We start from the raw sequence: 144,179 nt of genomic DNA, 5'->3' as shown, positions 1-144,179 counted from the left end.
TAATATTAGGACAGCATATTACACTAATATTATATATATATATATTCATCATGTATGGAACACTTAGGAGTTTAAAAGTACTTGAGATATTACAAATTATTAAGAACATTAACTATAGTAATTTATCAGCTTCCCCGTCGTCGGATCTTTTTCGGCGACGCTTGTACGGACATCACCATAAAATTCGCCCTTAGGATTTATGACTTCATCGAGCAGGAATCCGCATATAGCTTCTTGAATTGCCCTAATCCGAGCCATTTCAATGAGTTCTTCTTTCATCCGCCAACGCTGTCACATTTTTCGAAAAAAACATGAGAATAAAAGATAATGAATTAAAATGATGAGCAGATGTGATTGTGCTCACGTACATTGAATGCCTCCACTGTCATTTGCCCTTTTTCACTTGCAAAAGTGTTGATCCACTCGCATACGTAGTATCCACATAAGTTATTTCCTTGTCCCTGTCTCCAACACTATGGACAAATGTGGGTTAAGATATAGAATTTTTCTGATGTTTATTGCGAATGATATTAGTAGCGAGAGTATATTCATACCGGAAAATCAGTCACCCAACAAAGAGGCTCGATTTCACCTATGGGCAAGCCTATGTGTTTGCGGAGGTAGCGACGCCATGCAGTATTTACCACCTCGATGAGATCTTGGTACTTTGATTTATCTTGCCTTAACGAGTCGTACACCAAGACCTTGTGCTCGTCAATCCGAATACAAAGCAATATCCAATGAAAGCTGTGCATATACATACGCATAACCAATTAATGTTGATTAAAATAGTTATTAAATAGTATTATTAATACGAAGGGATTGAAAAAAAGAGGCTAACAAAGAACGACTCACTGATGGTTGTATGGCAAGAGAATGAAGGGACACATGCTATTCTTACGCAACCCCCTGTATATAATATTGACTATTTCTTCAGGGTTTTGCTCTACCGTTTTCTCGTGTATAATATCGGGGTCGAAGAACCCGACGTTATGGAAGTTCTTTTTTCGGCAAATTTGAATTTTTGACCTACGGGACACAAGAAAAACGGGAATCAGTCAACACACAAGGCTAAAAATAATGAAACGAGAGACAATACTCACATGCACCATACACTCACGAGGGACTTGTCAAGGGCATCTTGATGGTATAAATCGTAAAGTGCTTCAAACTCGATATATACTTCACCTGCCCCCCCCGCCAGAAATGCTCATCTTTAATCCGGGCTGGGAACATCTCTAATTCATTAGCTTTAGATTGCACGGCATACCATTTGTGTAACTCGGCCATTCTCGTTGGTAGGAATGGTAGCAACTCTGGCCATATCAAAGGTTCACCAAGTACAAACTTTTTCCTGCCGCGGGCATTCTGTAGGGCCTCCCCAAGCAATTGAGCCCTTGTTAGGTCAGTTTGCAATATCATCCCAGCCATGGTCATCGGATCTCTTGATTCATCAGGACATTCTTCACGCGGCACTATCAACGGAGGGATCGATTGTTTGGACTGCTCTCCGAGCTGGGGAACGGTCTTTGCATTGATCCGTCGATTCTTGGGGTTGTTGTAGCACTTTCTGATCTGCCGATCATAATCCGACTCCCTTTCTTTCTCTTTGGTGGGATCTTTAATGAAGTGTTTAATGAAGTGTGCCTTCGCAACCGGATCTATTTCTGGCTTCTTGTTCGCAGCCTCCCTCAGTAGCTTGCGCTTCAGCAAGAAGGTTTCAAACGATTCTTCTGCCTCTTTCTCTTATGGAGCCTTCGCTTTCTTCTTTCTTTGCTGCTTATGAGATGGCTGGACCGAAGGTACCGTGTATGCCTTCTGTCGCTGACTCTGATTCTGTTGTGCGGCTGGTGATGATGCCGAAATTGGCTCGCTTTGTGCGGCTGGTGATGGCGGATCCATGCTGGGGTCCCGTGCAGGCGGTGGAGAAGGTGGGCCAACACTAGGATTCCTGTCATCAGCTGGCGTTGGTGATCTTTGCCTTGAGCACCGAGCGGAATCTGTGGCTGCTTGCACCAATCTTATGTCGCGCTTTGGCCACGCAATCCATGTGTGTACGGCATGTTGTAGTTCTGTTTCTTCAGGACCTATAGGGATCGGGAGGTCCAAGTCTTCCCAGCGTTCTTCAGTAATTCGGTCAACAAAGACTCTGGCGAATCCTTCAGGAATTGGCTGGCAATGTATTGTCCTGCCTTCTTCTTAGACTTCCGCATAACCCTCAGCACAAACTTTGAGCTTTTTCCCATAAAGAACCAGAAGCTCACACTGGGTCCCAACGGCAATGTCGTCAATGGGGTCCCTCGTCCTGTCGGCACCCAAAGCAGGGTGCTCTGTGGAAGCAACACTGCTACGATGCTGAGAAGGGGTGCTGAACTCCACATTGGCAGCTGGTTGGTCCGAGCGTTGCCCAACTGCTGCCTCAAGTGACATTATCTGGTTTTCTAGGCTACAGATCTTCTCTGCCACTACTGCCTTGCTTCTGCATCGGCTTCGGTAGGTTTCGAGATCTCCGGAAAAGCCATATTTTCACGGAACTACGCCCATGCCTCGGGTCCGTCCAGTGTGTTCCGCATTCCCAAGAGCGTAAGTCAGCTCGTCATTCTCTCTGTTGGGCTGGAAGGTTCCTTCTTCCGTACACCTCATTGCCTCGTCAAGTCTTTGGGCAGCCTCTCTTAGTACGTCGCTAGTCACAAACATTCCAGTGTCGGGGTCCAGTGTGCCTCCATGAGCATAGAAGTAATACCTTGCTCGTTTGGGCCAACTCAAGGTCTGCGGTACGATTCCTTTTGCAATTAAATTATTTTCCATCTTTTCCCATTTCGGAACAGCAACCTTATAACCTCCAGGCCCAAGTCTATGGAAGTTTGTCTTTTTGCTAGCATTCATTTTGCCTTGAATCGAGGCTGCCATGCTGTCAGCACTGTGCTTGTAATTCACGAATTCATTCCACCACTCTCGTTGCTTCTTCCAGACTTTATCAAAATCTGGTGTGAGGCCCTTGTTGACAAAGTTTGCCACCAATTTTTTCTTGAACGAGCCGAACTGAATTGCCATCTTCTTAAATACCCATCCCTTTACTTTGTCAGCTTTGCCCGGGGGAAAGTTGAAGTGCAACAACACCTCTTTCCATAACAAATCTTTCTCTGAATCTGGCACGATATCTTCAGGTCGATCAGAGACTTTATTTCTCTTCCAAAGCTTGTACTTTATGGGGACGTTCTCCCTAACAAGATATCCCAATTGATTTACAAAGGTCGTCTTAATTTGACCAGGGGCTAGTGGCTCGCCGGTTGCTTCGTTGATCTCCGTGATGGTCGTACATCCTACCATCTTCCTCTTGGAGCCACGTTTCCGTTTAGGCTTCGTCGATCCTGATGCCTGAAAGAATCGCAAATTTTTAAGCGGGTTGCTAGCGACTAGTGGACGTCGCGGCAGGTATTGACAAAACGTTTATCCTGATGCCTGGAAGAATCACTAAATTTCATACCTCGGCTTCCTCGACATTTTCTTCTTCTTCCCCACTAATATCTTGCTCCTGGTCGCCATGATAATGCAAGTTTAAAAATTGGCTGCCATCGTTCTCATCCTCATGAAACTCTGGAGCTATTTGCCCAGTACTACCACAAATGAGCTCGTGCATTAAATCGTCTTGGTTGTCCGTAGGATCCATTTCCACTACCCGAAACAATAAAAAAAATTAAGTATTTTCTAGTACTAATAAAATGTATGTATTTGCAAGGTTTAAAATGTATGTATTTGCAAGGTTTCAGTCTTAACATTTCGACATCAAGGTGTCATACATTCATTTTTTAATTATGATATGCTATACCTTTGTCCCAAACTATAGCAATTTTTAGATTTGATCAAATTCAAATATATTAATTATAAGTTTAACTGTAACTAGGTTCGTACCGTGCATTGCTACGGGCGATGAAAACAAATTACAGTAATACACAGAGTATAGGGAACACATAATACAATTAGACACAATATCACATAAATGAAAGAATAGCCTCTGTAATCATATTCAAATGAAAAAAGCAAAAAAAGATCAACAGATCTTCCAGCAGCGTGATGCTTGATGATATCAACTGAAACCAACACATTAAACCCCATGTACCCATATTGACATTTGAATTATAGAAATGGTGTTCTAACATGGATTAGCATTGAGCATTACACGTACATCAAGCATTGACCACACACAATATGTCATACAACTCTTAGATCACCAATTACCGAAGAATATAACTCATATACCTCCTCCATCGACCTTCGAGTTTGTTCGACTATTATCAGTATTCCAATTACCGAAGAATATAACTCATCTACTAATGATCAAAGTTGAGAAGATCAAGCAAATGCAGATATAAACCTTCTTCAGCAGATTCTTCGGAGGGCGAGGAGGAGGTCCGGAGGAAGGGGTCGACGGTGGGGGCCGGAGCTTCGGGCGCCGCAGCAATGGCGCGAGGACGCCGAGCAGTGGCGCGAGGACCTCGAGGTGGCAGGGGCAGCCGGGCGGCCGGGCTGCGCGGAACTAGCAGTCACCAGTTAAAGCCACTTGTGACAAAACTGTCAGGCTGGTGCAGGGTTATTAACCTAATGCAATAGTGCTAACTTATTGATTGTGACTATATGCTTCTTTCTGATACGACCTAGTTACACAAGGGTGTCAACAAAGAGGACAGCAAGTTCACCACCACAAGTAACCTGAAATTGTTATAAACACATTGAGATCATTTACCAACAAGTAAAAAATGGAAGGATTTCAAAGTTCTACATGCTGCTGCAGTGCTGCTTCTACCATGGATTGGGTCAAATGCCAATTTAGGTTGCCACAAGTACATAAACAGAAAAAGGTGAAATTAGTCCCATATTTCCAGAGAATCTAAAGCATCTCACTATACTATAGCATGGCTGTCTGCTACGGTTGCTACCATAAAATCTGTTTCCAGTTAAAGCGTGAGATGGAATGCAAATTTGTAAAGTTCATTTTTAAATTACTCCTAAAGGGCAAAAAAAGGAAAATAAACATGAGACATTAGCAGCTTGCTGCAGAGGAAGCAACTGCATGCATAAAATAACCTAGGTTAAGCTGTTTTTCTCCTTTTGGTTTTGCAGCTCCTCGATGGAAAGAAAGTTGAAGAAAAATGTGCAGTTAGGTAATGCCTAGATAAAAATTAGGAAAACTCACATGATGAGATCGAATTAATGAATAATATTGGTAAAAATCGATTTAATTTTGGTTCCTCATTCTATAGTAGTCACATATTTCCTCATCTCCCAAAAGCCGCTAAACCAAATTTCCTACACCCATTTCATTTTGCCTAAGTGTCAAAATTAAGGCGGTTTAACAGTTTTGCATACACAAATGAAGCTCTCTATACAAAGTTTGCATATGTTTCTAAACTGCATTGATAAAAAAGAACACAACTACCAAATTCCATAGAGAGGATGCCATGTATAGAGTTTGTATCTAGCAGCTATAATCATGCAGGATTATCTAAACCCTCCCATATTCATCATATTAGTATAGTGATATGAAAGTGGTTCTATCAAGATTAGAATGCAAGATCTGAAATGAAATTGCACACCCATTTTCATCTCTTTGTTGCACCATTACATATGTATGTGAAAAATGTGCCTTATTGCAATCTATTCAAAGCAGTTAACTATGAGTTCCTGCCGATTTCAAATACATCCTATTTAGCTTCTTAAATGGCAATCTTAAAAATAATGTGTCTGGAAAAATTATATGAACATTAGATGGTTTGACATTGATGTGATGCTCATAATTGAAAAGGAGTTTTGCAAGAGGACTTGCTGCCCCTGTAGAGGACAAGATGCTCACCGCGAATCCGTTTTTGCGATCGGAGGGCGAGGAGGAGGTCCGGAGGGAGGGGTCGACGGTGGGGGCCGGAGCTTCGGGCGCCGCAGCAATGGCGGGAGGACGCCGAGCAGGGGCAGCCGGGCGGCCGGGCTTGCGCGGAACGGGCCGCGCGCGAGGACGACGAGGTGCGCCGCGGCCAGAGCTTCGGGCGGCGGTGGCAATGGCGCGAGGACGCGGAGCAGTGGCGCGAGGACGCGGAGCAGTGGCGCGAGGACCCCGAGGCGGGGGGGCAGCCGGGCGGCCGGGCTGCGCGGAACGGGCCGCGCGCGAGGACGACGAGGTGCGCGGCGGCCGGAGCTTCGGGCGGCAGCAGCAATGGCGCGAGGACGTCGGGGCGGCGGTAAGTTGGGGGCGACGTCGATCTGAATGCCAAGGAGCTAATTTGTTGGGGGGATGGCTAGGTTAGTGCCGGCTGACATTACCAGCCGGCACTAACGCGTCCACGTGACGTCAGATGGACAAGTTAGTGCCGGCTAGTACTACTAGCCGGCACTAACGTGCTAAAGTTAGTGCTGGCTGGTATTACCAGCCGGCACTAACGTGTACCATGCGCGCGGGAATTGGCGCGCGGGAACTGGCCACGCCAATTCCCATTTACACTAAATTTGTAGTATTCTTAAATTAGATCAACATAGGCTTAATAATTAGAATAATATAACAAACATTTATATCTTATTTTTAGCTACACAATAATTATAGTAATTATATGTACACAATAATAATAGTAATTGAAGTAAATTAACGAATATGCAACCATTATCAATTATGTGTAGCGTAAAGGGTTTATATGTGTATATGTTTCTGTTATTGATAATAAATCGAAAACATTTCATTTTGATCCATGCAAAATTCTTCAAAAAACTTTTCAATAGTAGCCTATACAATGATGTAATCAATTCTCATATTACTTGATTATTTGTTTGTAATTTAATGTTTCAATGCTTCTAGTAATACAAAATTAGTGAATGTAAATAATATTTATACCATGCAAAAATATAGTATTGTCTGAAGATGATATTATGTCATAATTGGATAAATAGTATCAAGAATTGAGATAAATACGATGCGGTGCGTTACATTACATCACTGATTGAGAGAATTCAATACATAATTTATATAAAACTACTACTCATTATCATTATCTACTGGAACATTGATAATCTTCCTTTTGACGAAAGTGCCTTGAGCGTGATCACAGCGTAAGTAAGGTGTGTCCTCTTTGGATAAGAGGATGCTAGGGTCAACGTCAACTGAGAATGGAGGAAGGTCATCAATCTGGTCATAATCTTCCGAATTGTCCGAAATATCCTCAACTCCAACAACTTTTCTTTTTTCAGGAAGAACTATGTGCCGTTTCGGCTCATTTCCAGCCTTGTCTGCTTCAGACGTCTTATCTGACTTCTTCTTCGGTTTGCTCGACATGTCGTTCACATAGAACACTTGTGTCACATCCTTGGCTAGAACAAATGGTTCATCCTTATATCCAATCTTTTTAAAGTCAACTATGGTCATCCCATACCGGTCCTTCGTTATGCCTCCTCCAGCCACCCATTCGCAACGAAATAAAGGGACAACTATGGGTCCATATTCAAGTTCCCATATCTCCTCTATGACACCATAGTAGTTGTTCTTTTCTCCATTACTGTTTACTATACACATACGGACACCACTGTTTTGGTTGGTGCTTTTTTTGTCTTGAGCTCTCGTATAAAATGTATACTCATTGATTTCGTACCCTTGGTATTGCTGGACAGTGATTGATGGTCCCCTAGCCAGCCATTGAAGTTCTTGATCAACTGTGTTGTTGCCCAATAATTTTCGTCTAAACCAGCCGTGAAAAGTTTTTATATGTTGGCGTGTAATCCAAGAAAGATTCTTTTGTGGATTTTCAGACTGTATAATATTCATGTGCTCATCAATATATGGAGCCACCTTGGATGAATTCTGAAGAACCATGAAGTTTGCTTGGCTGAATTCACTACAAGGGATGTGCACATTACATTTCTTTCCTAGTGTGCCTTTTCCCTTTAGTCGCCCCTCATGGTGTGACACGGGGAGCCCAATCGGATTGAGATCAGGAAGATAGTCAACGCAAAACTCAATGACCTCCTCGGTTCCATAGCCCTTAGCAATGCATCCTTCTGGGCGAGAACGTTTACGCACGTACTTCTTCAATACTGCCATGAATCTCTCGAAAGGGAACATATTGTGTAGAAAAATAGGACCCAGAATAGTTATTTCTGTCACAATATGAACTAGAAGGTGTGTCATAATATTGAAGAAGGAAGGTGGGAAGACCATCTCAAAGCTGACAAGACATTCGACAATGTCTTTCTGCAGCTTTATTAGATTATTTGGATTAATTGCTTTCTGTAAAATTTCATTCATGAATGCACAAAGCTTTACAACTGCCAATCTCACATTTTCCGGTAGAACACCCCTCAGTATAACCGGAAGTAATTGTGTCATCAGAACGTGGCAGTCATGGGACTTCAAGTTTTGAATTTTCTTCTCTTTCACATTTATTATGCCCTGTATATTTGAGGAGTACCCAGACGGGACCTTGATACTGTTCAAGCAATCGAACATGCTTTCCTTCTCCTCTTTACTCAGATTATAGCTGGCAGGTTTTAAATAGTGGCGTCCTTTGTCTCTCTTCTCGGGTTGCAAGCCTTGTCGCCCGGCTAGCATCCACATGTCGCGCCTTGCTTCCAATGTGTCTTTTGACTTACCATACACTCCCAGAAAGCCTAGTAGGTTGACGCAAAGATTCTTCGACAGATGCATCACATCAATTGCGTTGCGAACCTGTAAGACTTGCCAATAAGGTAGGTTCCACAATATAGATTTCTTCTTCCACATTGGAACATGTCCCTGGTCATCCTTGGTCATCCTTCGGAACAGGTTGGCTACCGGGACCCTTTCCAAATACTACCTTCACATCCTTGATCATCGAGAACACACGCTTTCCATTACGGAACAGAGGCTTACGACGAGTTTCGGGCTCTCCTTTGAAATGCTTCCCTTCGGTTCTTAGGGGGTGATCGGTAGGAAGGAATCGGCGATGGCCCATGTGTACGCACTTCTTACAGTGTTTCAAATAAATGCTATCGGTTTCATCATAACAGTGGGTGCAGGCCATGTATCCCATGTTCGACTGTCCTGAAAGTTTTGCAAGTGCAGGCCAATCATTGATGCATACAAAAAGCAAAGCTCGGAGGTTGAAAGACTCCTGTTTATACTCATCCCACACATGTACACCTTCTTCTTTCCAGAGCAGTAAGAGATCATCCATCAAGGGTTGCAGAAACACATCAATATCGTTGCCAGGTTCTTTTGGCCCTTCTATAAGCACCGGCATCATGATGAACTTACGCTTCAGGCATAACCAAGGAGGAAGGTTGAACATACATAGGGTAACGGGCCATGTACTATGAGCGCTGCCAAACTCACCGTACGGATTCATTCCATCCGCAATTAGAGCAAATCTTATATTCCTTGGCTCATTGTCAAATTGAGGATACTCTCGGTTAAGGTTTCTCCACTGGGACCCATCTGCTGGGTGTCTGATCATGTGATCCTCCTTACGGTCTTCTTTGTGCCACCGTATCAACTTAGCGTTGTCCTTGTTTTTGAAAAAGCGCTTCAGACGTGGTATTATAGGGAAGTACCACACCAACTTTGCGGGAACTCTCTTCTTTACCGGCTCCCCATCAACATCACCAGGATCATCTCGCCTGATCTTATACCGCAATGCGCTACAAACAGGACAAGCTTCCAAGTTCTCGTATTCGCCGCGATACAGGATGCAGTCGTTAAGACATGCGTGAATCTTCTGCACATCCAATCCAAGAGGGCAAACCATCTTTTTAGCTTCGTATGTTGTTGACGGCAGTTCATTACCCTCAGGAAGCATGTTCTTTACAATCTTTAATAGCTCACCAAATCCCTTATCGGTGACACCATTAGTTGCCTTCCATTTCAGCATCTCTAGCGTGGTACCCAACTTCTTCTGCTCCGGTTTGCAATTAGGGAACAACGGCCTTTTGTGATCCTCCAACATCTTCTCAAACTTTAATGCCTTCTTCACAGTGTCACTGTCTTTCCGTGCATCAAGCAACGCCTGACCTAGCTCGTCAGGTGGCTCCTCTTGTTCAACATTTGCTTCACCCTCGTCCATTGGTTCATCTTGAAAGCTACCTGTTTCATGAACCCATGCCCAATCTGGAAGATTGTTATCACCATCGTCATCTTCTTCATTATCTTCCATCATAACTCCAACTTCGCCGTGCTTAGTCCAAAGGCTATAGTTACTCATAAAACCATTCAAGGCCAGGTGATTCCATAGAGTTTCTCTTTTCCGGAATTCCTTTTTATTTTCGCAAACACTGCATGGACAACACATTAAACCCTTTGGCGACCTATTTGCCATTGCTGCCTTGAGAAAAGAATCTAAACCCTGAATCCACACCGAGGTGCTCCGGCTTCCGTGCATCCATTGCCGGTCCATCTGTACAAATTAAAAAAAAATTATGCTCATTATCCCTAAAAACAGGTTACTATGAAGTAATTCAAAAAAAATGTAAATGTGTCATAGGCCACCTATCTAGTAAATTTAAACTAAATAGCAAAATAAATTGGCACAATAACATATACACATGTCACCATGAAATAATTCAAAAAAATCATTCTAAATGTGTGATGTTCAAACTATATAATAATCATTCTCTGAAAAGCAACTAATCAATTCTACCTTGCTCAAATTAATGAACAAATTAATGACTTGTGTTTTTGCGAGTTTGTTGGTGGTTTTTGTTCGTGGTGGCGGTTGTTCCGGGTCGTTTCTGTTATTTTACAACTGCCCTGTTGCTTTCTCGTGACGACTTGCGTTTTTGGATGTCATTTTCGAAACCTCTAAATATGGTTTTGGGAAGGATTTTGATGATTCTTAAAAAATTTATAATACAATCATGTGCCCACTTCACACCCTCCCATTCTTATGTATTAAGTACATAAATCTCCTTGCATTATGACAATAATATCCATATATATCGTTTTGAGAAAGTTTTATTGCAGCCATTTGGATTTATTCAATGTAGTGACATCTAAGGTTATTGTGCAATTTTTCATAATATATGCCATACCATTGCTTTGATTTGAGTTCGAATTGATTGGGACTTGGGAGCAATATCAACCCAATGAGATATGGCATCATTCCTTTTGTTGGATACGAAGAAATACATCTAGTACATGTATATTGAGTGGAAATACACGAAATCTTTATCAACTTGCATTCAATAGTAGACGTACAGTTCGAAAAGTTCTACAGTGAATTGCCTCTGTAGTTTTACTCAAGATTTATTTGCAAAGCTTCGAACTATACATACATCGGGATATTTATAATTTGCAGAAATTTTTCTAGAGATTATTATATGGCTTGTGCATTTATTGTGTGCGGGTTGTCCAATAGATCACGACCCCCTTTTTGTACATCTTGCTATGGTGCATTTGCTTTGTCGGGATTGATTTCAGTTTGTTGGGCTTGTGCATGTAATAACTAGTGGGTGCCCTGATTTGTTTCATATTGTGGCCATGAACCCCACAACACCAAGTCTATTTGTCATGTTTTCATGAATTAAAGGAAAAGGTATTTCTTCATACTTGATATGAGATGGTATACATGGTTTTGTTTCTTTTTCATAACATTAAAAGTCCCTCATTCTTAAAATTCCTAAAATTTTGCACATTAACATATACACATGTCCCCGTGAAATAATTCAAAAAAATTATTCTAAATGTGTGATGGTCAAACTATCTAGAAAACCTTCTCTAAAAAGTAACAAATCGATTCTATTTTGCTCAAATTAATGAACAAATCGGAAAATTATGCTCATTTTTCCTCAACCTTAAAATCACTATTTTCTTTATCTAGAAAGCATGAAACAAAGAATAAACACCGTGAAAGAAGAGTGGAAGAAGCTACTAACCTTTGGTGCACTTGAATGGATGAAATCCTCACAAATTTGGGGAAAAATGGGCAGCACCTCCCCTGTAACACGCCATGAGAGTGAAGGAGGGCTCGGGAAGAAAAAGAGTGGCAAATGAAATGGAGGGAGGGCTGGGATGTGGTGGCCGGTATATACGGGGCAAGTTAGTGCCGGCTGGTGGCTTTAGCCGGCACTAACTGTCTACGTTTAGTGCCGGCTAGAGCTAACAGCCGGCACTAATTTGTAATTGACCAAGTTAGTGCCGGCTAGATATGCCGACCGGCACTAACGTGCGTTTTGACCGTTGTGGCAGCCGTCTGACAGTTGGGGGGATGGCACGTTAATGCCGGCTGGTATTTCTAGCCGGCACTAACGTGCCCGCCTTACACTGTTGAGGCACGTTAGTGCCGGCTCGTTCTTGACCGGCACTAACGTGCTGGTACCGATAGACCGTTTTCTAGTAGTGACATTTGGGCTTGGGCGGGAGGACACCCACGGGTTTGACACTGTCGCAGACCACGGGGCGCGGTTATTTGTTACAAGAGGCGACATAATCTCTCACTGCCACATGAAGATCCATGTACAAACATGCTAAGGGCCACTTTCCAGCTGAACTTCATTTTGCGGTTGTTGACTATTTGCGCGCTCAGCCCAATGTATTTACGATTTACTGCCTTCCTCGCCCAAAGTAACTAGAATGGCAGAGAGAACCCTGCATGCATACAATAAATGATAAAATTGATGACATCACTTCATATGGACACAAATTCAAAACTAAAAAATTTATAAATCTTAAAGCGAGCATCCATATTAAATTATAATTTTATCATCATATTTCTTATGATAAATTTTTTAAAAAAGATCACACTTGACTATGTTTGAATGATATTTAAAAATATTTTTAATATGGAATTATAAATTTTGATGATGTGAACAAATATTCGAATAAGAGGAAAAAATGATTATTTTTACAACCAAAAGATTAAAGATGACAAACAAATCATACGACTCAAAGAACAAAATATTGTATGCCTCGAACATATTGCACAAATTTATATAACAAAGATGTATATGCCTGGAAAAGTTATACAAACTCATAGAATAAAAATATATAGACCTGAAAATAATTTATACAAACTCACAAAACAAAGACTTTTACACTTTGAATAAATCGTACCAACTTAAGCAAGAAAAATAAATTCTATAGATTCACAGAACAAATATATGTACACTTAAAATAAATTATACAAATTTGCGGAACAAATATTTGCACACCTGAAATAATACATTGCCAATATAAATAAATATTATAATACATGAAAAATGAAATGATAACTTTAATTATAGGAAGTAAGGGAAGAATGATAACTAGACAACAAAAAATAATAAGAGGATAGAGGAAGAAAGAATGAAATAAGAAATGAAAAAATAAAAGAAAAAATCATTATATAGGAAATAAGAGGAAAATCAAATGAAATAAAATATTAAAGAAAGAAGATATCAAAAACCACCAAGTGTTCATTAAAAACATAATAGCGAGGACGTCTATTATAGCATTGTGAAGAAGAGGTTAACTACATACATGATGGAAATGCCTAGAGCATATGATTAGAAACGGAAGAAAAGAAAACAATAAAAAATAGAAAAAATAAAATAAAATAATGGAATGGAAGAGAATAAAAAAAAAGGAGGTATGTAGGGACGTACTCTCGTAGGCTGAAAAAAATCACACGGCTGATGCTCCGTATGCATGTATTGTCTAAGAATATGGGGCGTGGCGGTCGCACTTAACAGGACAGCTTGTGAGTCATACCAAGTTGGGCTGATTATGTTCCTGGACCGCTCGCGTATCCTTTAAGTGATAACAGGTAGAGATGTAAAGCGTGCTATGTATATTCTTCCCAAGAGTACATATGTGGTCGAGCTTAGGCACACATGCAAGGGCTCTCATTTACAAAAATATCAAATATAATGTTATTGCCTTAGTCCAATAACTCGGCAACCCTACATCGACAGCTCCCTAACAAACCAATTAGTAGGTATGGCTAGGAACAATTGTTCTTGCGTGCGACTGTGACGGGATGCAACGTAAAATGCTCACCAGCAGCACACCGCTGTTCTGGCGACCTGGTGCCGCTGCCATTATTACTTAGTTAGGGTTCGAGGGTTGTTGAAGTTAGGATCTAGGACCGCCGAGCCTAGAGAAAGGATCATCGGAGGTTGCCGAACCGGCGGTGGCGCTAATCGATACAGTGGCGATGTATGGTAGCGGGGCACCGCCTAACAGGACGGTGGGAGATGGTGGTTGGATAGGGATGGTAGTAGGGGAACTCCGAAGCGGGAAGGTTCAACAATAGCAGTGGATCACGCTGGAGTGTAATGTAGTCGGCGGAAGCGGTGAGTCTTTCCTGTCGGGAAGTCACAGAAAAATAGACAGAAAAAACACACTTCTCTTTAATATTAGGAAATAGATAATGGCAAATTCAAATTATAAAGTTATAGTAGTGGGACTACTGCCAAATATACAATTTGCTAAAAAATTAGCAAGAACTTTATATTCATTTATTCCTCCTCCCGGACAAAGATCGAAAGCCACGGCATCAACCATACTGGAGGTAGGGCTAAACGGACGGAAATAGGTGGAAAAATTCCTTATCCATTTCGGTTGCCGTATTTTTTCACTGGAAACGGGAGCATGATTGCACGAGCTAGTGGCCACTGGGCACGGCTTGGCGGCTGCAGTGCTTCATGACGGTAGCTATAGATAGTTTTAGTTGATCAAGTTCTCGTCATACACTAACATTTAATTCTTGTAGCATCTGATATTAACCAGTAGACTAAGTTTGTATCAAACTCATATAAAAGTCATAATTGCTTTGAGGCTGTTATATATCTAGGGTTTGAGTACTAGGCTGGGCCAAATTTGTTATTAGGCTGAATTTTAGTTACTTCGGGTTGTTCGGTTACCCGAGGTCTGAAACCGAATTGATCGAAGTTATTTCGGTTACTTGAAACTCGGAACCGAACCGGTGACCGAATTTCTCAGTTTCAGTTAATTCGGTTTCAGTTTCGGGTAATTCGGTTTGGTCTTCGGTTATCGGTTAATTATGCCCTGCCTGAATAGCAACTATCTATATTCTTCCATCCATTTTCTGCATGGTGTTGCAGTGTTTTTGCCGATTTCATGGCCGCTCAGCTTGGATCAGCGATCCATATAGGGCTGGATAACGAGCTGGCTCGGCTCGGCTCGGCTCGGCTCGTTAACGAAACGAGGAAAAAACCTAGCTTGGGTCGGCTTGGTCCAGCTCGCGAGCCCGAACATCAATACGACAGCTCCTCTTCCTCCAGCAGATCCTAACGGTGGCTCCCAGCTCTCGGCTCCCGCTCTGGCCGTGCGCCCCTGCCGTTCGGAGGGAAGTGCGAACGGATTGATGCCTGAGGTTGGAGGGGAGCGGGCGCGAGGGATGGAGGGAGCTGCAGAGGGGCCGGCAGGCGGCGGGCGGGATAGATGGAGGGAGCTGTAGAGGGGCCGGCGGGCTGCAGTCGTCGAGCCGGCGACCCTCCCTGGCGTCGGCTTCTCAGGCCAGGAGGCGCGAGTCGAGGAAAGAGGAGGGGCGACGCCGACATCGACGCCCCGGCGTCCCAGACTCCCAGGTGGTCAAGCGACGCGATTCGTGAGAGGGGGAGGGGCGACGCCGACATTCGTCCCCTGCGGCCACGCAGCGCGAGCTAAGGTGGGAGGTGGTAGGGGCGACGTGCTGACGCTGACGCCTGTCCCTGGTGGCCAGACGGCGTGAGCTGAGGGAGGGGCGGCTACGATGATGCCCGTCCCTGCCGCCAGGTCCCTTGCGGCCAGGCGAAGCGAGTCGAGGGAGGGGGAGGGGCAATGTGAATCGGGAGCCCGCGGGAGGGACGGCGTGAATAGGAAGAGGCGATGGCGGGAATGTGAAGCGAATTGAGGGCTCGAAGGGGAACTGCCTAGAGTTTAGCTGCCGGATGGGTGTTGCTATAAAAATCGAACCGTGAATCTTGCGGAGCACGATACACTAAGTTTTGGGAGTTTTGTTTATCTCCAGTGCAGGTCCTGCAAATCGGGTTCAAGATGTGTCAGTCAATTTGACCTACAGTTAATAAGGTAAAAGAAGTTTAATCAGTAAAACAATAAGGAACATATCGTTTGGGATTCGAATAAACCAGGACGTCTGAAGCACAATACCGAATATCGGCTACAAAGCCTATTTCGTGATGAATATGATTAAGGATAAAACCTCATAACTAAACACATACGTTTAATTAAGCTAAACTTATTATCACCATTAGTCAGATCGGACCTAACTGAGGCAACGCTAACAGCAGGGCAACAAGCCAAACATAATCAACCGATGCATCTAATTATTTAGAATTTACACTTATCGTTGAGCTCAGAATCGGCCAAGAAAGCCGATTGATACTACCGAACCACCACCGTCGTACCATCTCTAACCAGTAAACAGATCCAGCCAACAAGACTCTAGACAACCTGAGATAACGAAGATAAGGCAAGCGAATCATCCGATCAGACTACTCGCAGTGAAGAACAAGATCGTAGATAACTAGGTAGTAGAAGTGATGATCAAAGATTAAATCGGCTATAAGATAAATGCATGAAAAGATTAGACAAAGCCGATGACCCGATGAATACCACTTGATAAATTGTGAAATCTATTAATAACCAGTAAAAGATCAAACGTTGCAGCCTTACAATAACTTGATAGAAATTGATAACTTGTAGATTGACTAGACAAAACTTCAACGATGCGCCGATAGCTAAAGCCTAGAAAACCTGATAAACACGACCTTACCAATAAGCCGGAGATCGATTCGATGCAGCCCTACTTGCTGAAGAATTCGCTAAGAAAGTACTCTATTCCTACTCGTAGGATTTTGGCGAAGTGCTGAGAAAAGTTGTATTGATTGATGATTATTCTTTACAAAACCTAAGATCCACTATTTATAGCCTGAGGCTTGACTCCTAACTTATCATGACTTAACAAACTTATGCCGAAAGAAAGCAACTAAATCTACTATATTTTCAAGTTTTTTCTCAAAAGAAATTGGACTCCCAGATCTTCTGATGATGTTATCTTCTAGTTCGATTCGAACTCCTTCTAATTGCTTCCTTGACCGAGTCCACGTCACCTTTGACCGACGTGATGCCCGATAGCTTCGACTATCACAACTTCACCCGGACCTTATCGACTTCTTCCCTTTCCAAACATATCTCTGCAAAATTTTAACGTCATCAATGGGCTGGCCGTTTAATGGGCCCTATGTTTGAACTGGTGGCCTGTTGGTGCGCGCCAGCTTGTTAAGCTGGCGAGCTGCTCGCGAGCCAGCTCGAGCTGGCTCGTCATGCTAATGAGCAAAATATTCTGCTCAGCTTGTTTGTAAATTGCATTGAACCGGACCGGGTCAAGCCGAGTGAGCTAACGAGATACGAGTATTTCATCCGGCCCTAGATCACCTGCTCAATCGCTATTGCCACTGCACATCAATCTTGTGAGAAACATCCTGCTCCCTCCATCCTGGCATCCTGCTACCAGCAAGCACCACCTCCGCCTACCACCACCCGGGCCGGCGCCCCTCCGTCTCCACGTATACCCGCTGCCTCCCTTCCCTTGCACATCGGCAAAGCATCCGGATCGATTTGTTTACCACCCTCATCGGGTGAGAAGGAAGCTGCCCCCATGCACGTTGCTTGACGCGAGCTCGTCAGGATGACAGGGGTGACGACGCCATGAACGACAGAACGGGAGCAAGCGCGACCGGCGCTGGGTCGTGGTCTCTTGCGTGCTCGCGACGGTCGTGGAGGCGGGAGGCGCGGGGCGGTGACGGAGCTGGACTTTGAGGAGCGCCGGGACGAGCGGCGTGCTGGTTCTGCGCGACACCCTGCGCGGTTGGCGCTGGACCTGGACGACCCCCCGGCCTGCCACGGCGGGTGCAGCTGATGGCGTGGCGTGTCGTGCGGCGGCGACGGGCGCGTGGTGGGCGTGGCGCTCGAAGGCGGGGGCAGCTCACGGGAACCAAAGCCTTTATTTAGCAAATTTTAATATCACGTTATTTTACCGATTTACCCTTTATCGAATTAAAATATTTAAACTAAAATAGGTACCGGTCCCACCATATTTGGTACTGGTCCTCTCAGTACCTTATTTCGATCGTCGCTCGATGAACGGTTTCTAATTTTTTCCAACCACCGTAAAATTCCTCAATTGCTTTTAGTGCTCGATTATGTAAATATACATCGCACTGCACGGGCAGACGGCTGCACGCCTGCCCCCGGCGCCGGTCTGTATTTGAGTCAACAACATTCACTCGCACAGCTAGGCCAGCTCTCTGCAGCTGCACCCAGCAAATTAGCAAACGCTAGCAGCCATCACGGCTTGCTTCTTGGGCCTCTTGGGCTGAAGGGGTGTGAAGGCATGAGGGTTTGATTGGATAATTGGGCTTTTTCAGGATCTATGAAAATGGGATGAAAATAGAAAATTTTTGGATAAAAATAGGATTCCACAAATATTTACTGGATATGATCTCATCCCTTTCCGTCCTATTTTCCCGGTTACTCTCATTGGACTTCCTATCCCGTTTCCGTACTTTTCCATCCCGTTTATATGACTCATATAGAAAGATATTTCCAAGAAAATATAGCCTAATTATGTGGATAACCATGCACACAGCAGTATTAGCAGTATTAGGTGGGGACAATTGATTCGTATAGAAAGATATTTCCAAGAAAACAACGTAAAACATTATTGACAAAAAGGAAAGAAGAATTTCAGAGGCAATAAATGAAGGCAAATGCTATTTGGTGAAGAACGTTCCGCACTTTAGCTGAATGGTTAGCTCTCCAATTCAAGATGCCATTTAGGTTTCTGGTAACATAGAAAATGAGCGGATCATGCCACTCATAGTCGCCCTGAAAAGGATAAAATTATGGAAGCATTGTAAGTTCATCTTTGATATATTTTCATCTCACAAATATCGGAATAGTGTATAATCGTTTGACTTAAATTCAGAAAACATTAACTTGGTGAGAACTTCATTAATTATAATAGTTTACCATATTTATTAAATCTTAGCAATATCATCTTCTATTTATTACATATATTTGTATCTATACCTATTTCTAAAGAGCGGAACTAATCCTTCATGTGTTCTACCTTTTAGATCCTGTTTGATGCTCTAGCTAATGGTTAGCTATTAGAGATCCAAATAGATCAGCTAATGGAGTAGCTAATGATTATCTAGCTAATGGAAATAATAGAATCTCATTAGCTTATTGAACCTGGCTAATCCCAGCTAAAACCATCAGTTGACAGTATTATACCCATCCCTTCTGTTTATTTCCACCGTACCGCACCCCCTAACGCCATATCTGCTCGCCCCCTCGTACGCGGTTAAAAAAAAAAGTAATGCAGTTTTGCCGATAGGAAAATGGCGCCAACAACAACAAATGCATCTATAGTCTGACGTGAAAAAATAGAGTAGGCGCCAATCAGAGACCTTCCAATCCTCCGCAAAAAAATGGCGCCAAATTAAATATCAAAAGAAGTCCTAGTGCAGAAAATATAGACATAGTATGGTCTACTGGTATTAGCAATTAGTTGGTGGATCCAAACACATACAGCTAATAACTAATAATCTTTAGCTAGTTAAAATAGAATTATCAATTAGCTAGCTAATTATTAGTTGGAGATGATCCAAAGCCTTTAAGGCCTGTTTGGTAACACGCCTAACCCGCCACCGTCTAAGGTTAGGCAACCGCCACAGGTGCGGCGTGCCTAAGCAGCTATGCTTAGTTATGTGTTTGGTGTACTGCCGCGCCTAAGGTTAGGCATAATGAAGAAAAGTATGGTAAGTGTTTGATGTGCTGCCACGCCTAATGTTAGGCACATGTGGCGTCTGTTTGGTAACACGCCTAACTTATGCATGTGTTTAATGTACAAATATGAGTTTTCTCAAATTCAAAAGTAAACCGAACAAGCATCATACCGAAGTAGATAAATCAAGTTTCAAGGCATAAGCTTAGTCCAAGCTTGCTTATTGGATTCCGCTCATGTCATCAAAAGCTAGCATCGTAAAAATACATCAATCAGCAAGCAAGCAATACTAATTGGCATCAGCTCCATGGTCTGAACGCCAAGACAACGTTCTTGATCCAAGGCAAAGAAAAGATGCAGAGCCAAATAGCTTTAGGACCAAAAAAAGGAGTGCTAAAGCCACCAAATTCTGGATATAGCAGAAATATTACTTGAACATCACAAGATCGATGGTTCATAACAGCTCCATAATACTTGAACATAGCAGCAATAATAGAGTATTAGCAAAATGCTCTATAATCAGCCTAGAAGAAATGCTCTGCAAACAGCCCATATAAGCAGTTATCAATAGTTTTCACCAGCTCCATATAATCACTATAAGAGATTTACAATGGTGCTGATTAACAAAATAGTAGAGCACTAGCAGTTAACAAAAGTTCCTATGGTCAGCCTCCATTCACAACGGTCAGCCTCCATTCACAGCACCCATCTTGAATACTCCGATGAATCTATTACAAGTGTAAAAATAAATCAGCTTAACCAAATGCAAATAATAATTGTAATGACAGCTAGAATACAACATATGTGTAATAACAACACTCAAGATATTGGTTCATTGCACCCATCTATATAGATTATACAAACATTAATAAAATGCACGCAACATATACGACAATTACCAACAAGAAGATAGTTATACCTTCGGAGCAGAGCTTGTACAGACACCTAAAACAAAATGGAAACAAATCATGAGATTCCAGAGCTAATTAATCAATTTTCAGTGACAAACGAACAGAGAGCCAGCAGCCATGGCGTCGGCCTCCTGGGCACCGGCTGCTGGGCTTGGCGTCGGCCACCAGGGAGGCAGCCCCTAGCCATGGTAACGTTCCCCAGGGCGGCGGCTCCTCTAAGCACGGCGTTGCTCTATAGATCTGCGGACAGGACGGCGGCCAGGGAGGTGCTCCGGTCGCTGAACGCGCCGCGCAGGCCGACGCAGCGCCCCTGGTCCCTGACGGCCAGATCTACCGCTCCGACGACTGCTCAAGGACGGGGAGGATGGAGGGGGCGAGTACCTGCGATTTCGGCGGCGGCGGCGATGTCTCGTCTCGGAGGAGCATGGGCGAGCACGGGACAGAGAGGCTGAGGAGTGTGGCGTGCTTAGGCGTGACTCGGGTTGTGGCGTCCAAAACGAACGCCGCAGGTGCGGCGCAATTTTATGTGGCGAGCTGATAGAAAGTTGCCTAACTTCTTGTGGCTGCTTAGCGTTAGGAAATACAGCAAACACTAGCCTAACTCGTTGTGGCACGCCTAAGCTTAGGTGGTGGCGAGTTAGGCAGGTTACCAAACACGCCCTTAGTTTTCATCCGTCAACCGCCGTCCATAAGCCGCGATTGAGGTAAGGTAAATCTTTGACGCAGCGATCAAGCTGTGAACAGCAATACTTCGTCCCTGACACGAACTCTGGTTCGGAAAGCCACAATCTCACATACAAAATCCACACTTGCATCGAGCGCCTCTTCGCAACGCGCGACACGCCTGAGCCCTCGAGACGCCATGGGCCAGCTGGCTCCTTTGCGGCTCGTGCCGTCGAGACTGGCCGCCGCCCGGCTAGGAGGGGGACCCGGATGAGCTAGGGACAAAGGAGAGAGTGCAGTCCCGGAAAACGAGACAAGCCGCTAGCGCAGGAACAAAGGAGAGATGCTCGTATTAATTTGCACGCAGTTCTGATTTTATTTGGAGTGAAATAGTCGACCAAATTCTAATCAAGGTTGAGAATTTATTTGAGCCTTGCAATTTCTTTTATATTTTATAGGCTGCTGAAAAATTTTGTGGATGATCCGTAATAATAACATGCAAATTCATAAAAGCTAAAAGTGGAGCTGCTTGCGACCAAGACAGCCTCATGGCCCTCTCGTAATCTCGCTGGCTGAACCATGCACCTTAATTTACTCGGAATTGGTAATTCGTATTTTAACTTAGTGATTATATATAGAATAAATTGCACCTATCATACAATAACTTGTACGGTTGTATCACTTTGGTACAACAAGTTGCAAAACGTGCAAACATATACATGAACTTGTCAAATATGTGCATGTATGCCACCAAACGTATTTTCCTATGATCACAAGCCATGCATATTCTAGCTAAGGTCTGCAAGAGATGAATGGCTAAAATGCAAATTTGATTTTTTTCTGATTGGTTCATTCTAGGATTGGTAAGAAGAAGATATATGTAATTGAGAGGATTCATTCGATCACTCTTGGGAATGGAGGCATTGACAAAAATTCCATGGCGGCAACTTATCCCATGACAGTGGCGTAAAAGATGTGGATCCTGCTGCAGCAGGAGCAGCAATGTGGAACCCCTATCCTGGTACGTGAACATGACGGAGTGTGCCACTGGATGGTGCCATAGTGATTCTTTGACAACAATAAGCAAAGTGTCCATATGGGTGGTGAATTCATTATTAAATTTGTGCGCATCTTGAATTCCTAATTAATTAAATTTTTGAATGTCCTACTTCTTTTTTCTGCCACTTTTTGCTATATATTACTGTTGAATCAAAATGATATCAACATCTTCGGTGTTCTCATTCCACTTCCAGATTGGACATGGTGACAGGTCCAGAACCCGGGGTCCCAGCGGGACCACTTCCTGCCAGGATTCTAATTGGCCCAAAACAATGCCCGGGATGAACGACCGTCCATGTGACTTCCGCTAGGGTGCCTAGGCTTGTGGTCCCGACCGGCAATCCGGTCGGGAAAGATCGGGGGTCTAGATCTGTCCATAGTCCTGGACTGAGACACCAGCCGCACTTCGCCGTGCATATATCACTATTCCTGGCTGACGGGGTCGGGGACCAAACGGACCTTGCACACTGATGTCCCCGGAAGCCGGTGCTGAGGATAAGGGCGGGCACATCGAAGTCAATTTGCCGTACAGCCCAACCACTCCCTCCAAAGAGGTTACAGTCCCTTCTGTTGCCATAGTAGAGGATACTATTCCACCTACCCATCCTCGTGAAGGGACGGGGCGCAACATCATCAAAACCCAACGGACACATCTCCATTAGAACGGAGTGACAGGATGTAGCACTAGGAATAGAGCGTGCGCCTCCTGACCGACGGAGCATGACACACAGGGACAAGATAAGACGGCCACACCACGATGCAGGATTTGGACGGTGGTCATCGGAAGGTCCCGACTGACAGAGTAGACTGTCCTGACTGACAGAGCTGGCGAACCCGACTGGAGAAGCAAGGAACACTCTCCCTTTCTACCTCACTCTTTCTACATTTGATTCCCCTATAATGGAGACCCCCTTGGACTATAAAAGGGAGGGTTATCCGCCTAGGAAAGGCATCTCGATCATACCACATTATCCACTCGCAAGCTTGTAACTCTCCAAATTCTAAATTCTCACGGGTACCTGGGCTCAAGCAATAAAACCGACTGACCCTTAACTGGACGTAGGTCACGTTTGGCTGAACCAGTATAAATCTTGAATCATGATATGCTAGGACACCTCCAATCACGATGTGCGATACACACTTTAACGAGGTTTAGCTGTCGGCCATTTCCGAAACTTCCGGAACAGACACATGGTATCACCCATTTTTCAATAACCATCACTGGTGCATTGTGATTACATTTATGCCATTCAGACTCGAGTAAACACCAATTCGATCTCTTGTCTGTGCGGAGGATTTTTCTTAGCAATTGGTAATTATTTTTAGTAGATATTGGAGGGTCTATTGCTTCATGCGGCATACCACTATGGTAAAATACGCTCCGTGGTGTACTTATAACCGTATATGCACATATTTAACAAGTTTATAAATCCGTTTGCATGTTTTGCAATTTGTATGGTGGGTGCAATTTACTCTTGTAGATACGGCCTGGGGATGAGGAACCAAGGATCTGCATGCGACCAAAGACACAAGATCAGAGATCACTCTAATACTGAAATTGCTGGATGATTGGATCAACATACCCTTTGATAATCTTTCCTTGTTCTTTGGTTCGTCGTATTCTAAATAACTTATCTAATTACAATGTATTAACCTCTAGTGCATATTTTTTAATCAAACCTCAGACACATGCATGGTCTAATCATGAGGGTAGTATTTTATCTTGTTGCCCCAATACACTAGGTACGGCAAAAAAAAGGCTGGATATCCGCATACTAATCCAGTTGAATTATTTTTAAAATATTAAAAAGAATTACGAAAAGCACTTAATTGTTAGGCCTTCAGCCGTAGCAACGCACGAACATATTTGCTAATACATTTAAAAATCTCTTAAAGTTCTTCAACCTACCACAACATGTATCAACATTAAAAATACTAGAGTATAATGGTATCAGAAGCTTCTGTTTGAACTAATAAGAAGCAATACAAAATATAAAAAGTACGGCCTATTCTTCCGGCCAGGAACAAAGCATAGCTGAGACCCCTAGTACAAGCAACCGTAACCAGACTTGCCCCTTTCTCCCGCCGTTTTCCCTAAAACCTCTGAGAAGCAAAGCATCCTTGCCTCTCCCGCCATATCTGACGTCTCCCTCTTCTCATATTTATCCCAGCACCGTGTCCCCGTCTTCCCCAATCCCATGCAACTAAGCAATCGTTAGCCGTTCAGCGTTCATTAATGGCGTCCTCACCACCCTCCTCTTCGTCTTCCTCCGAAGAAGCCACAACGAGCAGCAACGGCTCGGCATCAGTCCAGTTCTCCAAGTACTCCAGGCGAGCCACCCTCCGCTCCGTCGTGGGCCGCCCCGACGGTGGCCTTGGACTGTCTGGCAAGCGCGCCGTAGTCGGCGGCTGGGTGAAGTCCGCCAACGTCGTCAAGGCGAAGCGCGGTGGCGGCGCCATGTCGCCGCCGAGGATGCCCGCGACGGAGACGACAGGCCTGACGTGCACGGAGGTGCTCATGGCAAGAGTGCCGCTCATCCGCTGCATCGCCAAGCTGATCGCAGGCGCTTCCACCGTCGACAAAGCCTCCTTTTCTGTCTCCTACAAGTTGGGTCCCGTGACCGCGCTTGTGCGCATCAACGACGGGTCATGCGTGCCCGACCTCCAGGTTTCTTGATGGACCCAATCTTTTCTTTATCATTAGTTACACGGAAAACATTGGGTGTGTCCACAGCGGCAGGTTAGTGAACAGCTACAGCAAAGTGTGGGGATTAATGTGATGCTTCTTTTATCCAGATAGTAGTGGATTCTTCTCTGTGCCCTCTTGAACAAGTTACTGCGATTGGAGCTTCTGTATTGGTCGAAGGCAAGATAGAACTTGTGGAAGGAAAAAACCAACAGCGTGTTGTCGAGCTCAGAGTGGACAAAGTGCTGCACATAGGAGCTGTCAATATCGACAAGTATCCTCTGCCAAACGTGGAGTTGTTGCCTCCTGATGAACTTATCAAGGACTACCCGCAGCTCGCACTCGAACAACTGCGGTATGCGGTAGAGTTGTGATTGCTTTAATCTGAGACTAATCTGACATTCAATTCTGTCAATCATCACACTGCTATTTTAAGTGGTTACTATTTCTGAAAACATCGTTTAGTATGTTAGCACCTCCATGTTGTTCATGCAGATGGCTTCAGCTGCTCGTGTACGAAGTGAAATGGTCCATGCTGCGCATACGTTTTTCCAGACCAATGGGTTCTTCCATGTGAACACCCCAATCATAACAACCACTACGGTTGCAGGAGACCGCAGAAAAATGTTCCGTGTAATGCGGCCTACAAGTAAATCGGATAACAGGGCTATCACACCTGAAGTTGTTAGAGCTTCCATCAAGGCGAAGACGAAGCAAATCGAGGCGCTGGAGCGAAGCGAGAGCAACAAGGAAGCGCTGGAAGCTCCTGAACTGGACCTTCAGAGGGCGAGTGAGCTTGCACAGCAATTAGAGCAGCAAGGAAGTGCAGACTTCTCCGATGACTCCTTCCAGCATCCACTCTATCTTTCACCTGATCATACACTTCATCTTGAGACCTATGCTTGCGCGCTAAGCAGCATCTACACATTCAGCCCAGCGTTCCAGGCTGAAAGCTTGGAGCCTAACAAGCACCTGGCCGAGAGATGGACCATCGATGCGGAGCTTGCCTTCGCAGAACTTGAGGTATGGAGCGGGTTTCACATTCAGTCACACCTATATATGTTGTTCACATCTTGAGGCCACCTTTCGTTTCAGGATGCAATATCCTGCGCCGTGGATTACCTGATGTGGCTTCTGTGCACAGTATCTAAGAATTGTTCAGATGAGCTCAAGTTTCTGTCGACAAAGGAAAATAATGGAAAAAATTTCCATATCAATTCTGTAGTGTCCAGCCCCTGGGAAAGGATTACCTACAATGAAGCTGTGAATACCCTTCTTCAGGTATTTCCTGCACTGAAGCTACAACTACATACTACTGTTACAGTCTCATTCTTTACTCAGTCATGTGCTCATGTAAATATGTATGATAAGAGATGTTACTGATTACTTTCAGGTAAAAGATAAATCATTTGAAGCCAAAGTAGAGTTGGGCATGCCACTTTCACTTGAACATATGAGGTATTAGCATGGTTTCTTTTTGTTTAGATTTGCACATTTTTGAAGTTATTGTAGATTTGCTTTTCACGGCAAAAGCATTGGCAGTTATCTAGTTGATGACTATTACAAGAAGCCAGTGATCATATATGAGTATCCCAAGCAACTGAAGCCATTTTATGCACGTCTCATGGAAGATGAGACAAAAGTATCTGCGTTTGACATAGTAGTGCCAAAGGTGAGCAAAACAGTTCTAAGAACAATTGGCAAAAAAAAAAGGACTCTAGGGTTTATCTCTGGCATCCAAGTTTTCCAATCAAGTGATAAGTATTGTTCTGCTATGTTTTCAGGTTGGTATTGTAGCTTGCGGAACTCAAAAGGAGGAGAGGATGGATAAATTAACAGCCAGGTACTATGTCTGAGCAATTGTCCATTGATGACAAATGACTGATTGATAATTAGAGCATGGAAAATAACAAAAATGTTTTTGCACTTAACTAGCAAGCCCAGAACAACAAATAAAGTTTTTTAAAATTATTCAGGCTTTTTTTTCTGGAGTTTCTTAATTAGAGCTATTGTACATGAGCTTCAACGGCAAATAGGACTGTTAATAAGTTAAAAATAAATTATTTCGTATTCTTTGGTTTCTAAGTTTTAGAAAGTTTACTTGAACGTGTTAAATCTATGTTATTTTTAGTCTTTAGTACATTACTAGAGAAAGGGAAAAATACACTACTACAAAAACACTTTAGTCCTAGCTGGGAAGCCATTTTAGTCCTGGTTTTTCCAACCGGGATAACGAATCCAGAACTAAAGGATCTAAGATCAAAAAAAAATAATTAATGAGCACCACACAATACTGCGTGGTCCACGAGATTCAAACTCAAGACCTCTTGCTTTGCGCATAGCTTTCTTACCATCCCACCTACACAACATATGTGATTTTAGATGTGATGCTTTTTCTTTTAAACTAACCTGTTTATGACCTTTTAGTCCCGGTTGATAATCCCAATTGGAACTAAAGGACCCTTTAATCTGGGTTGGGGTTATCAACCAGAACTAAAATGATCTACGTCAATCCCGGTTGGTAATGTCTAGAGGACTTTTAGTCCCCGTTATTAACACCAACTGAGCCTAAAGGGTTACTTATAGTTCTGGTTAGTCTTATGAGGCTATCTCCAACCGTCGTTCTCTATATCCTCCTCTATATCCTTCATTTACAGAATTCTCTACAAGATTCTCTCCTCTATATCTCATTTCTCTCCAACAACGTTCTCTAAATCTCATTCTCTATGCATTAAACCCTATATTAGAAACGTATTTTGTTCCAAATTTTTATACGTACGTATTTATCATACCTCAAATGCTATGGACATATTTTATTTTTATTTAATTCAGTGTTTAAAACGTAAAGAAAAAATAGAGAAGAGGAGAGAGAATCTCTATATATAGAGGAAACCTGTAGCGTTCTCTATTTTAGAGTACCATTTAGAGAATGCTGCTGGAGTAATAGAGAACGGAATCTTCTCTATATATAGGGTACAGAACGCTTTAGAGAACGCCATTGGAGACAGCCTGAACTGGGACAAAAAGAGCTCTAGCGCCCATAAAATTTGGACCTGGACTAATGGAAGCATTAGTCCTGGATCTAAACTCTACCGAGATAATTGAGGGGATGGATGTGAGTTTCTCTAGTAATTGTATTTGTTTAATTCTTATTCATGGCATAAACTAAGATCACTCTACTACACCCATCTGCAGGATTGATGACTTAAGTCTTCCACGTGATCAATTGGAATGGTATTTGGATATCCGCAGGCATGGCACCGTAAAGCACTCAGGATTCAGCATGGACATGGAGCAGCTCATCTTGTTGGTCACTGGCCTCGACAAATAGAGATATCAAACCGTTCCAAAGAACCCAAGGCAAATGCTAAGATGTAAAGCAGTTAGATAGGTGATAGTCTCAGAACGGTGAAATTTGAACCATGATTGAGCTGCTCACTGCGGTAAATGTATGCTATTGTTCTCTTCTTATGGGGTTCCATACTGGAACACTACAAAGTATTTTATGCCCTGATAAAGATGCATGTACATAAATTTTATATTCTAGCTATACAGGCTTCCTTGTGGTACTACTGCTATTGTTACTCTTATGTCTCATCTTTTATGCAATGTTCATTGTGCTATTATCCTCCTCTTGGTGCACCCCCTCCCCCCAGGATCCATTGTGCTTCCTATTCCTCCTGGTGGTTGTAAGCAAATGGTTATTTAAGTGTGTAATGAGGCAGAATTTGCTGAGAAAAAAAATACCTCAAGAACAAACCTTTGGTCAAGTCAATAAGAACAGGGGATTCTTATTTTTTGATGAGTTCAATGGGTGTGGAGGATCCAATTCCTTAACTGTTACTTTGCTGATTACAGCCCGATGATCCAAAGATCACTGAGCAAAGATTCAAACTTGGTCAGAAACACCAGATCTCGGATGGTCCAAAACTAGCCCAAGCATCCGAGCATGCACACTAAAGATGGAGAGAGAGATCTAATTGGAGGAGGCTTTTAGAGCATCCGGCAGCAACTGGAGCATCCATGTAGCCTGAGATTGTCGATCTCTAAGTCTGGAAAAAGATTTTTCTGTTTTCTTTTGCTAACTTTTGGTCTGACTATCCATGCCAGCTCCTATTACAAGCCGGCACGAATAATAACCATTCCTCCTGCCGGCTGAGGAGCTAGCAGCGATACTATCAAGGATGAGAATTAGCATGGATGAGAATTAGGAGCTGCTATCAAGGATGAGAGTTTCTATATATAGTAATGAGCCCAACAAATTTAGTTCATGGTGCCATCTTGTAACCAAAGTGTATGAGGATGTAAATGATTAGATTTATTGCTCACAAGTGCTTACACATTTCCATCCCATACCATGATGCTGAAACATAACCGAGTTGCCAAATGTCATCCGAAGGTGTGACCCTGCCAAAATACCGTAGAATTAGCAATTATATGTGGAATAAGAACACAGTTCAAACACATTATCTTAGATGGTTTCCACATAAAAGAGTGGGGACAATATTTTCCAAATAAAACTTCAGGCTAAAAATAAATTTTATTACTAATATACTATGTGGCCTCAATCTAGTAACTATCTAGTATATAGTGAAAAAAGTGTCTAAAATATCTTTATGTAGGATCTAACTCTTGTGATAGTGGTAGTATGAACATAGTAAAATAATGGTACATAGGATACAGAAACAATCAACTCTAAACTAGTAAATATATGAAAAACTTAATTTGTAGCTGAGAATGTTTTAATTTTAAGTTATATCCAAGAAGGGTAAGAAGGAATAAAATTCTCTTTGTTACTCTCTCTGTTTTTATTTACATGTCGTATTAGGTTTGTTCTAAGTCAAATTTGGTTAATTTTGACCAAGTCTATAGAAAAATATAGCAACAACTATGTCGGTGTTTAACCGGCTGCCCACCGAGGGGTATACCCAAGGTGATAGGTTTTGGGTGAGGGAACGCCGAGATCAGAAACTCGAAGGTACAAGGAACACAAAGTTTAGACAGGTTCGGGCCGCTAGGTGCGTAATACCCTACGTCCTGTAGTGGTTTGTATTGCCTTAGGTGTTGAATGATCTAGAGATCGTGTTTTGAGAGGGGTCCCTGTCCTCCCTTATATATCCAAGAGGCCAGGGTTACAAAGATACTAACCAACACCAGCCAGGGAATCGTACCAGAACATATCTCGAGTAGATTCCCCCTGTACCGGTTAGCTCTATCTCCTACTTAAATGGGATAAATAAGAGATAAGACGGGCTTAATCTCTTAAACCTCTTTAAACTATGTTATGCACCCAGTCCGGTGGCCCTGGGTCTGACAAGCCCCCGAGCTCTTCGTAGCTGAGTACTGCAGGCTTATCGAGTACTTTCGAAGCAATCTTCGACTTCTTTTGAAGCTTCATCTTGACGTCCGTCTTCGAGTACTTGCTTGGCTGCATTGAAGCTATGAGGTGCTCATGCCCCGAATTATATTTTTAATATGGTGTGCGATTTAAAAAATCGCACTCCATATGGAGTAGCCCCCGAGCCTTAGGTTGAATCGGAGAATCAGGCTGAGGGTCCCAGTAGTCTGTAATCCTCCCTATTTTTCAAAGAAATTTGAAAAACAAGTAGTCGATAGCACGTATCCCGCAGCCCCCGAGCCTTGAATCCAAGTCCCACAAAATTGGAGATAAGGATCCGAAAACCGTGGCATGCAGGTTAAAAAATGACAACTTGAGAAATTACCAAAATAATGATACAAATGATGGAAATTAGATCATGAATTCGAAAAACCCCTTTTTTCGGGCTAGTTAGCCCTGAAAAAAATGATTAATCGAATATTTAATCCAAACAGTCCACCAAATGACCTCTCAACTTTGGAATATTCCCAAAAGCGACTCTTGAACTTCGAAACAGTAACTTTTCCTACCCCGCTGGTTATTTAACCCAGCAGCAACAGTGAAGAAAACTGTGCTTCCAATCTGCATTTCGCCAAGAGCTACAAAAATCCCAATCAGAGCCACGCGCCGCCGCCGTCCCCCCCAAAGAAATCCCCCAACCCCGATCTCCCCGCCCCTCTCCCCGCAGCCCCCGAGCATCTCGTGGCAAGCGAATCGGAGATGGCGCCCAAGAAGTCAGAGATCGAAGGGAAAAAGGAGGCACAGCCGTCGACCGGGGAGTGGACATACAATAAGTGTTCCCTCACCAACCTGAATAGGCTAGTTTTCGAGGGGTTGCTGCAAGAGAAGAGTCTGGTCAACTGGCGCTCCTCTTTCCGTGAAGCCTTTCCCATGGAAAATATTGACGAAATCGTCACATTTTACCATTTTGCCGAACGGGGATTGGCCCTCCCCACTTGTTCTTTCTTTGGTGGCCTTCTCTATTATTACGGGCTTGAGCTCCATCACCTCAACCCGAATTCCATCTGCCATATTTCCATTTTTATCCATTTTTGTGAAGCCTTTCTCGGAATCGAACTCCACTGGGATCTTTTCCGCTTCCTCTTTCGCGTCAAACCCCAGCCTACCTCGAAGAAACTTTCTGTTGTAGGAGGCGCCGGCATTCAACTGTGTCAGCAGGCTGGCAAAAGATACCTCTCATACAAATGCCCCTCCAACCTTCCCGGTTGGAAAAACCATTGGTTCTATTCTGAAAATCATGCCCCCCAGCTCCCCAACAAAACAAATAACCCACCTGTAGTGAGGCCGGAGTGGAATCTTGAACTGTCCAGAGGAGACATGGACCAAGTCAAAGAGCTTTTGGACATCATAGAAGCACTCAAGATGACGGGGTGACCGGCGCTTCCGTTATGTTTTCTTTCTTCAAACGCCGGGTCCAACCGATCCTACAGCGCAACCGACTTGGATTCGAGTACACAGGCTCTGAAGATCCATCTCGCATGTGCGCAGAGGTGCTGTCATACGACGTCGCCCTCCTCCGAGTCAGGCGAGTGCTGCTGGACGTGGACGCCGTGCCGTATGTGCCGGAACTGTACACCGCACGGAAACCGCCCAAACCTGTAAGTACTCGACTACTTTTTGTTGAAATCTACCTTTGTTACGCCATCGTTGACAGAAGACCTTCTGCAGGGACACACTGAACTGTACCGCAGCTACCCGCCACGACCCGATATCCCCCGGCCGGACCACCTTCTCCCTAGCGCCGCTGTAGAGGCCAAAAGGGCTTGCATAGCTGCAGCTCAGCGCAGCAGCGGGTCCACAGAGGATGTGAGCCCTCAGGCGGAGGAGGAAGCAGAGGGAGAGGCGCGACGGGATAGCTCCTCCGAGCCAGTCGTGGAGTTGGCCGGCGCTTTGCCACCGGTGCCGCAGGGTTGTCGGGTAGTGCGGAAGCGGAAGGCGCAAGAAATCGAATCTTTCGGGTATTTGTTGTTGCCTTACTATATTGTTATATGTTGATATTGTGTCGTGCTTACAGTGTCCTCCTGTAGTCCTTCTGCCTCCTCCTCGCGGGCCGAGCCTGAAGAAGAGGAAGCAGCTCCATCGGCCGCCGCAGCCGTTACCATCGCCGTGGCGGGGACCGCCATTGGCTGGTGAAACCTCGCCGCCCGCAACTGAAATGCCGCGACAGGCCGTGTAGTTGAAAAGGGCCATCAAGAAGAAGTCTATACTGTAAGTTTGCCTCTGGTTGCACAATAAATTTTCTGATCTTTCGACTTGTGTGTTGTCTGACTTTGACTACATTAGAGCTGCAAGCACCGCAGACCTCCAACTGACGCCGGCCTCGACTACCCCAGCCCCCGGGTCTTCGGCCCAAGGAGGATCTTCAGGTGCGGGGCCAGTCACGGTAGCTCCGGCCCCTGAGTCGTCGGCCCCCGAAAGGTCGGCGCCTGCGGAGCCAGCCCCCGAGGCGGGCGCCACGCTGCCTGACTTGCCGCCCCCCGAGCTCCAACAAGGCAACATCGGAGCTGGTGGCGGGGAACAAGTTGAGGTCCCAGATGCCGCTCCAGCAGATGGCACAGGTAAGCGTCCGACCGCCCACGGCTAACTGCCGAGATCTAGGCACGGTATTCTAAAAAACACGTGCACTTGTAGGTGCTCAGCCTGCACCCCCTGAAGAAGCTGCCGGGACCTCATCGACGCCCGGAGACCAGGACATCATCGACGCCGAACTGGTGGATGACCCGAAGCTGGCAGCCGAGAACATACGGGGCTTCATGAGAGCTTACAAAGAACTGTGTGACTTTACCATGGTGAGTCCCAAATGCTTGTCTGCTTGTATGCGTTGTCGAGTAGTTTTGACTTGACCTCCTCTTTTATGCAGGATGTGATCGCTGACTGTCACACCCGATTTATAAGAACATAAATCGAGCAATCATATATGCGCCAGGATCAAGTCACGCATATATACAACAGAATCATCAAGATATCACAACACGTATCTCGAAATAAAAGCGTATAAATTATAAATGAATATCTTTATTACAATTGAATCAAGAATCAGTTCAAGGAATGCGGAAGCGTAAAATAAATACATGAAGAATAGGGCACCACAGGGACGTCAGCTGGGAGACAACGCCTAGAAATCGTCGAGTCCGCTGATGTAGTCCTCCACGTCGCCTGGTACTGAGCAGCAGTCGAAGACATCCCAGAGAGAACAGAAGAGTAAAGAAGGCAAGTGTGAGTACACAACTTGTACTCAACAAGTATAACACGATTTATGAGGCTCTAAGGTTAGCTGACTCAACTGCATTAGCTTTTAATCTTGGCAAATTTTATTAAAGCTAATTACTACAAGTGGATGAATTACCATAACCCAAGTTACATAATAATTAATCAGGATTAAACATGAGACTACTGAAAGCCAAGCCAAACCACCAAGGTAAACACCTCTAATCAGACGAAGGATCTGGGTCGCTCATGACCGTGAGCACAGCTAGTATACCAGTTTTACACTCTCGAGAGGTTGCACAACTTTACCCACAAGTCGTGAGCTACGCTAGTTGTTCATCACACTTCCTTAGGTGACATGACTAGCAAGCATACTACGAGACCGTTACAAAGGATCACGTTAGTAAGGTTTAACCGCTAAGGTTCCTGGATCAGCGACAATGGGCCCACCTCACGGGGGTACAAGCACACAGCACAGACCAAGCCGGAGGAGCAGGGACCATTGAAGCTTACCACCCCTCTTGCCCCACAGGTAAGTTACTCCCAAACCAAAATGACCTAATTAGTAAGTCAAGACCGTCCCATTCCAGTCTTGTGGTTGCGTGGTTGTCCCAGGTTGTCGCTCTATGAACTGGTCCTTAGGGAGAGTGGCCAACCAAGCACTAAGCACCGTGCTGGCCCCCTAAACCATGTTTCTATAAAAACATATTTTAACGAGACGTGAGCCGCTCAAGCACACCGCACAGAGGGTCACTCTCAGAATCAAGTTGCATATACCATTAATCAATTTTAATTAAGAAGGACCATAATGTGTGAGAGCGCATCACCTAGCACAACTAACCAAAATGCAACCCAAGGTATTTATATAAAGGATAAAAGTGGCTTGGAAATCCTTGTAGGCATACAGTAGTAAAATGCAGTATGAAATTGTATTTAAAAGTGATAGGATATTCATGTTATACTTGCCTTCCTCAAAGTTCTCCTGCTGCTGCTCAAAGGGCTCTGAAGAAGGTGGCTCCTGGTACTCCTCTGGTGGCTCAACGTCTGCTCACGATCGTAACGTCCAAGCAAGGTCCACATAGGCACATACATGCAAACAAGAGCAAAAGATATCATATGTCATGATATCATATGATTTTGCACCTCCCGTATGAGGCACGAATGGGGGGTTCCGTGCAGGGTCGTTGGTGCTATCCAATCGAGAGACGTCTAAAGGTTCTTCGGAAGAAATGTGGAAATAAATGCAAAATTGAGGCTTCCATTGCAGAGGCATACATTCTGGAGGAGGTGTCGAACTTCACAACAACATACTATGGTGACAACCTCCCTAGCGTGCATAATCCACCCCCTCGTTACAATGCTAGCGAAAATGAATCGAACCTCAGCTTTTTCTGAGGGCAACTCAGAAGTGCAAGTGGTTCGACCACCAAGACATTGAGACATTAAGAGTTGTCACACCCGATTTACAAGAATATAAACCGAGCAATCATATATGCGCCAGGATCAAGTCACGCATATATACAACAGAATTATCAAGATATCACAACACATATCACGAAATAAAAGCGTATAAATTGTGAATGAATTCTTTATTACAAGCGAATCAAGAATCGATTCAAGGAGTGCGGAAGCGTAAAGTAAATACATGAAGAACAGGGCGCCATAGTGACGTCGGCTGGGACACAAACGCCTAGAAATCGTCGAGTCCGCTGATGTAGTCCTCCACGTCACCTGGTACTGAGCAGCAATCGAAGATAACCCAAAGAGAACAGAAGAGTAGAGAAGGCAAGTGTGAGTACATAACTTGTACTCAACAAGTATAACACGAATGATGAGGCTCTACGGTTAGCTGACTCAACTGCATTAGCTTTTAATCTTGGCAAATTTTATTAAAGCTATTTTCTACAAGTGGATGAATTACCATAACCCAAGTTACAGAATAATTAATTAAAATTACTCATAAGTCTACTGAAATTCAAGCCAAACCACCAAAGATAAACCCCACTAATCAGACGGAGGATCTGGGCCGCTCATGACCGTGAGCACGGCTAGTATACCAGTTTTACACTCTCGAGAGGTTGCACATCTTTACCCACAAGTCCTGAGCTACGCTAGTTGTTCATCACACTTCCTTGGGTCAGATGACTAGCAAACACACTACGAGACCGTTACAAAGGATCACGTTAGTAAGGTTTAACCGCTAAGGTTTCTGGATCAACAACGATGGGGCCCACCTCACAGGGGTACAAGCACACAGCACAGACCAAGCCGGAGGAGCAGGGACCATTGAAGCTTACCACCCCTCTTGCCCACGCAGATAAGTTATTCCCAAACAAAAATGACCTAATTAGTAAGTCAAGACCGTCCCATTCCAGTCTTGTGGTTGCGCGGTTGTCCTAGGTTGTCGCTCTATGAACCGGTCCTTATGGAGAGTGGCCAACCAAGCACTAAGCACCGTGCTGGCCCCCTAAACCATGTTTCTAACAAAAACATATTTTAAGGAGACGTGAGCCGCTCAAGCACACAGCATAGAGGGCCACTCTCAGAATTAAGTTGCATATAACCATTAATCAAATTAATTAAAAAGGACCGATGTGTGTGAGAGCGCAGCACCTAGCACAACTAACAAACATGCAACCCAAGGCATATATATAAGGGATAAGATGGCTAGAAAATCCTTATAGGCATACAAAATTAAAATGCAGTATGAAATTGTATTTAAAAGTGATAGGATATTCATGTTATACTTGCCTTCCTTAAAGCTCTCCTGCTGCTGCTCAAACTGCTCTGCAGAAAGGGGCTCCTGGTACTCGTCCAAAGGCTCAGCGTCTACTCACGATCGTAACGCCAAAACATCGTCCAGCACATACACATACATGCAAACAAGGACAAAGGATAAGAAACAGTACAACATTATATAAGAACAGCACACAAAACTATGATAGAACTGTTCTACGCGTTACAACGATCGCGTGAGCGTGAAAACCACCTAAAACGGAGCTAAGACGCGAAATCTAGGGCTAAAACAGGGTCCAGGGGCTTTTCTGCGAGAAAAACAGAACTTCCAGGGGTTCTGGGCAAAAACCAGGGACCTAAACATAATTAAAAGCTAGATCTGGGGTCTAACCCACAAAAATACCAGGGATGGATGGCAGGTTCTATTTCTAAAGAATCCTGGGGTCTAACTACTAAAAACGGGACTGATCTGCAAATACTTTTGAATGGCATAGGACTGCGGGTTGATTCCAGGAAAATGCGGGGACTCTTTAGCAAAAAGACAAGGCCAAACCGGTATCTTCTATTCTGGGTCGTTGGATCAAGATCTGGCGGTGCGAATCAACGGGGATGGGGGGTCGGGGGTCCGGCGGCGGCGATTGCTCGCTGGAGAGAACCCCCGTGGCGGCGGCTCGCCGGAGATGGCCGATCTCGGCCATCTGGGCTCCATCTTGTACGAGGTCAGGCCCTGGAGATAGAGCGCGACCCGGCGAACTCATCTAGGGACTTGAGACGGCTACTTAGGGTTTGGTTCGGAGCTCCCCACGGCGGGGGCGGCGCGGGCTCACGGTAGCGAGGGGGACGCGCTCGCGCAGAGGGGGGAGGGGTAAGGAAAAGGGCGCGGCGTGTTCCTTACCTCCCCTGGAAGCTGTGATGGCAGCTAGCGGTCATGGAACGGGGCAATGGGGTTGAACTGCGGTGGCGCAGGGGCTCGGTCAACGGCGGCGTCGCCCTCGGATCGAACGGCAGCACGGCGGCGCAAGGATCGGAAAGGCAGGGGGTGTGGAGACGGCTTAGGGTGGAGTGCGAGGGACGGCTGCGGCTAAGAAAGGGGGTGGGGCAGCCTTGGGGTGCGGGTCAGCCGTGCAACGAAGCTCCCGCTCCTCACGGGGTCGTTGCGGCATCGTCCCAATCTGTGCGTGGGCGCGCTTCTAGAAGATCCTAGGCGCGGACGGGACCAACGTGTAGCTCGGGCTGGATGCGGCGCAAGGGAAGAGGGCCCGGGGTGCGGTGGAGCGGGGCCACGGGCAGAGGCCGAGCGGCCGGGCCGGCGGGGAAGAGAACAGAGGAGGGGCGCGAGGAGGGGGATGGGTCTGACCGGTGGGACCGCCGGGTCAGAGAGAGAGAGAGAGGGAGGAAGCGCTCTCAGGCTGGGAAGCGGGGGAAGTTGGGCCGGGCATGGCCCACGCGGGGAAGGAGGGGGAAGGGAGAGCTGGGCCGGGCGTGGCTGGGCCGCGTGGAGAGGAGAGGGGAGAGGGGAGATGGGCCGCGGGAGAAGAAGGGCCGGCCCAAGAGGAAGAAAGGAGGCAAGCCGGGCTGGGCTGGCTGGGCTCCCTTCCCTCTTTCTTCTTCTTTCCTTTTTCTTTGTATACTCAAACTATTCAAACAAAACTATTTGAATTCAAATAAATTCGAATTCAAACCCTATAAACTCAACACAAGGAAAACAATGCTCCAGCATGAATGCACAAACATGTTGACCTTATAATAAATTTTAATTACTTGTGGAATAAAAATTAATTTAAATGCAAGATAAATCAAGAAAAAATCTTAGAAATTTTATTTAAGCCCAAATAAATTCATTAAAATTTAAGAAATTTACCTTAGGGTGTTACAAACCTACCCCCCTTACAGGAATCTCGTCCCGAGATTCAGATAGGCTGGCTAGCAAAAAGGTCGGGATATGTCTTTCTCAGCTCATCTTCTCGCTCCCGGGTAGCCTCATCCTTTGTGTGATGACTCCACTGAACCCGACACATCTTGATCTTCTTGTTTCTGGTAACTCTCTCAGATGTCTCCAGAATCTTCACCGGATGCTCGATGTAGGTCAGATCCTCCTACACATCCAACCCTTCTACCGGTGCTTGTTCTTTTGGCACCCTCAAGCACTTCTTCAGCTGAGACACGTGGAACACATCATGCACTCCCGAGAGGTTGGGAGGCAACTCCAAACGATATGCCACCTCTCCTTTCCGTTCCAAAACCCTGAACGGACTGATGTATCGAGGGGCTAGCTTCCCTCTCACGTTAAACCTACGGATTCCTCTCATCGGCGAGACCTTCAGGTACACATAATCACCCACTGCAAAGGTCAGATCTCGACGACGAACATCCGCATAGCTCTTCTAACGAGTCTGAGCGACCCTCAGGTTCTCGCGCACCTGCTGTACCAGCTGTTCCGCCTCCTCAACAACATCCGGACCGAATACCTGTTTCTCGCCAATCTGATCCCAATACAACGGAGTCCTGCACTTCCGACCATACAGGGCCTCGAAAGGAGATTTCTTCAGACTGGCCTGATAGCTGTTGTATGAAAACTCTGCATATGGCAGGCATTTATCCCAGCTGGTACCATACTGAATAGCACAGGCTCGAAGCATATCCTCTAACACTTGGTTGGTTCTCTCTGTCTGCCCATCTGTCTGAGGATGATAAGCGGTACTGAAACGCAACTTCGTATCCAACGAATCATGCAACTGCTCCCAGAACCGTGAAGTGAACTGAGATCCTCGGTCAGATATGATCTTCTTTGGAACACCATGCAGACAGACAATCTTGGAGATGTACAACTCTGCGAGTCTAGCACCGGAGTAAGTAGTGTTCACCAGAATGAAGTGGGCAACCTTCGTCAACCGGTCCACTACTACCCATATGGAGTTGTACCCTTTCTGAGTACGGGGCAAGCCAACAATGAAGTCCATAGTGATCTCCTCCCATTTCCACTCTGGAATCTTCAATGGCTGCAATAGGCCTGCTGGCCTCTGATGCTCTGCCTTGACACGCTGACAAGTGTCACAGATAGCCACGTACTCCACAACGGAACGCTTCATTCCATACCACCAGAATCGTTCCTTGAGATCATAATACATCTTCGTGCTGCCCGGATGAATGGAATATGCCGTATCATGAGCCTCACTCAAGATCAGCTTCCTGAGATCCCCTACATCCGGCACACATATCCGACCCTTGTACCACAAGGTACCCTGATCATCCTCTCTGAAATGAGGTGCCTTGCCAATCCTGAGCAATTCACGGATCTCCTGCAGCTTCTTATCTTCTTTCTGATGCTGCCTGATCTCTGCCTCTAGAGTGGGTTCTGCCTCGAATGATGCACTCGAGGTGTGAAGCAAGAAACCCAGACTTAACTGCTCAAACTCCTCGCATAACTCCTGAGGCATCTGAAATGTCACAGCCATGTTAACATAGCTCTTCCTGCTCAGAGCATCTGCTACAACATTGGCCTTGCCCGGATGATAATGAATCTCTAGGTCATAATCCTTGACCAACTCTAGCCATCTTCTCTGCCGCATGTTCAGCTCATTCTGAGTGAAAATGTACTTGAGGCTCTTGTGGTCGGTGTAAATATCACACCTTTGCCCAAACAAGTAATGCCTCCATATCTTCAGAGCATGCACAACTGCGGCTAACTCCAGATCATGAGTGGGATAATTTAGCTCGTGCCGGCGCAACTGCCGCGAGGCATAAGCGATAACTCTGCCGTCCTGCATCAGGACGCAACCAAGACCATCCCTTGAAGCATCACAATACACTGTGAACCTCTTGCTCTGGTCTGGCAGAGTAAGGACTGGCGTCGTAGTCAACCTCTTCTTCAGCTCCTCGAAGGCATTCTGACGCTCATCAGTCCAAGAGAAATCCACACCCTTCTCCAGCAAGGAAGTCAAAGGCTTCGCAATCTTGGAGAAATTCTCAATGAACCTCCGATAATATCCTGCTAAGCCCAGAAAAGAGCGGGACTTCCTTCACTGTATGCGGTACCACCCAGTCAAGTACATCCTTCACCTTTCCAGGGTCCACAGCAATACCTCCCTTGGAGATGACATGACCGAGGAATGGAACCTCGTCAATCCAGAATTCGCACTTGCTGAGCTTGGCATACAGCTTGTGCTCTCTGAGCCTCTGCAACACAAGTCTCAGATGTTCCTCATGCTCTACTTCTGACTTGGAATATATCAGGATATCATCAATGAATATCACCACAAAGGTGTCCAAATAATCCATGAAAACCTTGTTCATCAGATGCATGAAGAAAGCCGGAGCATTGGTCAAGCCAAAGGACATGACCGTATACTCGTATAGCCCATACTTGCAGGTGAATGCCGTCTTCGGAATATCCTCAGGACGAATCTTCAGCTGGTGATAACCCGAACGCAGATCAATCTTCGAGAATACACAAGCACCCTGAAGCTGATCAAAAAGATCCTCGATGCGAGGCAATGGATGCTTGTTCTTGATGGTGACTGCATTCAGATCCTGATAATCGACGCACATTCTCTTCGCTCCATCCTTCTTCTCTACAAGCAATACAGGAAAAGCCCAAGGAGAGAAACTGCAACGGATATAACCCTTGGCTAGCAACTCGTCGACAGTCTTCTTAACTTCCTCATGCTCAACGGGTGCCATACGATAGGGCCGCTTAGCAATCGGAGCTGTGCCAGGCAAGAGATCAATAGAAAACTCAATGTCGCGATCAGGCGGCATACCTGGCAAATCATCCGGAAAGACATTCGGGAATTCAGACACCACGCGAATACCATCCGTGGGTCTAGCTTCCATCTGACAAAGAATTCCGGAAGGCTCCGAAGTACTGACTGTGACCTTCTGTCCATCTGGTGCTGACAAGTGGACAGTCCTCTGAGCACAATCAATCTTGACACCCCATCTAAGAAGGGTCTCCATTCCCAAGATCACATCGATACCCTTGGTGTCTAGCACCATGAGATTAGCACTGAACTCTACCCCCCTTATGACAACACTGACTCTGGGACAGAAGATATGAGACCTCAACTGCCCTCCCGGTGAAGATACCAACATGCCCCTCTTTAATGTGCTAGTATGAATGCCATGATGCTCAACAAAAGACCGAGTAATGAAGGAATGCGTAGCACCCGTATCGAAAAGCATTGTAGCAGGGTGAGTATTGACCATGAACGTACCAATAACCACGTTGGGAGCCTCGGCCGCTGACTCGGCCGTCACGTGGTTCACCCTGCCCTGGGCTGGCGCCTTGGGCTAAGCTGGGCGCCCCTACTGTCCCAACTGCGCCTTCCGAGGACAAACGTTGGCATAGTGTCCCGTCTCGCCATAGTGAAAGCACACCCATGGGAGTGCGGGAGCCTGCTGCCCGGCAAGAGGAGTAGGCACTCCCTGCCGCTGAGCTGGTGGAGCCGGTGGAGCAGAGCGTGCCGGAGGCGCTGGAAGCCTCTGGCCCTGTCCCGCCTGCTGCTGCTGAGGACGGGGCGGGTACTACTGCGGGCGCTGCTGGTACTGCTGGACCTGCCTCAGGTGCTGCTGCTGCTGCGGGTACTGGTACCGAGGCCAGGTGTTGCTGCCAGACGCAGCAGGAGCCATCTTCCTCTTCTTGTCCTCAATCTCCCGGCGCTTGCGCTCGGTGTTAAGGGCAGCGTCAACCAGCTGGTTGAAGTTGTCGAAGCGGTGGTTTATGAGCGCGTACTCCAGGTGGTCATCGAGTCCCTCCCTGAAGCGCTCCTGCTTATCGCCATCATTGGCAACCTCAGCGGGGGCGTAGCGAGCGAGCTGGAGGAAACGGTCACGGTACTCGGTCACCGTCATAGCTCCCTGAAATGATAATCACCGGAAAAGAGGATGGAATTTACTCAACATTTCTTATAACAAGGGTGGGTTTGAGCTCAAAAAGAAATTGCGGAAAGATTTTACTCTAATTTACCTGCTTGAGCGCAAGGAACTCCTTGTGCTTCATCTTCATCACTCCAGCAGGGATGTGGTGGTGCCTGAAACGCTCCCGGAACTGGACCCAAGTGAGGGCGTCGCGGTCCCGAGCTGGGTAGGACTCCCACCAATTGAGAGCTGAGCCTCGCAGCTGCCCTGCTGCGTACAGGACTTGCTCCCTGTCGTCGCACTGAGCAACATCCAACTGGCGCTCCACTGAACGAAGCCAGTCGTCAGCCTGGAGTGGATCAGCCGCATGCGAGAACGTCGGTGGGTGACCCCTCAGAAAGTCCGCGCGCCTGTCGCGGGGCTGCTATGGTGGAGGAGCTGGTGGCTGAGCGTGGATCTGCTGCAGAGTCTGAACAGTGTTGTTCAGAGTGGCCATCATCTGCATCTGGAGCTGGAAGAACTGCTCCGGAGTCAGAGGCGGAGGCATCGGCAGCGGCTGGTCGGTACTCTGGTTGTTCTGCCCCTGCTGGCCAGAACCGGTGCCGGTGCTCCTGGTGTTAACCATCTGTTTGCAGCAGAACGAAATTCATAAGAGATAAATATTGTACAACTTCCAGAAAGAAAACTCTAACAGGATAAAATAGAGAGAAAAGAGTATACGGTTTTACCCCCAACGATCTAACTCAAGTTTGGTTACTTAATTTAGGTTTGTATTAAAGTCGATTTGCATGAGCAAGTTTAACTTCTAAACTATGCAATCAACCAAAAATCCAAATCAAACATTTTGCACAATCACAAACATTCAATATTCAAACGTTAGTCGAGTTTGTCACTCCACTCGACTAAAACAAATAGGCATTCTAGCTTATTTTTGCAAAGGCGTCCTAGACTTATGAGGACAATCAGAAAATTACAGGCCACGTCTACTGAAATTATCCGACTAATTCTCGGAAAATGCAGAGAGGGTTAGCAAAATCGAGGTTTAGAGCTCAAGGAATAGAAACAGAAATGAATGTTTGAGTTTTGCGGAAGCAAGGCAAGCGAAAGGAAATCCGTAAACTCGACCATTTCTATCTAGGCTTCGTCCTACAGTCGACACGGCTCTGATACCAATTCTGGCACACCCGATTTATAATAACATAAATCGAGCAATCATATATGCGTCAGGATCAAGTCACGCATATATACAACAGAATCATCAAGATATCACAACACGTATCTCGAAATAAAAGCGTATAAATTATAAATGAATATCTTTATTACAACTGAATCAAGAATCAGTTCAAGGAATGCAGAAGCGTAAAATAAATACATGAAGAATAGGGCGCCACAGGGACGTCGGCTGGGAGACAACGCCTAGAAATCGTCGAGTCCGCTGATGTAGTCCTCCACGTCGCCTGGTACTGAGCAGCAGTCGAAGACATCCCAGAGAGAACAGAAGAGTAAAGAAGGCAAGTGTGAGTACACAACTTGTACTCAACAAGTATAACACGATTTATGAGGCTCTAAGGTTAGCTGACTCAACTGCATTAGCTTTTAATCTTGGCAAATTTTATTAAAGCTAATTACTACAAGTGGATGAATTACCATAACCCAAGTTACATAATAATTAATCAGGATTAAACATGAGACTACTGAAAGCCAAGCCAAACCACCAAGGTAAACACCTCTAATCAGACGGAGGATCTGGGCCGCTCATGACCGTGAGCACGACTAGTATACCAGTTTTACACTCTCGAGAGGTTGCACAACTTTACCCACAAGTCGTGAGCTACGCTAGTTGTTCATCACACTTCCTTAGGTGAGATGACTAGCAAGCATACTACGAGACCGTTACAAAGGATCATGTTAGTAAGGTGTAACCGCTAAGATTTCTGGATCAGGAACGATGGGGCCCACCTCACGGGGGTACAAGCACACAGCACAGACCAAGCCGGAGGAGCAGGGACCATTGAAGCTTACCACCCCTCTTGCCCACGCAGGTAAGTTACTCCCAAACCAAAATGACCTAATTAGTAAGTCAAGACCGTCCCATTCCAGTCTTGTGGTTGCGCGGTTGTCCTAGGTTGTCGCCCTATGAACCGGTCCTTATGGAGAGTGGCCAACCAAGCATTAAGCACCGTGCTGGCTCCCTAAACCATGTTTCTAACAAAAATATATTTTAAGGAGACGTGAGCCGCTCAAGCACACAGCACAGATGGCCACTCTCAGAATTAAGTTGCATATAACCATTAATCAAATTAATTAAAAAAGACCGAGGTGTGTGAGAGCGCAGCACCTAGCACAACTAACCAAAATGCAACCCAAGGCATATATATAAGGGATAAGGTGGCTAGGAAATTCTTATAGGCATACAGAATTAAAATGCAGTATGAAATTGTATTTAAAAGTGATAGGATATTCATGTTATACTTGCCTTCTTCAAAGCTCTCCTGTTGTTGCTCAAACTGCTCTGCAGAAAGGGGCTCCTGGTACTCGTCCAAAGACTCAGCGTCTACTCACGATCGCAACGCCAAAACATGGTCCAGCACATACACATACATGCAAACAAGGACAAAGGATAAGAAATAGTACAACATTACATAAGAACAGCACACAAAACTATGATAGAACTGTTCTACGCGTTACAACGATCGCGTGAGCATGAAAACCACCTAAAACGGAGCTAAGACGCGAAATCTAGGGCTAAAACAGGGTCCAGGGGCTTTTCTGCGAGAAAAACAGAACTTCCAGGGGTTCTGGGTAAAAACCAGGGACCTAAACATAATTAAAGGCTAGATCTGGGGTCTAACCTGCAAAAATACCGGGGATGGATGGCGGGTTCTATTTCTAAAGAATCCAGGGGTCTAACTACTAAAAACGGGACTGATCTGCAAATACTTTTGAATGGCATAGGACTGCGGGTTGATTCCAGGAAAATCCGGGGACTCTTTAGCAAAAAGACAAGGCCGAACCGGTATCTTCTATTCTGGGTTGTTGGATCAAGATCTGGCGGTGCGAATCAACGGGGATGGGGGGTCGGGGGTCCGGCGGTGGCGATTGCTCGCCGGAGAGCACCCCCGTGGCGGCGGCTCGCCGGAGATGGCCGATCTCGGCCATCTGGGCCCAATCTTGTACGAGGTCAGGCCCTGGAGATAGAGCGTGACCCGGCAAACTCGTCTAGGGACTTGAGACGGCTACTTAGGGTTTGGTTTGGAGCTCCCCACGGCGGGGGCGGCGCGGGCTCACGGTAGCGAGGGGGACGCGCTCGCGCAGAGGGGGGAGGGGTAAGGAAAAGGGCACGGCGTGTTCCTTACCTCCCCTGGAAGCTGTGACGGCAGCTAGCGGTCATGGATCGGGGCGACGGGGTTGAACTGCGGCGGCGCAGGGGCTCGGTCAACGGCGGTGTCGCCCTCGGATCGAACGGCAGCACGGTGGCGCAAGGCTCGGGGAAGGCAGGGGGTGTGGAGACGGCTTAGGGTGGAGTGCGTGGGACGGCTGCGGCTAAGAAAGGGGGTGGGGCAGCCTTGGCGTGCGGGTCAGCCGTGCAATGAAGCTGCCGCTCCTCATGGGTCGTTGCGGCATCGTCCCAATCCGTACGCGGGCGCGCTTCTAGAAGATCCTAGGCGCGGACGGGACCAATGTGTAGCTCGGGCTAGATGCGGCTCAAGGGAAGAGGGCCCGGGGTGCGGCGGAGCGGGGCCACGGGCAGAGGCCGAGCGGCCGGGCCGGCGGGGAAGAGAACAGAGGAGGGGCGCGAGGAGGGGGATGGGTCTGACCGGTGGACCGCCAGGTCAGAGAGAGAGAGAGAGAGGGAGGAAGCGCTCTCGGGCTGGGAAGCAGGGGAAGTTGGGCCGGGCATGGCCCACGCGGGGAAAGGAGGGGGAAAGGGAGAGCTGGGCCGGGCGTGGCTGGGCCGCGTGGAGAGGAGAGGGGAGAGGGGAGATGGGCCGCGGGAGAAGAAGGGCCGGCCCAAGAGGAAGAAAGGAGGCAGGCCGGGCTGGGCTGGCTAGGCTCCCTTCCCTCTTTCTTCTTCTTTCTTTTTTCTTTGTATACTCAAACTATTCAAACAAAACTATTTGAACTCAAATAAATTCGAATTCAAAACCTATAAACTCAACACAAGGAAAACAATGCTCTAGTATGAATGCACAAACATGTTGACCTTATAATAAATTTTAATTACTTGTGGAATAAAAATTAATTTAAATGCAAGATAAATCGAGAAAAAAATCTTAGAAATTTTATTTAAGCCCAAATAAATTCATTAAAATTTAAGAAATTTGCCTTAGGGTGTTACACTGACTCCCGGAGGAAATCAGAAAAACTACGGGGAGTTGTGAGTGACCACAAGGAACTTGCTGCTCTGAAAAGATGCGTTGACGACGAGAAGATGGAGAACTTGCATCTCGAGAAAGTCAACGCTGAGCTCCAGCGACAACTTGAGGAACAGAAGAAGGCGCTCAAGGCGCTCGAGGCGCAAAGGAACGTGCACCAGGAGCAGCTCAAGGATCAAAAGAAAGCGCACCAAGGTAAGCCATTGCTTCCCTCGAGTACTTGCACTGAACGACTCATCCTGGATTCTGAAAAACTTTCCACCACAGAACTTAAGAGAGTCTTAATGAGTAAAGAAGAGCTACTTACTGATGTGAAGAACCTGCTCTATCGCCGTACAGATGACGTTGAGAGGCTGCAGAAGGTGATCGGCGACACTGAACGACAGTTCGTCGATGGCCTTCAGCGAATCAAGACGCTGGGCGAAGGGCTCGAAGACCTCAGGGGGGCCGCCCGGGAGCTGGTGGACATGGTGGATCCACCCGAGGAAGGCGGAGCAAACCCTCGGCCCTTGCTAGAGCAGCTCCGCGAGGCCCCAAAGAGTATTCACATTCCTTTCCGAGGCTCCTGTCACATGCGTCAGCAACGCCCTCGCGATTATGAAGTCCTTCCTGCCAAACACACCGCTGGAGATATTTGCTCAAGGAATGGCGGCGGACTGCACCGAGGATCAGTTTGACAGATACCTCCTAGAAGCCCAACCTGTATCAGAACGTATAGTTCAAAGTGTAATGCAGGATTAGGGTATTGAGAACAAGTATTTACTTCCTTGAATACATGGTTTCTTTTGATGTCTCTACTCGTGTGTGTGTGTGTGCGCCTTGGCTGAATTGGAATCCAGGCTCTTAAGTAGTAGACGCTACCCTGGGTGCGACGACCCGGAAGGTAAGTATGGCTCACAGTACGAACTCATCTAACAGATTAGCCACACCTCGATCGAGCGGGTCTAAACTTGTTAGGAAAGAACGTGAGCATCGTCGCGGAATTGCCGTGCTTAAGGCAGAAAAACGAGACTACCCCGAGTGCAACGACTCTGGATATACTCGAAGTCGCTCCTCATATGAGCGCGCTCCACAAGTTAGGTAGAATCCGGATGAACGGATCGAACTTGTTGGGAGCAAGTGCGGGCATCACCGCGGGTCTGCCGTGCTTTTGGCAGAAACGAAACTACCCTGAGTGCGACCACTCAAGATGTAGTCGAGGTAGCTCTTCATGCGAGCCTTCCCAACATACTGGGTGTAAACCAGTCGAACGGCTCGATTTTGTTGGAGTAAATGCGGTGGCGAGCGACCATCCAAGGTCGCGGCAGAAATCGAGTCGTAGAGAATAAGAGCGGAGCCAAGGCCTCCGTCAAAACATGGAGTCGAGGAGATATAAACGTGCCAGTTGCCTCTATAAAATTCGCGGCAAGAAGTCAATATATATAAGTACTGCTCATGACAGTATCCTCCTTGTGTTCATAAAAGAATTTACAGCCCGAATCTTGTGGCGCGTGGCCTCCAAATTGATTCGAGAAAAAGAGATCGTCTAAGCTCCCGGGGATTCAGCTATCACCGGGTATCTTCTTATGGGTAGAACTTGCGCAGGTTCTGGATGTTCCAAGAGTTCGGAACATCCTGACCCTCGGGACATTGTAGTCGATAGGACCCTGGTCTTGTAACCTGCTTGACAATGAATGGGCCCTCCCACCTTGAGTTGAGCTTGTGTAGGCTGGATTCATCCTGAATGCGACGCAAGACCAGGTCACCAATACTGAATGACCGCTCCTTCACGTTGCGATCATGATATCGCCGGATCCCCTGCAAGTAACGGGCTAACTGAACAAGAGCGGTGCAGTGAGCCTCTTTAACATAATCGAGCTCTAACTACCTCGCCTCGTCTGCCTCACCTTCATCGTACATTTCGACCCTTGGGGATTTCCACATGATATCGGCCGGCAAAATTGCTTTGGATCCGTATACAAGGAAGAAAGGCGTTTGTCCTATGGCTTTGGACGGTTGAGTCCGAAGCCCCCAGACGACATGTGGCAGCTCATGTATCCATTTTCCTCCCTTCTTGCTGGTTTCATCATAGAGTCTCTTCTTGAGGCCGTCGATTATCAAACCGTTCGCCCATTCGACTTGTCCGTTGGCCCTTGGGTGTGCAACAAAGACATATTTAACCTCGATGCATGCATTTTCGCAGAACTCCCAGAACTGGTTGGCTGTGAAATTTGATCCCAAATCCGTGATGATGGTATTGGGGAAACCGAAGCGATCCAAGATATCGAAGATGAAATCGACAACCTGATCTGGTGTAAGCTTTGCTATCGGCTTGTACTCGATCCACTTGGTGAACTTGTCGATAGGCACCAACACATGGGTGAAACCGCCTGGTGCCGTTGTGAAGGGCCCAATCATATCAAGGCTCCAACTAGCAAAGGGCCAGGATGGCGGTATGGTGATGAGGCTGTGGGCTGGAACATGGGTCTGCTTGCCAAAGAATTGACAATTTTGGCACCTGCGCACGAGATCCTCTGCATCAGATACTGCAGTGGGCCACCAAAAACCGGCCCTATATGCCTTTCCCACCAGCGTCCTTGAAGCTACGTGGTTGCCGCAGACACCCTCGTGGATCTCCCGCAGTATGTCGCAGCCGTCTTCCTTTGTGACGCACTTCATGAGAACACCTGACCAAGCGCCGCGCCGATAGAGCTTGCCATCGACTAGGACAAAACCCTTGCTTTTGCGCATGACGCGTGCCGCTTCTGCGCTCCCGGCGCCAACTCCCGCTGGTAGCCTTTGATTTTGGATGAAGTCGATTAAAACCTCTCGCCAGTCCTCCCTTAGCATCATAACCTCTCGATCGGGTTGTTGGGGGCCCGCATCGATGGTTATCTGCGGAGAAGACTTGGTGGATGGCTGCTTGAGATCCTGGACAAAAACTCCTGGTGGGACCTGAGCACGTGTCAACCGTAGTTTGGACAGAGTATCTGCGCCAACGTTGTGCTCCCGTAGCACATGGTGAATCTCGAAGCCGGAAAATTTGCTTTCCAACTTGCGCACTTCCTGGACATAAGCGTCCATCGTCTCCTTGTTGCAGTCCCACTCTTTGTTGACTTGCTGAACGACAAGAAGGGAATCGCCATACACAAGTAGTCACTTGATCCCCAGTGATATCGCCAAACGGAGCCCGTGAAGCAAGGCTTCATACTCGGCTTCATTGTTGGATACCGCCCACAGGATCTGAAGGACATACTTCAATTGCTCGCCCCGTGGAGAAATAAGCAGAACTCTTGCACCGCCGCCATCGAGCTTGAGAGATCCATTAAAGTACATGGTCCCGTGCTCTGGCTTGTCGGCTAGAGTTGGGACTTGATTCTCCCTCCATTCAGTCATGAAATCGACTAGGGCTTGCGACTTGATTGCAGTGCGTGGCTTGAAGTCGATTGACACAGCCCCCAGTTCCACTGCCCACTTAGATATACGCCCCGTGGCATCTTGATTATCAAGAATATCCGCCAACAGGAAATCCGTAACCACAGTGATCTTGTACTCGTCAAAGTAATGGTGTAGCTTTCTTGATGTGATTAAAATTGCATATAAAAGCTTCTGAACAGCTGGATACCGTACCTTGGATTCGGAGAGGACCTCGCTGACGAAATAGACAGGCCTCTGCACACCAAACGCATAGCCTTCCTTGCCCCGCTCGACTACAATAGCACTGCTGACAACATGGGTTGTTGCCGCAATGTAAAGTAGCAGATCCTCCTCCGGCAGTGGTGCTGTAAGGATCGGAGGAGACTGAAGGTGATTTTTCAGATCTTGTAGGGCTTGTTCGGCCTCCTCCATCCATTGGAACTTGTCTTGGCATTTCAGGAGCTTGAAAAAAGGTAGTCCTCTCTCCCCGAGTCGGGAGATGAACCTGTTGAAGGCTGCCATACAACCTGTTAGTTTCTGCACATCCTTGATTGTGACCAGAGTCCCCATATCACTGATGGCCGTGATCTTTACAGGGTTGGCTTCAATGCCCCAGTTGCTGACGATGAACCCGAGCAATTTCCCTGAAGGTACTCCAAAAACGCATTTGGTAGGATTGAGTTTCCACCGAAATCTGCACAGACTGCTAAACGTCTCTTCCAAATCTGCAATCAAGTCGTCGGCATCCCTGGTCTTGATGACCACATCATCCACATAGGCCTCAATGTTCCGGTGCAGCTGATCCGCGAAGCACATCTGGATCGCACGCTGATAGGTTGCTCCTGCATTCTTTAACCCGAAGGACATGGTTTTGTAAGCGTACATCCCGTACGGGGTGATGAATGCAGTCTTGATTTGGTCCTCCTCCTTGAGCGCAATCTGATGATATCCTGAATAACAATCAAGAAAACAAAGAAGGACACAACCAGCCATCGAATTGACAACTTGGTCAATGCGCGGTAGCCCAAAGTGGTCCTTTGGGCAGTGTTTGTTGAGATCAGTGTAGTTGACATACATTCTCCATTCATTGTTCTATTTATTTACAAGAACAGGATTAGCTACCCACTCTGGATGGATTACTTCTTTAATGAATCCAGCCGCGAGAAGTTTAGCTATCTCCCGTTTGATGGCCTCACGCTTATCGTGAGCAAACCTTCGCACGCGCCGTTTTTTAGGCGTAGCCTTTGGGTGTACATTCAAAGCATGCTCGATCAACTCCCTGGGCACCCCTATCATATCCGCTGGTTTCCACACGAATATGTCTCGGTTAGCCCGAAGGAAGCTGACGAGTGTGAGTTCCTATTTGTCACCTAAGCCCGCGCTGATGACAGCGGTCTTAGATGGATCTCCCTCCTGGAGCTGGATCGTCTTGAGGGCCACGTCATCAGTCGACTGGATGCTCGACTTGATGGCCTTCTTGGAGGGAATCTCCAGCCCGGACTAGGAAAGCTGCTGCGCGGCCGCGAGTACTTCTCCCGAAGCATCTGGCACGCGAGTAGTCGAAGCATACTGGATCGCCTCCTGATTGCAGTCGTACGACTTCTTCAAGTCGCCACGGAGAGTGAGTACTCCACTGAGTCCTGGCATCTTGAGAAGCAGATAAACGTAATGCGGCACTGCCATAAACTTGGCGAGTGCCGGACGACCCAGTATTGCATGGTAAGAAGATTCGAAGTTAGCCACTTCGAACTTGATAAACTCAGTGCGGTAGTTCTCCCTCGTGCCGAAGGTGACTGGGAGGATGACCGTACCAAGTGGGTGTGCCGCGTTACCTGGGACGATGCCGTAAAAAAGGAGACTTGCTGGGAACCAGCATATCCATGAAATCCAAACCCATCTTCTTCAAAGTGCTAATGAAGATGAGGTTGAGCCCGCTTCCACCATCGATGAGGACCTTGGTAAGCTTGACCTCCGCCACCACGGGATCAAGGACCAAGAGGAACTTTCCGGGTTCCGAAAAGCTCGTCCATTGGTCATCGCGGGAGAACAAGATGGGGACCTCCGACCAACAGAGCGGTCATGGTACCGCCGGCTTGACAAACATGATCTCCTGGAGGAGCAGCTTCTGGTCCCGCCTGGAGTTAAAATCCTCGTCTCCCCCGAAGATGACATTGACAACCTTCGAAGCGTCCTGGAACTTCGGGTTGCGCCCTTGGTCATCGTGGTCGTCATCCTTGGGTTCTTTGTCCGCAGGTTTCTTGTTCTGCTTACCACCACCGGAGTTGCTGAACGTCCTCCGAAGGTGGTAGCAGTCAGTGGCGGCGTGGTTGGCACCTGGGTGCCATGGGCACTTTTTCTGCAGGAGCTTCTCGAACTCCTCTTGCATTGTCGACTTCTTGCCCCACGAAGGACGATCGATAGCCACGATGATATCATCTGGCTTTCATTTCCGGGGCGGACCCGAAAAGTCCCGCTGGCCTTTGTCGTTGCGGTTGTCGTTTGGGCGTTTCAGATTGCTATCTTGACGCCGCGGGAACCGCTCCCGCATCTTCTCCTCCTGTTCGGACCAATCGTGCATCATATCACGAAGGCCTGCAACGGTCTTTGGCCTGTTTCGCCCAAAATCTCTGTAGATGCCTGGGTCGGTGATGCCGTTGTAGAAGCAGTCGATGATGTCATCCTCCAAAATGTTCGCGATGGTGGCGCGGACATCAAAAAAGCGACGTGTGTAGGACCGCAGGAGCTCGTTACATTCCTGCTTATTCCTGCTTACACTACGCAAGATCGTGATGAGTACCTGCACGAGCGATCGCTCCCTGGAAGTTGTCGATGAAGACCTTCTTGAGGCGCTCCCAGGAGTCGATGGAGTTGCTGTTGAGGCTCTCTAGCCAGGTGAGCGGCGCAGGGTCCAAAGCCATCAGAAAGTAGACAACTTTGGTGATGTTCGAGCCCCCTGCAACCTCAATGGCCGTGGAGTAACAACTCAGGATCAAGCTCGCGATACGTAGATCGCCTACGCTCGTTGGCCCTCCTTCGCCGGATCGCGCGGGCCCTGTTCCTGGCCCTCCGCGCATCACGAGCGGCGTCGTTCTCTTCGCCGGTGTTGGCAGTGGCCCCATCTTCAGAGACCGCTTCGAAGTCGATGATGGGAAAACCACCATCATCCTCGCATTCTTCCGCCATTAGCACCTGGCGGGAGGTGAGCTCGTGAGAGCTTACGTCGACTAGTTCAGTCGACCCCTCCGCCGCGGTAGCCAATGGCCTGCCTTCTTGAAAGGGCAAGGGCTTGAGGTGAGCCACAAGTCGACCCTCTGCCTCGAGTAGATCGGAGAGCGCCATGCCCCTCCAATGCAAAATGCGCCCCTCCGGCATGGAGGTGATCACCAGATCACTGGCACCAAAACAACCCGAAGCCCCCCGACACGCGGTGGCTTCAAGCCTTCCGTCCTGGAGCAGAGAGTTCAGGTCCTTCTCTAGCATGGAGAGGGACCCAGAGACGTTGGCCTCCTGGAGATCAGTGGCCAATTTGCATGATCCGAGTTGGGATCGGTTATGCGGGTCCCTAGATTGGAACGAGTCCAACCTAGGTGAAGTTGCTGCGACGCTGAAAGAAGTCGAGCCTGGAGCAGACTCCATCTCGATCTTTGTTGCAGAAGCACAGGTTGACAAGTTGTCGAGATCGTCGATGAACTTGTCGAGGTCGATGCGGAGATCCGCAGCGGAAGTCTTTGGCTTCATGTCGATGAGGAATCGCCGAAAATCGCTCACACCATCTACGATGCAGACCCACGAGCCAAAAACGAATGTCGTTGTGGCGGAACAAACCTGAATTATACCGGCTCAAGTACGCGAGTCCACTCCCGAGGGCTCCAACGTGCTTCAAACGGTATAATCCCTTGGCCTGTCGGGTAACGTCCCGAAAACCACCGATACACAGGATCAAATAAGGTTACCTCACACGAAGGTGAGTCCAGAGATACAATCACCATCACATTTTACATCATAGAGGATTACATTACAAGAGTTTCCAAAAGAAGTACGAACTTTCAAACTTAGAGAAATTATTACAAACTGTTAAAGTTGTGGTTTTTAGCAGCGGAAAACACACGTGACGATTCACAACACGTCGTCGAGACGGATGTCATGCTAAGCCCGGGCACGACATCACTCGATATCACCAGTGCTGGCCGGGGACGGATCTCATTCCACGGACCAATCTTCTGGAAGAGCACAGGGCCAAGGCAAAGGAAGAGTAGGGTCTTCAAGACTTTACCTGAAAAACATAAAACTAGCAAGACTGAGTATACTAATACTCAGCAAGGCTTACCCGGAATTGGGTATACTTTAGCCCGTAACTAGACTCATGAAGGCATTGTAAAGGTTTTGGGTTTATTTTCAGCTGAAAAGCAACAAAGAGTATAACCTACTTTCAAGTTTTAGCTTTCAGATTCTAGCTTGATTAGCCATTCTAGGTAAGCACCTATACTAAACAAGCCAGGTAGAGCTTATCATCCATCAAGATTATTCCATCAATAATTACACTTTTTACTCGATATGGTAAGAGGGATAAGCAGTCTCATTCATTGTGAGAGGCGGACGATTCCTGAATCGAAATTCAACCTTGCAAGGTAAACCTAACACACACGCTTGGAATACCAACAGGGCGCTCCGAAGCAACCGTTTGCCTTTCATTCCGGGTCGTGGAACAGGCCACCACAAGCGACTTGCAGGACCGTACGCACACCAATTGTGCAGGACATACGTCTGTAGCGCGACTACAAAACCCGTATTCCTGTCCGCCACGCAGAACGTACTCCCACAGGTCGGTGCGTGAGAAAAACCAAATTAATCGAGTGGTGGAAGGTATGTCCACTTGCCGGGCCGATCGGATACTAGGCTTACCGCTTTACCATATTTCACGGTATGTGGCTAGTACTATTCAAACGCTTAGCCACCACTACCACACATATCGACCTTATCAGCTTTTATCAAAATAGATAGGGTAAAACCTCAGGTCATGATACAGCACATGACCCTGTCTGTCATCCTTATAGTGGTTGCAGAAATGTAAACATGCAACTCCTATATCGCGCGAGTGACAGGAAATCACCCGACTTTTACCGGTCCTATTAGCAGAGCGTCTATGCGATAAGGACTCGGGTACATTACATTGGATTCCTAGGATTCATGCATCTAGGGTTTCACTTCAACTCCTAGACTTAATGCAAGATATAATATAGATAGACATAGATTGCAGTGTAAATAAAGTAGTGGGATATGTCCGGGGCTTGCCTTTACTAGTGGGCTGAAGTCAGGGATGTTAGTATTGTTATCTTCCGAACTTTGGTTCGGGGCTTCTGATAAACCCTTGGTGACGTTCACTTGATCTTCAGGAAAGTCCTCCGCAGACTCCTGGGAGATCTTGTAGGTACCGTTGTAGAAGTAGCCGTATCTACATGCAATGCAACATTACATTCAAAGTGTGCACATAGAACTATTTTATTTCACGCTAAAGTTGCAATTCAACACTCATTTAACATACCACTCACATAACAACCAGGGTAGAGCTTTAGGTGGACAACTAATTAGAATCGGCTATTTGTTAAAGATCATGACATAGCCGATTGGAACAACAGGGGTTTAGTCGATAGAATTGGTGAAGAAGGGAGCTCTCTATACAGTTTTAGGAAATCTGCTGATTTCCATTTGGAACAGAAATTGACAGAAACGGTCTCTGTATATGAGTAGAAAGGATTAGCCGATTGATGTGCTTTGGTCGTGCCTAACAGAGGCGTGTCTACTGTGCTATCTTACTGATCTAGGGTGGTGTACTTTGGCCTATGTAGCCGATTGATAGGTGCATCGTGTTCCTAATTGATCGATGAAAGCATCGACTACTTTAACAGAGGGGTGATTCCTAAAGCAGCTGTGTCTTAATTGAGATGTGCTTAAGCGTTATCCTAGGTAACTAGGTGTGGTTGTATCGGTTTGATTACGTCAGCACAACAATTGAGTGACGTACAGCCAATGGGAGTGTGGTTGAGGGTACGTGACCGATAGGTATATAGCCGATCTCTCAGTTGATAAATCGGCTGATAGAAGTGTATGGATGAAGATGGGAAAACTAAGAATAGATCGGCCCTATTTGACCGATAGGGAGAACAACTAGAATCAGCTTAGATTAGCCGATAGCAAGAACCCTAAGATCGTGTGTGCATTTCTGATACATCAACTACGTGCAGCCGATGTAGGACAGAACAGAAGAATTATATCAGCAGTAGCCGATATTAGAAGGGTAACAACCGGATCAACTAACCAGCCTAGGGTAGAAGCATACCAAAAGAAGGGCATCGGCTGACAGTTGTTACACAGAAACATCATAGACTCAAAGAAAACGGATACTAAGCGACGGGGCTGATAGCTGACGCTGAAGCATAGCTGCAGAGAGGTATTGGCTAAGTAGCAGATACACACAGATTAACAAGGATCTTTATACGAAGAGAACCTTAAGGAAACGGCAATCAAGACAAGGACAAAGTCTTGATGGCAGAGATACGAGCACTCGGGTGATAGAATTAACTAACTGTCACACATCTCTATTTAAAACATACATCCTATGATTACTTTTCAGCTATATCACATGCATATAACACAAGGTACAAATAAAGCATTCATTCTCTAACATTTAGCCTAGATCACAAATCAAGATTTTCGATTCAAGAGCACAACATAAAACTTGTAGATTTTGACCTAGGGTTTCGAACAAAGCTGATTTTGTACTTTTATGAACTCCTTACGAAAATCTATAAAATGTAGAAGTTCATTGATTTGAAATAAAGAAAGTTCTGGAAACCATACAGAAAACACCCTAGAACTTTCTAAATCAAAGCATTCAAGTCCCTGGTCGAGGAAAACAGAGAACAGGAAAAATAACGACAAGGTTCCGGCAAAGGGGTCACCGGCATTAGAAAGATTCAGTGAATCAGGGCAAACCTTGGGGTAGCCTTGGTTGTGGAGAAGAACAAGCAGAAACTGAATTCCCATGGTGAATAGGATTGGCGATGAGAAGAGCTCGACGGTGACGAGATTCCGTGGGTGACGAAGAAGTTTGCCGGGAATTGCAATGGGTGAAGGATAGCCGGAGAGGTATTCCTCACGGTGATCCGTGGCGATGATAGTCGACTTTGCCACGGCGATGATGTCCTGGTGAAGGGATCCGAAGAAACTTGATGGGGGTTCAGGAGTCTCTTCGAGGTGTTGTGGTCTCGCTCGATCGATCGGCGAGAGAAAGGTGCTGCTGGATGTCGTAGACTCAAGGAAGAAGCCGATAGGACCGGATTGGTTCGCTATGCCGACTCCTTTGCGAACCTCAGGGTTTTCCTGCTCACGGCTAAGCCTTCTCTGCTCACGCACGTGTGCCACTGAAACACGGCCGGCACACTCGCGTAGCCTCCTGCAGGACCGCTGCGCCTGATAGCATCTCCGGCACACTGTTCCTGTACTGCTCTCACACCACTGGCCCTTAACCTGCTCGCGCGTGGCCTGTTGCCTTGCACGCGCACACGCCTGCGGAATCGAGCCGAGCCGGCTACTGGCAAAACACTTCCGCTCGCCCTAACGAACGCGCCGGTTCGATTCCGCTCGGACCTCCGGGCTCTGCAACTCCGTCGTTCTCTCCAACTGTTGCGACGCCATTAGGGCCGGCCTACCACCGCCGCCGGTCTTGCGCTGCGCGTCGAACCCGCGCCGCGTTACTCCTGTCCTGACCGCCTTGCCGCTGCGCAGCTGCTCCTTCTGATCTCGCCGCGCTGTAACCGTCGCCTTCGCTTCGCCATCTTTCCTTCCGGCTCGCCGCCCTCTGCACGTCGTTGCCCTGCACGCCAGTGCTCTGCATAGCTCCTCCTCCTTCTCCTGTTGCCGGATCCGCGCTTACTCCGATCTTGCCACGTCGCTTCCGCGCACGCCCGAATCGCGTGCTTTCTTGGCCCGCGTCATGTCTTGCTGCGGCCGCCCGCGCCAGACCATCACCAGGTACTCCACGCGTGGGGCCCGCGCCAGACCATCACCAGGTACTCCACGCGTGGGGCCTTGCTGTCCTCGTGCTAGCCCACGCCAAACCGCCGCCAGAGCTCCACCTGCACGTTCAGTCCTGCACGCCGAGCCGCGCCGTGCCCGCACACGCGCTTGCGCGCGTTCTGCTCCAGCGCCTGCGCCAACGTCGCCAGCGCCGCGCTCTGGCCCAGCCTGGATCCCGAGCGCTCGCGCTGTTCCAGTGCCTGCTCGCCGCGTACTGCTCCACCCGTGCGCCCACATCACCAGCCTCCACTCCTGCCCACGCCGCTCCGGCCTTGCGCACGCCGAGCCTGCTCCGCCCCCGAGCCGTAGCCGCCAGAGCCCGCACCCCGCTCTCCCATCGCACCAGCACCGCGCCGCTCCTCCACCCGCGCGCGCGCCTGCTCGTTCGCGCCGCAGCCGCTGCTGCCAGCCGCGCCGCGCGCCTGCGCCCCGCGTGCCGCCGGCCCTGCGCCAGCCGCTCGCGCACGCCGCGCAGCTCCTGGGCCCGCTCGCAGCCGCCCGCCCGCCGCGCGCTAGCGTACGCGAGCCGCAGCCCCGCCAACGCCCGCCTGCAAAGCGCCAGCGCGCCGCCCGCCAGCGTCTGTGCGCGCTCCGCCCGAGCGCCCGCCGTGGAGGAGAGAGAGAGAGAGAGAGATGGGGCCGGGTGGATAAGAATGGAAGCCAGACAAGAGATGCCGCTGGTAGAGGATAAGGAAGCACCAGGAAGAAGAAAAACAGAGGAGAAGGGGGAATGGAATTCCCTAAGGACTCATACGCAATTTTAGAAAACTGTAGGGACCTGTCTGTAAAGTAAAATTTCCCATTGATTTAAAATCCTAATGAAGAAATGCCCAAAACGAAAGTTGGAGAGTTTTTCAAACTCTACAACATTGCTTTAGGGCCCAATTCAAAAACTCAAAACTTATATCTTTACACGTTAAATTTTGAACAAAAGTTGGATTTGAATTACTTTTGTCCTAAAGAGCGTAACTTTATAAAATTCAGGACCTAAATGCAAGCATTTATGACACGTCATGATGACGGGATAGACTCGTCATAATGATTGGATAGACATGTCATAATGACTTGCACCTTTTACACTTTAGCCCTGAGTAACTTTGAGAATTACTTTTGTAAATCAAATACTTGCCTAAAAGGACTTGTACTTTTATAAAATTACATAAATACCCTTATTTTCACCACTTTACCCAAAATTTTTACACACTTCAACACACACATTTCAACTGAAACTTTTGGATAAAATATAATTTTTGCAGGGGATAAAATAAGAGAAAGCATATTTGCAAAACCACCCTTCCCTTATTTTGGAGTTACCTCCTATCAAATTACATTTTGCAAAAACAACCCTAGGTTTTTCTATAATTACAGAAATGCCCTTTTTACTTGCACTTTAAATTTTCAAAAGCTTCACACAAACATTCACAAGCTTTACACTATCAAGCACATACTTCACTCTAACAAATTATGCGCCTAGTTTACAGGTATTCGAACTGTCACAGTCGTGCCCTGAGAGGGAACTGACCTGGAAAATTTGAAAGTCGCCAACGAGCTCGCCGATGGATCTTCGACGCGTCCCCCTATCTGGCGCGCCAGTTGTCGGTGTTTAACCGGCTACCCACCGAGGGGTATACCCAAGGTGGTAGGTTTTGGGTGAGGGAACGCTGAGATCAGGAACTCGAAGGTACAAGGAACACAAAGCTTAGACAGATTCGGGCCGCTAGGTGCGTAATACCCAACGTCCTGTAGTGGTTTGTATTGCCTTAGGTGTTGAATGATCCAGAGATCGTGTTTTGAGAGGGGTCCCTGTCCTCCCTTATATATCCGAGAGGCCAGAGTTACAAAGATACTAACCAACACTAGCCAGGGAATCGTACCAGAACATATCTCGAGTAGATTCCTCCTGTACCGGTTAGCTCTATCTCCTACTTAAACAGGATAAATAAGAGATAAACGAGATAAATAAGAGATAAGAGATGAGACGGGCTTAATCTCTTAAACCTCTTTAAACTACGTTATGCACCCAGTCCCGTGGCCCTGAGTCTGACAAACTATACTACCCAACCTATGCACTATCAATATATATTTCATGGTGGATTAAATGAAATAAATTTGGTATTGTAAATATTATTATTCTTTTCTATAAATTTGATCAAAGTTGGCTAAGTTTGACTTAGGATAAACCTAATACGATATGTAAATAAAAATAGAGTGAGTATTAACAATGATGTAGTGGTCGTAGGGAAAGAAAGTATTGTATGAAGAGGAAGCTTATGGGTTCAAATCCTAAAAACCACACGCACGTAGAGACCTGTGACTAGCTCAAGGGGTGGCCTGAGACTTTTGGTCCATAATCTGATCTTTGGTCTATTTTATCACTCACGGTTAAACTATCTGTGGCAAAATGTGGCCTCATCCCTGATGCAGAATTTATCGCGCCTGCAAAAACATGACAAAAGGAAGTTACAAACTGTGGATGGGTAGTAGTCACTACTATAGAAAATATCTTTAATTTTTTACATTTATCCCGGCTGTTGTTGGGCCCGGGACCAATGATGACATTAGTCCCGGGTCCAACGGGTGGGGCTGGGAGGGACCTTTAGTTCCGATTGGAGGCTCCAACCAGGACTCAAGGTCCATCTTTAGTCCACCAACCGGGACTAAAAGTCCAAAACTTATAGTCCGGGTTGGTAACACCATCCGAGGCTAAAGGGTCACCATTTAGCTATCAACCGATCAACCGGGACTAAAGGGGGTTCTACGTGTTGTTTCAAAAGAAAAGCATCCCAATTAGAGTCATATGTGCTGTGTAGATAGGGTGGCAAGAAAGTTATACGTGAGACAAGAGATCTTGGGTTTGAGTCCTGGGCGCGAAATAAATTTTTTGCCTTACACGGATCTTTAGTCCTGGATTCGTAGTCCCGGTTCCATAACCGGGACTAAAGAGGTTTGGAACCGGAACTAAAGGGGGTTACTGTATTGGGTTACTGTACTAGTGAGTAGCCTATAAACTTGCACCACTTAAGTAAGTAAAATAAATCAACTTTTTCGTCACCACTTTTTTTATATTTTTTGACACCATAATGTTTAGATAGGAATTGTTCAAAACTATGTATTAGAGACTATGTGCCAATATCCTGGTTATTTGATGAGTAAAGGGAAAGTCAGCAATCAAATTATTTTGGTATATCTCAAGGTTAAATTATTCTTTAACTGTATCAATAACTAAATCAACGGATAAATTTCTAAGCCAAGTTGAGTATGTTTGCTAGATATATAGCCTATATATTAATCACAAAATCTTCTGCACGATATGCATGGGATTATTCACATGGTTTTTTAATTGATCATTGAGTGGTGATGAGCATTGTTAGTTTGCTTCTTCGGCATTCACTATATTTCAATACAAATGTATACAAAAAATATATAGAAAAGATTGTATGTTTTTATTTTGAAGAAACATAGTATAGAGGCATATGGTCATACAAAGGCACATGTCACGCGTATAAGCACCTACACGAGGCTTGGCCATGAGATTGATTGTGTCAGTACGAGTGGCACCTCGTTGGATCGCTTACCACTAAAGAAATACATAGGAGCATCTAGAATAATTAAGAAAATCTGTTTGTGGAAGATCACATAAAAGAGATTATTTCTTAAATCTTGTGAAGATTCAATCATAAATGCTTTTGCATACTTAGAGCCTGATTGGTTGGGTTCCAAAATTTACCTTACCAAATCATGAGCAGACTAAAATATGGGCATGCCAAATTTATTTTCCAAAACGTGGGCAAGAATAGCAATTGGTTAGGTGCAACCAAAATTTTCACCATCAATTTGTTTGATGCCAAAATACAAGTACCATAAGAGGGGATTGGCACAAAAAACCTAAATGTGGGCGAGCTAAATGTCGTCGATTTAAGTCATTCCAATTTTTCAAATTCAACCAAACGAATGCTAAAATTTATAGGCTTGCCCATATTTTGGCAGGGCACATTTTGGCACCCAACCAATCAGACCCTAATTACTTACTTCTATAAAAAACAAATAGGTAATCCCATGAGTCATCATTTTTATAAAGCACAATAAATACCGGCTTGGATACCATTTGAGATATTGTATACATTAGAATCCTACTAGGACTCCTATCTTGTAATCCTACTAAGAATCCCGTTCCCTGAGATATATAAAGGAGGGCAGGGATACCTAGATACACAGAGAGAACCAACAGAGAGCAGCCAACAGGCAACTCAACACCCAAGCGCAGGGCGCAATATACAACATCCCAAAATAGGACGTAGGGTATTACGCTACTCTAGCGGCCTGAACTTGTCTAAATTTGTGTATTGTGTCCTTGCGTTCACCTTCAAGTTCCAGATTTGGCGATCCCTCACCAAATATTCACCTACCTTAGGGTATCCCTAGGTAGGCTGATGGTAAAAACACCGACAGCTGGCGCCCACCATGGGGCCGATCGTCGCGATCATTAGGCGAATTTGAAGGACCTCTTCATCAACATCAATCCACTCAAGGTGGCGGATTGCTACTTCAACATATGCATCGGCGGATCAATTCATCGAGTTCGAGATCGGATCCTTCAGCGAACGGCTACATCGACCTCGACTACTTGGCTCGACTTCACCTCGCACTGCAACGTCGATGCACCGTGGCCGCCGACCTCGACGACCCGGTTCAACTTCGGCTTGTGCTGCAATATCCGCGCGCTGCAGCAACGAGTTCGACTACTTCGACTTCGCGAGGAGGCTCGACGGCCCGCCGGCGATCACTTCGACTTCGCGAGGACGATCGGCGGCCCGCCGACGACTACTTCGACTACTCGTCTCGACTAGAAACTAGTCGAGGGTGAGCCTCACGGCAACGACTACATCAACTACTCGTCTCGACTTGAAAACTAGTCGGAATCGACTCCGACTAGTCGAGCTCCTTCAACAAACTGTCACAGCTCCATCAACAAGCTCCACGGCTTCGTCGACATTCGTCCACGAATCAAGCTAAGTGACTTATACCTTTTCCGACTTGTTCTTCACAAGATTAGCTACCTTTTTGGGTACGCCTCTTGACGAGCATGAAACCCGCGGGGGCTACACCATGATTGACTATCTATCTGTGTATGTCTCTCGACGGGCATTGAAACCCTTCAGAGCTACACTTCGCCGACTACTTATCTGTGTACGACTCTCGATGGGCATCGAAACCCTCCAAAGCTACACTTCACCGACTACTTATCCGTGTACGACTCTCGATGGGCATTGAAACCCTTTAGAGCTACACTTCATTGACTACCTTTTGCGCACTGTGCATCCACTCTGTCGCATGATGACTACTTTCAGCTCGTTGTCTCCTCTTAACGGTCGTTAATCTACTCGAGTAGCAAATGCCTTAATCCGTGAAATCTCGAGTCTCCAGTCGTGACCTAAGCGACCCGTCCTGTATGAGCGAAGGCAAGAGACCTAAGCGACTCGTACATGCTATGGGTGAAGGCTAAACTGGGACCGGGTGAACGTAAAGGTGGACTACTCGGGAGATTTAAATAGCCTAAAAAAGAGCTCGACACAGCTATTTTTATACCGAATAAATTTTGGTGTCTTCACATTATTACTGAGTACTACTCGGTATCTTCGCATTATGCTACATAATGTATGCATTGTCTTTTTTCAGATCAAGCTTCGGCAACAACCCTCCAGGTAGCACGGCGTGCCATCACAGTTTCGCTAGTTCCCAGGCTCGGGGGGTGGCGATGCACACTACTCGACATGGCTCCTTCGGCTCTCCTGGCTCATAAGCTCGGGGGCTGGACGCCGCAAAACTACTCGAAGATGACTCATATGAAGACTGAGAGTGCAGAAGAAACTCTAAGTCATCGTGCGGTTAAATAAACCAGCGGGAGGCTCAATTTCACTGTGCAGAAGGCAAAGAGTTTTTCTAGGGATTTTAGAGTAACACCAATGCCATGATTCTTGGATCCTTTTTCTGAACCTAAGGGTTTTGGATTCAAGACTCGGGGGCTGCAGGATACGTGTCATCGACTACTTATTTTTTGAATATATTCGAAGAGTAAGTAAGGAAGATTCAAGACTAATGTAACCCTCAGCCTGATTCTTCGATTCAACCTAAGGCTCAGGGGCTACTCCATATGGAGTGCGATTTTCCATCGCACCCCATACAAAAGAAGACTTCAAGCTATTCGGGGCAGGAGCACCTCATAGCCTCGATGCAACAAAGGAAGTACTCGAAGAAGACCTTCAAGACGGAGTTTCAGAAGAAACTGAAGACTACTTCAGAAGTACTCGAAATGCCTGCAGTACTCGGCTATGAAGAGCTCGGAGGCTTCTCAGGGATAGATCCCCTGGGTACCGCAAGGAAGCTACCCGTGAGGAAAAAGAAGTATGATTCCTACTAGGATTCCATTGTAATCCTATTAGGACTCATATCTTATAATCCTACTAGGACTCCTATCTTGTAATCCTAGTAAGAACCCCGTCCCCTGAGATATATAAAGGAGGGCAGGGGTACCTAGATAGAGAGAGAGAACCAACAGAGAGCAGCCAACAGGCAACTCAACACCCAAGCGCAGGGCGCAATATACAACATCCCAGAACAGGATGTAGAGTATTACGCTACTCTAGGGATCCGAACCTGTCTAAATTTGTGTCTTTTGTCCTTGTGTTCACCTTCAAATTCCAGATCTGGCAATCCCTCACCAAATAATCACCTATCTTAGGGTATCCCTAGGTAGGCCGACGGTAAAAACACCAACGTATTTGCCCCATATATTTTTCATATTTTCTTAGATTTGTTTCATTGTTTTATTTTGTTTAATTTATTTTTCAATGTTCCTCAAAAAACTGTGGGACATTCGTGGAAAATACAGGACTAGTCCCTTAAGAGTTATCATGCAGGATTTAATACATACCAATACCAATTCATTTTACATCTATATAGTTTAAAGATCATATATACCTGTATTGTTTAATGTGTAGGGGATATATGCATACCACCTACATCCACAACCACATGTATCAATTCTTATTATCTACATGTTTGTGCAAACCTAGAACATTAGAAGTTCTCCGATACTGTTTTTGTTTATTCTAATTTTTGCAAAGTGAAATGTTATATTTTTGAAATGTTTGTGCATATATATAACAGAAAGTTGCTATGCAGGTATTCGAATGTGACTACTGCCACCGAGAGTTCCACTCTAGACGCGCCCGTGGTGGCCATCTGAAGGTTCACCGCCCTCGACGTGCCTCTCAGCAGGCAGGGAGTGGCTTTGTGCAGCCACTGAGAGTGCGGCAAGTGTCCACCTCAGCTCCAATTCCACCACCACCACAAAAGCAACCAAATACTAGCCAGGAATTGGCCCTGGTTGTTTCACAGCCACACCCACGCGCACAGCAGGAAATATTGGCACTGCCTGAACCCAACACCAACAATGCATTGGTTACAATCCCTGTGCACCTGGCGCCTCTGTCACCGAGTCTGAAAAATGATCAGGAGCCCACACCAGTTGTTCTCTTCCGCTGCTGCTGTGGCATAACTGAAAAGATCCCACAGACTAAACATGAGCTCATGGAACATGGAACCTACAAAGGAGGCTGCTTTACCCTGTACGTACATGAGCTACTCTCCAGAGTTTTTAAGTGCATATATAAACAATCCTCTTTTTTTCTAGCTTAACAATAAGTTTTATGAATGCAATCATGTCGCAGGGATTATCGCCACCTGCATCGCCCCTCTGAGATTCAGTTTCGTGACTTAGCTCCACCAGCTGAAGCTGCTGCGGAAGAAAATTCTGTGGATGGTGATGTGGATCTCGCCCTAAGCATCTAAGCTCACACATCGATATGGTGATCAATCAGAATTATGCAGATTCTTCCGGACATGTTTGCCATGGTGGTAACAATGCAAGTGATGGTGTGAATCTCACATATGTATGGCCATGAGCATGGAAATGCTGTGTCCACGTGTCCATGTATCTTGTTTGCTTTTCATTAGATGTTTTATGTTTGTGTGGAACCATGGATTGATTTGTAGCAATTTCGTGCTGCCTAATGTGGCTTAGAACCAGACGCTTCAGTTTTGGTTTGTATGAGTCATATATATGCCTATTTCTCAATCTTGTTGTTAGCATCAGTTGTCACCTAATTTTAAAGGCATGTCTCTTTACATAGTGTTTTCTGACTTATTTTAGAATTGCTTACTCCTAGAAATAGTTAGAATGACAAATAAGTTATTTGGTTTCCTGCAGATTAATTTCAAAGTCCTTCTAAATCAAAACTTGCTGGTATTTAATATTATTTTGGCATCAATGCATGGATACCACATGCCACATAAGGATACATCTTTGTAGAGCTGGGCCTTTGCATCCAAAGATGGCTGTAACACTTTTTCCCTACCAGTAATATTTGGTGTATCGAACTAAAATCGTTTAACAAGTATGATTATAGTTTTAGAGTTCCATAGTTCCTTCCAGCATGCCTACCTTACATGCTGATGGTAGGAAACACCTACTCACCTACACGATACAGGTTGGCAGGTTGCAGACATGGTCTTGGGAACATCAGCCACAAGTTAGTTTGCGAGTGACAAAGGTGTGCTCTTCGGTTGGCTAGAGAGTGTGCAACCAGAATGCTGGGACAGGCAAAGAATTGAAAGAACAAATAATGATCGATCGGACAGCATCCTTGTCTATGAGTACTCGAAAATGGAAATGGACATCGACAATATGGTGAAAGTATATGTAAATAAAGTTCTCGGATATGAGAGCATGGAACAATTCAGCATCAAATGAGCATTTGTAGGACATGTGGATGCGATAAAATGCTGCTCTTAGGGCCACTTTGGTGGGGCTCCTAGTGGCTGATTCTTCCTAGAATCTGGAGAAGCTCTACCACATGCCCCATTCTAACAGCTCTCTCCTATGCATATGTTGTCATGAACTGATTGTGCAGCTTCATCATGAGCACTCCGCACATATTTCCAGCTCCTCACAGATGGCATACCTTGTGTTCTCTCCACGCCTGCACATTATTGCGTTCACTTGGACCCATAGCCCCGACCCAATCACCAACATCCAGGTCAGACACAATCTATATTTAAGACCCATTACTCTCTGTAAATTCAATAATAATATAATCTTGTTATTGTATTGAATCATTTCCCTTTTCTGTTTAGTGAAAAATCTTTTACTAAGTGAACCCTCTCGACAATGATAAGACAATGCAACAGCATTTCTGATTCGATTCAAGATCTTGATCCTTGCATTTTTGCTCTTGGTTAATGAGCTAGGAGGTAATAAATATTTTGCATTTACAAAAGCTAATTACCATGACCAATAGATCACTGGGATATTCAGGTATAAGTTATTAGTAGATACTCCCTTCATCCCATAATATAAGGCGCTCACGCAATTTTATATTCAGACTTTGAAATTTTTGGCCAACAGTTAATCTTACAAAATGATTACTTTATCTTATAGCAATAGTATGATTGGATTTTCGTCTAAAAGTACTTTCATATGACAATAGTTTTGTTGCCACAAACTTTATAATATGGGATATATAAAAGCTTTTATAAAATTAACGTGAATAATGAGTATACTAAAACAAAAACGAGGGATTCAACTTCGACGAGGCAATCCTTTATCATCATATTTATTTATCTATAGTATGTGTTGAAGCTCTTTCCATATATGAGGTTGCAAGTAGCTGAAGAAGCTGTTCGAATTAAAGGAGTAAAAGATATGTTAGAAGGCATCCAGCTTGATGCATTTATCCGTTTCTAATAACTCAATTTTGCTGCTAAGTGCTGCAAAATTGAGTTATATGGAGGTAATATATTATTTCCAATTTTGGACTTAGTTGCTGCAAAGTGAGGATGATTGGGAGTTGCTAGTCCAGGCATTTTGTACATGAGGCGGCTGCTTTTATTTATTTGCTTCACATGGATGGCCTTTTAGTTTGTGAATTAGATTTTGAGACGCTTATTCAGTTTCATGAACTTTTCTTTAAAAGTGTATAGTGGTGGGCTACTACATGTAACAAGGATGGACTAGTATTCCTTCTCTTTTGGAAAGGTTGAAGCCGGAATATATTCTTCCATTATCTCAACAACCCTATGGAGGTAATGAAAATATTAAACACCTATTTGAAATGTTGGGTATGCAAGCCACAAATAAGGTCAGTTTGTAATCATGCTCAATGATGACAACCTAATTGATGAAATGGAAGGGAGTTTTATGCACAGCTTAGGAATTTCGCGTGAAGCATATAATTAAAATTACTTGGATTTGTCCGTTTCAATGGAAAATCTAAGACTAAAGCATTTAACTTTCTAGAGGAGAAGGTTTGGCCTCACATTCAAGTCTGAAAGAAAATTTTCTCTCAAGGGTGAGAAAGGAAATAATTAAGGCTCCAAATCCATTCCAGTCTACATTTGTCATGCTTCCATCTCATTAAATCATTGTGCGAGATGACTTGACTACAACGGTCTTGTGATATTGGTGGCACAACAAGATAATGCTGAGAAAATTCACTGGTTGGGAAAGGACGGAGGAACTGATAAATCAAAGAGCAAAGGTGGATTGTGGGAATATTTCCACCCAGGTAGGCATAAACTCCAACATGATTGAGTTTTTCATGATCTTTGTTTTTTTTTATTTTTTAACATTTCTATGCTAGCGCGACAGAAACAAGGTTGGAGATTAATAATCCAACATCCTTATTCAGTCATTCCTTGTGTTCTCAAATTTTAAAGTAATACAAAGTACCAAACAAGAGATGAAGCACTTCATTTGGAGATTGGCCCATAATAGCTTACCACTACAACATAATGTAAAAAGAAGAAGGATGAAGCTCGATCCCCAATGTGCCACCGTCTGGACGAAGATGGAGGACATCTTTTAATCAGGTGTGTGCATCAAATATGACGTAGTTTTTGCTTGAAGAGAAGCATATTCAGCATACTAGATGTACTTCCGGCAAAAATGTCTATTCCAGATTCTTCTGCTGCTAAAAATATGTGGTTGCTATAAAAGTGGTTGTTGATGCTTTATAGTATCTAGTGAACTATGATTAACGACAACAAATTTTGTTGGCAATACCTCATGCTAGTGGCGTAATAAATTAATGATGGAAAAAGGTGGTCATTGCTACATTGAAATGTGGCTATTAATACCCTCGTATCAACGACGGACATTGTCTCGTCATTGAAAAGCTAAAGACCAGAAATTGTATGTGGCCTCTAATTCTATTAATGACAGAGCCTTTAACAACCATGGACAACCATATTTTTGTAGTCAATAATAAATTTTAACGACCATATTTGTACCTTTAACAACCACATATCCCATTGCTAATACTCATTTCTCTTGTAGTAACCTATTTCCATTTAGATATTTACATATTGTGAAAGATAATACCCTTCCCTTTCCTGGTTCATATAAGGACCTGGAGCATCGCAAAGCAAATAAATGCAGCCATTATCATAAGATGACTACCCGTGCTACTTTAACAAGGTACATGGTAAACAATATCAAGGAGTAACATTGCAGGAAATGCAACATGTAGGAGCTAACCAATGTCGATATTTGAATAGTAATTTCGCACATGCACCGCCCATAGAAAATAAAATAATCAAATTCTCATCTTAGGGTGCAAGATGAACAATGCTTGCAAATTTTGGGGCATCAGACACCAAACCTCGTCAATACAGGAGACAGGTGCTATTATTAAACCATTTTTTAATAAAATGAAAAGTGAACTTTCATTAGACAATTAGCCCAGTACACTCACAGATTACAATGTCTAAAACAAGCTCTGGAATATCCTCAAACCAGAGACAGATTCAAGCTTTCAAACGAATCCAAAGAAGCACCAAACTGAGCCAGTTGATGTGCAATACTACGGCTACAGTGTCTTGGACATCATGCTACATGATATATATCAAAGTTAAGAAAAACAGCATTCTAGATTCTCCTTTAATATTAGAGTTCCATCAAATGAAGTAAACAAAATCTTAGCAATGTTCATTATTTGCCTGGAGCAATACCATTTTAAAACTAGATCTAGAGCTTCTCCCACTACTAGAAAACACCCTATCGGTCCACCTTAAAAATACTGGTAGCAAGAAGACCATTTTTTGGGGTGAATGGAAGCCTACAGTAACCTTTGGTACCAGGTGGTAACACCACCCGCTCCTCGAGGATCCTCAAAGATCATTCGGTATGCTTGTTTATATACGAATCATGTGTCTGATAATTTAGCAACTAATTTTCTGTATAAGTATTTCTTCTTCTTCTTAAGTCTGTAGAGAATAAAGGAAATTAAAGGATACCTATTTCTTGTCCCTCTTGTATTTTTAATCCATGAGAAAGTTCTAAGCTGCTATTGAATAATTATAACTAGGTGGTTCATTACTTGTTGGCGCCAAGGAGAGAAAGTGGGAATTGCCTCACCTCTGGATAGCTGTAGCACCGCTCGGCAAGCCTAGGAAGGTGTTGGTAGTAGTTAGAGCCTAAATTAAAGCATTTGTCATGCTTCGTTTACGTTTTACCTATTTGTATGGCCTTCGTCTCTTTGTATGAACTGCTGGATTTCCTGCTTTGTTTGAAAGATGCAATTCTTTGTGGCTTTCTAGTTAGAGCCTCTGTTATCGCTATAATTTAGCTGCGCCAGAAGGTGGGCCGCGAAGCAAGATGGGCTCAAAAGATAATCGTAGTGGGCTTGCGAATCGGCCCCTGCGCGAGCGTTTTAAGGCCAGGATCGGCCATGTATCTAGATAGGTGTGTGCGTTTAAATTAGTTTAGATAGAGATAGTCAGGATTTATGTCATAGTAGGTTAGGATTGGTCAGGAAAGACAAGTCTCCGGACTATAAATATATACCTTGGACTACGAATGAGACAACATCAATCATTCACAAACAACTCTCGGCGCATCGCCACCCCTGTTCTAGGGTTTCTCTCGGATAAGTGTCGTGCAGCCCCGATCACGCTTCGCATGATCGGGGCAGCATCATTCTGGCATGTTTACCTTGGTATTTTTCGTACTGAAGCATTGTTGATGGCGAGTAGCACTAGTTATCTTAGTGTTTATAGGGTAGCATCGGCTCTTTCATGTTGTATTTATGTATCGTTTGTTACCTGTGAACAACGTTTGGCTATCCTCGTACCCGGTCTCGGGTATGAGGGCAGCACCTTGCTCTGTTCTTGATTAGTAGATCCATCTGTTATGGTTAGTCTTTGTTCATCGAAGATTCAGCTTAACATCCGCATGATTAGGCCCTTCAATATGCTTGATGGTTTTTATCAATCTAAAAGGAGATTGTTCCGGGAATCGGCTCTCTGTTGGTTTTTAGGCCTCTGTTTAGATTGCTATTCTATTATCTTTCGTATCTGTTAGGCTCAATTACGCGTAGGATGTTTCAGTTATGCGGTGAAAGCTTTAACTGTCGTAGATTGGATTAGCTTACTAATTACAGAGTAGGTTTTATATTACCATAGGATATGCGCGCTTTGTTAAAATACTTAGATCCGATCTAATACTGGACACAATCGGCTTTTTATAGCCGATATCAGGAATCACCCGATGAGCCGATCACAGCTCGGACTAATGTTTATACGTATCTGTGCATGCAGGAAACTAACATAAATCACTTCTACACCTTCCTGATCAGGTACAAGGTTAGGTGGCACGCCTAGCAACCCAGACGCCAGGTCGTGTGCCGGATCGTGGGCTATTGACCGAGGGACCGGGGCCCACCAGCAGTCCCAGGAGCCTCCCGGCTCCTTGTGTTGCCTGTCGCTGCTTGCCGGTGGGTTTTAACCAATAACAGCCTCTAACTAGGTCTGCGGATGCTTGCTTTAGCTACTGGAACTTACCAATGTTTTCTGCTTTATTAGGAATTTGCCTAAGAGAGAATATATATGCAACAGCAAGCCTAGAAGTACATGGATGAGAAGGTGATGTTTCGTATTTAAAAACATGAGTTAATATCATCACTCAATTAAACCATTCATTGTGTTATTAATTTTGCCTAATGTATCACAATGGACTAAATGTTGCCCAATGTGCATTCTAAGCTTTGCAAGAGTTGATCCCATGGTTACCGAGTCATGTATTTTGTATGTATCTAGTGTGGCGTCTGTTCTAGTCCTGATCTTGAGATTATTTGTGCAGGTCACATATCTTGATGCAGGAAACAGAAGGTAACTACTTGCAGCTCAATCATCCACAAAATGGTTTTCTTTAGGGCTAGAAGTTCAACAATCAATGAAGCACATGTGAAGTTCTTCAATAGTCATTCATCTTGGTCCAGACGGTGGCACATTGACGGAGTCATGTATGTTAAAACGTGTTTGTGATCACCGTTTTTGTAGTGGTGATATTTGATGCACACATTTTATTAAAATATATCGTCCATCTTCGTCTAGACAGTGGCACATTGGGGAGATAGTGTCGAGCTTCATCCTTCTTATTTTTACATTATGTTGTAGTGGTAAGCTATTATGGGCCAATCTCCAAATGAAGTGCTTCATCTTGTTTGGGACTTTGTATTACTTTAAAATTGGAGAGCACAAGGAATGACTGAATGCGGATGTTGGGTTATAAGTCTCCAACCTTGTTTCTGTCGGGCTAGCATAGCAATGTAAAAAAAAAGATTGTGAAAAGCACAATCAATGTCGGAGTTTATGCCTACCCGGGTGGAAACATTATTCCCACAATCCACCTTTGCTCTTTGATTCATCGGTTCCTCCTTTCCCAACCAGTGAATTTTCTCAGCATTATCTTGTTGTGCCACCAATATCACAAGAACATTGTAGTCTGAGTCATATCACACAGTGATTTAATAAGGTGGAAGCATGACTAACATAGACTGGAATGGACTGGGCAATAGACTTAGTTCTTTTCCTTTCCCGCCCTTGAGAGAAACTTTTCTTTCAAACTTGAATGCAAGGCCAAATCTTCTCCTCTAGCAGAAAGGCAAAGTCTTAGATTTTCCATTGAAAACGGGCAAACCCAAGTATTTTTAATTATATGCTTCATGCGAAATTCCTAAGCTATGCATAAAAGTCCCCATCAGTAGGTTGTCACTGAACATGATTACAAACTGCCTTATTTATGTTTAATGTTTTCATACCTCCATAAGTTTTTTTAGATAATGGAAGAATATTCCGGCTTCAACCTTTCCAAAAGAGAAGGAATAGTTGTCCATCCTTATTATATGTAACACTTTTAAAGAAAAGTTCATGAAACTGAATAAGCCTCTCAAAATCTAATTCACAAACTAAAAGGCCATCCATGTGAAGCAAATAAATGAAAGAAGCCGCCTCATGTACGACATGCCTGGATTAGCAAGTCTCAATCATCCTCACTTTGCAGCAACTAAGTCCAAAACCGGAACTAGTATGTTACCTCCATATAGCTACTGACTTTGTAGCACTTAGCAGCAAAATTGAGTTATTAGCAAAGGACAAAATGCATCAAGCTGGATGCCTTCTAACATATCTTTTACTCCTTTAATTCGAACGGCTTTTTCAGCTACTTGCAGCCTCATTGAAAGAGCTTCAAGACATACTATAGTAAATAAATATAATGATAAAGGATCACCTCTCATCGAAGTCAAAGCCCTTAATTTCATTTTAGTATACTCATTATTCACCTTAATTTTGTAAAGACACTAAAGACACAATTTATTATGGGTGTGTTTGGTTGGTCAAATTGGGTTTTGTATACCTGCATCTTATATCCTAGATGATGGGATGCATGCTAAGTGGATGCAAATTCTTGGGTCTATTTGGTTGCTCGCATGAGCCCTGTTTGCATTGGTGGATCCGTATAAACTCATAGAGAAGAGTGTTTGGTTGCCAGTACGAGCAGATGTAAACATACGTTTTCATCTTGACAGGGTGGATACGGTTGAATCTCCACTCTCCACTCAGATCTTGAAGGCTTAGTGGATGCATTGCATCTACTTCGGGCCCACTCATCAGTCGCACATGCAGGATCTCCTGCATCGGCGTGGCAACCAACAAAACATAGTCACAAGGATTACTGCTTCTGCTCATGCAACCAACCAAACAACCTACTTTTCACGATCGCCGCATCCACTCAGCCTTGTTCTTCCCCTCATCGAGGATATATTATGATGCAGATCCACGAAACCTTATGCGAGCAACAAACACACACGCTAGAAAGAAGGGGGGTGTTTGGTAGCCTGCATCCAGTCCATCTAGTTTTGTCAGATGCAAAGACGTGATTGGTTGCCTGCAGAGGCATTGAGCCTGGCTTGCACCATGCAAAAAACGCCGCTCATCCTAGCTCCTAGGATGCTTTCTCGTTTCCCCAAGGCCTGGCTGGCATGGTGCACTCATCAGGTGAGCGCATGGGTGAGCGTGCAGACATGAAAAGCAACCAAACAAGTGCTTAACCTCCTTCTAGCTGCATGCAAACATCAACCAAACAAAATATTGATGTGTGTTGCAAGCCTGGCTAGCCGAGTCTGGATGCATGGTTCGATCCAGGCTATGCTACTCCAACCAATCACACCAAAAGCGCGAGGTTGGATGAGTGGATGCAATTCATCTAGATGTGAAACTAACATGTGGACCCACCATCCTTATCCTTCATCTGTGGAACTGTTCCGCTAGCGAAGCTCGATCTAGACGTATCGTTCACCCCTGCATCTGGGCCTATAGTTGCACCCACTTTTGCAACCTGTTGTAGCGGAAGCAAACAACCAATCACGCTTCCTAGTGTGAATATACGCACACACGGGTGCAGGATGGGCGGTAGCAGCCATCCAAACACACCCCTGGTAGAAGCATCCCATGCAAGAAAAAAGGACACTCCACTCTATCATACGCTTTAGACATACCCAATTTAGCATTGTCTTTTTTCTCGAACACGCAGAAGAGCTGCGTATCATTATATTAATAGAAGAGAAGTAGTCTTACATGACTCAAACACACACACCCACTAAACTTGTAAAGACTAAATCACCTATGCTTGTCAAGAAAGACATGACCACAACACCCACTAGGCTACAACGGCACTAGCTGTGTGCAAGAACAGACCCTTAGCACCAGCTAAACTCCACAAATGGGCTTCCTCCATAGCATGGGCTAGAGCCGCGGGCATGCTAGGGGCAGCATCATTGAACACACAATCATTTCGAAGTTTCCAGATGGTCCAAGCACCAAGGATTATGAGGGAGTTCAGACCCTTTCTTGTATCGCCGCTGACCGTCAAAACCGCCTTGTCCCACCAGGCATCAAAGAAAGGATCATCAGGCTGTGGAGCAAGTGTTGCAAGGCCAAAAATCTGCAGAAGTTCAAACCAGAATTGTCTTGCAAACACACAGCCTATGAGTAGGTGTTGAATGTTCTCCTCCTGATCACATAGGAGACATTATTGGTCCCGGTGGGGAAGGCCTCTCTGAGCAAACCGGTCTGCTGTCCAACACCAGTTGTGAGCAGCCAGCCACATAAAGAAATGGCACTTAGGAGGTGCCTAGGACTTCCAAATACGTTCAAAGGGGTGAAGCTGACGGCACCCTCAAAAAGTACATCATATGCTGATTTGGCTGTGTAAACACCTGAGGCGAAGAGTCTCCAAATGTGCTTATCCCAGGCACCTTCCTGTAACTCTACCTCTGCCAAAATATCCCACAGTTCTAGATATTCCAGCAATGCTTCCAAGAAAATTTCCCCTTGAATGTCTGCTACCCAATTCTCATCAACCAGGGCATTCATCACAGTGCGTCTGCTTGCTCTTCTTTTTGGCACTAAAGCATACAGATTAGGAGCCAAATCCTGGATGCTTCTTCCAGTTAGCCATTTGTCTCTCCAAAAGAGAGTATTGGCTCCATCTCCAACTTCAGTAATTATAGCCAGCGAGAGAAGGTACTCAACATCCTTACTAACTTGGAGTGGTAAACTTGCCCAGGGTTTATCAGGTTCAGATTTCTTGAGCCAAGGCCATCTTTGCCTTTTTACTATGGAGGAAATGAGGTACCTCATGAGCAACCAAAAATCGCCTGTGAGACTGATAAGCCTTGGCACAAAACCACTTTAGGCGTTTGAGATGATTTCTAGGAGCATCTTCTTCAATAAATTAGCAAGTAACTTTGAAACAATTTTATGGATCACGCTAAACAAATTAATTGGATGAAAATCGTTCAGGTGAGTAAGAGTCTTTACCTTGGGTATAAGGACAATATTTGTGTCATTATTCCAGCTAGTTTGAATCTCCCCACTTGTTAACATATGTATAACTTTGTAGCACCCTAATTTTCAAATTTTGCAATAGATCAAAATTTTTCAAAAATAATTAGTGTAAGACTTCAATTGTAGTGGAGGAAAAAATATTTATAAACTAATTTTTTAGGGTATAATATTTTTGTTACATTGATGCCTCATGCATAGTGTTCATGTGGGTAAATTGAAATTAATGTGAATATGTTCAAACAGGTTTAAATTAAGTTTCTAAAATTTCAATTTAAATTTGGAAAAGCAAACTTTAAAGTTCAGTGTTTTAAATCAAGTTCAATTTGCAAAGCTCCTAAAAAATCCTTTTAGGACAAAACATGTCCAAATCTCACCCTAACTCTCCCTTTTCTTTATTCTTTTCTCTTTCAACCCAAATTTTCTTTTTTCTATGTAGGCCGAACCCACTAACCAGCCCACCAGCATCCCGCCTTCATCCTCTCTCCCATGGTCCCTGATCATGGAGCCCACTCGTTAGACTTGTCTCCTACCTCCCTTCCTCTATCATGTGCAAAGCTCAAGCTCACTGCCTCCTATGACTGCCCCTCCACTTTATGTAGTGCGCCACCCACACCGCACTTACCCGCTCGCTTCCTCTTGCACCATAATCTCCCCCACTTGAATGGTCATCGCTGGCTACTACCAAGCCTTCACCACCGCCACACCACTCCCCCACCCCCACTAGCCCCTCCCCTCCCTCCGCCCCATAAATGGGAGGTTGAGCTCTGCTCCATATCACACCACCTCTTCTCCTTTTCACGCCTCTTCTCGCTCGCTCCCACTTGCCACAAATACCACCTATAGCTCCATCACCACCATGCCGATCTCCCCTACCTCGGCCTCACCGGCTCACCGCCGGTGAGATACGTAGGAGCTTCACAAAGAGGTGAGAAACACATCCATATGCTTCTACTAACTATATATCTATCTTTCTCCAACAATTTCTCGCTAGAGTTTTGTACGGTGCCACCGCACGCTACCACGTTCTTCATCCCTGATGACCACAAGCTAGCAGCTATTTTCGGCTGTTCATCAAGCGATTAACAGCCCAAATCACTTCCACCCTAGTCCCTATATTTTATGGAATTATTTCATTACTTCTGAGTCCTAGATACTTTCTATTATTTCCCCTTGGGTCTACCTTTAATCACAAAGGTTCTTCGTAGAAATGATATTCCAAAATTTGAATCTATATATTTTATTTTTCCAAAAATATGCTGGCATCGTAAAAACCCTTGATTTCATAATTCCTTTTTCCTGGATTAATTTTATTTTAAAATGTCAAGTTTGCATTTTAACCCCTAGAACTTCAAAAGCTTATAACTTTTTAGATATAGCTCCGATTTTAATGATTCTTGCGCTCATGGGTGAGTACTACACATTAGTAACCTTTATAGCATCATGTTGTAATTAAGTTATCTAATTATGTATTGTAGTATTGAAAATAAAAGAAAAGGTCCACCAAAGCCCATACATGAAGTCAGCAACGAAAGCCCATACCGTAAAAGTTAGCTGGTTAGGCCTAGCTGTTCTTCCGACTCTCCAGGGCTCCCGTCCTCCTGACGCTACCGGTCATACACAGAGATGATACATGTTCATCTCACACAATGTGGCCCATCATTGCAACTGATGCTAGTCACATACTCACTCGATGCCCACCAATTGCAGCCGGCCAGCCGCACACCCACCAGTAGAGAAATCCACATCTATCCCCCTCATTTGTCTCGGTAAAATTTAGATCTGAAACTAATACTTCAATTAGTCCTGGGTATAAATTTTATGGATGCTATAGCCTTTTAGTCCCGTTATTAACATCTTTAGTTCCGATCAAGGGCGAAGCCATAGTGACTTTCCCTGGTGCACATGCACCATGGTGAAAAAAATCCTAGCGGTTCACTCAATTTTTACCATGTAAATTATATAATTTTATTCTATATAATAGAGTGCACCAAGGTCATTTCAATCCTAGCTCTGTCACTGGTTCCGGTTGGTGTTAATAACTGGGATTAAAAATTTTCTGAAAACCAACCAAAACTATTGTAAGCTCTTTAGTTTTAGTCTAAGTATTAGTCCTGGGTATAAATTTTATGGATGCTATAGCCTTTTAGTCCCGGTTATTAACATCTTTAGTTCCGATCAAGGGCGAAGCCATAGTGACTTTCCCTGGTGCACATGCACCATGGTGAAAAAAATCCTAGCGGTTCACTCAATTTTTACCATGTAAATTATATAATTTTATTCTATGTAATAGAGTGCACCAAGGTTATTTCAATCCTAGCTCTGTCACTGGTTCCGGTTGGTGTTAATAACTAGGATTAAAAATTTTCTGAAAACCAACCAAAACTATTGTAGGCTCTTTAGTTTTAGTCTAAGTTGGTGTTATTAACTAGGACTAAAGGATCCTTTAGTTTCAGTTCCAGTTAGAGTCCTAGTTAAAAAAAAAAGCATAGATAGTCGGCGTATGTGCTAGGTAGGTGAGGTGGCAAGAAAGTTATGCGTAAGATAAAAGATCATAAGTTAAAATTCTACGGACCGCAAGGTTAGAAAAATAGGGACTAAAATAGCTTTCCAACTGGAACTAAATCCTATTTCTCCGGTAGTGACCACTGGCGCCACACGGTGTATGGCCGCTTGCTCCTTTTACTTTGAGTCTTGCTGAGTTGCACACTTGCACTTTCACAGGTTTCGGTAATCTTTTCTTCTCTTATCTGGTTTTAACCTGAATTCATGTATTATTTAAAAATCCAAATAATTACGAAATTTCTAAACATCACGAGTAAAAACTGTTTCTTCTCATCAATTGATTTTTATCCGTTGAATTTCTTTCCAAGCCCAGCCCATAGGGCAAGTATAGAGATCATTAGCTCACTGCCGCAAATACGGCCCACTGCGTTGCTTGGCGGGGAGAATGTGTGCATACGGGTCGATAGTCACGGCCACTAGCTTTTTTCCAGCAGCTCTCGACCTGGCCGAGTAGCCATGCGGCAACAAGATTCCTCAGCCAGTCAACACATGTTGGCCCATAACTACGGCAGGTGGATGTGGCAGTGTTTTCTTTACTAAATCGTTATGTCATGTGGGGGCGCACGTACACTAGGCGCCGCGAGGCCCGTGATGTGCGCCGTGCCACGGAACGCGCAACAAGCGGGGACGTCGAGCGTAGGCAGGCGCTGGAGGAGGCCACCGTGAGTGGCTAAACCAAGAAAGAAGATATTTAGTTTCTATTCTTTCCCAAAATTAGGAGAGTTTGTTTGAGGCCCAAGGCCATATATACTTTGTACCCTACGTTGGTTGAAGCAAGCAAGAATTATCAATCTAATCTCTTCTTCCCATTCACAACTAAGCCTACGGTAGAGGAGCAAAACCTCACCGGAGAAGACGGATCGCGGCTACGAACTCCGTAGCCAGGGTCCAGCTATCCGAGGGTTTGACGCCCTTGACAACCTGGTATCACGATCCAGGGCTTCCTCGCCGCGCCGCACTCCCTCGCCTCCACCAGCCGCCGCGCCGCCATCTCCTGCATCCTCCTCCACCACGTCCTACATAGCCACCATGGGTGATCACGGTGACCTCAAGACCACCGTGGAGACCCTCGTCTCCGCCGTCAAGACCTTGCAGGCCACTTCAGAGGCAAACGCCAAGGCCATCGCCGCCCTCTCCGCCGATCGCACGTCCACCTCGGGCACCAAGTCGGCCACCGGCGAGCACCACTCCGATCGGCCGCCGAGATTCCAGAAGTTGGACTTTCCGCGGTACGACGGCAAGTCCGACCCCCTCATCTTCATCAACTGCTGCGAGTCCTACTTCCACCAGCAGCGGACATCTGCATGTACAACCGGCCACCAGCCAAGAACGTGGTCCGTGGTCTTTTTCCGGCGTCACCAGCTCGCCTCGCCCTGCCGACCCCACCTCTGGACCGGGACAAGATTGCACCCACGGCCACGGTGGAGGGGTGGCCAGTGAAGCGTCTCTCTCAAGCGGAGCAGGAAGAGCGTCGTCGCCTCGGTCTTTGCTATAACTGCGACGACAAGTACACCAGGGGGCATAACCAGGTCTACAAGCGCCTTTTCTACATCGACGGCGCTGAGATCGACGATACCGGTGATGCCGCGGCCACCACCGAGGCGGACACGGAGGCCCCGGTCTTCTCCTTGCATGCGGTCGCCGGCGTTCCCATCTGCAACATGGTGCAACTCCAGATCAAGCTGGGCGCCGCGACCGTCGTCGCGCTCGTCGACACTAGGTCAACCCACAACTTCATCAGCGAGACTGCTGCACTGTGCTCGGGGTTGCCCATCCAACCGCGCCCCCGGCTCACGGTGACGGTGGCCAACGGCGAGAAAGTCTCCTGCCCAGGTGTCCTTCATCAAGCCCCGGTCACCATCGACAGCCAGGAGTCTCGCGTCGACCTCTTTGTCATGCCGCTCACCGGGTTTGATGTGGTACTTGGCACGGTTTGGCTGGCCCGTTGGGGCCCATCATTTGGGACTTCACTGCTCGATCCATGACGTTCCAGCAGGGGGGAAGTGACATCTGCTGGCACGGGGTGCTTCCACCGACCGCACCGAGCATCCACACCACCACGGCCAGCGACTCCCTCCTCGACGGGCTGCTGGACGCGTTCGCCGACGTCTTCGCCGAGCCCACGGGACTACCCCCAGTGCGCGCACGCGACCACCACATCGTCCTCAAGTCCGGCGCAGCTCCAGTGAAGGTGCGACCATACAGGTACCCGACGGCCCACAAGGACGAACTAGAGCGGCAGTGCGCCGCCATGCTCGAGCAGGGCATCGTCCACCGCAGTGACTCAGCGTTCTCATCTCCGGTACTCCTCGTCAAGAAGCCGGATGGATCGTGGCGATTCTGCGTTGACTACCACGCGCTGAACGCGCTAATGGTCAAGGACGCGTTTTCGATCCTGGTCGTGGACGAGTTACTGGACGAATTCCATGGCGCCCGGTTCTTCACCAGGCTGGACCTGTGCTCGGGGTACTACCAGGTGCACATGCACCCGGAGGACGTCCAGTAGATGGCATTCCGCACACACGACAGCTTCTACGAGTTCCTGGTCATGCCGTTCGGCCTGTGCAATGTGCCTGCAACCTTCCAGGCCCTCATGAATGATGTACTCCGGTCCTTCCTCCGTCGTTTGTGCTCGTTTTCTTTGACGATATTTTGATCTACAGCAAGTCCTGGGCGGACCATCTTCATCACCTACGCGCCATCCTCACCGAGCTTCGCCACCACAGGCTTTTTGTCAAGCGCGCCAAGTGCGCCTTCGGCGCTGCCTCCGTCGCGTACCTCAGCCATGTCATCTCCAAGGCGGGCGTCGCCATGGACCCGGCTAAGGTGCAGGCTGTCCAGGACTGGCCGGTTCCTCGTTCAGCGCGGGCGGTGCGCGGCTTCCTCGGTTTGGCTAGGTACTATCGCAAGTTCGTCCACAACTACGGCACCATCACCGCGCCACTCACCGCGCTCCTTAAGAAGGATGGCTTCTCCTAGACTGCGGAGGCGGCCTCGGCTTTCGGAGCACTCAAGGCCTTGGTCACCTCCGCCCCGATGCTCGCCATGCCGGACTTCACCAAGATGTTCATCGTCGAGTGCGACGCCTCCTCCCACGGGTTTGGGGCGGTGCTGGTCTAGGAGGGACACCCGATCGTCTTCTTTAGCCGACCGATCGCGCCCCGACACCGCACCCTCGCTGCCTATGAGCGAGAGCTCATCAGCCTTGTCCAAGCCATCTGACATTGGCGACCGTACCTCTAGGGCCACCGCTTCCTCGTCAAGACCGATCATTACAGCCTCAAATACCTGCTGGACCAGAGGCTAGCGATGATCCCCCAGCACCATTGGGTGGGGAAGCTCCTAGGCTTTGATTTCTCTATCGAGTACAAGCCTGGACCGGCGAACGCGGTGGCCGACGCCCTCTCGCGCCGGGATACGCCGGACGACGGGGCCATCCTGGTCCTTTCGGCTCCTCGATTTGACTTCGTCACGTGTCTCCGTCAAGCACAGCTCTCTGACCCGGCCCTTGTTGCACTCCAGAATGAAGTACGCGCGGGCTCCAAGGGGCCACCGTGGGCAGTCCTTGACGGCATGGTCCAGTATGGTGGGCGGCTGTACATTCCGCCGGTGTCTCCTCTCATGCTGGAGATCATGGCTGTTGTCCACGAGGATGGGCACGAAGGCGTCCAACGCACGTTGCACCGCCTGCAGCGTGATGTCCACTTCCCTAACATGAAACAACTTGTGCAGGATTTTGTGCGTACCTGTTCCACTTGCCAACGATACAAATCGGAGCATTTGCACCCGGCGGGCCTCCTTCTTCCTCTGCCCGTGCCGCAGGGTGTCTGGACCGACATCACCCTGGACTTTGTCGAGGCGCTCCCACGCGTCCGAGGCAAGTCTGTCATCCTAACAGTGGTGGACAGGTTCAGCAAGTACTGCCACTTCATCCCGTTGGCACACCCGTACTCCGCGGAGGCCGTCGCTCAAGCTTTCTTCGCCGACATCGTTCGTCTCCATGGTGTTCCCCAGTCCATGGTGTCTGACCGCGACCCGGTCTTCACCTCGAAGTTCTGGCAAGAGCTCATGCGCTTGGTGGGCACCAAGTTGCACATGACCACTGCCTTCCACCCCTAGTCGGACGGCCAGTCGAAGGCCGCCAACCGCATCATCGTCATGTACCTGCGCTGCCTGACAGGAGATCAGCTGCGACAGTGGCTGCCATGGGCGGAGTACATCTTCAACACCACCTACCAGACTTCGCTTCGGGACACGCCGTTCCACATTGTCTACGGGCGCGACTTGCCGTCTATCCGGTCCTATGAACCCGGGGAGTCGAGGGTGGCCGCCGTTGCCAAGACCATGGAGGAGAGGGATGAGTTCCTCGACAACATCTGTCACCGCCTCGAACAAGCTCAGGCGGTCCAGAAGTGCCACTATGATCAAGCTCATCGCCAAGTCACGTACTAGGTGGGCGACTGGGTTTGGCTCCGTCTACGACAATGCGCGGCGGCGTCCCTGCACCAGGCCACCACGGGCAAGCTCAAGCCGCGCTTCTACGGACCTTACCGCGTCACAGAGCTCATCAACGATGTCGCTGTTCGCCTCGACCTACCGCCCTGGGCTCGTCTGCACGACGTTTTCCATGTTGGCCTTCTCAAGAAGTTCCAAGGTGCGCCACCGGATGCTCCGCCGCCCCTGCCGCCCATCCATCATGGAGCTGTCGCCCCGGCGTCGGAACGCGTGGTCAAGAGGCGCCTAGCTCGTGGGGTGCGGCAGGTGTTGATTCAATGGAAAGGCGAATCAGCTGCTTCGGCTACATGGGAAGATGTTGAGTCGTTCGTCGCCAAATACCCGGACTTCCAGCTCGAGGATGAGCTGCCTCTCGAGGAGGGGAGAGATGTCATGTGGGGGCGCACGTACACTACGCGCCGCCGGGCCCGTGATGTGCGCCGTGCCACGGAACGCGCGACAAGCGGGGACGTCGAGCGTAGGCAGGCGCTGGAGGAGGCCACCGTGAGTGGCTAAACCAAGAAAGAAGATATTTAGTTTCTATTCTTTCCCAAAATTAGGAGAGTTTGTTTGAGGCCCAAGGCCATATATACTTTGTACCCTACGTTGGTTGAAGCAAGCAAGAATTACCAATCTAATCTCTTCTTCCCATTCACAACTAAGCCTACGGTAGAGGAGAAAAACCTCACCGGAGAAGACGGATCGCGGCTACGAACTCCGTAGCCAGGGTCCAGCTATCCGAGGGTTTGACGCCCTTGACACGTTAAAAGTAGCTACACACTTTTTTTGTGTGGATGAGATTTATTTCTATTCTTTATAGTTGGATTTGAAAAATTAGATTGTTTTGTATTTTTCGTATATCCATGGGTGGTTATTCAAATTGGTTTTTATTTTTTTTGTAGAATCTCAAATTGTTTTGTGTGTACTTCGTAGTATTGTGGACTAAGTATAAGGTACCTTTAATTTTTTGGTAATGTTTATTTGTTGTATCTTTTTCCAGGTTGTAATTCTTTTTTACTCAAATGTCATTATTAGAAGAATTTGTATTGTTTTGAAAGATAAAAGTATGTGTAAGGTGAAATGTAGCGGCAAGATCTTACTATCTTTGTTATGTTTGCATTGTTAATCTTTTCTGTCAAGTCACTTTCTTGTAGTAGCAAAATGTTTGTTTCTTTTTGGCTAAAGTTTTAGAAAGGTGCTCAAAGTGACCGGCTAGTATCCTACACAATACTAAGTCCAGACTCTCAACTAATGACACACATAAACGATGCATTGCACTGTCCTTTATGCAAATTCCTAAATGATGTGTTCGGCTTGAGAGAAAAAATTATGCCTATTGAGTTATGTTTATGAAAACTGAAGCTTATGAAGTGTTTATGGTCAGCTATAGATTGGGGCAGGAGCTTCAAAATGACAAATGGTTAGCCGCGAAGACTAAAACAATGAGCTAATCATTATCGATTAAGGGTCAGAAACTCAAAACAATGCTTTAAGAGAGCAAACAAGAAAATTATTAATTATTTTCCCCACTGGTCAGCTCCTGTGACTAGCGTGCCTGGCAGGCCGACCGCACTGCACATCTGACGTCTGGACCGAGGCACGGAGCCCAATCAGAGAGAGCTGCCGTCTACTGGGCCATGAGGTAAGCTTACCGTTATTCGGTTGATCCAGATCATGTTTTCGGAAGATTTTTTTCTCCGACCACTTTGATGCGTAAACCGATTGATTTTTGGTTTCTTGTCACTCAATTTTTGTTAACTAGCAGTGCTACGTAGCTTCATCTTGTTGATCTGAAAATTGACTTATATGCTATTACAGATTTTTATTTGATTGTTGTAGAGTCATTCCCGGATAATTAGCTTTATTTGAAGTTTTATAACAACTTCCGTTATACTATATAATTAAAATTCGAGGCCTTTTATATTTTTAAAATTTGAGGCCCGTTATGCATTTTGCACGCGGACCTCCAATTCCTGGCTACAGCCCTAACCCTGCTGTGATGCTCCCGGCGTAGAGAGCTGACGAAGAGGAGGAAAAGAACGGCAGAAACACCCGGATCGACGCCTGAGTCCCTTCGAGTTTCCACATGGGAAAAGCAGCAGCAAAACTTGGAAGGAAGAATCGCATCCCCGATCCCTTATTGTTCACTTAAGAATAACGATAGCAACTGATGGAACACTCGAATAGGCAGTCAAATTCAGATTACCAACTATTCAGTTCTCTTGTTATTATACACTTTTATAACTACTCCCTCCATACTGCTATTAGGAGTCGTTCCGGGGATTGATGTAGATGCAAAATAGATGCCGTTCCTCCCCCACGCTCGCAAAATGGACGGCTTTGCCCTTACCTCTTCATTTGCTGCATGCGTTCTAATTAATGTGGCGACCATTCTGCCACATCGTTTTCCATCCACGCTGCTTCTGAATCCCGCGCCGCGCCTCCTCGCCTCTCGTCTCCCTTGCCATCGCCCGCCCCTCGCCGCGCTTGCTGCTCGATGAATCCTAGCGCTCGCCGAGGCATGGACGCACCGGACTCCATGGATGCAGTGGAGTTGGCGCCGGAGGCCACGGATGCAGAGGAGTTGGCGCTGGACTCCATGGAGGCGCCAGAGGAGGATGCACTGGACTCCATGGAGACGACCTTGGAGGCGCCGGAGGAACTCGCGCCGGACTCCTTGGCATCGGAGGAGGTCGCGTCGGAGGAGTTCGCCGCATTAGCGTCCTTGCCGGAGTCCTTGGCGCCAGAGGAGATCGCCGTGCCGAAGTCCTTCCCGGACTTCGTGCCGGACTCCTTGGAGTTGGACTCCTTGCCGGACATGGTGCCGGACTCCATGGAGCCCGAGTCACAAGGTACTCTTTGCAAGCGTTGCAATACTATCCATGGTGACAACGACGTTGTAGCCTGCCGCCTAGCTTGCCGTGAAGCTAGCAGGGGCGAGAGTTGCCGTCTTGTTCATCGTGACTACAATCTCGCTGCTAGGATATTAGATGATCAAGACAAGTCCGATTGTTTGATTTACATTCCTGATGTGGACAAGCTTCAAATCAGCGGCGAGACAATTCTTGTGCCTGAGCACGTTCAGAACAAGTTGGACGAACAAAGGAAGATGAAAAAAAGATGCAAACAAAGAACAATAGACAATCGGTAAGGTTACATATCTCATTCATTCAAACTAACACGCCTCTACAGTTTTGCTGCATAAGCTAACATGCCTCCTCTAATTGTTTGATGCAGAAAGACTAGCAATGGCTTCAGCTAGCAAGGATGGTTCACAAGGGATTTGCAATGGTAGCCAATCTTCTCTCTCTAGTATTTCTTTTTGCATGTGAGGAATCTTGAAATTGTTGTTTCCTTTAACCTTCATGGCTTCCTTGAAAACACTTTGTAGTGTTACAAACATTCTATTCTATTCGCTTTGTGTGGACAATATTCTATGAATGCCTACAAAACATATGTGCAAGAAATCAATCAATGAGTAAATTAGTTGTTGAAGAAACAATAAACAAGTGATAATTTTACCTCTTGCACTGCTGGAACTAGAGCTTGTACTATTTTTATATTGTTCTTGTATTGAATAGCTTGAATAGCTCAAAAAAAATCCAAGTCAAGAATGTTAAAATCCAGAGAATTAGGTGGTTGACAAATTAGGCGAATGTCAAATCCATCTTGCTTAGCAGCCTCACAAAAAGCCGGATCATTCATAGGCAAATGGGTAGGTGCATTATCTTGTTGTATGAAAATTGGTTTGTCCACATCTTCTCTTGACCATTTCGCTCGAATGGCAGACAATACTTTGTTTACCATGAAATCCCTTATCACATCTCTAGTGATTGAAGTAATGGACTTCATAACCAAGTCTCCACGAATATGATTGGTTCTCCTACAACCTCTCACAGCTGGTTCATAAGTGACAAGTGGAAAACAACCAATCCTCCCGTCAAAAATACACTCTCCATCCCTAAACCTCGGTCGAGCACAAACACACAAGAACATGAGCCTAGGGATGTAATTCTTGTTCTTACAAGTACGATGGGGATCATCTTCTTCGGGTAGCAAGTAATATTTCTCAAATTTTTGTGAGAGGTAAATCCATTTTTCATCAATGAACACAAAGTCAAACAATGCCTTAAATCTTGGATCATCAAGCAAACTGTCTCAATCATGTCAATACAAAACTGCAACCGAGCCTTCTTGTTAGCATCAGTAAGATATGGTTTGATGCTACTAGAGTGCCGCCTAAGAAATTCTTTTTTCAGATACCTTTGTATCTTCCATTTGCTCAAGTTAAGTTTGCTACAAACATCTTCTATGGTCATTCTTTCTTTGAGAGGAATATTGCGCAATTGTTCTAAATCAAATGGGATTGCTTTACGGCCACATCTACCCTTCTTTCGGCTAGCAACCACAACCGGAATATTTTGAGCAAGTGGTATTTTACCTCAGATTCTATAAGCGCTGAACTGTAGGAATGTGTAATCCAAAATAATCAGCAACTATTTTTGAATCTTTCTTGCCTAGTTTTCCATTCTTGCTTCTAGCCAACAAAGCTTGGTACACTTGTTTTCTAAGATCATCTGTCATTTCTTTCCTTCGGTGGTTTACTTCAACGGGAGCCTCGACAATATGTTCTAATTGTTAAAGAAATAAACACAGTTAATCCAACATTTTTTGTTAAGAGCATAGTGTACTGACCGAATGCAAGTGAGGTTCATCTTACCAGCAAGGTTTTGTACAAAATCATCAAAATCAACAACGCCATATTCATCTAGTGGTAGGTTCAGATTAATTTCTATCAAAAAGGATCCTTGAATATGAGAGATGACCGAATATCAAAAAGAAAATTAATCACAACTGGATCCGCGTTGAGGTTTCCGTTGCCATTTTCCAGCGGCTGCTGCTCGAAGTCTTCGTCGATCTCATCGGCATCCTCCACCTGCAGGAAGTCTTCGTCGAGCTCGTCGGCATCCTCCACCTGCTGGAAGTCTTCATCTTCAACCGGAAGCTCATTTAGATCAAAGGTATCTAAAGGTAGGCATTGTTGTGCACTCTATGCTAGCAAGGAGTACAAGGGGCTATTCTGTTGCCGGTGGAAGTTGATGCACGGAGGAAGGATGCGCCTTCCAGGAATCGATTCACATCTGGGACTCGAAGCGCTAACCAGTTGAGCTGTGTGCGATTGTCATTTAAGATACACCCGCAGCCCTATTTAATAAGGGCAAACAGGGAAAACTCTACCCTAATTAATCACTCCTTGGTATGCACAATCCTGTCCTAAACGACCTCTAATACGAGTATGGAGGGAGTACCTCTGGTGCAACTTTATGTTTATATTTGTATACAGTATTCATCACATGCATGTAAATGATTATCCGTATTTCTCAGATAAACAACCACAATCGGGCTCAAAAACAACCACGCTCTTTCCACCAGAATGAACTTCAATTTCCCTGATGAGATCTTGATCCATGACGCTGCGCCACTCATAACGAATCAGCACTTCTAGTTTCTTGTTCATGAGTTCAGTCTGCCCCCATGGATTCGGCTCTACATGTTCATGGCAGTTTGACAGTTTCCCATCACTCTGTACGCTCAAGGCTGTCTCATGCGCTACCCAATCCTGATACTAACCCACTTTGTTATCCAAGCATTTCTACAGGCACCTTATGCAAGCATCCGGACAAGCCACTTGTGGATGAGGCAATCAAGCCGTCGTCTGAATGAGGTCATGCTTGCAACACAAAAAACAAATTTTGAGAAGTTTCAAAGGAAACATTTCAATTCCATGGGAACTGTGCCTCCACATCTGTAACTTCGAAAATTGTTGCAAACAATGTCCGAAAATACTATGTTTCTGAAAGTTCATGCTCGGAATACCATATCAGACTTGGAGGCGGATCTGGCCTGTGCCAAACATTGGCCTAATCATTGAATCCTTTTGTAGCAATGGAAACCAACACGGCCACTGCAGTTTACTATCTCGAAGAATATTTCTGCAGACACCAAACAGAAGCACGTTGCACAGGCTATTTGTCTTCGCTGAGTTGATCTGTATGGATGTCAACCGTGCACAGGTAGAGGTAGCCTGTTGCTGGATGTAATCTCAACAGCAACAAAGAAACACGAACGGAGGACTGACTGTCACCATGTTCTCGTCCTCAAACGTCTCTTCCCAAACGCAAACACATGAAAATATAACACCATTTCATCGCAACCCCACATGAAACGCAATCGAAAACAAGGATGGATCAACTGCCCAATTACCTACATAACACCATTAACCCATCAATGTTCCAAGTTCCACATCAATGTCCAGACACCAGGACCGATACTTAAAAAAACCATGCTGAAATTTAACGACCATCAGAACATCCACCGACCAACTACTACTACACTACCATGCCATCACAGTCCACAGATTATTCTCAAGTGCTTGAGGAGCGCATCGTTCCGGCGGCGGCGACCGGAGGCCGACGTTCTAGGCGCACTTCTTGGCGGAGGTGGAGGAGGCGAGGACCCAGGTGACGCCGAAGAGGTCGACGAGGGTAGCGCCCAGCCCGCAGCCATCCTCGGTGACCTCCCCCTGCAGCGTGCTGCCGGCGGTCGCCGCCTGCGCCGCGGCGTTGTTCACGTCGTCGGTCTCCAGGCGCAGCACGAGGCCGCTAGCAGCGGCGCCCTCCTTGCCCCTGCAGCAAAGAACAGTTACCCAGTGTGAACGGGTAGTAGTGTTTTGATGTCCATTTATTTGCAAGGTGTTGCAGGTAAATATTAAACAGGAAAACCTCGTACTCCAGAATACTATGTATCAGAGATAAAAAACATTTTTATCCTTTCTCAAAAAAATTATCAGAGAAAAGTATTAAAAGCAGTTTTTTTGGAGAGCAATGAGTGGATCTATCCTTCTCTAGAAAAAGAGCAAATATATAAGTACAAACACAGTAGCAAATTCATTTCCTGTGAGCCTTTGCAGTTTCCAAAGTAGACAAAGTACAGATGAACTGCAGAAGGCCAAAAGAGCACTAAGGGCCTGTTTAGATCAGGGCGTATAAACGCAAAAAAGTTTTTTTGCAAAAGAATCTTATCAATCAATTTGAAGTACTAAATGAAGTCTATTTATAAAACTTTCTGCGCAGATGGGTTGTAAATCGCGAGACGAATCTAATGATGCTAATTAATCCATAATTAAGCAATAATTAGCGGATGATTACTGTAGCATCACTGTTGCAACATGGATTAAGTAGGCTCATTAGATTCGTCTCGCGATTTACAGTCCAACTATGAAAAAAAATTTATAAATAGACTTCATTTAGTATTTCAAATTAGCAAGATTCCTTCAAAAATTTTGCGTTTACAGCTTTTTTGCGTTTTTGCGCTGGGAACTAAACAGACCCTAAAACGAGTGCAGACAAACAAAGGAGTACAAGAAAACAAAAGAAAAGGTAGGCTTCTCTTGCCGTGGTGTTCCACACCTTCAGATCTAACATTAACAAATACTAACGGAATCACATGTGAGCGTTGAGGTACCGAAAAGACATGTGTAAGCGCCAAAAAAAACAGGAATGGGTAATGATTCACATAAGCCACTAGAAAACAGTAGTTCTACACGTTCAAAAAAAAGAATGATAGTTCTAGTTAAAACTAACTGGATCTAAAAAAAGGTCCAACTGCTTCTCACAAGGACAAGTACTGCATAAACTGGAAGTGTCCCGTATAAAATGGAGAGATGTTCGCAGATCTATGAATCTTCACACAAAATATTTGACAAAAATCGAAATAGCAGTGCGTCTACCATGTATTACAATCCAAGAACAAAAAAGGAACTTAAAAAGTAAAAACACAGGAACATAAAGGGTTTAGCGAGGGTTTCCGGTGCTTACACGGCGGGGACGTCGTCGCCGGCCTGGTCACAGACGAGCAGGGTCGCCGCCCCGACCTTCAGCTCGGCGCACAGCAGCGCCGCCTCCTCGCCGTCGCCCTTGCGCTTGGGGTGGGTGGAGCGGGATACCTCCTCCGCGGCGAAAGCGGCCTTGTAGAAGGCCACCGCCTCCTCGGCGCGCCCTGCCGGGACCGTCACCTGCACCTTCAGGCCGGTGAACACCGCCGGCGCCTGCACGGCCGCCGGAGCGGCGAGCACCTCCGAGCCGTTGGTCGCCACTTCCGCCATTGCTCAGTGGAGAAGATTTAGCTCTACTTTACTGTAGTGTTCTTTCCTCGGGAGCACAGCAGAGTGGGGGCAGAGGAAGGACCTGTGGGGGTTACTTATAGGGAAATGCAAATGGTCCTGGTCTCCTAGTCAAGTTCTTTTTTCTTCCTGTTGTTGTTAAGGGTAGTCGCTTCATTTTTTTTCCTACATAGAAGAAAACTAAAGTGTCACTGCCTACCCGGGCCCATCCATGACCACAATGAATTGGACCCACAAGACAGTGTGTTCTAATTGTATGATTTTGTTGCTCCTTGTGTCTCATTAATATTGGCTCATACTTTTTGTGTTTTGTTTGTTTATTGTCGAGAAGATAAGTCTTTCGTACGATTAGATAAGTCTAGAATAAATTTTCAGTTTCGGTAATCTTATTCACCTTTGCGTAGATAGGAATAAAATCAGTGTTATGTTTCAATCCCTTTGTATGCTTTCTCATACAATAACTTAATAATAAATAGAGTGCAAAATGTATAGGAACATACCAAAAATGAGCCTTATGTTGCAACAAGAATTGGCGTGTTTTATTGTTTAGTGTCGAGAAGATAAGTCGCTCCTATGATTAGATAAGTCTGAAATAAATTTTCGGTTTCGATAATCTTTGCCTTTGCGTAGATAGGGATGAAATTATTTTTCCTTTTCAATACCTTTGTATGCTTTCTCATACAATAACCTAATAATAGATAGAGTGCAAAACGTATAGGAACATACCAAAGATGAGCCTTATGTTGCAACAAGAATTGGTGTTTATTTGTTTATTGCCAATGAGATAAGTCTCTCAAGTCTGAAATAAATTTTCGGTTCCGATACCCATATTTACATTTGTGTAGATAAGTATAAAATTATTGTCCATTTCAATGTCTTTGTATGCTTTCTTTTAGAATATCATTGTAAGAGATAGAGAATGCAAAATCAACGTGCTTTATTTATTTATCGTCAGCAAAATAAGTCTGAAATTAATTTTTGGTTTTGATAGCCTTTTTGCCTTTCCGTAGATAAGGATAAATCTTTTTTGTCCCATTTAAAATTCTCTCTTTGCTTTGTATTACAATAACCTAGTAAGAGATGAAGAATTTAAAATATATAGAAAAAATAAAGTTGAGCATTTTGTGCCAAAAAAGCAAGTAGAATGCTCTATTTATTTATTGCCGTGAAGATAAGTCCCTCCTACAATTAGATAAGTCTTCAATTAATTTTCGGTTTCGATAACCTTATTCGCTTTGCGTAGATAGGTACAAACTTATCCTTTCTCTTACAGTAACCTAGTAATATATGGAGAATCCAAAATGCACGGAGAAAATTTTGAAAGATGAGCCTTATGTGCCAAGAGAGATAAGCATCGTATCTTGGTATTGTAGTCTACCCATATGCGTAGTTTTTCCACTAGTTCGTTTAGATGAATACATTTCACAGTCTTTCCGTAGATAATACATGTACAAAAGATTTTCAGAACTTTCTGAAACATGGGAGTAATGTATAGTGGGTGGAAACTGAGCGGCCGGGCTTGGCACCAGGTAATTGCAAAGAAAAGAACCAAACCATTTCACCGAATCACGGACGGGGTGTGCACATGACCAACAGAGACCGTCGTCTCGCGGAAGAAGAGGGGAACGTGGGCGGACACTGACAGTACCGGCAGGAGTAGTCGGGGTACGAGAAAAGCCGCGACCCACGGGAAACGAGACGGCGGGCCGGTCCGCCCCGTCCCGTTGGCCGGCTACCCCCCAGGCGTCGCCGCCCGGTTGGCGCACCGTTGCTGCGCCTGCGCCGCCCGCTCTCCTCGTTCGACGCGCGGCCGCGTGCGCCCCCGGCGTCACGTGAGCGAGCGAGCCAGACCGGCCCTGCCGCGCCGGGGGCGCCTCGGCTTCGGTTCCGGAGCGGGGCAGGCGCTCTCCGCTTGTCGCGCGGAGTTAATGGCGCGCCTCCCCACTCGCCGACCCAGCAGCCCCCGCTGTGGCCGTTGGTCCAGCTCTTAACTCTCGGGCCCTGCCGCGCCGAGGACGACTCGCCTCGTCCCCTACCCGTGCCGCTTCCGGCGGGGCCCCGTGGCTGCCGCGCGCGGCTTCGGTTCTCGCCGCGCCGGCTGGGCATGGACGCCGACGGACGGGATGGCCGCTTGGGGAGTCGCGCCGGGTGATGGGCCAGGTCGCGTCGCGTACGCTTCGGGGATGGGGCGTGGGGGGACGAGCCTGCCTGCCGTCTGCGGCAGCCACGCACGCGGGACCCCCCTGGATTGGACGGTTGACAAGTCTGTCTCTCTCTAGCGCTCGCTCGCCGCTCGGTCCTGTTGACCGTTGCTCCGTTGCTTCGATAGGCAGGCTCCATGCTTTCGTTTGAATCCTCGTTTGAGCGAGGTCTTTTCTTTTTTCTTTTTTTTTTGCTCCCGAAAGAATCTTTGAGTAAGATGGTTGCGGGTACAAGGAAAGGAAAGATCACCCCGGCTGCAAAGGCAGTGTATCCGCTGCTCACGAGCAGAAGGTGCTCAGATGCGCACATTAAATCTCACGCGTCCATCTCTCATCCAAGGGTGGGTTACGTTTTTTTATCTACCCCCTCCCGCACATAGGACTTGGCTGTTCATTTTATGGCATATTCCCCAATCGATTGAGGAGGGCAGGCAGGCGGGCGAGCACGCGCGGCGCGGCGGCGGGCCAGGCTCGGCGCGGCGGCGGGCGAGCACGCACGGCGCGGCGGCGGGGCAGCACGCGCGGCGCGGCGGCGGGCCAGGCGCGGCGGCGGGCCAGGCGCGGCGGAGGGCCAGGACGCGCGGCGGCGGGCCAGCAGGCGCGGCGGCGGGCCAGGCTCGGCGCGGCGGCGGGCCAGCACAGATCTTCTCTCCTTCCTGGTATTGAGGAGTTAGAGCCTCTTTCAGATTTCATAGACATCGGATGAACATAGATGAGCAAAATTGTTCCTGATGGCATGTCCCTGCTATCAAGAGGAGAGAAGATTGCCTCTGGCAGGAGCCGAAGGATATAGATCGAGTTGCTCAGCCGAGCACAGATGTGCTGGAAGCTTGATCATGGTTGGCTGGAGCAAAGCTGTTGGCTTGGTGAGGTCACATTGATCCGACAAGCTTGGGGGATGGGTTTGCACTAATGGCGGCATTGGGTAATTTCCATACATGTATGTATATTGCTAGTCTAGAATCTTAGATGTAGAAATGTCTCCCTCATTTATGTTTGAGGGCAGACCTTGTAACTCGACCACATGGAAATTTTGTTGAGCAGGTACAGACAGAGAAGGGGAAAGAGGAGGCCCTCAGCATCACCCATTCGTTGCTGTTTCTCATGTTTTGATCATTCTCTATTTTATTCAGGGCTGGGTTCCACCTCTATATCAGAAATGTATGATGTGTCAATGTAGCTGCAAAAGAATGATCAGAGTTTTAATGTGCGCATCTGAGCAACAAACGACCGTGCGCAGCGGATACACTGCCTCGTTTCTAAACTTGAAACTTGAAAGGTTGGTTCTTAGGGTTCGGATTCGATCAGGGACAAGATGATTAGCTGCAATGCCTAGTTTAGTGTGTACATGGTGTCTGCATTCTAGTCTGTACTTTTTCAAGGTGAAATTTCTGCAACTTGATCTGGATAAGAAAAGGAATTGGCTTTCAGAGATTCTGCCTGGTGTAATTCTGTACTGTGCAGTACTGCATCTTGCATTGCAGCTAGTAGGCTATACTACTAATTTACAAAACAACTAAAGCAATCAAGTAAAGAACCATGACTTATAATTTACATGCCCAATCAAGGAATATTAACAGCTTATAATTTACATGCCCAAAAGGATTCTTATAATTCTGGTAATGTGAATTAACACAACACCATGACTTACTAAAGCTTTGGAGCATAGCTAGGTACCCTCAGTTCCCAAAATCCTCCTGTCCCATTACCCTAGCCTAGCAACGCTGTCAAAACACTATTTTCATTCTTGCACAAAATGCAGCAACCTACTGAGCTGGTGGATCCTGTTTGACATTCTTTCGCTTCCGTGGCTTGGGCAATTCTTTAGCTTTCTTGATTCTTTTACAACCTCCCTTGGACCGAACATTAGTTGGTGGATGTATCTCTATTTTTTCTGGAATTTGGCATCCAATGAAACCCTCGTACTCTTGTTGTCTAGTTTGAATTATGTTAGGTATAATGGAACCAAGAGAAGCTTCTATGTTCATCACACTTGAAACTAAAAAATCCATGCCTTCTTTTGAACTCTTCGCGTGTTGAATCAAATCTTCCACTTTATTTCGCACCGTGGCTATCTTTTTTCTTTTCTCCAATTCATCAACATCTATGGGCTTCTCATCCAAAAGGTTGCCTTCCTCATCGTACACGTGATCTCTAAAAGAACAAGTAAATAATAAGCTTTAGAATGGTAGTAAAATAATATGACGACATGAAAAGAATAATATTTTTACCTTTTGCATCTTTTTTGAAATCTCTTTAGAATGTAAGCTTCAGGAAGTTCACGAAGCTTTTCACCTCTCGCCACTGAAATGATATGACGACAAGGAATTCCCATCGTCTCAAATAACATGCATGAGCAATTACCAAATATACTTGTTGTGCACCAGCGAACCACCCTATCCCTTTTACTCTCATCATTAATGAACACCATTTTTATACTCTCAAATGGTGTTATACTTACAACAGAGCAGCGGTCTCTAGCAGCTATCACCTCTGTTTGGAATCTTTTAAACACATTACGTGTGTATAGAATGCTACCTTGTTTCTCCATAGGCCACGGTGTAATCCATTGAGGTGTGGTATGTAGGCTCACATGATCCTCCTTTAACTCCTCTTGCCGTTGGCATTCCAAGGCTGTATCAAACCTAAGCCAAAACTCAACCAAAGACAACTTACGATGGATAAAGCGTTTGAAAAATGAATTTGCGCTTTCAGATCTTGAGGTGGTCCTGAGGATTCCTGAAAGCGGTATATGTTTCAAGTATGCTGGAACCCATGACTCACGGATGGCATACCTATTAGCCATCCACTCATTCCTCTTGAGAGCATACTTAGCTATGAAAGCATTCCATCGCGTCTCAAATTCATCTTCATTTTCTGAACCCCACACACATGCATTCAGAAGAGGCCAAAATTCCTCTTGATTACTTCTTGCATGCCCAACCTTTTCATGAACCTTCTCCAATATGTGCCACATGCATAACCTGTGAACTGTTTCCGGAAAAGTAGAGGCAATTGCTACTTTCATGCTTGCATCTTCATCAGTCACAATAAGGCTCGGTGCTTTGCCCCCCATTGCCGAGAGAAATGTTTTGAACAACCACTCATAGGACTCGATCTTCTCATTCAATAGAAATCCAGCTCCAAAGAAGACACTTTGCGTATGATGATTCACACCAGTAAAAGGTGTAAACTTCATGCCATATTGATTTGTGCTATATGTTGCATCAAATGATACTAGATCACCAAAATGACTGTAGTTTTTCCTACTTGTTGCATCAGCCCAAAATACATAAACCAACTTTCCCTCCTCATCCACAACAAAATCATTGAAAAAGGCTGAGTTTGCTTCTTTTTTTCTCTCAAGCTGTGCAATGAATAATTGTGCATCTGCATCCTTTATCTTCTCCCTAAGTCCTCGATAGTAGTTCTGAAAGTCACGTTTTGTGCATCCAATAGTGTTGAATCCACCGTCCGTGACTTGTAGAAGTCTATATGCAAGAGAGGTTCCTATGCTTGCTTTATGGCATGTAAACAATATATTCTTGGCTCTTTGACTCACTGATCGGTTTGAATGAAGAAAAGGTGTTTTACTAGGCGAGGCGAGTGCATGATTATGTTCTTCCACCATTGAAGAGATATAATATTTCTTATCTGCACCTAACTTCACGTATATATGCGCATCGCATCCACATCTTTTCACCACACGCTTCTTTTTCTTTTTAGAGGGCTCATCTGTCTCATTGTCTTTGCTCTTGTTGAAACCGTTCCTCGAGCACAAAAACCTCTTATTTGTAATTTGACCATCAAGTGACAGATTACGAGAAACAACGCGAACTTCAAACCCTCCATCATGTGCATATGCCTTATAAAACTTTTCCACATCATCCATATTATCAAATGACATTCCAACAACAGGCTTCATTTCATCCGTACATATAGGCTTAAACGGCGAGTACTGCAATATAAGATAATGAATAATTATTATACACTACCTTACAATCCTTTCAAAAATAAAAAAATTCAAGCTTACCGTTGGAGGAATGTACGGTTTCTTTGTTGGTGTACTGAAACTAACAGAGGATGATCCAACCGGTTGCCCGTATCCATGACCATCGTGCCCCTGCAGAAGGGGATCCTCGTCACTGCCAAATGCTCCCTGCGTAAATAAAAGACATCACAATGCATGGCCAAGTTTCCACCGTGGTGCTCAAGAGGAGAAGGGATCGTCGTACCATGGAGAGGACACTGTGAGCCTCTTCCCATTGTGGAGAGGCCGAGATGTCGACGGCAGCCATACTGTGGTCGGCAGCCGCGCCCTCCTCTAGCTCGCCCGCCATCGCCATGCCCTGCTCGCCCTGCCCGCCCAGCCCTGCATGGCCGAGCGCCGCTCCGTCCATGCATTGCTCGCCAGTCACGGCGTCCTCGACCTCGCCCGTCGTCGCCATTCCCTCCCTGCTCGCCCCGCGCAGCCCTGGTCGGCCTGCCGTCTGCCCGCCACGCCGCGCCACGCCCTCCCCTTGCAGACCGCCCCTGATGCCCAGTGCCGCCGCCTACGAACAGAGCAGGGACTGCCCGCCGCCGCCCCCGCCGGCCGCGCCGTCCGCCGTCCGCGCCGTCCGCTCGCGCTCGCCCCCCGCCGGCCGCGCCGTCCGCCGCGCCGACCGCCCGCCGCGCCGTCCGCTCGCGCTCGCCCCCCGCCGGCCGCGCCGTCCGCCGCGCCGACCGCCCGCCGCGCCGTCCGCTCGCGCTCGCCCCCCGCCGGCGTGCCGCCCGCGCTCCCACCGTCCGCCCCGCTGTCCCCCAGCGTCCGCCCGCCGTCCCCCAGCGTCCGCCGCGCCGTCCGCCCGCCGTCCCCCACCGTCCGCCGCGCCGTCCGCCCGCCGTCCCCCACCGTCCGCCGCGCCGCCGTCCGCCCGCCCTCCCCCACCGTCCGCCGCGCCGTCCGCCCGCCCTCCCCCACCGTCCGCCCGCCGCCCCGTCCGCCGTCCGCCCGCCGCCCCCCGCCGTTCGCCCGGCGTGCCGTGCAGCTCGCGCCGCCCGCCCCCGCCGTCCGCCGGCGCGCCGTGCAGCTCGCGCTCGCCCGCCGCCGGTCGCGCTCGGACCCCGTCGTCCCGCGCGCCGCTCCGTTCTTGCGCGGGAACGGGAGATCCTTCGCGGGAGACGAGAAGCCCAACAGTTTTGGTTCGGTCCCTGTGTGCGGAGGGGCTAAAACGAAAAAACGGCTCGCACCTTTGGATGGGAGTTGGACGGCGGGATATCAATGTGCGCATTTGAGCACCTTCTGCTCGTGAGCAGCGGATAATGCCCCGGCTGCAAATTGCAAGTGCTAGTACTTCGCACACATTTGCTCCCACACCACACGGGGGCTCGGTTGCAGCCTTGCAACCACAGCACAGAGGTAGATACTAGTAAATCAGTTTGAATTTGGCCGCCGGATTCATCGTCCATCGTTTATCGCCTGCGTTAAAATGAACGACAAGTGTATTTAAATAGAAGTAGACATAAAAAAAGTAAATGCATTGGAATTATTTGGTTGAGAAGTTTTCCGAACGATTTTTGGCGGGAAATTAGTTTAAGGTTTAAAAAATAAGTTTTAAATTAATTTAATCTTATTTAATCATTATAAATCATAAAATATCCAAAAAATAGCGAGACCAATTTAATTAGGTTTGTGTGATTTTCTTTATGCATTAAAAATATAAAAATCCTAGATTATTAATAAAAGATGGGTATTTATTTAGATATTTTATTCTTAAGTAATTTAATTAAATATTATATATCTAGACATAACGTATATCTAGCAAAAGCTATATATATCTAAATTTATCAAAATAATTTATAACTTCGATCGGAGAAAGTACATTTTAAATATCCGACAGTTCGACACTTGCATTCCCCCCCATGAGAATCAATCTGCCGTTATAAAGCAATGGCATTGATAATATATCCAAGTCTTAGCCAATACTATACTTATGAAACTTCAATTTTAGATTCAAATTTTGTGACACTAATATGATAGCTTTTACCTTCCACCGACTGATAAAACATGCAATCTAATCACATACAAAAGCATGCTTTCACTGGATTGAAGTACTTTTTCTACGGGTGCTCGCTGCAAGCGCCTACGATAATGATGGATATATTCTCAGCTAGATATTACATTACATGTCCCGTAGATTCTGATTATTTACATCCAAACGAGGTCACTATAAGTCGTTACATTACTCAAGTTTGCTGCTCGCAAAAATTGATCCAAGAGAATGGCTGGACCTGGCCCAACTCATTATTTTACTTCAGGCAAGGTGTTTACAAGGACTTGAATAACTGCTATGTGTGCTACAGAACCCATAAATATCTCCAGCCATGCATCCATTTTTATTCACCAAATCAAGTAATCACACTCATCTTAGCAAAACTTTATTTACTATGGCTGTGGCCTGCTCTGCACTATAAAGATATCTTTGCCAACCAGGCAGCCTTCCACATCTTGGGCACTCCCGAACTTCTGCTCCAGATACTGCCCAATAGCAGCGAGTCGCTGGCCAAACTGCCCCCTAAAGGTTGCATCAACAGATAATGGCTTCTTGCTGTAATCTACCGTAAGACGAACCACTTCTCCATCAGCAGGACCAGAGGTGAGCACCACCATCTCCTCGCTGAAATTTGCAAAAGCTAGAGTGGTGACTCTGCCATCAAATTTGTCACACGAGAGTCTCCAAGGGGTGCCACGGGTTCCAGAAGCAAGGGTTTCTCCCAGTCCAGGGGCAACCTCAGCCTCAACCAACTTGGGATCATGATCGGATGGGCTAACAGTGTGAAGCACAAAGGAGAGATCTGGCTGCAACATTTCTTGAACAAGAATGGCCATCTTGGCATCTTTCTGAGGGACACCAGCCGCTCGGCGGCTAAGGACTGCTCTCCTTGTGTATAATGATGCCCAAACCTGTCCAACCGCACCTCCAAAGGAACTTGGGTCAGAAAGGCTGACATTAGGAATTGATTCATATAGCCCAGCGGCTGACATACCAGCCAAATCCTCCACATTAGCAGTAGATCTGACAATAAGTCGAACATTCTGATCGAATGTATTTTTCAAAGATTCAATGATTTCTTCGGATGGAGAAAGAAGGGAAACCATTGCTTGAAGCTCTGAGGATAGGCTATCAAGTTCACCATTTTCAATTTGAGCGGCTTCGATCCTCTCTAGAAGCTTTGTGTAGGATTCCAGTGATCCACTTTTCTTGAGAGAATCCTCCATAGATCCAAATGGAATCACAGCACCTGCAGGAACTCTGAATGCGGCTGGAATTCCTTGATCATTGTAAACTGCCCAACAATCAATGAAAAAAAAACATAAGATAATAGAAAAATGGAAGATAAGACCTTGGAGAAAGCACTTTGTTGTACCCCTATAAGCTTTTTCTTTAAGTACATAACATACAATGTCTACAGAACCATAAAATGCTGTGATAAGGCAGATGGTAACAGGTATTGGTTTTTGTCACTCTAGCACATAAAACGTTATTACCACATTCTACATTGTTTCTACGAGCCTACCGATGAAATGTGTGCCTACTCTCAGACTCTCGGTCACTTTGGATAAACACTAGGCTATTCTATTTTCATAAAAGGAACAATACAGTGTTATCAGCTAGATTTACTTGCTTTGATGATACCATGGGTGTAAACTAGATTCTACCAAACCGCAAATGTGAACTGATTTTCCTGTACTAGCAATGGCAATACAGAAATAAAATGATGACAAACATTGATTAAATACAGAACTGCGGAATTAAAGTTATCTTACTATTTCCTGTTCAATACTTTCCCTTTTTTGATATGCAGAAATATGTACCTTTATTTGACAGAGATATCTATTTGTAAGAATGCTGGTAAACAAAAATTGATATACATTGATGAATCATTCAACAGAAATATGTACCTTTATTTGACAGTGAGGCCAGAACTGAAAGAGTTCCACATGCAGCAGCTTTTGCACCAGATGATTCAATTGATGCCTCTGAAAGCTCGAGCACACCAGACATAACATTCACACCTGAAGTATAACTCTTTGGCTGAAGTGATGCCCCCCATACAGAAAAGGAAAAAAAATAAGTATGAGCAAGTTTAAAGCATGCAGCGTAACATGTAATCGGCATGAAATTCAGTTCAATGATTTAAGGGGAAAAAATTAACCTTAAACACATCTAACGACATGTCTATAGCCAGTGGTGGGGAGAATTCTTCTGGTAACTCTCGCGCAAATAAATTTCCTCCACTGGATGTGTCTGAAGATATGGCAGCACTCCCATCTTCATTTGAAACTACTGATAGATCAACACTAGTGGATGATGCTCCCAACCTGTAATAAACGCATGTCAGTTTCTGTCCAAGTCAACCAAAAAAGGGCAACCAAACTCACCAAAAATATTCAATTACCAGGGGGCCTAATTAGCAGTTGCATAATACTTCACTATCGTGCGGTGCAAACGCTAATTTATACCATCCAAATAGGACTCGGGACTTGCATTCAGGATTTCAGAACCTTCAAGCTGAATAAAATATGGTACCAACTCATTTGGCGATCCAAGAAAGAAAACATATAACTTGCCAACTTTCAATCTGGGGTGGGTGGTTTATGTTGGGGGGGGGGGGGGGGGGGGGGGCAATGGAAGAACTCGTTCACATCATTGAAGAGGTGAATGTCTTGTAGGAGTTGTTGCAGATTACAAACGGTGGAGAGGAGGAATTCCTGTGAAATATCTGACTGTATTGCAACAGCCCCAAGGGGCAAATATATTACAGGAGAAAAAACATCTAGACTCTTGTGAAGTGCCTAGACTAACCCTGATTCATGTCATATTACACTTCTTGTCATGCTCAGTCTGTGGGCAACGACGTTCACTCCCAGAATGTCCAGACTTCATCAGCAAGTTAGAGTTGGTTTAGAGATTTGAGTTAGTTTAGAGATTTGGTTGGTTACAATTGTGAGTTTGTTTAGGATTTGTTAAAGGAGTCTGTTAGCTTGAGGATTAGTTGCATTGTATAGGATCCAGGGCTATATAATGCTCCCGGATGTTCACGTGTAATCAAGAAGTTAAACCAAAACCCCTTCTATCCCAAGCCTTGCTCCTGGGCGCAACACACCACGGCGCCGTCCAAGTTCAAGCATTCGATTCCTCGTGTTCTACCATCTCATCGCTACAATCTACGCCCTCGCCACTAGCCACTACCCATCCACGATCTGTTGTGACACTTCTACGCTTAACAGAAGTATCAATAGGAAAAATGGAATCAGAGAGCACAAGGAGCTGCGTCAGATGCTACGTATCCGTTGTGACACTTCTACCCATCAAAAGAAGTATCTTAGTAAGGGTTGGCAAAATATGAAAATGAGATGTAGGTGGGTAGGTGTTGGGTCAGATGCTACGTTTTCCTCCCAAATTAGAAGTCCTAGGAAATAATAAATAAGTAATTTACTAACTTTTGATTCCTATCTTCTTGCTACCACAAGGAGATCAAAATTCAAAAGTAAATTAATTGAGGCCTTTCTTAGAACAGTGATCCTCATCCAAGTAGGCAATGAGTTGATTCAAATAGGCAACCAGCTTTTTTTCATTGTAACACTAACACCTCACAAGGGTTTAGAAGCACAGACAGTAATCAGCCAGTTCCCAGTGAGATTTAATAATTTTTTGTGACAATTTTGACAAAACCGCGTTTGGGAAGTATTTGGTTACATGTTTCGTTCTAAAGATGGCTATCGGACTCACTAGTCCTTATTAGGAGAACTTCATCGGCAATTACTACCTCTGTTTCACAAATCACAATGTTTGCCTGGCCCGCATACCTAGGAGGCACTACAGCAAACGTTGGATCATTCATGATCTTACTAGATGGATGAAGCCTCTCTATATAAAGAGAGAAGATGGATCAATCAAATAAAAGCAAGAGGCTCTCCACAGCCCTTTCTCTTGCTGGTGAGGAATCTTAGCTCTGGAGTATGGCAGGTGCTAAGGGGCTCTCTTTCATCACAGCCCCTAACCTGGGTAACTAGGTTACTAGGTCCGGACGATCTTTAAATTCTAACAGGCGCGAATGTAATCTGTTTGTTCTGAGGGGTGCTCGTGGGTGTTGTAAGTCTCTTCTTCTATTAATGCAATAATACACAACTTTCCTGCAAGTTCGAGAAAAAAATCAAAGAAAAGCAAGAACATCAATCTATTACCCCAGTCCCCTTTCACATACAACACAGCGAAAACACACAGACACGCACCCACATGGCACCTATGACAACAAACAATGACCCAACCAAACAAACAGCCCTTATGATGTGGCTACTACCTGGTGAGGTCATGTTTGCTTGGGTCCAGGGCCATCTAAATCAGTGTTCATAACATATGGTATCAGTTTCCCTAGTTTCAATCTGATCCCATGGCTTCTGCTGCTGAACCATTGGACTTGATAAAGGCTAATGCCAAGGAGATAGCAAGTAGCACCATCAACACTTTTAAGGATATGGGGGGCATCCTCCTCCGCATGCACACCATCCCCATGGAGATGCACAAGAAGACTGTTGAGCGCCAGCAGTGCGGCTCTAGGCGGCACGCAGGCTCCTAGCGCGACTGATGGTGAGGGTGATGCATAAGAGGAAGGAAAAAACCGCGCACCACAGCCATCCAAGTGGAGGCAGCCATGGCTGCTGCATTAGTGTCGCTCCTGGAAATGCTACTCACCACCGGAGCTGCTGTTTGTATCATCAATAGCTGCAACATCACTGCCATTGGTCGCTGCCAGCCTGCCACACCTGCTAGATTGTGGCTTCAGCCTGCTGTGACGGAACTGCGTTGGTTGCACAGGCGGAGCCACGGTCATGCCCCCCCCCCCCAAAAAAAAAAAAAAATACACACACACCTGCAATCAACCCATCGATCTCATATAGCCCTCTGAATCCTTATGGGCTCTTTGATTAAGCAGATCTGTTGCTACTAAAATATTCAACACAGTGGGAGACTTTGTATTGGGCAATCTAGCAATAGCGCTATAGCAGGAGCTCATGCAAACTTGCTGTCTTTTGCTTCCTGGCCGGCTTGCTGCGCTAAACAGACATGTCTATGATCGTCTGGTGGATCTCAAGTATGCAAGTCTGCCCTACATGTTATTCGCTTGCCAATTATTGCTTGATTTATTCAGTTCATTTCTCATTCTAGCTATGCTAGTTCAGTACAGGTGGTTTAGCTTTACATAACACTTCAACTATGGAGCTGCTGATTTTAACACCCCCCCCCCCATAATTTGAATTACAGTTTTGTTATTCATATAAATTAATATATTGTCATTAGCAAAGTAGAATTTTTTCAGGACAAGTAAGTAACACATTCCAGATTAGAATGAATAAAATGCTAGCAGAATAGAATATAACCTGACATGTTTTCCCTCAAGTAACCTCACGTTTGCAATTGTGTCATCGTCTTCACAAGTTACGAATACAACTTTCTCCTGGAAACATATCAGCAGTTACATTTGTTAAAAACTTGAACCGTGAGGAAAAGAAAATGAGTCTTTTAGTACTAACTTGACGAGCCCTAACACCAAGATGTGATAGGTGAGGTAATTCTTGTAGAAGAATAACACCCACTATGTTATTCCCAGCAGCTTTGACCTGTTGAATGACAAGCCAAACTTTGGATATCAGTTATTTGTCCAGACAAGATCAACTAACCAGGGATTTAATTGTTTAAAGGTACCTCTTCATCTCCATCAGCTTTATTTACAACTAGCACGACAGGATCTTTGATGGACGATGGCAATGATCCAGGAACTATTCTTTCAACCTGAATAGAAGAACTAACGCCATAAAAAGCATTGCTATAAACACATGAATTTTCAACTGTAATATGACAAGCTAAGATGGGTTGGACTCATTTTAAAGATTCAAGGGTAGGCCAGACTTCTGCATGGAGCAAGGTCATGTGCAACTCATAATCTGAACTGAAATCATGCTAAAAGCATACAGCCTGATATGACATAAATCTGTATGATCTATGCTCAAGTTTTCAATGACAATTTACATGAATGATAATATGCTTGACCTACTGCAACATGTTTCTAAACGGAAACTGAAAATACCTGTATCAGAGCTCCATGGGCCACTCCAGGAACAAGAACATCCCAAACGGATGATCCAAGTACTGCTCGAGTAGCTTTCAAAAGCACAGTACAAAGTTTGGAGACCTGAAAAATAATACTGAAACATATATAAATAGTTAGGTTCACATCAATTAGATTGATTGTTAATCTAGATATTAGTATCGTCCAAATTATATGTACGAGCACAGTACTGTTGTTCCAAAAAGAAATTACCCAGCACGAATTTCAGCCTCAGTGTATGTTCTTACACTGTTCTCTGGTATTCCGAGGGCTTTCCCAAGAACCTACATAAGCAGACAGTCACAGAGCACTCTCAAATTTTAGCAACATCACAATTCGCAAGAAAGTTTAAGTAGGAAATAGTAAATGGAAAATATATTTGCTCATATTCTTGTGAACATAACATCTACACCAGTAAGACGGTGATGCATTGGCCAAAGAGTCTGGTCTTGTTGTGAAGTCCAATTTTGTTAGCAAATGCAAATTTGCAAAGTCAGGAAATCTAAACCCCGTGTACTGAAAGTTATAAATGCATGTATAGGTTTGTTAAGCTATGATATGAGTCCATGTTCTCTTAGATTTGGTTAGTTTATTTTCTTAGGGTGTGATTGGATGCCTGGACTAAGTGTAGCTTGACTTAGATCTAAAAGATTGGATGCCCAGACTAGGTGTAGCCTGGCTAAGATCTAAACCAGTCCAGTCTAAGCCTGCCTTGTGCAATGCAATCTAGCAGTGTCTGGTTTACCTGCATAAGCTAACATGTGCTCTAAAGCTCGTGTTTGCTTGGATGGCTACACATGATGTGGTAACCTGTCCCTGTCTGGAGGTAGAGTTACCCCTTGTGACTTGTGGCAGCTTGTAGGTATGATATTTTCGGCTAAAAAAATGAACATGGCAAAAACTATGCGAATTTAAGCTTTAATTTGCATAAAAGGATTCCAAGTCCACATCAAGTGAATAGTTACAACAGTTTGCATGAATCACATTCTCTATGAGTTGGAAGGCTCTACAAGGATACCCAACGAGGTTTTAATTCACTGGTCGTCCTAGGAGCTTGGATCTGATGAGGACATCACCTGCTTGGATACAACCATATTAGAAACCTTTGATTCAAAGGTGAAACCATTCTTTATCATGATTGTATTTGATACATTTGATGAATTGATGCTGCGCCATGATGTGTGTTCATCATCATTTTCAGAAATACATACATGGATCAAAAAGAGTATTAAACACACATGGAAGGCATGGAGGACCAAACAAGTTGATTGGGGAACAAGTCCAAGTATTGCCAACGTCCTCCACCAGGCCCCCACATCACTTTTGGTGCAAGAAAAGAAAGAGTCCAAGTCCAACACGTTTTGGATGTTGGATTCGTACTGCAGGAATGTGTTAACTTGTGACGGCCGCCACGACTTCATCTGGACTCCGTTTTGGACGTTCAAGTACTTGATGGAAACCTTATCAAGTCTACATTCATATGGATCCGGACTCATGTCCATATCTTCTACGAGGTGGCCGCAATCGTTGATTTACTACAGAGACCTTTTCTGTCCACAGTGCTGTGTCACCTGATTTTGGCCCGATGGACCGTGTATCAAGTGGGGCCCAATAGGGGTGCGTCCTAGGGTTGAGGGACGACCTCCACCACGTCCTGGTCGTCCCCTACCCTCTCATATACCTCCATAGCCGCCACAAACAGATCGGGTTTTGTTTTGTTGAAAGATTAGCCATTGCTACTTGCGTGTAGACGCGTGTGTCGGCTAGACCATCCGTTCTACTCGATTCAGAACCCCACCTTTGTGATTTCAGATTGGTTATTATCTCTATATTTGCAATTGAGTTGCTTGTTCTACTTGTTCTTGCTTGTTCTACGATTGCTTGCAGGACGGGTGCCCTAGTGGCTGGGTGTCGCGTTCCACAAGATCGCGGAAGCTATTGGAGGTGGTGTATCGGTTGCTAAGGCGCAGCATCCTTGGAAGGCTGTAGTCGGGCCGTGAACGTACCAATCGAGTTATCCCCCTTCTCTCACTGAAAGATCGGGAACAAACCCTAGCGGGTTCACATCAGTTGGTTTGCATCAGGATCCTTTGGAAAATGAGGAATGATATAGTGTTTAGTGGTGCCTCGCCGAGGATCGATCAGGCCCTTCTACTGGCACAGAATGAGGCCGATCTCTGGATGCTAGCAGGCACCAAAGGTTTGTCTAGCCTGGTCGCTGCTCAACCTGGTGGTTAGCAGCGTGGGGGGGTAGTGTGGTCGACTCTTGTGTGTTTGTATGGCTATTTTAGCCTTTCTACTTCTTTCTTAATGCAATGATACGCAGCTCTCCTGATCGACACAAATTGATTGCACTAACAGCAGTGAACCAAGTCCCAACTAAGTATATTACCCTCATCAAGGATATGTACAAGGATGCGATGACTTGTGTTCGAACATGTGATGGCGATACCAGTGACTTTCCAATTAAAATAGGACTACATCAGGGGTCAGTATTGAGCCCTTATCTATTTGCTTTGGTGATGGATGAGGTCACAAGGGACATACAGGGTGATATCCCTTGGTGTATGCTCTTTGCTGATGATGTGGTGCTAGTTGACGAGAGTAGGGCAGGGGTTAATATGAAGTTAGAGCTGTAGAGACACACGTTAGAGTCGAGGGGGTTCAGACTGAGTAGGACCAAGACCGAGTATATGATGTGCGACTTTAGCCCGACTAGGCATGAGGATAGGGACGTTAGCCTCGAAGGTCAAGTGGTGGCCAAGAAGGATACTTTTCGGTATCTAGGATCAATGCTTCAGAAAGATGGAGACATTGATGAAGATGTTAGGCATAGAATTTCAGCCGGTTGGTTGAAGTGGCAGCAGGCTTCTAGCGTCCTCTGTGACAAGAAGGTGCCATAGAGGCTAAAAGGTAAGTTCTATAGGACGGCGATTCGCCCGGCGATGCTATACGGTGCTGAATGTTGGCCTACAAAAAGGCGATATGTCCAGCAACTGAGTGTAGCAGAGATGCGTATGCTGCGTTGGTTCTACGGGCATACAAGAAGGGATAGAGTCCGGAACGAAGAGATTCGAGATAGGGTCGGGGTGGCACCTATCGAGGAGAAGTTGATTCAATATCGGTTGAGATGGTTTGGATATGTACAACGGAGGCCTCCCGAGGTGCCGGTGCTTAGTGGAGTTTTAAAGCGGGGCGATAATGTAAAGAGAGGTAGAGGTAGACCTAGACTAACTTGGGACGAGACGGTTAAGAGAGACCTTAAAGAGTGGAATATCGCTAAGGAATTAGCTATGGATAGGAGCGCTTGGAGATTAGCAATTAACGTACCTGAACCTTGACCTTTGTTACTTTTTGCTAAACCCCTAACTCTTCCTTTGGCTTGTGCCCTTTTTGTGTTTCTTATTCTTGTTTCTGTGGGTTTCATCTCTAGCCTACCCCAACTTGCTTGGGACAAAAGGCAAAGTTGTTGTTGTTGTTGTTAACAGCAGTGAACCTGCAAAAACTAGTTTTTCAATCTCTTAATGCTAGCATCAGGCTTTTGCAAATATAAAGTTTGCATAGAAATCCAATGTTTTATCAAAGAATCACCAACTCACATTTCTCAACAGTCAACACACGAGATCTGCAGAAAGACTAGCCAATGAAGCAAGGAAACCAACCACTGTTCTATAAATCCTACTGCAACAGCCAACACTAGATGTGTTGGTTAACAATTTGGGAAGAAGAAAGCAAATAGTAGTTATCAGATTGGGAGCTTTAGGAGACAGTCAGGCATCCAGCTGCGAGTAGTCGAAACACGGCGGCATGGGACAAAACCATTCCTGTTGCAGCAGGCACAGGTGCGGAGCACATACAGTTGCAGCTGCTGCAGAGCACGTACCCCTCGCTGCCACAGGAGCTGGAGTCAGCAAGGGAGGTGCTGCTGGTCCATGCTAACAGCGGAGGTCAGACTCGTGGAGGCAGCATACCTTGTTGGCTGCCGTGTTATGGACTCCTTTGTTGGCCAGATGTACCAGAGGAGGAGGCGCAACAACATCCAGAGCTAGATAGATTGAGTTAGTTAGCTGCAGGGATTATTTTCAGCAGAATTAGTTGTGTTTGTTAGGATCGGCATTATATAAGCCGTAGCAGACTAGGAGTCGGGTATGCAGAATTTGAGTTAAGAGTCCTTCCTCAAGGAGGACGGCCTCTGCTCAATCTGCCACTGTTATTGTTGGACCAAGGATAAAGGCCCCCACCCCTCCCACTATAACACCTAGGTTTTATGGTCGGGTTGGCTAGGTGGGGCGTTCTAACTTGGTACCAGAGCCGAGGTCCTGGGTTCGATCCCTCCCGGCCACGCATTTCCGCTGCGCGATTTCCCCTGTGCCTCTCGTGTGCTGAGACCTGCTGCGGGCTACGCCGGGCAAACCTGCTGCGGGCTACGCCGGGCTCGCACGCCGTAGGGGGAATGTTGGACCAAGGATAAAGGCCCCCACCCCTCCCACTATAACACCTGGGTTTTATGGTCGGGTTGGCTAGGTGGGGCGTTCTAACTGTTATCTCTAATCTGTCCTCATAATAAAGATCGGAGTTCCCTGCCCCAACACGCCGAAGAATAGAGGGAGCATGACGCACTGTGCAGACACGGCTCCTGGATATAACGCAGGAGTGCTCGTCGATGGAGATGCAAATGGCAGAGGAACGAGAGGAGTGGAGTTGAGGAACAGCGGTGTCAGGAGAAGGGCAGAGGAGGATGCGAATGCAAATGCGATGGAGGTGAGATGTATCAAACCTTGAGTTGGCGCGTGCACGATGCCAAGCATCGCTTAGGTACTACGGCCATTTTCTGTGTTCTACAGGGGCCAGGCTTGCAGGCCAAAAATGCATAACCCAAACCTGACTAGGAAGCCTATACAAGCATCCAAACACCATGGGCTTGTATTGTGCTGGCCTAGTTGGGGGCTAAGCCACAGAACCAGTTACTACTTTGGTAATTCCTCTATTATAAGAGGGAAACAAATTTCTCTTTTAGTTAAGCAAGAAGAAATCTAACACTCTATACCTATTTTCACTTCCTCTTTGGATGCCTTCCTCAGCCCCATGTATCTTTTTTTCCCACAAATATGCTTTGCTCACTGCGATTGTTGTTCTTTTCCAACTACACCCTAAATTCTTCTAACTTGGTATCCAAACAAATCACAGATCTCTACTACCTTCCGAACTCAAGCACACAACTAATGTTATAAAATGTTTATCTATGATAATGTAAAACCTATTCTTTCAAATATTTATGCACGTTTTAGTAAATTACTTTTCTATAAAGTTGCTTAACCTAAATTACTGGTGGTGGTGATTGGTAACATTCTCATCAAGCAGTCTGCCAGAGAAGTATGGGCAAAAGTGATGCAGTTTCATCCCAGTCAAGCAATAGGCGGAGAGCGAAATAACATATGATTTAATTTAATGATAACAGGGCCCGTCTACTTTAGATTCAATAGACTCACCTCAACTTTTTCAGGGAATATAGAAAGAAGTGCTTCAGAGTATTCTTCTGTTAGTCTTCTTGTTCTATCAAGAGTAGCTTTGAGTCTTAGTGCCCAAATATACTTTCCATCCTCACTGCCTGCACACATGACAAGAACAGTTGCAGGGTAGTCCACACAATGAGAACAGAAGTAGGAATGCACATTCATGAATCATGGTTTCATGGGGTGTTTAAGGAGAAAATGCACCTTCAGTTTCAGATAGACCTTTCTGCTTCCAAGAAAGAAGCTCATTGCCTATAGCAATACACTCCTCTGGTTTCCAACCTGAAAAGCTAACTTGATTGATGCCAATGGCAAGGGCCTCAAGGGCGTCGCCCCATATACTTGTATTTCTATCTCTATCCAGACCCTGTGCAAGTGAAGCTGGTCCACCTAAGGCTTCAAGAGCATTGATGTATCTGTTATGGTACAAGAGCAATGAAAATAAAATCTCATTTACCTCCAAGCATAACGTAGGTACGTAAGAAAGCACCATAACTAAAAGGAATAAATTTAATGTCAAATATGTCATTACCTGCTTAACAATACAAATGAATAATCCTCAAGCCCAATCTCACAAAGACGCCACTGCAAAACTTCACCAGTTAATATAATTGAAATACAAGGACCCAATTCGAACTCATACTTCATCAGTTGTGTTTGAAAAAATAACCTTTTGTCGCATTGCGATAGCAGCATCTGGTGCATCGTTTCTAAGACCACTTTCAAGACCCTTCATTAGAAATGACCTTAGAGAAGATAATGATTGCAAGGTCTTGAGCAAAACATGAATGCCACCATTTTTATCCAAATCTTTTGCATCTTCCCGTTGGTCCAAATTCTGAGATACTCAATAGAATCACAGATAAACATATGAATTAGACATTATACTGGTGAGCAGTGGGTCCATCTACTCGATAAACTGGTTCAAAATAAGCTTTTAAGATAAGCAGTAACAACTGTTAAATTATCAAAAAAACCAATATGCCTATGAGGAACTAGGTGGTTTAGATATTGAGAAAAAATTGGCACATAAATCCATGTTTAAGGGAACTTGGACCAAAGTGGTGGGGTTGTACACCCATGGCTGATAAACATTGACATGGCAGCATACCCAGCAAAGCATAAAGACTAACAGGACTTAAAGTACACTAGTTGAAGATGAGGCTATCCTTTCTATCAAGTTGCCAAACCATAGACGCGCAAGAACACAAACAGCAAAGCCTTCTAGCCCAAAGCAATCATATGATGCAGGATCCAGTAAAAAGAAAACATATCTCATGACTTTCTTTACTCATCTATATCAGGGAGATAGGCCGTCTGATTTTAGAGCAGCTCACTTTTTTAGTTTTCACAAAGGATGCGAGAGCTTCCAAAGCAGACTCGCTCAAAGATTCCTTGATGGACTGCACTTGCTCCAGTAGGCTACAACGCACAAGTTACTATGTCACGTAAGTACTGAAAAATGCAATAGACCACTAGAGTAAATAGTATTGATGCAGCAGAGGAGCAAGTTTCAATCTTATTGACAAAATTATCTCTGTTTGAGTTTGGTAGGGGCAAAGTCTTCCAAAGTAGAGTTTGACCCTTAATTTCTCTTAAAATATATTGCCAATTGCTATAAATCAGCAATAAAAGTACATTGGTATTTAATATACTTGTGTATAAATTTTTATACCCTAAACATGCATACAATTTCACTAGTTGTTGGTCAAAACTTGTAAAGTTTGACTTTTCCCTAGACAAAATGTGACTTACATTAATGGATGGTGGGAGTATTATTCTAGATTCAACTTTGCTAGCTTTCTGCATAAACCACTAGCATCTCCAACAGACTACTCATATCTCTCTCCAATACCAGAAAAACTATCCTTTTGGCAGTGGAGGTGCTCCAGCAGATTACCAATTTTATCCCCAATACCAAACATTTTTGGTGGTTACCGAAACACACCTCCCTCTTACTCAAATGTAGGGGGATTCCTCCCTCTACCCTATCCATTGACTAATCTGCTACAGCATTGGCCACCAAAAATACAAAAAGTGTTATTGGTGATAGAGAGAGAAAAAATATAGGGTATGAGAGATGGGTAATCTGCTGGAGATGCTCTAAGTACCAGAATTTTAGGTGGTTGTGCAAGCTACTAAGAAAACACATATCTACTCCATGACCTTAATTCTTTTGGTGCAAATGTTTATTCCATTATCACCATTACCATTGCATGTCTACTTCTGTTGATAAGTAGTTATGGATTGAAACTCAAAACTGATGTCACTATCTTTATTAGGATTAGTAAGTTTGTAAGAGTGGCAGCTTCAATAGTGTATTATAACGAACAGGGAACTTAGAATTCTGAAGAAAAAGAATATTAAATGTGGGCAAATTAGAAATTAAATAACCTGCCAGCATTAAAGAAATCTTTTAGTTCGCTATAAAATATCTTGAATTGTTCGACAAAAGCTTCACTGTATTCTCCAGGAGTCTTAGTAATCCTAGCAAGCATGGCTTCGGTAGCAATAAGATCCTCAGGGCCAGCGTTACGGTGGAGCTTGTTTTGTATAGTATGCTTGATTTCTTGCTGTTCACAATAGAAGATCATTGAGCTGCAAATAGTCTAACGGTGAAACTAGTCCAAATTGTGGAATGTGGTCATCACCTTGAGCTCATGTGGGATGTCATTTCGATGAGCAATATCACGAATTCGTGTTAGAGGGACAGAGGCAGTAAATTCTGACTTAAATGAAGGTAAACAAGGATGAATCTTGCGTATCACAAGCAAATCCTGCATTAATATCCATCGAAATATGACAATGATCAGTATTCCTAAATTGAATAATATGTATCCTTTTTAAGCAACATATCCTGCAATTTAATCAACCATAAACATCAGATTCCTAGTTTATCATTTCACAGTTACAAGAATGAAACTGGATCAGTCCATTGGCTAATGATGCAATGATGTCAGTAGTAAAGCAAATCTTTGAAGGGCAATGCAAATGTTGCGATAACTGTGAGGAAAGGGGCAGTTAACCTGAGCTGATGTGTTTTTCCCATAGTATATCCTTTCAATTACACGAAAGATTTCCCTGGATATTTCGGCATGTTTATTGGGTCGATGGTGACCACCATCTTCAAAGCATGGTATCTGACCTGTATAAATCCACTGCAATCGAGAGAACAAATTTAGAATGTTAGCAAAACCTTTTCACCAATATTCTTGTCTCCAGACTACAAGCTCAAGGAACATTAGATTTCTGTGGCACCTAATATTGATTAACGCACAGTAAGGTGCAAGTGGGAAAACCTTTAGGTAAACAGCAGAGTATGTAAGTGCCTCCAAACGACTCTGATCATCAACAGATTCGGACACAAGCCCACGAACAAGCTCCAACTGCAGAAACATTGCACAATGAATTAACACAGAAGGTCAGTAGATCAAGGTTGCGCTTTACCCCAGATTTGACAAAAGTTTCATAATGCTGGATTTCATATCACTTACACCCCGTTTGGATGTAGATATTCAGACTCGGAATTGGGAATTGGTATTAGTTAGCTCCAATACTAGCTGTTTGGATGGTTAGGAATTCGGAATTGGTATTCAACTCCAATACCAACCGGTATTGGCTGCGCTTCCACCCCCTTCCCTCAATACTGACCTCTTCCCCTCCGCTTTGCGCCGAATTGACTTGCGACAGAAAAGAAGGGCTGCGGGAGGCTGGAAGGCGGAGCTCCACCGCGGCCAGCCGGCCACGTTCCGCCCTCCTCCTTCCTCTCTCCTACCGCCCTCCCTCCTCTCTCCTACCGCCCTCCTCCTCCTCCTCCCTCTCTCCTACCTCCACGGACCACGGCGGCGGCAAAGCTCGATCGGGGGGCTGCATCTTTCTCCCTCGCATCGCTCCCCTAGCAGCTCGAATCGGCGAGATGAGACCCGACCGGCTCCAGGCGTTGATCTCACCATCGCCCAGATGCTCCGCCTCCAGAATCAGGGAAATGAGGTTGCAACCGCACAAATCAGGTTCTTCTTCATCCTCGATGCGGCGCGCGTCCCGGCGGCGGCGGCGGCTGTTGGGCGTTGGCAAAGGTGAGGTCCCGGCGAAGAAGATGGTCAGTTGTCGATTCGGCGATACGCACATCCAAACATGAATTAGAATTTGCCATCTCATTGGATTCCAACTAGCAATTTCATCTACATCCAAACAATTGATTTGGTATTGAAACCCATTTCCAATACTAGTCTGGTTTGGTATTGATTCCCAATTCAAATTCAGCTGCTCAATATCTACATCCAAACGGACCCTTAGGAAACAAAGTTCATTCAGCCTTAAATTAACCCTGATTGGAAGCTTTACAAGTTCATGGAAAGCGTGAGTTGCACTGTCCTTAATCATTTTTGTTACCCCAAAACAGTAAAAATTGAAATATCCAAAACAGAGGAGACTGACATGTTAAGCCTCATTTTTTAAAAAATATTATCATGTTTCTCCTTATCCACCGCATCTCTTTCTCTACCATTCATTTGTCTGGACTCTAGATGCACGACAATATCACCGCATTGGGAACAATTGCAATGGGAGTAACATTTGATGGGTAGCTGTAGCTAGGGCTGGACCCCGAGCCGGCTCGGCTCGGCACGGCTCATTAACAAAATGAGCAAAAATAGTGGCTCGCTTGGCTCCTTAGGCTTACTGTTTCATGTCAGGTCACTGCAATTTTTCCTTTGAACAAACCAAACTTTTCGATTATTTACTCAGAGGACTAGCTAACAAAAAGTTATTTCCTGGCCACACAGGACAATTACTGTTATTACACATGAGTATTGCATATTCATATCTCTAGTTCATTATATTTGAAAAATTAAATGATACACAAAGATCATCAAACTGGGAGATTATCAAATTTTTGAGGGCCTGATCAAGCTAATTAAGCATTAGGGGCACAGGTCACCCAACACAGAGTATGAGAAGCAAAGCACAGCGCTACTTGTCCTTGGTGTGACATAAAAACAGTTACAGCATTTGCATGCTCTACAGGTAGAATCAGAATCTACAGGTCTAACAGAGCTAGAAATTTTGGTATAGTGGATAGAACAACCATAATTGGAGAACACTAACTTTAAGACTCTTTAAAAAAATACCTAGGTACTTTATTTCAAGATAACAACTTAACAAGAGATGTTTCCAGTTGTTTTCAAATTACCACCAAAAGGGAAGCAGTGAACTGTTAAGACCAAAAGAACAAAGCCACATGGAATACTTTATCTATTTGACTAGAAAAAATAGGGAATTAATCCAACAAACCTTCCGCCACCAATTCCTTGACACTTTATCACCCTCCACTAATTTTAGTGGTACTGCGCCAAGCCCAGTCGTGTCCCACTTCCTTTCACTCTCCTTATTTCCATGCTCATTTGACCGCATGAAGACTGTATCAGTACCTTGCCATAGACCACCAAGTTTGCTCGACTCAAGTTCTGGTGTTAGATAGCCATCCCCAGCCACTGAAATATTTCCTATCTCTTCTAGAGCAATATTTCCAGATACTGAAGCATCTTTGCCTATAACCTTATCAGCTCCTCCAGACAATTTAACCTCTGGCGTTCCTAAAAGATCCAAAGGCTCTTTAGTCCTATTCCAGTGACAAATTATATCAAATGCACCATCTTTTGGCAGATCCACAGCACGGTTGTCACCATCCTCCCATATTTTTTCCTTCCCTTCCTTCAAAAATATCACAAACTTGAACTCCAGAAGTGTTTCCCCAGGGAGGTCAAGCTGACAGACCCAGCCATCTGGTGTCCACTCCATCTCAACCTGACTCTTCCATGAGCCAACCTCTTTTGTCGAACCAATAATGCCAACATGCTCACCAAACTTAACCTGGTGATCTAGACAAACCCGGAGTTGCACAGGTTTTATTCCTTTTTTCTCCTTTGTTCTGTAGAATAAAAATAGTCAGTATAGACACTAAACTCTACTTAAATAAGGATGCACAGATCTGGGAGTTGCATTGCACAGATGCAACAGAACAATTTGCAATAAACTACGACAACGTATCAACTGTGTAATGATCACAAGCCAGAAAATAAACATAAGTACTGCAAAAGGAAGTAACTGTGATAATAATAAGTTCACAAAGAATGACCTGCTTGGCATAATATCAATGCATATGGATACAATACATCACACTGTAAAGCTAGATTTGGAATTTCATTTATCTTAGTTGAAACACAACAAATTGAAAAGTGCATGAACCAGTTTTGAATTGAATAACCAAATTTCTTATCAAATCAAATGAGTACACATAAGTAATTGTTCTGGCAATATTACAATTGGATGAGCTAAACACAGAGGTATCAATATTGCTTCGAGTTCACCCAAAGTAATCATTCGGCAACTGCACTCCATAATACATAATTTAATATATTAATTAAAAATAGAATAATCAGCGACTAAAATAAAATAAAATTCTAATAACATTTTCATTGGACCACCTAAATTCCAGGTAGATAGTTTATCTTATGGTGTTTTATAAAGTTATGAATCTTCAAAAGCTCTTTTGCCTAGACTCATAAAATTTATGTGTTATTTTGTTTGTAGTATTTCCCTATTTACATATAATAATAATCTAACATTTCTACTATATCCAAATTTTGAACGGGTGCTGTCTTTTTCTTTTTCAAAATTGTTAAAAAGTTATGATGGGCCAAGTAGGAGAATTATTAAATCTCCGATACCAAATATGATGAATATTTGCTTCAAAGAATCAATTTATTTAACCGGTAACAATATATATGCAACACAAAATTAGTTTGATAATCAAGTAGTGTTGCCTACTTGATTGCAAGTACCACAGCCTGCTACCACTGATGCATTGGTCCTGATGAAAATAAGCTAGTTAAAGCAATTTAAGTTCTAAAAGACAATACTTGAACAGTTTGCTTGCTCCAAATTCATACATAACTACAAATGCAGCACATGTCATAACGTGTTAAATACTTCTGCATTTCGAGCCACAGCCCTACAGCTTCACAGCACTAGTAATCAATTTACCTCTTACAACGTAAATAATGATGATGAGTGCGTCATAACTCAATGTTGGGTAAGGATCAGTCCGTTTTGAGCACTCACGATGAACATTTTATGGTTTGTTACTATCATATACTGCTCTTGTAGCAGTATTGCTCGTACATTCGTATATAGTACGTATTCACAGTTCCAACCAGAAATGCAAACAAGACGGATTTCGACAGGCCTCACATTGCAATGTCCCGTACGAAGCTTCGCAAAAGCAAAACCGAGCAGACCAAAAAGAAAAACTAACAGGGGTTTCACCTCTCGGCAGCCGACGCGGGGGATCCAGCGCGGCACGAGAAGCCGCGCCTCCCCGGGGCAGCCACCCCGCTGCGGCGCCGCACGGAGGACGCGCCCGCGGCCCCGCCTAAGGGGACCGGCGCGGCGAGCCCGCGGCGCGGCCTCGCGGAGGCCGCCACGGCGAGCGAGGGGTCGAGCGGCCGCAGCGACGCCATCGGTCCGTCGGGTTTGGTGGTCGCCCGCTTCTCGCTCCGGAGAGGCTGATTTCAGAAGAGAGAGGGGGGAAGTGGGGGGAGAGAGAGAGAGAGAGAGAGAGAGAGAGAGAGAGAGAGAGAAGGCGGTGGCCTCGGGGCGCGCCGCGAGGAGGGCGGAGTGGAGTGGAAGCAAGGAGGGAGAGAGGGGGAGCGGCGAGGCGAGGCGATCGGGGCGGTGGTGGCAGGGGAACGGGTGGACGTGGTTTCCGTTACCGTTTTACGGATCTCCCTCGGTGGGGCCTGGCACTGGCAGAGGGGGTGGGGAAGAGGCTCACGCTGTCGTTGCTCACGTGTCCCGCGCCGGCCTCTTTATCCCAGTCATGATTTTCTTTCTGAAAAGTGAAGAAATACATAATTCCACCGTTTCCCTCCATCTGTCGTTTTAGCTTTTCATAAGATTCATAGCAACTAGAAAAATTAAAATATCTATATTTTAGAATGAAGGAAGTATTTATTTTTTATATGAATTGCATTGCTGCTTTACCTTGTGTATCATAGAAACATGATAAATTTTAGTTCCATCACATCAAACATCAAAGAGAATAAGTATTAAATAAAATTTTTTATAAATTTTCTGCACATATGGGTGCTAATTCGCCTGAGACGAATTTAATGAGTCTAATTAATGCATGATTTGCAATAATAATACTACAGTAACCATCCACTAATCATGGATTAATATATCTTATTACATTCGTCTTGTAAATTAGTCTAAGAATTCTGCAGTTTGTTTTATAATTAAACTTTATTTAATATTTTTCAATGATAAAATTATCTTTAATGTGATATGACTAAAATTTAACCCTCCAAAATTAAACATCCTTTAAATTTACCAAATACATATCCAGTGATTGCTAACTTAAGTAGGGCATAGAAGAATCGGCCCATCTGACATGCGTATTGCTTGCATACACTTTCACTGCAGGGAAGGCCGTGTCTGTTCTTGGACAGCATGCGATTTTTCTTTTCGAGAGAGTTTCTTTCTCCACAATTTTCTATTAAAAGTTATAACTCGTTCTTGGACAGCATGCGATTTTTCTTTTCGAGAGAGTTTCTTTCTCCACAATTTTCTATTAAAAGTTATAACTCATGTATATGTATATGTATAACTTTTTTAAATAACTATCAGATTTGAAGTTTTCAGCATATCTTTTACAATACATACAATATTCACGTATAACTTTTTTTCAATCAACTTCTTATAGGATAAATCTTTTTAAACCAACTTTTATGCATAATCTACTTACTAAAGGATAATTTTGATCATAAATTCTGTGACAATGTTTTTAGGAAAACTTCGCACACAAATTTGATGCATAAATACAGCATACAGTTGTAAAATAATACAAATTTCTAGATAGCTTTTTAGCATAGTTTCTAGAAAATATTTGTCAAAAGATAATCAACCTCGAGTTCCTCACTAGGTTAGGGAGCAGCATCTCGTCGAGATTGTCGATAAAATTATCGAGCTTTTGCAGCTTCCTGGTGTCGGCGAGGTGGTTGTTGAAACTATCAGAGCCGTTAGCGACACAGATCCAGGAGCCGAAAACGAAAGTCGTGCCTTCTTCAAGCACGGGCGCGGAGTTGATGATTGCTATTGAGTTCGTCAGGGGATCTTCGATGAACATACCCACCTGGCGCGCCAGCTGTTGGTGTTTTATCGTCAAGCCTACCGCGGGATACCCCGAGATGGTAGATATGTAGATAAGGTGACGTCGAGATCAGGAACTCGAATGTGCAAGCAACATAAGGTTTAGACAGGTTCGGACCGCATATTGCATAATACCCTACATCCTGTATGGTGGTTTGTATTGCTTACGATTTATTATTTGGAGGGGGTCTCTTCCCGCCCTTATATATTCTGGGGGATAGGGTTACATGAAATCCTAACCCGATACTAACTTAGAAGTCCTACCCAAGTACTACTCCGGTAGTGTCCTTCTGTATCAACTAGTTCTACTCGAGTCCAAGCATATTATATCAAGTATAAGGTATGGCACATGCCTTATCTCTTATTTAGAACTATCTATGCCATATGTGCAGTCATGTGTTCCGGATCTGACACTGTAAATTAGTCGATGAGAGTTCTGATGCATATAAGAGTATGTGGCAGAGATCCTCACGTGTGGAGTTGATATAGGTATACGGACTCCAACTAGGCAATTTAGCATGTGTTTGTTCAAGAGTTCAAGTGGGTTGGGTTGGGTCGAACCCGTTTTTGGAGGTGTTTGGTTTTAGAATAAGGTGGGTTGGATCCATCCACTGAGGAGAATATTCCCCTCAGATGCGGATCGGAATGGTCCGCCCAAATCAAGCGGACCACCAAATCCAATTCGATGTTGTCCTGGCTCCGTCTCTCGGGCGGCCGGTGGGAGCGAGTTGGCGGGGCGAGCTCGGGCTGCCGCAGCCTGCCCGGGCAGAGCAGCGGCGCCGCGGCTAGCAGCGCCGGCGGCTTGCGGTGCGGCCGACAGCACCCAGGGCGCGTGGCGTGTCCAGTGGGAGATCACGGCGTGCGCGGCCGGCAGCACGCAGCGCGGCCAGCGGCGGCGGCTGCAGCTCGCGGTGCAGCCATGGCCGCACGGCTGCTCGAGGCAAGCTCAAGAGGATGGATCTCAGACGGCTCTAGCAAGGGGACGATCTAGAGGAGGCTCTAGGAAGGGGAGTGTCGTTGTTTTACCGCCACGCCCACCGAGGGATACCCCCGAGATGGTGAGTTTTGTAGGTAGGGTGTCGCCGAGATCAGGACCTCGAAGGTGCAAAGGAACACAGGATTTTAGACAGGTTCGGGCTGCCGAGAGCGTAATACCCTGCGTCCTGTGTGATTTGTACTGCCTTTGATGATGATTGTCCCCGAGGGGGTCCCTGTCCGCCTTTATATAGTTTGAGGGATAGATTTACATGGAAGTCCTAGTCGGGTACAAGCCCAAGAGTCCTACCCGAGTACTTCTCGGGTAGTTCCCTACCGTGTCCGACTAGTCTAACTACCGTACGAGCAATCCTACTGCATTACGAGTAGTTACAACAGATGTAGAGCGTGGGCCATGTCCCATCCCGTTTCCTAAGAGAAGTGTGCCACGTGTACAGTCCCGTGCTCCCGGATCTAATAAGCTCCCGAGCTCTTCATAGCCGAGTACTGCAGACGTCCAAGTACTTCTGAAGGCATCTTCGAGTTCTTCGAACTTCATCTTGAAGTTGTCCATCGAGTACTTTCTTGGCTGCGTCGAGGCTGTGAGGTGCTCATGCCCGAGTAGTTGTCCAGTCTTCTTTATATGGGGTGCGATTAAACTCGCACTCCATATGGAGTAGCCCCTGAGCCTTAGATTGACTCGTAGAATCAGGCTAAGGGTGAATTTAATCTTGAGTCTTCAGTCCTTATCTTCCAGCAGTTGAAAAATAAGTCACTGATGACACGTGTCCCACTGCCCCGAGCCTTTAAATCCAAATCCCCAAGGTTTTGGAATAAAGGATCTAAAGAATCATAGCATACAATATAATAATGAAGGTTTGATGGTAAACGAGGGCAAATTGGTGTAATAAATTTGAAAATCTCTCTTTTCGGGATGAGTTCCCTAAAAAGATCGTGAAACAAATAACATTCCCAACGGATACCCAAAAGTACCTCTCAAACCAGTCTTTGTGCCATGAGCCAATGACTAAACAAGACTTCTAGGCAATAAATTGAACAAACCCCTTATTTTAGAATAAAATTTCTAAAATAATGGTTAACAAACATATACCAAGATAAATCTTAAAAAGCCTCTTGGGTCGGGTATTTATCGAGTAATTGTACAACATCGAGCATGTAAGCATGAGAGCTGTCCCATGAAACACGTTAAGTGCCTTTGTCGCAACGAGCCTTGGAGCCAAGAGCATAAAGTAGTCGTAGCAGAAAGGTGGCACTAGCCCCCAAGCCCAAGCATAGATCAAGGAACCACCAGTGAATAAGCAGTCGATGAAGCCATCTAGTCGGAATTGATCCCAACTAGGATTGTAGTCAAGAGAAGTAGTCAAAGTAGACGAACATGTGTGAAACCAGTCGTAAACAAGTAAAGTTCTTGGCATGGGAGCAAGGCCCCTTCAATAACATAGTGTACAAGTCGAGAATAAATAATATGTTATTGGAAAATAAGGAAGCAAAGTCTCATTAGCAAACTTGCACATGATACCGATCATAAATGAGTAAAATGGAGTTTTACTGAAAATATCGGCACAAAAGCCCATCAGAAACCCAAGAGACTAATTGAAAACTAGTAATTAGGGGCTGGAATTATTGGAGCGAGGCCACTTCAGTAAAGTTACGCGTAAACCGGTAAAATGGAGTTGTACTGGTAGTATCAACCTCTAGGCATAAATAGAAGACGGCCCCAGTTGATCAAGGATGAAACCGTCGTAGGTGTTCAATATTCCATGAGTTTGGTACCTCCTGGCCATCAGGGTACTGTAATCGGTAAAATCTAGGGCCTGTGACCTTGTGCACAATGAAAGGTCCTTCCCATCACGAGTTAAACTTGTGAAGCCCTGTATCATCCTGAATTCATCGAAAAACCATATCTCCAAAATATTGAAAGAGCATCGTTGAACGTCCTGTCATGGTAATGATGAACTCCTTGTAGGCAGCGGGCCGACTGCACCAATGTATTGCATCGAATTTCCTTAGATGAATCAAGTTCAAAATATCATGCACTGTCAGCCACGCCTTCTTCAAACATCTCCAGTCATGGACACTTCCACATCACATCAGCTGGTAATATGGCTTCAGATCCATATACGAGAAAGAAAGGTGACTGGCATGTGGCTTTGCTTGGTTGTGTGCGAAGCCCCCAGACTACTAATAAGATCTTGTTGATCCACTTGCCGCCCCTTTTGTTGTTCTCGTCATAAAGTCTTTTCTTCAGTCCATCAAGAATCAAGCCATTGGCGCACTCAACCTGGCCATTGGCCCGCGGATGAGCCACTGATACATATTTGACTTCAATGGAGCTGCGTTCATAGAAATCTCAGAACTCATGTGAATGGAAATTGGATCCCAAATCTGTGATAATAGTGTTGGGGAAGCCAAAACGGTGTAAGATATCACAGATGAAAGTAACCACTCAATCAACAGTGAGTGTTGCGATTGGTTTGTACTCGATCCACTTTGTAAACTTGTCGATGGCCACCAACACTTGCGTAAAACCTCCTGGCGCAGTTGTAAAATGCCCTATCATGTCCAAGACCCAGCATGCAAATGGCCATGAAGGTGGTACAGTGATCAGGTTATGAGCCGGAACATGAGACTATTTGCCAAAGAACTGGCAGTTGGTGCACCGGCGAATGAGTGCTTCGGCGTCTGTCAAAGCAGTCGGCTAGTAGAAATAAGAGCAAAACGCCTTGCCGACTAGTGTGCGAGAAGCAGTGTGGTTCCCGCACACGCCTTCATGAATCTCTTGGAGTATTTCTTTGCCTTCCTCCATGCTGACACACTTCATGAGTATGCCTGAAGCTGATTCATGCTTATACAGATTGCCTCCAACTACAACATACCTTTGCTGCGCTATAGGATGTAAGTAGCTTCAGCGCTTCTTGGGTCAACGTGGGGGGATAGTTTGTGCTCCTAGATATAGTCGATGAAGGCCACCCTCCAGTCGACCTCGATCATCAAGACCTCTCGATTGGGTTTCTTTGGACCCTGAGCGATGGAACTTGAGTCTGGTGACTTGATGGAAGGGTGATGCAACTCATGAATAATAACTCCCGGTGGGACGTTAGCTCGATCAGAACCCAGTTTGGAGAGCATATATGCTCCCACGTTGTTGTCGCGAATCACATGGTGGATTTTCAACCCCGAGAACTTTTTCTCGAGCTTGCGTATTTCCATGATATAGGCGTCCAAGGTGTCCTTGTTGATGTCCCACTCCTTATTGACTTGTTGAACCACAAGTAAGGAGTCGTCATAGACTAGTAGTCGCTTAATGTCCAGGGAGATTGCCAAGCGTAGGCTGTGCAACAATGCCTCGTACTCGGCCTCGTTCTTGGAAACCTCGAATAGTATTTGAAACACATACTTGAGTTGTTCTCCTCTCAGACAGATGAAAAGTACTCCCGCACCACCGCCACCGAGCTTGAGTGAGCCATCAAAGTACATGACTGATAGGGACAAACCCGTGGGTGGTCCGATCTTCACGACAGTAGGTACTAACAAAGGATAATTGGAAGAAAATTGCCGGGATGACTAGCTTTATACCTGCCAAGGTTGGATGCGACCAAGCGATGGGGAGAGAGACACCGAAACCGTGACGATCTCGACTCGATCTCCGAACGATCGCAGAACCACAAACCGGGACTAATCCACACAAAAGACCCGAAAGTCTAGAGCACGAATTAGGGGATCTCAGAGAGATCTCTCACAAGCCCAAGAAGAAACTCGCAAGAACAATGGGGAGTAAGTCACTCAGCTCTTGGTTGGAACACCATAGGGTGAATTTCTTAATTCATGATCGTCTCTGATTGGCTTGGTTACACTATTTATTTATACTAGGAATACCCCTCCTAGCTAGGTGTGAAATATCTGTATTTTCCCACGAAAATAAAGGAAGGTGAAAGGGGGAAAACATGGATTCCCGAGAGCCTCGCGTGACCCTCAGCCTTCTAGACAGTTTTTACTAAAATGAGCATTACTCCTTAATGGGAAGTCGAAACGATGAGCCGTTTGTTGGAGGTGAAAGTAGACTTGATTATCTTTCCGTCCATAAGCAGAACTCGTGGTGAAAAATTGTCCAGCTAGTGCGTGTGACTCGTGAAACATGGCTCTGATTCAGCTGCTAGTGTGATGGTTCAGCTTCTGTATAACGCATCCCGTCCTTTGTGTAACTTGTCTCCTTTGGTCCAGCAGTATCTCCCATATGTGTAAACCTTAGTAAGACATATGTAGAACATTTAGGTTGTATAAAATTCTCATTTGTACTGTAATCAATATTAGTAAGGAGAGAGTTCACCTCTTCCTGTAGTTTCTTCGCGCGACTCCGTGTAATGGCTCCTTGTATTGGTGTATCTTGTGTTTGACTTCATTGAGCTGGCCCATGGTTCGGCACAGTGTCTGGGATGTCCTCATCATCCTCCCCCTCTTGAAAAGGAGTCGTCCTCGACTCGTCAATTCCGAAGAATGGAGAGAGATCAGCAATGTTGAAGGTTGTGCTTACACCATAGTTGCTTGGAAGATCAATCTCATATGCATTGTCATTGACTCGACGGAGCACTTTGAAAGGACCATCTGCTCGTGGCTGTAGCTTAGACCGGCGTAATTCAGGAAACCGTTCCTTGCATAGATGGATCCAAACAAGTTGTCCAGGCTCAAGTACAATCTTTTTGCGACCCTTGTTGGCTTGCTTCTCATATTTCTTGGTCATCTTCTCAATATTTGTTCTAGCTTGTTCATGAATCTTCTTAACAAGATCAGCATGCTTACTAGCATCAAGGTTGACACGCTCCTGCACAGGCAAAGGCAAGAGATCTATGGGAGCAGCGGGATTGAATCCATATACAATTTGAAAAGGAGAAAATTTTGTGGTCGAATGTACCGCCCTGTTGTATGCAAATTTAACATGAGGTATACTTTCTTCCCACATCTTTATATTCTTCTTTAGTACAGCATGCAACAGCAAGGACAATGTGTGGTTTACTACTTCAGTTTGGCCGTCGGTCTGTGGGTGGCATGTTGTAGAAAAGAGTAATTGTGTGCCCAGCTTGCCCCACAATGTTTTCCAAAAGTAGCCAAAAATTTTGTGTCACGATCAGAAACAATGGTCCGTGGTACACCATGTAGTCGTACAATTTCCCTAAAAAATAATTCAGCAATATGTGAAGCATCATCGCTCTTATAACAGGGAATAAAATGAGCCATTTTGCTAAAACGATCAACAACAACAAAAATTGAGTCCCTTCCCTTCTTAGTGCGAGGTAAACCAAGAACAAAATCCATTAAAATATCCTCCCAAGGTACACTAGGAATAGGGAGAGGGGTATATAAACCATGAGGGTTCAAACGAGACTTAGCTTTGTGGTACGTTGTACATCGTTGAACGTATCTCTCAACATCACATCTCATTTTTGGTCAAAAGAAATGGTTGACCAGTAGTTGTTCTGTCTTTTTGGCACCAAAATGCCCCATAAGACCGCTGGAATGTGCTTCCTGCAAAAGCATAATGCGAAGAGAACTATCTAGAATACAAAGTTTGTTAGCCCGAAAAAGAAATCCATCATGGAAATGGAATTTCTCCCAACCCTTTCCAAGTGAACATTTGGAGTATGGTGCAGCAAAATATGAGCCATGAGCGTACAATTCTTTGATGCTTTCCAAACCAAGAACTTTAGCATCAAGTTCAGCAAGTAACACATGTCGTCGTGACAAAACATCAGCCACAACATTATCTTTACCTTTCTTGTACTTGACAATATAAGGAAAAGATTCAATGAATTCACTCCATTTAGCATGTCTACGATTCAATTTTAGTTGACCCTTAAGATGTTTCAATGATTCATGGTCTGAATGTATCACAAATTCTTTAGACACAAGATAATGTTGCCATGTCTCCAAACATCTCACAAGAGCATATAGTTCTTTATCATAAATGGAGTAATTTAGAGTTGGACCACTTAGCTTTTCGCTGAAGTAAGCAAATGGACGACCTTCTTGCATGAGCACTCCTCCAATCCCTACACCACATGCATCACATTCAATTTCAAATGTCTTACCAAAATCTGGAAGTGCAAGGAGTGGTGCTAATGTCAACTTCATTTTCAGCTCTTCAAATGCACGTTCCTGTTTTTCACCCCAATGGAATGGCATATCTTTCTTTGTCAACTCATTGATTGGAGCTGCAATGGTGCTGAAATCTTTGACAAACCGCCAGTAGAACCAGCAAGCCCAAGGAAGCTCCGCACTTGGCTTAAATTTTGAGGTGGTAACCACTCACGAATAGCTTTGATCTTTTCTTCATCCACCTCCACACCTTGTCCTGAAATAACGAAGCCAAGAAAAACTACCTTGTCGGTGCAAAAGGTGCACTTAGCAAGGTTAGCATACAACTTTTCTTTGCTCAAAGCAGCAAGCACATAAGTAATATGTTCAATATGCTCTTCAATAGATTTGCTGTAAATTAATATATCATCAAAGTAAACAACAACAAATTTGCCAATGAATGCCCTAAGCACATGATTCATCAAGCGCATAAAAGTACTCGGTGCATTTGTCAATCCAAAAGGCATGACCAGCCATTCGTACAAGCCAAATTTTGTTTTGAATGCAGTTTTCCACTCATCACCCTCTTTCATTCGAATTTGGTGATAGCCACTTCACAAATCAATTTTTGTGAAAATGGTAGCACCACTAAGCTCATCAAGCATGTCATCAAGACGAGGTATTGGATGTCGATACCTCACAGTTATGTTGTTAATAGCTCGGCAATCAACACACATACGCCATGTGCCATCTTTTTTTTGGAACTAGAAGAACTGGAACAGAACAAGGTGAGAGACTTTCTTTTACGTACCCCTTGTCAAGTAATTCTTGCACTTGGCGCTGAATTTCCTTCATCTCCTCTGGATTTGTGCGGTACGGTGGCCGGTTCGGTAGTGGAGCTCCTGGTATAAGATCAATTTGATGTTCAATGCCTCTTTTTGGTGGCAGTCCGGGTGGTACTTCATCAGGAAATACATCTTCATACTCCTGCAAAATGTCAAAAACAGCACTAGGCAATGGAGCTGGTAAGTTGTCAGTTGACAAAAAAATTTCCTGGCACATGAGCACAAAGAACATGGAATTGGGTTCTCTCAAGTGTTTCAGATCCCCTTTCCTAGCCATTATCACTAATCCCTGTTTTCCCATTGTTTTGGAGTTTTGTGGCTATGGCGGTCTATTTGGCTTTGGACTCTCTATCTCACTTGCTTTGTGTGATTCACTCAACAGTTTCTCACTCTCTCGCTTCTTCCTTTTGAGATCATCATTCAATATTTCCTCCGGAGTCAAAGGAAGCAAAGAGATGCGCTCCCCTTTGTACATGAAAATAACCTTGTTGGAACGTCCACAGATTTGAGCATCACGATCATACAACCAAGATCTTCCTAAAAGCAATTGGCATGCTTGCATTGGAACCACATCACAATCCACTTGATCATGGTACTTCCCAATGGAGAACTGCACAGTCACCATATTGCTTACACGCATAGCACCACAATCGCTAAGCCATTGCATTTTGTAAGGAGAGGGATGGTGTCGCTGTTTTAATCTTAGTCTTTCAACCAATTCTTGACTTGCAATATTGTTGCAGCTGCCATTATCAACAATGATTCGACACAACATGTCCTTGATCATACCTCGAGTGTGGAAAAGATTATGTCGCTGACTGTTGCCTTCTTTGCCAACATTTACACTAAGCACTCGACGAGAAACGAAGCATTTGTTATCATCAACATCAGCTCGAATCTCATTCTCATTATCACTTAATGCTTCGTCAGGATACTCATCATATTCTGGATCACTTGCTGATTTCCACTCATTATTTTCATTGACAATCATTGTCCTTCGACTAGGACATTCAGCAGAAATATGTCCACGTCCTTGGCACTTGTGGCACTTAATATCTCGGCTGTGAGCAGTAGATGTAGATGATGTTGCCCCTGTGCTTGCGGCTGGACGCTTGCTCTCAGAGCGTGGTGTTGGTGATAATGCTGAAGATGGTGCTGCCTTAGAAGTAGGATTGGGTGAAGAATTTCTTGGTGCAGCACTCCAAGTATTTATCGCTGGCGCCAATATGGACGGTGACCTCACAGCTTTCGGTGCCATGCTCCATGAACTCGCGACCCACGTACTCCGGTCGTTCCGGAATACCTAGTCGCACCGTGGCAGCATAAAGCACCCTGGGGAATCCATCTTCGTTGATGCAGTAGGTGGTGGTCCAGTCATCCGCCATCTAACTTACAAAGGTAGGGTTAGCATAATAAGGATAAAGTTTTAAGGAGTAATAGGGTTCCAAGAATTGACCATCCTAGGGCTCCTACGGTCCTCGTTACTACCGATTCGTGTCCTACAGCCAAGCATGGCTCTGATACCACCTGAAGCGCCCCGACCCGAAGATCAAGGCTAAACCATGTATTAATTATCGAACAAAGTCTCCGGCATAATACATGTTACATCAAGTGGAGTCCAGAGTCATACAGAGCTTTATTCTACAAGTACACGAGGAGTAATACGACAACACAGAGCTACACAACTCAAACATAGGATAGTGACTATCATGACGGCGTGGAGGACTAGCTCTTCATCCATCACGACTCCACTCGACCAGCTTGGGTGCGGACACGATCTACTCACAGTCTTCTGGAACAAAGTCGGGATCCTCTGGAGAAAAATCAACAAGGGTTGAGTACAAGAGTACTCAGCAAGTTCCACCTCACCCTACGGGAGGGGAATGTCATGCATGACTCACATTAACCACAATGCATATGCAATGCAACTCATGGTACGCCCTTCTTCCCGACACAACCCACAGTAGGTAGCTCACTAGTTGTTAGGACCACACCGTAGCTTGTCCATTCCGTGGACACGGACCATTCGAATGGATTCTACACTCTGCAGAGGTCGTACACTGTACCCACAAGCTCAACTGCCCGCACGGACAATCGACATAGCCGACACCCAGCCGTGGTCACGCCCCAGCCCGGCCGCACAAACCCTCGGGCCCTGACCACAATGGTCTATACCCATGAAACATCCCCGCGACCGTCAGGCTAACCAGTGGGATTAGGCTAAGTCCGCCCCATAACGGAACCTGTGGTCGTACTAAGGTAAGCTAGGTGAGATGTCAAAACAACTCGGTCCTTATGGTTCGCCAGGGCAGCAGCCATCCCTCAACACATCAACTCGAGCCTACCTCCACGGTAGCACTCACCTGCCAGTCTACCACCACGGTAGCGCCGGCTTCCAGCATACCCAGCTGCCCTAGCCTCAGCCAAATTCCTTCATAACCTAGCCTCAACTCTGGATATGCATAACTACTCATATGTAGGTATGAGCACACTCGATCACTCAAGTACCGATATATGTAATCGATCCTAAACCAGTGCTACAACTAGACGTCCTCACATGGATGCAACCGCTCACGTAGGGGTCGATGAAATTTGCCTTCGCTTACGTATGCGTCGTTGGCGGCGGCTTCCTACTCGTGGTATGGGTCTTCTGGCTCCTTGGCAGGCTCCTCCTCGGTCACTCCGTGATCTACGGGCGGAAACGGCACAACCGGCAAACAAACACAAGCAAGCTATAAAATAAGCTCAAATGGAAATGACAATAGGAGTTGATATGAAGGAGATATTGGGTTTATAGTTTTGGTTGGTACTTAAATAGAATGATTTGGGTTAGGTGCTCACGGCCTGGTGGATGTTTTGGGCCTTTATTAGTATTGCGGAGTTAATGGTCGGGGCTGCCTGCCATCTCACCTTGGCGTGCAACAGCTCGAGGAATAGGGTCAACTGTTGGGGCTTCATCTCGTGAGTGAGTTGGGCTCGTGAGGAGTGGTTCAGCTAGCGGAGTGAAGCGGCTCGGTGTGCTTGGGCTGGTGATGGAGTTCGTCACGGCCTCGCTCCTTTTATAGGCGAGGGGAGTAGCAGCGGCATCACACGGGGACGGGCGACGGTGTGGGCTGCGGCAGCTCGCCGTCAACTCAAACAGTGACGGTGCTGAAGGCGCGAGCGTCGAGGCGGCAAAGCCGGCGAGGACGCTGCGGTGGCGTGGGCGAGGTAGGGACACGGAGGTGGGCGGCACGGCGCGGTGCCGGCGGCAGTGCGCGGTCCCGTCGTGGGGCCGGCGTGTCGCGCGTGCGCGGGCGAGAGCGAGCGTGCGCGGCGGAAAAATATCTCGGCCGGCACTGTGCATGATGGTTTATTCCAAGGTCAATGGTGTGAGTACTTTGTGGTTTTCAGGGGATGATGAAGTTATTGCGAAGGAAGTAGGCGCTGTTATGATTATCTGAGAATTAGGGCGTGGTGCGGTGACTTGAGAGGCTTCTGGTTACTTAGTGTACCGGGTCCTTTTGAATCACAACTTATATACTAAGTACTTAAGTTTAACTTGGAGACTAACGCTTATAAAAAAACACTTACCTTATTGGAGCGGCAAAGTCCCGAAGGAACACGCGCCTTTAAGTGGCTAGTCCAGCACTAACCCTCCTAGCCCTACCACAACCTATCTACCTTGCTCATGGGTGGATGTCATGGCAAGGAGGGGGGGCTCTATTTATAGGTCAAGGGAAGCCATGGTATTAGGACAAGTGTCCTCCTTTTAGAGAATTCCAAAATATCTTAACATTTTTAAAATTTTATTTATTACTATTTCTAGAGTCTTCCATGGAAAATATCTCCCCCCTTGCTTAGTGAAGAAGGATCCTTGAGAATATTTTATTCTTGCTTAGGGGCTAAGGATCTAGAGAGTTGCCTTGAAAATATCTCACTATTGCTTAGTGGCTAAGGATCTAGAGAGTTGCCTTGAAAATATCTCGCTTTTGCTTAATGGAGAAGGTTTTAGAGAGTTGCCTTGCATCTTCTTCAAAGTGATGAAAATTGTTATGTTACAACCGCCCACTTGGAGATGGGCCTGGTAGCATCCCGATTATGGAGGATATCCGCCAATGGGAAGTCTGAGGCCACCAGGAATGCATCGAAGTAGTGGTGAAGCTTCTGGAAGTGATGAGGATATCGTAAAGAATTTTTTGAATCGTCGGGTAATGAACCTTAGATTCGGAAAGAACTTCGCTGATGAAGTAAACTGTTTGCTGCACCCCAAAGGGGATGATGAACACCATGATTGTCGTGCTAACGACGTGAGTAGTCGCGGCGATGTAGAGCAGCAAGTTCTCGCTTGGTTAGGGAGCCGTCAGAATGGGTGGCGACTGCAAGTGATGTTTGAGGTCTTGAAGCGCCTGATTTGCCTCCTCTGTCCACTTGAACTTGTCATGGTGCTTGAGCAACTTGAAGAAGGGTAGTCCCCTTTCTCCAAGTCAGGAGATGAATAGGTTCAAAGCTGCCATGCAGCCAATGAACTTCCGGACGTCCTTGATCGTCTTTGGTGCATCCATGGCTGTGATGGTGTTGATCTTCTTTGAATTTTCTTCGATCCCGCGGTGGCTAACAATGAACCCGACTAGTTTGCCTTAAGGGATGCCAAAGACGCACTATGTCAGATTGAGCTTCCATCGAAACCGTCAGAAACTATTGAAAGTCTCCTCGGGATCACTGATGAACTCGTCATGGGATCTGGTCTTGATGACCACATCATCCATGAAAGCTTTAAAGTTTGCGGTGTAGTTGATCCGCAAGGCATAGCTGGATGGCTCGGTGGTAGGTGGCTTCTGCGTTCTTCAACCTGAAAGATATTGTAGTATAAGCATATGCTCCAAAGGGGATGATGAACACGTCTTGATCTGATCTTCTTCCTTGATAGCTATCTGATGATAGCCCGAGTAGCAGTTGAGGAAGGATAGCAAGCCGCAGCCAGTCGTGGAGTTGATGACTTGATCGATGCGTGGGAGCATGAAGGGGTCCTTCGGGCAGTGTTTATTGAGATCAGTGTACTCCACACACATCCCCCATTCATTATTATTCTTTTCGAGTATAAGTACAGGGTTAGCTAACCACTCGGGGTAGTATACTTCCTTGATAAAACTAGCCGCGAGTAGTTTTGCCAATTTTTTCTTGATGGCCTCTCTCTTGTCGGGGGCGAAGCGTCGTAGTCGTTGCTTCTTTGGAGTAGTTTTAGGATTGACTTTCAAGCAGTGCTCGATCAACTCCTTAAGCACCCCTGGCATATCCGCTGGTTTCCACGTGAATATGTCACGGTTAGCCCTAAGAAAGCTGATGAGCGCGCTTTCCTATTAGTCACCTAAGCCGCCTCCAATCAGAGCAGTCTTGGACGGGTTCCCTTCTTGCAGCTGGATGGTCCTGATGCCAACATCAGTGGGGTTAGGTTTAACTCTCGACTGGCTTGGCCGTTGGTTCGAGATCTCCATCTCTGTGTTGGTCAGTTTCAGCACGGCCGCGAGTACTTCTGTAGACGATTCTAGCACGCGTAAAGTCGTGGCGTACTCGATCGCCACCTGGTCACAGTCGTACGACTTCTTCAGGTCACCACGGAGTGTGAGTACACCTGTCTTGCGTGCATCTTGAGTAGTAGGTACACGTAGTGGGGCACAACCATGAATTTGGCCAGTGCCCGCCTGCCAAGAATGGCTTGGTACGACAAGTCAAAATCTGCCACCTCAAACTCGATGTACACGGTGCGATAGTTGTCTTTTGTCTTGAAGGTGACTGGCAGGACCACTGACCCGCGTGGTGTAGCCGCGTTGCCCGGGACGATGCCGTAAAAGGGAGCTTTGATGGAGTGAGCATCTTGGAGATGTCCAGTCCCATCTTCTTGAGAGTACTCACGAAAAGCAGGTTGAGGCCGCTTCCGTCGCCGATGAGTACTCGGGTGAGCTATGAGCCCGCCACGACAAGATCTAGGATGAGCGAGAATTTTCCTGGCTCGGAGTGTCCATTGATCGTCCCGTGAAAAGGAGATCGAGAATTTTGCGCAGGGTTAGCTTCTGCGCGCGCTTGGAGGGTCATCCGCCGTCTCCACTGAAGATGACGTTGATGACATTTTTCGGATCCTGAAAATCTTGAGCCCCCGACTTGTCACCTCCTTCTTCATCCTCCTTGTCCTTTCGCTTTCCTGCCTGGGGGAGGGGTGGAGCATTGAGTGATTTTCGGATGGTGACGCACTCGAAGAGCGTATGCCGCGACTTCGGGTGTATCGGGCATTGTTTATGCAAGACTTGCTCGTAATCCAAGTGGTTGTCCCCCGCCTTCTTGCCGCGCGGGTTTTGCTCGACAGCCGCAACTTCATGGTCTGCCTTACGCTTTCGGGGGTTTCCCGAGTGGTTCTGCTGGCTTTTGTCGAAGTGGCCATTGCCGTTGTCTTGTTTGTCGTGGATGCGCTTGGGAAAGCGGTTGTTTTCCTCATCCTCCTGGTCAGCCCACCTAGCCATCATGTCACACAGCTCCACGGCAGTAGTCAGGCGGTTGCGCCCAAAGTCGTGGTATGTGTTCTTTGAGAAGAGGCTGTGTTGGAAGCAATGGATGACGTCCTCATCAGTAATGTTGGCGATGGTGGCGCGCGTCTAAAAGAAACGTCGTGTGTAAGACCGCAGGGTCTCGTTCATCTCCTGCTTCACCTGGGAGAAGTCGTGGCGAGTGCCCGCCCTGATCATTGATCCCTGGAAGTTGTCGATGAAGGCCCGCTTGAGGTCCTCCCACGAGACGATGGAGTTTGGCTTGAGGCTTTCAAGCAATATGACGGGCGCGGGCTCTAGAGCCACCAGGAAATAGAGAGCTTTTGTAGAGTTGGATCCCCCTAAAACTTCAATAGCGACGGAGTAGCAACGAAGCCATTGGCGCAGGTCCTGCTTACCATCATACTTCGGGATTCCGACTAGTTTGATGTCCTTGGGGTAGGACTTGTCGGTGATGCTGGTGGTGAAGGCGGGGAAGTGGTCACTGTCATCGTCGTCGTGGTACCTGCCGGGACGGTCCCTTCTCCTTGCTTCAATAAAAAGCCGTGCATCGCAGCCCTTGTTGATTTTCTTCCTGAGATCGACTGTGAGAGCGTCGTGGAGGTTGGCCTCAACTAGATCTTGGCTGTGGTGTCTTGTCCCCCGCTGGCTGCGAGGAGGTTGATGTACTTCTTGTTTATTGTTGCCACGTGTGGACGAGTGTGTGGCAGAACCAACCTGAATTATACCGGCTCAAGTACGCGAGTCCTCACTGAAGGGCTACCTCGTACTTCAAACGGTATAAAACCATTGGTCTGTCGGGTAACGTCCCGATAAACCACCGAACTCAGGATCCAACAAGGTACCTCACACGAAGGTGAGTCCAGAGATACAATGCCAAAATATCTTACACCACAGGTAGTTACATTACAAAAATGTACAAAGCATCATTAGCTCCCACAGAGGAGAGATTATTACAAGACAGGTTTTAGTTTTCAGTCAAAGCAGCGGAATTTGAAAAGCGTAGTCATTATACACGTCGTCATTACAGATATTATGCTAGCCCTGGCATAATATCACTCGGCGGAATCTGTGTTGGCCGGGGACGGATCCCATTCCACGGACCAACCATCAGGCAAAGGGTAGGGCCACGGTGTAATGAATGCTGGCTCATCAGAAGGATTACCTGAAGCAAATCAACGAAAGCAAGGCTGAGTATACTAATACTCAGCAAGACTTACCCGGAATTGGGTATACCTTAGCCCATAACTAGACTCATGATGGCTTTTAGCTTTGGGTAAAGTTTTCAGCTGAAAAGCAACAAAGAGTAGATCCTTATTTTCAACTTTTAACTTTTAGGTTCTAGTTGATTAACCATTCTAGGTAAGCACCTATAACTAGTCAAACATGGTAGAATCTTTACTCAAACATCATCTTAGATAATCACATAATTATTCTTGTTACTCTATGTGGTAAAGGGAATAAGCAGTCTCATACATCGTGAGAGGCGGACGATTCTGAATCGAGATTCAACCCTTGCAAGGTAAACCTAACTCACACGCTTGGAACACCACAGGGTCGTTCCAAAGCAACCGTTTGCCTTTCATTCCGACTCGTGGATCAGTGCCACCACAAGCGACTGCAGGTCATACGCACTTCCAAAGTGCAGGACGTACGTCTGTAGCGCGACTACAAAACCCGTACTCCTGGTTGCCCAGCAACACGTATGCCTACACGTCGAACAAAGTAACCAAAAGAAGCAAATACATGTGGTGGGGGGTATGTCCACTCCTCGGGCCGATCGGTTACTAGGCTTACCGCTTACCATATTTCACGGCATGTGGCTAGTACTTTCAAACGCTTAACCACCGCTACCACACACTGCGACCTTAACAAATTCATCAACACAGACGGGGTATCATCTTGACCATGATACCTCATAAAACTCCCGTCCGTCATCCTTATAGTGATAACAGGAATGTAAACATTACAATTCCTATATCGCGCGAGTGACAGGAAATCACTCGACTTCTACCGGTCCTATAAGCCGAGCAGCTAGTCGAACTCAAGTTCTAGTGTTCAATACATTGGTTTCTAGAACAATGCAACTAAGGTTTCCAAACAACTCCTAAGAACCTAATGCATAAAGATATATAAATAACATAGGTTGCAGTGTAATAAAATAAGGGTTATGTCCGGGGCTTGCCTTCGCTGGTAGAGTGGGGGTTAGTCAAATTATTTTCTTCCGAACCTTGGTTCGGGGCTTCAGAGAAATCTGTGACAAAATTCCCGGGGTCTTCAGAATAAACTTCTTCTTGTTCCGGGATCAGCTGATAATCCCCGTCAGCGAGAGTGGTCGATTCTATATGAGATGCAAAGTTATAAGTTATGAATTTGCATATATTTTATATTAATACACAATAAAGTTGCAATCCAATTTAAGAAAAATTACATTACGATGATAATTTAACTACCCTGCACTGGGCAGTCATTTATCGAGTATTAGTTATTTTATCTAAATCTATTAGACAACGGGGTTGATTATACTAATTAACTAACTAGTAGCATGGAGCAACAAGTGGGGTGGTTCTTAATATTTATATTAAAGAGTTTTATAAATTGACCTCACTAATTATTTATATGAACTTTAAGTTACTATTACATTATAAATCAATTATATTATATCCAATTTATTTAACATCTAATTCTTAGTTGAAAACTTAATAATATGTTGCAATAATACAAAACAGAACCATAATATATTTTTCATGATTTGTGAACATTTGAAAGTGTGTTTATTAATTATATTAAGGAAACTACACCTTATTTCTAATAAAACTTGTACATTAAGAAAATAATGCTAAAGTACAAGGTTAATTATTTTTCTTCAATCCTACATGTTTAAAGAAAATTATCACCACTGGTTTTACCATTTTATCATTTTTCTATGAATTACCATGCATTTTCTAAGCCTACAAGCAACTAAATTTGATATTTAAGTTTGATCATCAAACATTCAGAAACTGAAGTTGACCCTTTAAATAAAGTTGTAGATCTTTATCTAAGAATTCCAACAAAATTTAGTTTACAATTTTATGATTTTTCCTCGAAGAGATATAGTATTTTTAAGTTAACAGCAATATTTACACATGGGGGCCCCTCGGCACTATTCAACTGAGTCTATAGCCTTACAGAAAACCCCCTGGGTTTCTTTTCCTTCTAACCCGAAGTCCTTGGCCGTGAACCCGAACAGAGCGAGACAGGGACGGCCGTGTTGCGGCGACGGCGGTCACCGGCGGCGAGGTCCAAGTGCAGGGATAGGGTCAGGAGCTTACGGTGATCCCGTTGCTCCACTTGTCGAGGGCTGGGATGGCCGGAAAGAGGGATCCCGATGAGGACCCGAGGCGGCGGCGGAGGGGTCGACGGCGACGAGGGTGCTCTGGCGATGAACGGCGACAAAGGACCTGCGCACGAGAATCAGTGAGTCGCGGGGAACGTTTACGTGCTATCAATTGGATGAAAACATGCTGGATCGAGGGGAATCGACGGAGACCGATGCGGCGGCGGCGAGGCAAAACGCCGGCGAGCGTCGGGAAGGCTCTGTGGTGCACTAGGGAGCCAATGGATGGGTCGAACAGCTTCAGGGTGATGATGTGGTGCTAGCTAGGGGGTCGTGGTGGCGTGGGAATGCCCGGAGTGAGCTGCCCACGGTGGAGGCCGAAAGCGGCGGCGGCGGCGCTCGTCGGAGGCAAAGTTCTAGTAAGAATTGGACGAGAATGGTTGGTCGTCGAGCACGAGCAAGCAACGGGAAAGCTAGTGCAGGTGTTGGTTGAGGCGGAGGAGGTCCGGTGTGGGCTGCCCACGGGCGTGCTGTGCGCGGCCGGAGCGGAGGAAGACGGCGGCGAGGAAATGCGGCTCGGTTCCTCGGAATTGGGCTCTGGAAGTAACGGAATAGGCTGTATGTGTTGACGTGGTGCTGTTGCACGCGAGAGGGAGGAGGTTAGGGCGCTGCAGCGAGCTGTCCACGATGGCGACGAGGTGGCGGCCGGAGATGGCTCGGGGGTGTCGTGGCGCGCGCGCGTGCGGCCAGGAAGGAAGAGGAAAGTGGCCGGAACGGAGGGGAGATGACGCGTGGAGGGTGTAGCAGCTGGAGGTGGAGCTCTGGAGGTCTGCGCCGGCGGTGAGCGGCGGTGGCAGGGCGGAGCAGAAGGGAAGCAGCGGCGCCAGAGGAGGAAGAAGGCAGACAGGAGTCAGAAGGACTCATTTGTAAATCCCAAAAAGTCCAGGGACCCCTCTGTAAACTAAAATTACCCATTGATACAAAATCCTAATGAGGAAAATGTCTAAAGCAAAGTTGCAGAGAATTTCAAATACTACAAGAATGCTTTAGAGCTCGAGTTCAAAATCTCAAAGGGTACGGTTTTATTTGGAATTTATGAACACAATTCAATTTATAAACTTTATGTGTTACTTTAAACAAAATGCTCTAATGTTTGGGGTCTCTTTGTAAGTTTTTCTGCAGTAATCATGACTAGCTCTTTTTACACTTTAGTCCTTAGGTAAAACTAAGTTTTACTTTTATCTTTTTACCATTTCACATGTAAGTCCTTATATCTTTGTATTAATCACATAAGGGTCCTTAATTTCATATAAAGTCTATTCCCCTTAGGTTTATTTAACTTTTGCTCTTTTCTTTTCTATAGCCATCTGAAATTTGACACTTAAGAACATTTTCACACACTTGCACATATGAATTTATAAAACTCATAATTTACAAATATACCCTTATTGCTTTGTACAACTTGTATACACTATCACATGCTTACATATAATACGCCCAAACTTAGTTTCTAGTTGTCTAACTACCTGGATATTACAGAGTGGCCCTCATTACGTTGGCGGTTATCGTTCCTCCGACTCCCATGGCCTCCTCCAGGGGTGCGATTGACTAGCGCGGTATCACCGTGTTGCTCAGACCTCGAGAGATGATTCCGAGTGGAAGATACTGGATGTTGCCCATCGAGTTGCACGAGCGCACTGGGTCAAGTATTGCAACCTTTGTATTTGAGGATTAGGTGGGAGCTGTTGAGCTAAGAGTGCTGCTTCTGCAATGGCGCCAATCGGCGTACGGTACTCGTGATCCGCGACTACTGCAAAGGCATTGTTGAGATCCTTTAGTTCGCGGGTGCGGTTCTGCCTGTTGCGCCTGTGTTGAGCGTGCTTGGCATTCTTTGCCCGCCGGATCCTCCGGTGCTCCTCGTCTTCATCTTGAGGAGCGTTTATTGTGGGCTCGTCGGCTGAGACGTCCATGAGTTGTTCATTGTCGTACTGGGTGCCTAGCTCGTCTTCTTCCGTGTTGCGAAGGGAAGCCATGCAGACTTGTCGATCCGGCGAGTAGTTAGCCTTGAGGCTGTACTTGAGTAGCTCTATGCTACTCTTTCCTTCTTCCACGATAGGAGAAAGAGGTCTACCCTCTTGAAAGGGTAGTTCCTGCGTGAAGGCCACAAGGCGAGATTCGTAATCGAGTAGTTCGGAGGGCTCAAAGCCCTTCCAGTACATGAAACGTCCTTGCAACGTTGATGTGATGGTTAAAACCAGAAAAGTTTCGGTGTGGCTGTCGGGTTCCGAGTGGTTTTCGAGGGCGGGGGACGCCCGACGGGTGGTGGCTTCCTCGTCTTCGAGTCCTTTTCGGATCCATCTTAGAGATGTAGTACCGCACATGGAGTACTCTTCATCGGAATCCGAGTAGATATAAAAAACGGGGGCCTCCCTACCAGCGGTGGAGCCCACGTCCCTGATTTGGAGCAGCAGATCCAAATCCTTCTCCAATTCGAGGAGGGACTTGGATCATGAGGTGTTGTCAGATCGGTTTGGATCCGATCCGAGTAGATCTGGTGCATCACGAGTGGAAGTCGAGTTGAAAAAGGACATCTTTTCGATCTGCTAGGCCAGATCGTGAAGCAGTGTGTCTCGAGGTTGCCGATGAAGTCATCTAGATTGCTGCTTGAGGTTGATGGAGAAGCCTCCGGTTCCTTGGAGTTGGCCAGGTGGCTGTTGAAGCCACCCAAACCGTCGGCGACACAGATCCAGGAGCCGAAGATGAAAGTCGTGCCCTCGTCGAGCACAACGCTGGTGAAGTTGAACGACGCTATCGAGTTCTTCGGTGGATCTTCAATGGCCACCCTACCTGGCGCGCCAGCTGTCGGTGGTTTACCGCCACGTCCACCGAGGGATACCCTCAAGGTGGTGAGTTTTGTAGGTAGGATGTCGCCGAGATTAGAAACTCGAAGGTGCAAAGGAACATAGGATTTTAGACAGGTTCGGGCCGCCGAGAGCGTAATACCCTACCTCCTGTGTTGTTTGTATTATCTTTGATGATGATTGTCCCCGAGGGGGTTTCTGTCCTCCTTTATATAGTTTGGGGGACAAGTTTACATGGAAGTCCTAGTTGGGTACAAGCCCAAGAGTCCTACCCGAGTATTTCTCAAGTAGTTCCTTACCGTATCCGACTAGTCTAACTACTGTATGAGCAATCCTACTGCATTACGAGTAGTTACAACAGATGTAGGGCGTGGGCCATGTCCCATCCCGTATCCTAGGAGAAGTATGCCACATGTATAGTTCCGTGCACCCGGATCTGACAGGGAGCACACTGAAAAAGTAAATAAAAACAAAAGAGGATGTCAGGTGGACCCTGCGGATGGCTGTGGCTAACAGTTTGAAATCGACATTCATACCATCCCTCCAAATCCCTCCAACAAAAAAAAATAGATTGGATCTATTCCTGTAACCAAATATTATATGGGTTGGATCCAATCGAAAAAATAGGAATGCACCCAATCCATCCCCAAACCAAACACGTACTTATCTTCTTCAATACGTGCACGACAAACATATATATACATACGCGGATACAGCTTGAGTTGTTATCAGTCTATCGCGTTGCTTGCCACGAAGCGAGCTAACGCGCACAGGTGGAATTGGATTTCCGCATAACAAAAGCAGGGTAGAAAAGAGTAAAATAGTAATACATGTATAAGCTTATGTGAGAATAACTAAATCAAATGCAACCGAGTCGAACCCATCTAAGTATTGCAAGTGCCCGCTATGATTGCATCTCATCTCATTGATTCTCATCTTTTTTTCACAGATGATCACCATAAGCTACAAATACAATACTCCCTCCATCCATACTGAAGGAATACTTATTTTAGTATGGAGGGAACACTTATTTCACTTCTCTGCCATTGGTCCATAATGAACTTAGGTTTTTAGATCATTTTGTGTCACAAAGGTTACACGTCCAATTAGATAAGGAACCATCGCGATGCAGTGTTTGCAAGAGAAATCAGAGAGTAGTAAAATTCAACCCGAACATTAGAGCTGAACAACTTTGTCCTCTTAACTATATTTCAATTTGGTGTACCATTGTAGCAGTGATATCGACGAACCGACCCCCAGCCTCGAGTGGATCCACGCCGAGTCAGCCGGATGCAGCACGCAGCCTGCCACCGGCCACGCCCACACGGCACCCGGGCCCCGGGCCTGCCAACCAAAACATACGTGATGTACCCCCTGCGCCGCACAACTTCCGGCGCCTTCTTGCGTGGTACGAGGCGAGCGAGGTGGTGGACGGTGGCTGGACGCGGCGGCGGCGGACCGTGGAGCTGACCCGCAGCGAGTTTTTCTTTCTTTTCTGTTTACACACTATTAGTACATTTTTCTTTGCCGGGTAGAGGCGGAAAAGAAAAGGGCAATTGTCGCACGTACTGTATTGTCACCGTGGGAAATGGAAGTGTCGGATCGATGGGCGACGCTCTAATCAAAATTTACTTCCACCGTAAAAAAAAATGCAACTTTCATATATCGAGAAGTCAAATAATTTTAAATTTGACTAAATTTATATAAAATAATATTAGTTTTTATATTACAAAATAAATATTACTAGATTAATTATGTAATATATTTTTATACAAAATTTATTTGAAGATATAAATGTTAGTAATTTTTATATAAATTTAACTAAATTTAAAACTGTTTGACTTCTCAGCAAGAGCTACGTTTTTTCTAGAAGGGAGGATTTTAGGAGAGAGGAAGTAACATTTTCCAATCTCTCATCGTGGACCTGACATGACAACCATGGCATCTTTTTTTTAAAAAGCACGTTTCAAATATAAAAAGATCATGTGACAAGACATGTATCGCAGTCTTAATTAGTATAAAATTTTTAAAATAAGAAAATTCTAGGTACTTTGAAACTTCAAAAATACTGTCGTTTTGCAATGCAGCGGTTTAAAACGGGGGATCTGACTGAACACTGTGAAGACTACTCTCCGAGAAAGCCCACTCGGTTTCAGACCTGCCGAGCGCGGCCAGGACGGAGCCGGTTTGGCAGTTGGATTTCTGCACGGCGCTCCCTGACAGAAGACTGTTGTAGTGTGGGACGGCGAATTGCTAAGGAGCTTGGTCAAAAGAAATTTACGGCTGAGCGGGCCACATCGGCATTGCACAGTACTCTCCAGTACAAGTCTATAAAGAAATCTGTAATTGCACAGTCTGAACAACCTTAAACTAGATACAGTGAGCCAAAATATATTATGAGTGCAGCACAGCAGCAAGCAACTATTCAGCCGGCACGCAATTGAAGCCGAAGCAACCCGTCCACAGGCTCCTCCTCGACGCCTTCTTCTTCCTCTCCTTCTCCTTCCGCTGCAAGAATGCACGCGACATTAATGAACGAAACGGAATTAGATCCTCACTGTGTGTCAGAGTTAGAGTAATGGCAATAAGGCAAGAACAATGTTTAAGACGAGTGCAGTGCAGGGCTTTTAACGTTCGTTCGCGCACGTACCCTCCTCCTTCTGGGCTCGTCGTCGCCGGGGAGGAACTCCGGCGGGGGCACCTGGTACAGGTCCGCGTCGACGGGCCGCACCACCCGCGCCCTGGCGGCGCCGGCGCCGGCCTTACCCTTGCCGGCCGGCGTGCAAGCCAGCGACGGCGGTGCCACGGTGTCGGACGACGACGTCCTCGCGGGCGTCGCCGAACGATGATGCTGAGGCCCCCGCTTGCCGCCTCCGCCGCCGCCGTAGGACCTGCCGTCCATCTCCCCCG

The 144,179-nt window shown here is 45.7% G+C and overlaps 5 protein-coding genes and 1 pseudogene across 6 annotated transcripts in view; 2 read left to right on the top strand and 4 right to left on the bottom strand.

Moving 5' to 3' along the window:
• The first annotated feature begins 24,605 nt into the window (after positions 1–24,605).
• LOC112887906 (asparagine--tRNA ligase, cytoplasmic 2-like) lies at positions 24,606–28,559 on the top strand. The gene is made up of 8 exons (XM_025954190.1): positions 24,606–25,037; positions 25,166–25,389; positions 25,529–26,078; positions 26,151–26,336; positions 26,449–26,513; positions 26,598–26,727; positions 26,840–26,898; positions 28,251–28,559. Exons 1-8 carry the CDS (start codon positions 24,606–24,608, stop codon positions 28,384–28,386), a joined length of 1,782 nt encoding a protein of 593 aa, XP_025809975.1. The 3' UTR covers positions 28,387–28,559.
• Positions 28,560–77,144: 48,585 nt separating this feature from the next.
• On the top strand, positions 77,145–88,713 carry LOC112884503. Of its 2 annotated transcripts, none has more exons than XM_025949911.1 (5): positions 77,145–77,271; positions 84,787–85,044; positions 85,417–86,549; positions 86,640–86,693; positions 88,345–88,713. In XM_025949911.1, exons 3-4 carry the CDS (start codon positions 85,900–85,902, stop codon positions 86,662–86,664), a joined length of 675 nt encoding a protein of 224 aa, XP_025805696.1. In that variant the 5' UTR covers positions 77,145–77,271; positions 84,787–85,044; positions 85,417–85,899; the 3' UTR covers positions 86,665–86,693; positions 88,345–88,713. The 2 variants fall into 2 exon arrangements, with proteins under 2 accessions (XP_025805696.1, XP_025805695.1); XM_025949910.1 differs by having other exon boundaries at positions 77,146–77,271; positions 84,940–85,044; positions 88,294–88,713.
• Positions 88,714–89,589: 876 nt separating this feature from the next.
• LOC112886909 (uncharacterized protein At5g48480) lies at positions 89,590–91,831 on the bottom strand. Its single transcript, XM_025952933.1, has 2 exons — positions 91,280–91,831; positions 89,590–90,088 (listed from the first exon to the last, which is right to left on the bottom strand). Exons 1-2 carry the CDS (start codon positions 91,564–91,566, stop codon positions 89,881–89,883), a joined length of 495 nt encoding a protein of 164 aa, XP_025808718.1. The 5' UTR covers positions 91,567–91,831; the 3' UTR covers positions 89,590–89,880.
• Positions 91,832–99,869: 8,038 nt separating this feature from the next.
• On the bottom strand, positions 99,870–118,971 carry LOC112883926 (phosphoglucan, water dikinase, chloroplastic). The gene is made up of 19 exons (XM_025949192.1): positions 118,778–118,971; positions 116,744–117,380; positions 114,751–114,837; positions 114,478–114,609; positions 114,103–114,228; positions 113,846–114,024; positions 112,789–112,873; positions 112,122–112,289; positions 111,984–112,036; positions 111,656–111,867; positions 111,428–111,546; positions 106,152–106,222; positions 105,918–106,035; positions 105,536–105,622; positions 105,364–105,450; positions 105,211–105,287; positions 101,985–102,150; positions 101,731–101,863; positions 99,870–101,114 (listed from the first exon to the last, which is right to left on the bottom strand). The coding sequence occupies exons 1-19, from the start codon at positions 118,969–118,971 to the stop codon at positions 100,213–100,215; spliced, it is 3,633 nt and encodes a 1,210-aa protein (XP_025804977.1). The 3' UTR covers positions 99,870–100,212.
• Positions 118,972–125,810: 6,839 nt separating this feature from the next.
• LOC112885464 lies at positions 125,811–129,562 on the bottom strand (annotated as a pseudogene).
• A 14,128-nt stretch (positions 129,563–143,690) lies between these two features.
• The window catches only part of LOC112885462, a 721-nt gene continuing 232 nt past the window's right edge, over positions 143,691–144,179 (bottom strand). Inside the window, exons 1-2 of the mRNA XM_025951079.1 lie at positions 143,920–144,179; positions 143,691–143,753 (exon numbers count right to left, since the gene is read on the bottom strand). The exon at positions 143,920–144,179 is cut by the window's right edge and continues 232 nt beyond it. Coding sequence (XP_025806864.1) covers positions 143,691–143,753; positions 143,920–144,179 — 323 coding nt within the window. The remainder of the gene's footprint in view (positions 143,754–143,919) is intronic.

The sequence above is a fragment of the Panicum hallii genome, chromosome 3 (assembly GCF_002211085.1).
Source record: "Panicum hallii strain FIL2 chromosome 3, PHallii_v3.1, whole genome shotgun sequence".
NCBI classification, from domain to species: Eukaryota; Viridiplantae; Streptophyta; class Magnoliopsida; order Poales; family Poaceae; genus Panicum; species Panicum hallii.
Note: the sequence above shows the minus strand (reverse complement) of the source record. Positions and strands in the feature narration are given on the sequence as shown.

Excerpts from the sequence above, each read along its gene's own strand:
- LOC112887906 (XM_025954190.1), top strand. The coding sequence starts at position 24,606 with ATGGCGTCCTCACCACCCTCCTCTTCGTCTTCCTCCGAAGAAGCCACA. Across the intron at positions 25,038-25,165 it reads CATGCGTGCCCGACCTCCAG|ATAGTAGTGGATTCTTCTCT; the intron begins GTTTCTTGATGG and ends TCTTTTATCCAG. Across the intron at positions 26,899-28,250 it reads ATGGATAAATTAACAGCCAG|GATTGATGACTTAAGTCTTC; the intron begins GTACTATGTCTG and ends ACCCATCTGCAG.
- LOC112884503 (XM_025949911.1), top strand. The coding sequence starts at position 85,900 with ATGAATCCTAGCGCTCGCCGAGGCATGGACGCACCGGACTCCATGGAT. Across the intron at positions 86,550-86,639 it reads CAAAGAACAATAGACAATCG|AAAGACTAGCAATGGCTTCA; the intron begins GTAAGGTTACAT and ends TGTTTGATGCAG.
- LOC112886909 (XM_025952933.1), bottom strand. The coding sequence starts at position 91,566 with ATGGCGGAAGTGGCGACCAACGGCTCGGAGGTGCTCGCCGCTCCGGCG. Across the intron at positions 90,089-91,279 it reads GGCGACGACGTCCCCGCCGT|GGGCAAGGAGGGCGCCGCTG; the intron begins GTAAGCACCGGA and ends TCTTTGCTGCAG.
- LOC112883926 (XM_025949192.1), bottom strand. The coding sequence starts at position 118,971 with ATGGCGTCGCTGCGGCCGCTCGACCCCTCGCTCGCCGTGGCGGCCTCC. Across the intron at positions 112,874-113,845 it reads GATTTCTTTAATGCTGGCAG|CCTACTGGAGCAAGTGCAGT; the intron begins GTTATTTAATTT and ends TGTGCGTTGTAG. Across the intron at positions 102,151-105,210 it reads CTTGAGGGAAAACATGTCAG|GTTGGGAGCATCATCCACTA; the intron begins GTTATATTCTAT and ends CGTTTATTACAG.